This window comes from Dermochelys coriacea, chromosome 2 (assembly GCF_009764565.3).
Source record: "Dermochelys coriacea isolate rDerCor1 chromosome 2, rDerCor1.pri.v4, whole genome shotgun sequence".
Lineage (NCBI taxonomy): Eukaryota > Metazoa > Chordata > Testudines > Dermochelyidae > Dermochelys > Dermochelys coriacea.
This window is the reverse complement of record NC_050069.1, coordinates 25,984,457-26,106,352: the sequence shown is the minus strand read 5'-3', so window position 1 is coordinate 26,106,352 and position 121,896 is coordinate 25,984,457. Positions and strand designations below refer to the sequence as shown.

The window sequence follows — 121,896 nt, the reverse complement described above, 5'->3', positions numbered from 1 at the left end:
GTAGAGCTACATTAAATTAGATTTTAATCCATCTCATTCAGAATATCAAGGAGAATTTATTCCTGCATACTTAAACATCAACAACAAACATTTATAAACACACCTCAATTTTGAGTTCTCTAGAAGGAAATTACTTCTGGTGCATATTTCCACATCTATTGTATATCGCAGTAGTCTCTTTCCCATTCTTTGCTTAATGTGTATAAAGATTTCATCACCTCTGGTGTAACAATAAATCTCATTTGAGACTAAATGCTGCTGTCCCTTTCCTTCCCCTGGCTCACTACACCCTGAGTGAACAAGCTTTGTATACACAGTGTAGCTGTAGCTGTGTCGGTCCCAGGATATTAGAGACCCGAAGAAGAGCTCTGGGTGGCTTGCTAACCAACAGAAGTTGGTCCAATAAGCGATATTACCTCACCCACCTAGTCGCTCAGGCTTTGTATAGATGGTTTAAAGGGGCACTCAGGCAAGTAACCCTCTCCAGTCCTTTCACCTGAAATAGCCCAAGCTGATTGGCTGCCACAGTTATAGCAAATGGACTTTTAATAGCACCTAGGGCCTTTGCATGCTCCCTACTCACAAGAGTTAGGCCTGTGAAGCTGCATAGTTGTGGTGCCATATCTTCACCCTTCCCTTTGCATTGGCATTGTGGAATGGGGCATTCCAAGCTCATTGAGGGCGGTGCATCCTTCCTTCATGAATTCTTAATCTGTGGTAGGTTCAAAGGTTGTGAACTCTGAAAGGATTACTATGGTCCAAATTGAAATCAGGTTTCAATGGGATCATAGTTGCTTGTGTCAGATCTGTTTAAGCCTCACCATGAGCCTCATTCTCCACTGCCTCGTACCTTGTATAGTCATTGACCTCTGTGTAGTGAGTGCACAATGCTACCAGGTCAGAATACTGATATCTAATCCCTTTGCATTCATGTTGTTCAAGTATCAGTGACTACACAAGATATGGGGCACTGGAGAAACAGGCCCTATGCCTTCAAAACAGGGAGCAAAATCTGCAGGAAAACATCTGTGTCGGGTTTGTCCATTTCCGATGAGAGAAACCACATAAACAGACAAAAGATAAGCTGAAAAAATTAATTGTTTTATAAAATAAGATCCTACAATCGTATCTGAACATCCAGTTTTTAAATACGGTACATTCACTTTCTCACAGAATATTTAAATATTCAGGTCATTTATGGTATATTTCTCATACTATTTCAGTTAAAAACTTTGGATAAATTAAACAATGCCTACCAAAAGATACCACACTTATACACATAAAACTAAGTAACAATTTAAAAAATTTATCCACAAAGTAAAGAAAGTAGGATCTCTTAGGAAATGCTACTTAATTTCTGCTTAAAAATATACTTGATCATTTTAGTCTATCTTGAAAATATAGTTTGTATTTAATTTCTCTTTCTAAATTTAAGTCTCATATAATTTCCATTTAAGTTAATAAATATGTACAACAAAAACCTTTATATCAATGAATATAAATAGTAAATACTGTATTAGGCCTGGTCCAACATTCTTTGCTTACTCAATGACTTCAGTGGTACTTTTAGATGCCAAAGGCTGCAGATCAGGACCTAAATGTCATCAAATGATTATAGCTTTTACAGAAGTGACTTTATAATAAAAAAAAGCTCTAAGCTCTGAGAGTTTAGAGCCATTCCAGTCATACATTTCTATAAATAATCACGTACAATGTAGGGGAATGATGTTCTATGTTAATTACTGCTAACAGTAATTAAGGGGAAATAGTGGAGAATGAATGGAAAAATATCTTGAATGAGACAGATCATTTTTTTACTGATTGGACTTGGTTCCCTATCATTTCAAAAAAGAGTTTTTGGTATAATTGGTACATTTTAAAACTGTGAAGCAACTTGACCACCCTCTTCAGACTTTGGATAGGTTTTCTGGGAAAGTGGTAGGCTTTCAAATGCTTTAGCCCATGCATCAGAGCCTTAATTGTGTCTTTATCCGCGTTTTTTATTCTCCACAGGTTAAGAAGCTTTGGAATTTGTTCCGTAGGCTTGCACAGCTTCATAGTGCGCTGAATATCTTCTTTTCTTACTTTCTTTCCTGGTAAATTCACCATCAGAATGTTGAGATGTTCAAAGGTTAGATTAGCCTGGCCAATATGTTTTAAGATGCTGTTTTCACAGAGATCAATACCTATAAAAGCAAGGGAAGGACATTCATATGATTCATTACTATTTATAATGGCTTAAAACAAACTCTAAAGTCAGAAAGGACATGTACCCACTAAATGTTTCCAAGTTTTATTTCCAAATAACCCTTTATCATTGCTGTTTTAACCCTCTGTCTTACAAAGCACTTAAGCATGTGTGTAACTTTCTTCATATAAGTAGTCCCAAGTTACGCACAGACTTGCTATCATACATTTATTTCTACAATTTTGTAATGTGCATCTTGTCATATGTACAGTACATGAGGCAGTGCTCTGAATCTAACATTGCGCTACATGACTGTTTTACTCCTGATATACAGGAAATGCCGAGACATTTTAGCTGGTGTTTCAGTTCCAACATAGCACTAGCTCCAGCACAGACATGTTACAATGATATAAACAGACATAAATTAAAAACAGTTTCTCAAGGACACCATTTCAAATCCATTCCTTGTAGAACAAAAGTCATTCAAATCTGAGGGTTGCTGATGGTGGCTCATGTGAAAAGGGTTTGGTAGTTTTCAGTGAAAACTGCAGCAACAAGTGTTAACATCACAAAAACTGCCATCATAAGCTCCCCTTTGACACTGATGGTGGCAGTTTCAGCAGAAAGGTGAAGGAATGAGTAGGGATACTCTTTCCAAGAAGAGAAAAGCATGTTTGCAGGGGTATGTATGAGACTTTGAATTGCCAGTGCCCACACTATTCCTCTTCGTGGCTATCTAAAGGGTTTACGTCTCTCAAGCCAGCACCTATAGTGCCTTGGTTATATCTAGGGCTCTATCAGATTCACGGTGCATTTCGCTCAATTGCGTGGTCATAGGATTTAAAAAATCATAAATGTCACGATTTCAGATATTTAAATCTGAAATTTCATAGTGTTGTAACTGTAGGGGTCCTGACCCAAAATGGGTTAGTGAGCAGAGGGTGGGGGTTTGCAAGGTTATTGTAGGAGGACTGTGGTATTGTCACTCTTACTTCAGCAGCAGTGCTGCCTTCAAAGCTGGGCGGCCAGAAGCCTAGCTTGGAAGGCAGCATCACCACCACCAGCAGTGCAGAAGTAAGGGTGGCATGGTATGGTATCACCACCTTTACTTCTGTGCTGCTGCCTTCAGAGCTGGACCCTTGGCCAGCAGCCAGCACTCTCTGGCCACCCAGCTCTGAAGGCAGTGCAGATGTAAAGGTAGCAATACCACGACCCCACTACGATAACCTTGCAACTCCCCCACAACCCATTTTTGGGTTGGGACCCCCAGTTTGAGAAATGCTGGTCTCTCCTGTGAAATCTGTAGAGTATAGAACAAAAGCACACAAAAGACCAGATTTCACGGTCTGTGATGTGTTTTTCACAACCATGAATTTGATAGGGCCCTACTTATATCATATACTGTGAACCTGGTTTCCCCTGATCTGTACATACCCAGCTCCCACTGACTTCTTTAGTTCTTGCTCTGGTGTAAATGAGGACAGTATGGACCCTGAGTATCACAATATTTCCTACTCTTATGATCCCAAAGTGGAATTGATTTACACTCCATACATATACTCAACAGGGTCACAGACTGCGAGTCTGGGCAGAATTTGGTCCTTTCTGTTGAACATAAAGGGTTAAATTCTGCCCACAGTTGCACCTACACAGTTCCCATTGGCATCAGTGTGAGCAGTCTGCCCACCACCCAGGGCAGAATTTGGCTCCAGGAGATTACAAAAGTGCTATTTGAAAAGTTACTTCTAACTGTGTTTGCTATGCTGTCTGAATTACCTTGAATGATCTTCTTGACCATATCTTGTTCTTTATTTTGCTGCTTCCATAATTTCAACAGTTGGAACATCTGTTCTTGAGAACTATGTTTTTGTTTAATCCTTTCTATATTTTCTGCATTAATCTTTGTCCCAGGCAAACCGTCCTTTAGTACATTCAGCCAGTTAGGGGTGAGTTTTTCAGGAACAGCAAACCTGAAAAGTGCTTCCTCGCATAGGGTTACATCTAAAAACAAATCAGAGAAAAAGATAGGTTAAATCCTGGAAGTGAAGGCTAGAAGGGGCAAGCAGATCATCTAGGCTGATTTCATGTACATCACAGGACACTAATCCCCACCGAGTTACTCCTGCACTGACCCCAATAACCTGGATAGGCTAGAATTACAGCTTTCAGGAGAGATTAAACTATTGTGTGCCACAAACACAGAACGAAGGGACCAAGGTAACACCAACGCCTGAGGCTCCGTGCAATGATAGGGAATTGATTTGGTGAAATAAGCCAAATGATCCCAGCAAGTGTTTGAATTCTTCTGAAATTGTTTGGCCCTGACAAAACATAGAGGGTTTCAGATTTGAAAGAAAAAACGTTTTAAAATAAGGGACTGGTCTTTAGAGCTATGAAATATATGCTTCTTACCCCTTCTATATTCATCTAATCGACAGTAACTAGACTTTAGAGTTTTCCCCATCACTGTAGTATCAGAGCCCCTAACAGTTTTAATAATTTTTGCCATAGCCATTGCTAATCCCATTTTGATAATGCTTGTCGGGATACTTACACTACACTTTGGCATTATACATACCTATTCCGCATTTTTGAGTTGATGTGTCCGTGTTTTCATGACACACATTGTCATGAACCGCATTGCCCTTCAGTGCTATTTTATGACTCAGTGCACTGCAGTTTGTGTGTTTTTGGCAGGCTGCTTTGGATGAAGTTTCATTTGAGAAAAATCCTTCTGGACATCTCTGGCAAATGGTATCACTCTCAGGGGTGCCTTTAGAAAACAAAACCCACTACCTTTTACAAAAGATACATACTGTGTGAGTTTTTGTGCATCAGGAAAGAAATAGCAAAAAATAAACCATGACTTCGGATTTTCATGCTTTCTCGTTCCTACATGAACACTCACTTGGAAGATATTTGTATAATTTTGAAAACTTTTCTCTCAAATTCAGATGCTCATGCTACAGAAGTATGTTAAATAATGTTTTTAAACACACTGGCTTCTCACCCTTGCATACATTTGTAAATTAGCACCAGATAACTTGACTTTATTCAAATATTTACAAAAGGTGTCTGACGTTCAGTTTTTCTCCATATAGATTTTTTTCTGAGAATCAATTAACGGGCACAAAACATTGGTCCAAATTCTGCTCTGTTACATCTGTGCAGACAATCACTAAAATAAATTACTCTGTTTGTAACTGAGTAGAATTCAGCCCATTTCTTTAAATCTGTTGCAGGCAGGTGGTTCTTTTTATGTGTGTTCTGTAATATAATTTGAATACAGTCTACATATTGGCCTTTAAATTAAAACCATTCATCCATTGTGACTTTCCTCCCTTCCTTTATATATGCACGTTTGTGGAAGTTTCTCCATACATATTTTAATCTCTTAAATATGAATTTCCAAAGTTATAACAAATTATGCCATTGCATAAACTAAATGAGTTTCCAAAGCCTTTAAAAGTAAGTTGTTGTTCAGTAACATGGTAAATTCAAGATTACATATTGACCTTTCTTTCTTGGATTGATTATATTATTCTATACTTGCCTAATATCTAATAAATATGTATGATCAGGAACAGTATATAGACAGTATTTGCCCAACTGCTATTATAAAAAATATATTTATTGTCCCACAGTTAAAGAACTGAGACAACATGGAACATTACTGCCACCACATGGACTGAAAGGGAGAAAATTAACGTATGAAACTTAAGACAGGCAGCTACTGTGAAGAGTCTATCAAAGGAAAATCCTGATTCAAATCAAAGCTCATACAATGTATCCCCAATTCAGCAGTACATTCCTATTCAGCAAAGTATTTAAGTATGGTCTTAACTTTAAGCATATGCTTAAGTCTCCTTGACACCAATGGGACTTAAGTATATGCCCAAAGTCAAGCACATGAGTAAATGCGTCATTGAATAAGGATACACTTAAAGACATGGTCCCTTCTGACCTTAAAATCTATTAGTCTATAGTCTAAACAACGAGGAGTCCTTGTGACACCTTAGAGACTAACAAATTTATTTGAGCATAAGCTTTCGTGGGCTATAACCCACTTCATCAGATGCATGGCATGATGCATCTGATGAAGTGGGTTATAGCCATGAAAGCTTATGCTCAAATAAATTTGTTAGTCTCTAAGGTGTCACAAGGACTCCTCGTTGTTTTTGCTGATACAGACTCACATGGCTACCCCTCTGAAGTCTATAATCTATGATTCAACTCTTTGCTGGAACCGAGGACTATATTTGCATTTGAAAATGCCTCCATCTAGTGTATTTTAGGAGTACTTGCTGTAAAAGCTAAATCCCCAGAGATTTGCGTAAAAATAAGCAAATTCACCTTTGCTACAATTTTACATTTCTAAAACTTGCTTAGAAACAAAAGGATATGAATCTCTGAGTTTTCAAGTAGCCAAGAAATAAAGAGTATATTTATATATACTCAAACGCAGAACTTCTGCTTTCACTAGATAATGAGTAAAAACATGTGCAGGAGAGCAAGAGCTCTCCTTGTTCATATCTGAACTTCAAAAGTGATTCTGTACAATTACTTAAACAAAATTAATTTTGCAATAGCCAACTCTCTAAAAGATAGTGACAGAATAATGCACCACAGAAGTCTACACAGAGGTCTTCCTTTTTAATCTGCTAATATTATGCAATGACAGCTGCCGTAACAATATGAAACTCCAACTGACAGAGATCTGCACATTTCAGATGATTGAGCATCAACTACCATTGCTAAGAGAATTTCTGGTGGACTTTCCCCTACCACAGATATGCTGCTTTTTCAGAGTGTTCCTTCCAAAGAGATTAGCATCTCCATATTTTGGGAGATGGAGATAGATTGTCCTCATTCCCAGAAATACTTGCAGGGGGGGACAAAGTACATGGAAACTCCAGTTAGGTTGCAGAGTTTCTCTGCATCTTCCTCTGAATGGGAAAGGAGTAGGGTAGGTGATCTGGGAAACCGAGCAGAGTCCTAGGTTCTACATGGTTAAAGCAGTATGGCACCTCTGGTACGCTGCTCCTCCAGCCACTTACAATTTGTGCTGCCATTGACTGTCCCCCCGATACCCGCTTGAGGGAATAGCAAAGTGCACAGTGAGAGCTAACACTGCTTTGATCTGCGTTAACTGCCAAGTGGATTTCTCCTAGGAAGCCTGCCACATTATTGGGGCACCATAGTCAGAGAGTGGCGAAAGGCTTGGTTTGGATTTGACAGGATCAGATCTCAAAGACTGTTCTTGCAAAATGGTCCAAAATGGCAGAAATGTTGCACGATCAGGTGATCTCATGTAATTTCTGTCATTTTGGGGTGAAATGTCCTGAATGTTAATGTTACTGTGTGATTTCAATTGCATCCATACTCAAACCAGAAAACAAGCTCCATGTAGTTTTGATCTGACTTGGAATCAAAGATATAATGACTGATTTAGGTCGACAGGTTAAATTCCTGTTCTTCTTTGCAATTTGAAGGTACTTTTGCTTTTGGGGTTCTAATTTTGGCCCAATTCTAGTTCCTTATCAGTCCTTCGAAGGAACTCATATTCTAGTTCAAATGAATTTCAAAAGTAAGAGGCATATGTTATTAAAACTACAAAATACCAAACCTTAGTAAATTACAAGAATTAAACAGATCAGAGAGCACCAGTCTGAGAAACAATCTGATCAGTTTACAAAATGCATTAAAATAAGAAATTTCCAGTTGCCAGAATCAATTTGTAGGACAAAGAGGCTTATAAATACTATAGTACAATATAGGACAGTCCCAGGGAAGGTGAAGTTCTTTGTATCCAAAAGAAACAATAATGTGCAATGAGCTCTCTTGGATGGCTGCTAAATTAACAGCGTCTAATAGTCTGACAGTAGGGTCACTTCCCAGAATAAATATGCTTTGATGGTGTAGATAATATTTGGCCAGCAGGATGACCTTTGCTTTGATTCTCTTGCCATAGAAAGATTTATAGTGCCACCAATGCATGCCTCAGAGCCTGGGTGCCAGGACTAAGATCATGGAAGAAAAATATACTTAATATACTTAATTTTATAGTGCTATACTTCAATGGATCTCACAGCACTTTACAAAGATGGTTAATTATCCTTATCTGCAGTAACAGATACGGAAACTGAGAAGCAGAGGGTTAAATGCCCACGGTTAAACTGAGGCGGGTGCAACTGGGAGCAGTAGTCAGATTCCGATTCTCCAGCCTGCGTCCCCAGCCACTGAACCCCACATTGTTTCCCTATCTGATTATGAGGGCCTATTTTTGATAGACTAAGGCCACACTCCACCCTCATTACACCAGTACAAACACATTGTGTTCAGTGATGTTGCCTAGATGTCCCTGAGAACAAAATTTGGTTCCCTGTCTAAGTTTTCCAGCAATTATCTTGTTTAAAAACCTGAAGTGATTAAAAGTTATTGTGTTGCCAGAGTCTGTATTCTGTTTCTTGTTTGAGGCCCTACTTGCCGTTTAGTGATGCACTTTGCTTGTAGTTTGGGAACCCATCTCTCCAAAAGATTATGTGATTTGCTTCATTGTCTTCTTTTGGAAGTCTAACAGATTTGGCTTGGTCTTGGATTGGATGACTTCAGTTTTGTTAGCCATTATTTTATTATCCTTGATGGCTATAGTAAACAGGCTTCCCACACAAACCCAGACTTCTTTTGGTGAGTCTCCAAATGGACATCCTTATGTACTTGTTTCAGGCCCCTTGACTCTTCTTCTAACCTAGCTGAAAAAGCCACTGCATCAAACTTCTTATCTAGCAATGCTTCTGCAACTGCATACCAATGAATCAGTGTAGCTCTAAAAGTTCAGCTAATGCTCCAACGTATTTTAATCTCTTGCCTCTTCTGTATGAGCATGACGTGGAAAGCAGTTTCTGCAACTTGGGGCATTACAGTTGAAAAAGACTTATTTCGAGACATTCCTTTTGTTTTCCTTGTGTCCCCTTCCCTTCATTCTCCTCTCTAGGCAGTAACCAATCTCAAGTTTGTACCTGCCTCTATTCTTATTACTGCACGTTTCTATAATTCCTTCCATCCAAGGATCATGAAGTTCTTGACAAACATTAGCGTGTTAAGCCAAAGAACATATTGAGTAAGAGGTGACTATTATTACCCCAGTCTACAAATTAGGAAAATGAGCCACAGAGAGGTTGAATGATTTGCCTGAAGATCATACAGGAAACTATAGCAGAATTGGGAATACGACCTATATCTTCTGACTGCCGGTCCTGTGTCTTAATCTGTAGTATTTCATCAGCTACTATCAAGATATTGGACTATTTTAATGGTATCTGGTTTAAGCACAAGAATTCCCATAAGTATACATTTTGATATCGGTTGGGTGACAATAAAATCTTGGATCACATTCTAGTTCAGACACTCTTGACTAAACTCTTCTGGGATGTATGTCTATTTAGGAATATTGATTTGCTCCTAATAGCAACAATGATGATCTGTTTAATAAAGTGCCAGAGATGTATGTATTGCATTGAAATGCTTCAATGTTGATAAGTTTCATGTTGAAGCAATTGTTAATAGCTACATGGTAGCGATTTCCAACAAATATTGTATATTGGATAACCAGTTGTGTACCGTGAAAGAAGAACGGGATTCTTTATTTCGGGATTCTATCACAGAGACTGCTGGAGAACAACTGGGACTAAGGAAAATGAAAAAGCAACACTGGATTACAGATGATACCATCAAATTATAGGAAAAAAAAAAAGAGGTGCATTGCAGAATGGATGTACTGGAAAGTCAGAGTTGAGTAAGTGATGAGGAGAGGAAATGGGCAATACAGGAAAAGAAATGTCTTGAACAAGTAGTCACGAGGGCTTGTCAAAGTGATTGTAAGAAATGGTGGACTCATATGGCACAGTGCATTGAGGAAGCCTCTAAAAGACATGATCAGAAGTGTGTCTTTGACACTCTGAAATCCTAATGGGACATCCGTTCTCACAGCTTCTTCCAGTTAAGAACAAAAATGGAGAGTTCTGCCACGATATTGATGCACAACTTAAGCATTAGCATGAGCATTATTGTGAATTAGTGAACAGATCCCCATCAAGGCATTAACTTAATCCAGAAATGAACCCTGTAGAAAACAGGTTGGTGACAATTAGAAGTGATGCTTATGGTCAAACAGTTAGAAAATGATAAAGCACCTGGTGTTGACAATACTTCATCTGAACTGCTAAGGAGTGGAGGCCTGGATTTAGTTCATTGGCTTCAGAGTTGTCTTTAAAGTTTGGGAAACTGATCACATTCCAGAAGATTGGAAAAATGGCTGCATCACTCTTTGTTCTTTTTTTTAAATCAGCTTACTCAAATTATAGGGGAATGTTGTTGTTGTCAGTCCCAGGGAATGTGTTTATGATCATACTACTGAAGTAACTGAAATACTATTTCAACCAAAAAACCACGAGTGTGGTTCCTTTACAGTTCAACCTGCAGTCCATGCAATATACGTTCTGCAAAATCAGCAGAGAATCCTGTGGCACCTTATAGACTAACAGATGTATTCACCCACGAAAGCTTATGCTCCAATATGTCTTTTAGTCTATAAGGCGCCACAGAACTCTTTGCTGCTTTTACAGATCCAGACTAACACGGCTATCCCTCTGATACTTGATGTTCTGCGAAATGTTATTGAAAATGACTAGAGTGACCAAAGGAAGTTAACATCTCATGTATAGACTTTAACTGCTTTTGACCCAGTTTATTGATCATAATTATGGATACTACTATATTAGTATGGAGTGCCTGAGGACTTAGTGGGCCTACTGGAGGACATGTACCAGTATAAATGTAGCTATATGAGGGTCAACCGTTATATTACAGACTGGTTTTCAGAAGAATCAGGAGTACTCCAGGGATGTGGTCTCTCATCTATATTATTTAATGTTCTAATAGACAATATGATGGCAAAGCTGCTTGAAGTCAAAGTAGAAGGTGTGAAACTTAAAGATTCATCTTTAGGGGATCTTGAGTATGTCAGTGAAATTGCCTTACTTGGAGAGACTACTGACCTACTACAGCTACTGCTGGAAGAGCTGCGACAAACTGCAGAATCTATGGGATTTAAGATCAATGGTGATAAATCAAAGCTAGGCATACCTCCTATAAAATGGAAATGAATGACCTGCTGATGTTGTATGTTGATGGCAATAGACTGAATGAGTGAATAGTTTTGTCTATTTGAGTAGCTGGTTGACCGCAGGAGTTCAATAGCCGAAGAGGTTACACGGTGGATCATTCTTTCATCAATGGCATTTGAGCATCTTCAAAGACCTCTGTTTGGGAAGCAGGATGTCTGTGTGACAACTAAGATACGAGTATTCAATGCAGTAGTGATGACAATTGTTTCATGGAGCAGAAACATGGTGGTTAAAAATAACTAGGGAGAGGAAACTAAATAGTTTTCAGTATAAAAAATTATGGTATATTCTTAACCGCCATTGGTTTGATTTTGTCACAAACAAGGAGATACTTAGAGAATCCTGGCAAGTTGCAGTCTTGCACCAGTTGAGAACAAGATAACAGCAATGATGGAATTATATCCAATGTGCAGAAGATACACTTTTACAGAAGCTTTGTAGGTCTGAGGTCAAAGGAAGCAGAGCACAGGACTGACCACAAATGAGGTTGGAAGATGCAATTCTGAGGGATTTAGGAAGTCTAAATCCTCCCATACTGACTCACAGGAAGACGACTTGCAAGGGACCACTGAAGAAAGAAGCCTCTTCTATGGCAACCATGGCTACATCATAGCCATGTGAATCTGCTACTGCTACTGTCAGAAACAGTCTCTTTGTTTTAATAAAGGACAAATTACTTGACTGATGGATTACTAGACTGAATTGTTTAATCTAGTATGCACGGCACAGCCACATCAATCAGACCAGATGTGGACAGCACCACCATGAATCTACAATAACTCTTTAACCCCCCTGTTCTGTTGCATAAAAAGTACAAATACACATATTTTGCTGGTCACATATAAAACCCTGCTGTGTATTTACATCATCCACAACCATACAGCATACATTCACATCTTTGTTCAGGTGAAACGCACAATAATACAGACTCCAAAATAATTACTCAGTGCTAGGAAGACTGATTTTTATACCAAATCCATAAGGAGCTGAATGTTCAAACTTTGGGTCCACTTGGGCCCTCAGCTCACTTCTTTTAAACATACTCACTGGGGCGTAACTCTGCTCCCACTAGGTCAATAATATAACTGTCACTGGCTTCAACAGGAATAGAGGTAGGCCAAAGCTAACTACTTTTGAAATTCCCGTTCATTATCCTTTGTTTTTCTGCTACTAGAGTTTCAAAGTTAACAGTTTTCAGAGTAGCAGCCGTGTTAGTCTGTATTCGCAAAAAGAAAAGGAGGACTTGTGGCACCTTAGAGACTAACACATTTATTTGAGCATAAGCTTTCGTGAGCTACAGCTCACTTCATCGGATGCATTCAGTGATACTAAATATGGCCCCAAACCTGCATGGATCCTTATCCCAGAAATCCATAGATTTTGCCTGCATGGATCCCTACACCCAAAATTCAGTGGGATTCAACAAAGGCATAGAAGTCTGTGCACATAGGTCCTGTTGCACAATCAGAGCCCATGAAACAATTTAAATGCCATATGGATCTATGCAGTAGCATGCAGGATATGGTGTAACTATGATTAGTCAGAATGCCAGCTTCCATTTCTTTTAGGCCACATTCAATGTTGGCATGACACTGGGCCACATCATTTGCAGGATGACAAAATATTTTGTTTCAAGACAAGAACTCAGTCTTAACAATTTCTTTTGTCTAAAATGAAGAAAATGTTCCACGGAAACAACATCGCTATAGCCTTTATCCCTCTCAGACATACAGCATGTTACCTGCTTGTCTGACAAAGAAGTAGTTGGCTGGTCTTTGGATGATGATAATAATGGTTTCTCCTACAGTTCCCATTTAGGACACTGGTAATTAATTATTACCACATTTTACTCTGACTCTAGAGCTACATTAATATTGTTATAATTATGCTCTTGGTGCTGTATCAGTTAATGCTTCTGGTGTTTGTCAAGATACACAGTGGCTTGAAACAGCAGATTTCAAAATAAAAGAACAGAAATACTGTATCCCAGATAATGTTCCTTTAAAAGAGGCTATCTATCATGTTTCTCATTAGAGTGCAATTTACTACATTTGTACTGCCATTAAGTTACATATTCAGTAGGAGCAGAGTATTCCACTGAGAAATGTTCCTTTGGCTATAGTCCAAAGCAATGTCACAATGGTAACAGGTTGCATTAACTTTGCTGTTTATTAGTCTGTAATTTCATCAGACAAGCTTGTTTCCTAATCTTTAAGTGCCACAAGTCTTTAATGCTTTGTACAGCTCTAATTAATTCTGTTTCATATTGAAAGCAGATACGTACCTGGTTGTACTACACCAAATCCAGGAGGACATTCTGTGTGCCTTAAACAAAATTCTAGCTCAAGGTATCTCCCTTCAATACATTCACAGATGCGATTCTGTGTACTGTTGCATTCTTGCTTCACATACTGCAGCTCTTTGCACACTACGTTGCAGTACTGGCATTCATCATTGCTGTTCCAGTCCTCTGCGTAGTACTGATCTGGACATGGTGCACATTCAGTCTTTTTTGTAGCTGTACAGTGCTGTTTTACATAGGTTCCTGGAGAGCACAGGTCACACATCAGTTGGCGAGATGTTACTGGGTCATAATGGAGATACTTTGGGGGAGCGGTTTCTTGAGTTGTCCACTTAACATAGATATTCAAGAACTAGCAAAAGGAAAATAAAATATTGTTCTCTTTAGTTCTATGAGACAGCACAGCCAAAAAAAACCTACGTTCTGTTCTATGTGTTTATGTATCTAATCATGTCTGTTTCTTCAAAGTCATTAAAAAAGACGTACTGCAGCGATATAAAAATATGAACCAACTTTCCCACTCTCCAGTGGCTACATTATCATAGAAAATTTAATATTTGAAAAAAAATCAGGCATTCCATATTACAACTATTAAAATATTCTGGAACCAACGAAGTCCACGCTAGCCCTAACCAATTAAATAGCATGATTTTACCGTGATACCCCTCTATTTTCCTGGGTCCATTCATTATCTAACAAAGGGACTTACCCTGCAAATCACTTAAGCAGTTCTTTGTAGGATAGGGCTCTTAGACTGTAAATGCTGTGGGAACAGGACTATGGATTTGGATTGTCTTCTCACTTACACTAGTGTAACTCCAATGGGCCAAAGAGCAGTGCTTGTTTGCACCAACTGTGGATCTGGCCCACAAATTTCAATGGAATTGCTCCTGATTTACATTGATGTAAGTGAGAGGAGAATCAGGCCATCTGTATTGTGAACCATAGAATCACAGAATATCAGGGTTGGATGGGACATCAGGAGGTCATCTAGTCCAACCCCCAGCTCAAAGCAGTTTTTGCCAGTTTTTGCCCTAGATCCCTAATGGCCCCCTCAAGGATTGAACTCACAACCCTGGGTTTAGCGGGCCAATGCTCAAACCACTGAGCTATCCCCCACCATCATGCAAACTTTTATAGTGCAACAGAAATTATAAATATATTATTGTACTGTTGAGCAATTTTAATTTTGCTATGATAGAAAAAAAACTACTAGATTGCACTAGTACCAAAAAGATAGATCAAAATTCAAAGGACACTCCTTTCCTATATTTATTTTTAACAATCAAATAAATGTAGCAGCATGCTTTTTGAAAGTGCCTTTCATTTAATCTAGCACTGACATTCAGCCACTCCTGTGATAAAATGTAACTGCTGTTTAATATCCAACAGCAACACTAAACAATAGTTTTAGACATGTGAAGAATGCTGCAGCTAACTGAAAGTACAGGGAGGCTTTAGGAGGGTAGAATTTAATCTCCCAAAATGGAATGCCCCAGAACACTAGGGCTAATGCTTCCTGTCATGGGATCTCAGTTTTACACCTTATCCAAAAGGCACATGCCCTATAACAATACTAACACTATATTGGGAGCTACCTAATGAATAATCAGCTCAACTTCCTGCAGTCATTTGAGGTTTCCTTGGAGGCCTCAGGAAGTGCTAATCTGGGATGACCCTGCTCAGCTGTGAGATCGTCCCTTGGAATGTCATTATTTTGTCATCTAAATACAAATTTTGTTTTGCAGTTTCTCCAGTAATGCATCACAAAATGTATGAGTGCACTTGTTTACTTCCATGCATGAAGTGCTGTGATACATGTGATGTCATTAGGTATGGGCATGGCCCTGGGACCCAGAACTCTGCTCCAGCCAAATATTGTGCATTCTGTTCATTGCTACTCTTTTAAATATTGTTGGTTTTACAAACATTAAACACGCATTACCTGTGTTTGTGGCTATTTGTGGAAAACAAGCATGTGTGTGTTACTGAGGGATTCATCTTCTAGAATGGATTATAATGAGAACTGAATATGAAGCTTTATACAAGGAGAACATTATTTATTTAAAGTATATTTGGATGTCCATCAGTGGTGCTGGATTAATAGCTCTAGCTCCATAGTTCTCTGTTGATACAAAGAACAAATGTAACACAGGCAATGGCAACGCAAGCTTCTTCCACACCATCCCACCAATGTGCCCTTACCCTGACCTGAAGAACCATCTTCAGGTATAAGTGGTATCTCACATTCTATGCCCATTCAGCATTAGCCTCCGTATTGAGGCTCCATTCAAGGGAGCCAGATGTGTACTCTACATAAGCAAAACTCCTTCAGGCACAAAACCAAAACTGATATCAATGGGAGATGTGGACACTTGACCATCACTTGATTATCATGTAGGTTTCCAAACAGCTATTCAGTCCGGGGTACTGGAACAATGTGTATAGTGGGGGTGCTGAGAGCCATTGAACCAAACTGTCAACCCTGTATATAATGGAATCCACTTCAAGCCAGGGGGTGTGGGAGCACCGCAGTGACCCTAGTTCCAGCACCTATGTATCAGATTGTACTGACTTTTGGTCACTGCTGCCTTGTTAGGGGTCAAAAGGCTTTCTCTGCCTCCCCTGATTAATTCAGTCCTCCATTAGAAAACGTATGGAAGTGCAGCTCACATGGATGGCGCATGAACTCTCCATTCAGGGAAGCTAGCCCCCTGCCTCTCCCCTTCCACCTGAGGCCCATCCCTTCCACCCAAGACCATGCCCCCACTCCATCCCTCCACTCTCATCTGCTGGGGCCAAAGGAGCCCTGGCCAGCCTGCCCAAGCCACCCCGGCCTGCCCACCTAAGCTGCCCTGAGCCCCACCTGGCCAGCATGCCCAAGCCACCCCGGCGCACCCATCTTCCCAATCCACCCCGGTCCACCTGCCTGTCTGAGTCCTGGTTGTCCAGAGGAGCACTGAGTCCTACCACAGTCCAGGGCCGTGGCGGGGAACATTAGCCGAGGTTTGGGGAGGCTTAGCCTCTCCCAGCCTCCATTACACGACCCCCATGGCAGCAGAGGTTTCATACATACATTTTAAGACCAGAAAAGACTATGAGATCATCTTGTCTGACCTCCTATATAACACAGGGCATAGAATTTCACCCAGATACTCTTTCATTGAGCTCAATAACATGTGCGTGACTAAAGCCTGTGTATCTCCCTTGGGGTTTAGAGAGCATGATTCCTTTAAAACCTGATGCAGAGGAAGGCCTTGTTATTCCAAAGGGAGGGGAGTTAAGATATGGAAAGCCACAGGGAAGTGTGTGTTTCTGGAGCTCCAGACAAGAGACCCAAGTCAAGCAGGCCCTCACATACAGAAGCAGCCAAGAACCAGCCTGAAGCCTGGGAGAGACAGAGCAGCTGACCAGGGATGTCCCAGCACAGGAGTCAGGAGGAACACTGTGCCAAGAAGGAATCACCCGAGAAGGCCAAACCAGAGCCAGTCTCGGTATCACTGTCACCCAGCACTGCATGGGGCCGTGAGTACTAGGGCTTGTGACCTTGTGTTGGGAATAAGGAAGGAAGTTATAGCTAGTTAAGTGGGGAGGTTGTTGCTCTGTGTGGAGCAGCAGAAGAGGGCACCAGAGGGGTTTGCTGGGGAAAGTTTGCTGGTGTGGAAGATGACTCAAGACGCACTGTTGGACTGGAACTCTACCCAGGATTCCTAACCTCTGAATCTAGACTCAGTGTCTATCCTTTTATATTGTGGTACCACCAGCCTGATGGGTCCTTGTGTTAGATGTAACCCTGTTTTACTGTTTCCCCCACCTTTTCCCCCTGTTTTTCTCCATTCATCCCTCAATAAATAAATATTTCTCTTTCCTATATTCATTGTACTATTCCACTGTGTGTGTGTGTGTGTGTGTGTGTGTGTATTTACTCTGGAGGATTTGGAATAGGAGTTTCTGAGGTGGAAGCAGAGGTACTGGAACTAGGAGTGCTGGGGTGCAGCAGCACACCCCTCGCTTGAAGTGGTTTCCATCAGATACAGGGTTGACAGTTTGGTTCAATGGTTCTCAGCACCCCCACTATACAAATTGTTCCAGCACCCTGGGGTGGAAGGGAGTTTCCCTGCTGCATTCCTATGTGTACCTTTTCTTGGCCGGAGCTGCCCACAGAACAGACTCCATGATGGTCACATGGATGCTATAGTTACACATGTCTTCCAGAAAGGCATCCAGTCTTCATCTGAAGACATAATAAAAAGGAGAATCTAACCCTTCCCTCAGTACTTTGTTCCAATAGTTAATCACACTCACTGTTAAAAATGGGTACTTTATTTCTAATTCGAATTTCTCTTGATGATTTACAGCTCTGTTTTTCTTAAATGTCTGGATCTGATTCACAGCTATTTAAAAAGAAGGTGTAGTACATTTTTGAAAAATGAATGGCTTTTCACTGATGAGCCACATACTCACCCTTGGTAAACCTCTGACTATTACTCTAGTAAGAAAAGAGGCCTGATAATCTCATAAATCGTTGCTGTTAACAGTCCAAGATTCCTTTTAGGGTTTGTTTTCCCCTTCATCAGACAGATCATTTAGCAAGAATGAAACCACCCTCCCGACTATCCTTTCACCCAGTTACCCTTTCATTGAGCACAATAACCTGTGTGTGACTAAAGCCTGTGTATCTCCCTTGGGGTTTAGAGAGCATGGCTCCTTTAAAACCTGATGCAGAGGAAGGCCTTGTTCTTCTAAAGGGAGGGGAGTTAAGGTAGGGAAAGCCACAGGGAAGTGTGTGTTTCTGGAGCTCCAGACAAGAGACCCAAGAACCATCGCCGCCCTCACATACGGAAGCAGCCAAGAACCAGCCTGAAGCCTGGGAGAGACAGAGCAGCTGACCAGGGATGTCCCAGCACAGGAGCTAGGAGGAACACTGTGCCAAGAAGGAATCACCCGAGAAGGCCAAACCAGAGCCAGTCTCGGTATCACTGTCACCCAGCGCTGCATGGGGCCATGAGTACTAGGGCTTGTGACCTTGTGTTGGGAATAAGGAAGGAAGTTATAGCTAGTTAAGTGGGGAGGTTGTTGCTCTGTGTGGGTTTGTGTGGAGCAGCAGAAGAGGGCACCAGAGGGGTTTGCTGGGGAAAGTTTACTGGTGTGGAAGATGACTCAAGACTCACTGTTGGACTGGAACTCCACCCAGGATTCCTAACCTCTGAATCTAGACTCAGTGTCTATCCTTTTATATTGTGGTACCACCAGCCTGATGGGTCCTTGTGTTAGATGTAACCCTGTTTTACTGTTTCCCCCACCTTTTCCCTGTTTTTTTCCATTCATCCCTCAATAAATAAATATTTCTCTTTCCTATATTCATTGTACTATTCCACTGTATTTTGTGTGTGTGTGTGTGTGTGTGTGTGTGTATTTACTCTGGAGGATTTGGAACAGGAGTTTCTGAGGTGGAAGCATAGGTACTGGAACTAGGAGTGCTGGGGTGTAGCAGCACCCCCTAGCTTGAAGTGGTTTCCATCAGATACAGGGTGGACAGTTTGGTTCAATGGTTCTCAGCACCCCCACTATACAAATTGTTCCAGCACCCTGGGGTGGAAGGGAGTTTCCCTGCTGCATTCCTATGTATACCTTTTCTTGGCCGGAGCTGCCCACAGAACAGACTCCATGATGGTCACATGGATGCTATAGTTACACATGTCTTCCAGAAAGGCATCCAGTCTTCATCTGAAGACATAATGAAAAGGAGAATCTAACCCTTCCCTCTGTACTTTGTTCCAGTAGTTAATCACACTCACTGTTAAAAATGGGTGCTTTATTTCTAATTCGAATTTGTCTTGACGATTTACAGCTCTGTTGTGAGCTGTAGCTCATGAAAGTTTATGCTCAAATAAATTTGTTAGTCTCTAAGGTGCCACAAGTACTCCTTTTCTTTTGGCGAATACAGACTAACATGGCTGCTACTCTGAAACCTGTCTTAAATGTCTGGATCTGATTCACAGCTATTTAAAAAGAAGGTGTAGTACATTTTTGAAAAATGAATGGCTTTCACTGATGAGCCACATACTCACCCTTGGTAAACCTCTGACTATTACTCTAGTAAGAAAAGAGGCCTGATATCTCATAAATCGTTGCTGTTAACAGTCCAAAATTCCTTTTAGGGTTTGTTTCCCCTTCATCAGACAGATCATTTAGCAAGAATGAAACCACCCTCCCGACTATCCTACACACTTCCTGGGATACACAGCACATTAGAGCAGCATTGTCAGACTTCAGTGGGGGGGTGGAGAAACTGGAATGACACTTCTAAACCAATACTGTAATTTAGTATGTTTATGGAGCTCTGAGAGCTTCAGATAGTACTCAGCAAAGATGGGAAGCTGACATTGATGTGAAAATTATTATGCAGCTCAATGGAAATTACAGCAGGTCCTGGGTACAGAATATCTCTACACTGTAATGCATCTGAATGCTTCCACAAAAAGCAGCCATCTCTTACTGCAGTTAGAGAATTCTAGCTCTTGCCATTCATTCTCTCTTTGTGCACACATAGGAGCACATTTCCCAGAGTTTCTCAGCACCCAGGCATTCCCCTTGTGACACGTATGAGTAAGGAGAGCAGGATTTGGCCCATTGTCACCTAGCTGCCGATTTCCACAGAAGACTATATAGGGGAGGCAGCGTTGAGATTTTGTTGTAGTTGGGCCAGTTTTCAAAAAGCTCAGCTCCCATAATCAGGGACAGATGGCAGGGGAGACAGTGAGAAGACGGGGGCACTCACTACATGGCAGGATCTGTCCTAATGATGCAACTCATTAAAAATATAGAGCAAATTCTTCCAGCCAGGTTCAGAGGGGAGGTAATATAAATACAAGCTTTGGAGACCAGCAGGTTCATTCTGGTGGGGGTTAAAAAAAAACAATCGACCTGTGAATGGTGAATCCATTCATTTGAATCTCTACCCTGGTAAGCAAGATACCCATGTAATATTATGGTGGAACACCAGCCATAATAATCTAAATGTGGAATAGAGGAGAAAGAAGAGCATTCAGAGGCCAAGGTTGTTGTTTGTTGTGTTAAAAAGAAAAAAATTCATAGGCCACTAGGCAATATTCTTCTTCTATTCCTTCCTTGAAACACACTTTGTGTAGATGGATAAATGCATAATCCAGACTGTGCCCATCATTGGCTCACCCATACTACATAGTACTAGTGCTATTCTTGTTTTGTTAGAGGTTTTAAGTAACAGCACAGGCATAAATCAAAAGTGTGTCTCAATGTTTCTAGCAAATATTAGACTTGTTTCAACCCATGCCATGTTTATTCATCCATACATTCACAGAACGTCATTCTCCATGTCTCATTGCCCTACCACAGTTCTGTAGGCCCAGCAAAAGGACCCCTTAAGACCAAGGCAAGGAATCATTGTTTCAAGGAATATCTTCAACTTAAGATACACATTTTTGGCATTCTGGTCAGAACTGTGTAAACTGAAGGCCTAATGTTAAGCTCCAGAACCCAGTTAGGTGTCTACCTGATTTTCAGAAGTGTTAAGAAGTATGTGCAGAGAGGCATTACACAGATTAATTATTAATCATTATTTGTATTACCAGAGTGACCAGGAGCCCTACTCATGAACCAGTACCCCATTGTGGCAGGTGCTGTTCAAACACACAGCCTCTACCCCAAAGAGCTTACATTTTTCTGCATCTCTTCCTTTTGGGTCATTCCTAACTTAGGTGTGTATGACACTTTATATAGCAGATGGCTTCCCCCACACCCAGCCCACATGGGACTAAGGCTATTCCTCATTCAGGCAAAACTCCTATTAATGTGAAAGGCCTGTGGCTAGAATAGGCTGAAAGAAAATATTAAGCACCCCACCACCACTCATAAGAAACAGGCATTTTAGACTAAATGAAAGCACAGCCTCAGTTGCTGGGCTGGTGGCCTAAACAGAAAAAACAGTATATTGAATTAACTATATTGATGAGCCAGAACTTCAGTTGGGGCAAATGGGGCATAGTTCCACTGATGTCACTGAAGCCTATTGACACTAGCTGAGGATGCAGCCCATCAACTTAACTCCAGAGATACGTTTGATATATTTGTTATCTGAAAAAACACAAAAAGTTGACAGATGAAAACCTCTTGTCTGAATGCCTATTGGTTAATGGAAAGTAGTGACTTGAATTCATTCACACAACTTAGAGAAAAGATGGGAAATTCAATTACATTGCATATACCTGACCATTTTTGTAAAAACAGTGAAAATGTGTCCTACCCTGAGCAAAAACGTTAGAGTATTTTAGATTTTAGATGGCAGCAATACTGAAATTGAAAGGCTTTTAGGAGGATTTTTAGCAGGAGGAAACAGAGCTTTAGTTGTGGGTTTTTTTTTAGTTAGACTTTGGACTTTTTAACCGTTTCATGGTACTCTAAATACTAAGGGTAAAATTCTGGACTTTTAAACTACTACAAGTCTATTGGCTTCAATACAGTTTCACTGAGAGCAGAATTGGCATTAGATCACATGAACTCATCACTACTTAACCACCAAATCCAAACAGGCACATTTTACTTTGAAGGAAAAAAACAGTCTGTCTTGAATTTATGTAAGTGAGTCACGAATAATGGTTGAAAAAACTATAATGTCCAGTTAATCCCTTACTCATAGATTCATACACTTTAAGGCCAGAATGGACCATCATGATCACCTAGTCTAACCTCCTGCACATTGCAGGCCAGAGAACCTCCGTCATCCACTCCTGTAATAGACCCTACAGGCACTGCACAGGAGTCTACCGTAACCAATCATGCCCCAAATCATAAACTCAACAGTTATCCTCAACCTTGTACATATAACGACTATCACTTTCAATCACAATTGCCATTTTATGCTACTACCAGACACAAGCTCTGAAAAACCAGTATTAAAGAAAAGAGAACATAACAGAGAAAAAAAAATGGACTTAGTCTTTGCAAGTACTTTGTTGGATCCTTGAGAATCCTTTCAAGATTCCCCTGATTTCTATGCCCAGATTTAAAGGCCCCCTGGCCACCACCATTCAGACCAAACAGTGCTGGACAGGACTCTTTTCGTTAGTAGTGAGGGCTCCTCAACTACCATCCAGAAGACTGACGCAAAGTGCCGCATCTCCCTTCCAGGAGCCCACAACCATGGCTGGCCCAGACCCTCATCCCACTCCCACTGAAGTCAATAGAAAGACTCCAATGGACCGAGGAGTGAGAAACTAGGACCATGAATGGGACCAATATTTTCTGCACAGAAAATCGCACTACCTGAAAACAGCCACCGTACACAGCAACTTGGGACTGATCTGTAGGGTACTCCCTGAACTTCCCCAACACCCTCTGAAGTCAATGATACTGAGTACCTTGTGGGACTGAGCCCTTACACCATAACTACAAATTCAGCAGTGGACAAATGTAGAGCAACAGGTGTTTTGCTAGAGTAAGATCAATGGAAGTTATTTGTCAGTTTGCTGGAATTTAAGGCTCAATTTAAAAAAACAAAACAAAACAAAAAAACAATTCAATTCTGAAATGATACTGATAAAAAAAAATTCTTGTACACCAAAAAAAATTTCATGCCTATGCAATAGAAAAGAACATATCCATTCACATAAATTGATCTCTGATGTATTATCATAGGTCCAATCCTATGAAGTTTCCTATTGGACCCTAAAGGTCCAATCTTGCTAAGAGGTGCTAAATATCGCACAGAATTTAGATCTCTTCCAGAAGATTTGGGATCGACCTAAAGACTTTCATATAATCTTTAAATTGGTCAATGGCATGAAAAATAATGAAATAATACATGATTCTTTAGTAATAATTGATATGTCCAGAAACCCTCTAAGGTCTGTGTCTAACTTAGATGATTTTTTAAACAAAATTTCAAATAGTTCTATGTTTATGTATTGTTTGTTTAACATGTTTAAAGCCTTTTAACATATTATTCAAAATTAGTTACACAAGACTAAAAAGCAATCCTTTGGCAGTGCCACTCAACACATGGGCCTAGAGCAACATTTTTTCACAAACACTTTACATCAATCTGCACAAATAAGTCAGAGGATCTGCCAAATGCAACATCAGACAGGTTTTTTCCCCCCTCTGAGCCTTTAGAAGAGGCTTTAGAAAGAGAAATAAAGTGATCTTATTACTTTATTTCAGACCTTGGGCATGAAAAGTAGTACACGCCCTTTCCTTTTATTTTCAAATGTAAGACAAATAGCTGCTTGCTTTTCTCTGTTAAATTAAAAATGAAATACAGCAAAAATACAGCAAATACAGCAAAATCCTTCAAGAATCATTCCCTTAAATCACTTCGTTGGGATATAGGAAAATAGTTTTTCAGAGTACGAAAATATTATTATTTGGCTTGGCTTTGTGGTTTTGGGTAGCAGACCATAGGATAATGTTTAATTTACTGAAAGAGATAAATCTGTTTCAGTTTTGAACTCCAAGTCCATCCTGAAGCATATTTTCCTACTTGATAAATTATGATTCAATTCACTTTGTCAAAAATGTTGCCAGTGTTTGTATGGCTACAAAGTAGAATCTCAGAATTCTGTGGCTTTGCTTTTCAGGGTATTTGAATGAAGTGAAAAAAGAGGGTTAAATCATGCCATCAGTTCCTAAACAGAACTCTCAATTGAAATTAATTGGAAGGTCCTGCTTAAAGTTTAGTGGCACAATATGGCCTATAATATTGAAATACCAGAAATGACATTTGTCATAAATATAAAGGGAAGGGTAAACACCTTTAAATCCCTCCTGGCTAGAGGAAAAACCCTTTCACCTGTAAAGGGTTAAGAAGCTAAGATAACCTCATTGGCACCTGACCAAAATAACCAATACGGTGACAAGATACTTTCAAAGTTGGAAGGGGGTGGGGGGAACAAAGGGTCCTCTCTCTGTCTGTGTGATGCTTTTGCCGGGACCAGAGCAGGGATGCAGGTCAGAACTCCTGTAAAGAGTTAGTAAGCAATCTAGCTAGATATGCGTTAGATTCTGTTTTGTTTAAATGGCTGATAAAATAAGTTGTGCTGAATGGAATGGATATTCCTGTTTTTGTGTCTTTTTGTAACTTAAGGTTTTGCCTAGAGGGATTCTCTATGTTTTGAATCTGATTACCCTGTAAGGTATATACCATCCTGATTTTAGAGAGGTAATTCTTTTACTTTTTCTTTCATTAAAAATCTTCTTTTAAGAACCTGATTGCTTTTCCATTGTTCTTAAGATCCAAGGGTTTGGGTCTGTGTTCACCTATGCAAATTGGTGAGGATTTTTATCAAGCCTTCCCCTGGAAAAGGGGTATAGAGCTTGGGGGGTATTTTTTGGGGGGGGAAGACATTTTCAAGTGGGCACTTCCTCTATTCTTTGTGTAATACTTTGGTGGTGGCAGTTTTTAACCTAAACTGGTAAGAATAAGCTTAAAGAGTCTTTCATGCAGGTCCCCACATCTGTACCCTAGAGTTCAGAGTGGGGAAGGAACCTTGACATGGTGGCAGAGCGGTGGGATCAATTTGAGATTAATTTGAAATCATTTTGAGATCAATTTGAGATTTTTTTAACCAAAAGCAGAGATTTTAAACGGACTTTTTTTTTCCTTTGGGCTGCTTGGAAACAGGTTTTAAGCTGAAAGCAGTTAGAGTTTTTTTTTGTCTGTGCCTGGGGGCCAGAGCAGAGACAAAAGGGAATTGTCTTTTTGAGCTGGAGTTTCTCTACCTAAAGGCAGGGTAGTTAACCTCCGCAGAGAAATTCACAAGTTCTTCACAGACCTGAAGAGGTGGGGTTTTTTTAGCTAAGAGCAACTAGGGGGGTTTTCTGTCTATTTGCCTGGAGACAAAGGTGTTAGGTTTCTGTAGGCTGGCAATCACTATCAGAGAACACGGGTATCTGGTTACAGCTCAACCTATTTTGTTTTTTGACAAGCCAAGTTTTTTGTTTGTTTGTTTGTTTTGTTTTATTTCTAACTCTCCGGTGTAAAGTTAGTTAAAAACAGAGAGGCAAACATGACAGAGCCCAAGGCAGAAATAGCCAAAGAGGCTGCCCACAGGAGAGCTATGGAGGTAAAGGAAAAAGAAATGGAGGAAAAGGAAAAGGAGAGGAAGCATGCTGAGGCGGAGAAGGAAAAAGAGAGGAAGTATGCACTGGAGATGGAGAAGGCAAAGGCTGAGTGGAATCCACTGGATAACCCTAACCATCCTTCCCCAACAATTCACAAATGGGAGCAACTATGTCCACAGTATGATGAATCCAGTGATATTCCTGAATATTTTCTCACCTTTGAGAGACTGTGCACTCTCCATAAAATTCCTGAAGCTCACAAGATGACCACATTGGTCGCAAAATTGATTGGAAGAGCTCTGGACATATTCAATAAGATGCCTATTGATGAGGCTTCTGACTATAATAAGTTCAAGGATTTGGTTTTAAAGCAATTTCAAATTACATCTGAAATTTACAGAGTAAAATTTCGAACCCTTAAGAGAAGGCCTGGACTAAGTAATGTGACTTATCTAAACCAGATGAAGGATATGTTAGATAAATAGGTCCAAGGAAGGGGTGTCACTAGCTTTGACGGAATTGTGATTTCATAGCTCAGGAGCAATTCCTGCATATGTCCAAGGAGGAAATAAAACAGTGTTTATGGGACAAGGAAATGGACTCAGCAGAAAGTCTTGCTTCTTATGCTGATCGATATGAGCAGTCCCTGACTGCCAGAGACGTGGGGCAAGCCGGAACAAAACAGGTGGAGGGAGGAGAGAGGAACAACCCTAGTCGCAGTTGGAGTGGATACCAGAAGGGACACCCTCAGACCACACCCTACTACCGGGGGCAGCCCAAGGCCCCAACTACACATGAAGGAATACTCCAGACACCTTGTCGTCCCACCACACCATTCTCCAGCAACCCACCTTGCCCCAGTGACCCGTCATCTGGACGATGTTTTAAATGTAATGAGCAGCGGCATGTGAAGGCCAACAGATTACAGTTCATTGCACCAGAATCACACCAGAGGTCCTCAGGCCCAGATACCTCCCAGATATCCTTAGAGCGGAGGGAAACTGTGAGTGTGGGCAGGAAGAAGGTCACCGCGTGGAGAGACACCGGAGCGCAAGTGTCGGCTATCCATGCTGCCTTAGTGGACCCAAATTTAATCAACTCAGAGATTCAAGTGATAATTCCACCCTTCAAGTCCAACTCTTTCAATTTGCCTACAGCTAAGTTGCCTGTCCAGTACAAGGGCTGGTCAGGAATGTGGACTTTTGCAGTCTATGATGATTATCCCATCCCCATGCTGTTGGGGGAAGAATGGCCAGTCATGTGAAGCTAGCCAAGAGGGTGGGAATGGTCACCCGCAGCCAGGCTAAGCAAGCTGTCACGCCTAGCTCTGTTCCGGAAACTTCTACCAGAACCCAGTCAGAGGTGATGGAACCGGACCCCATGCCAACGTCAGCAACAGGAGTAGTGAATCCAGTCCCAGAGACCCAGACAGAGCCAGCCCCAGAACCAGAACCAGTGGAACAACCAGCACCAGACCCATTACCAGCACTGAATTCAGTACTTGCAACCCCAACACTAGAGGGCCCCACCAAATCTGAACCGGCAGCAGCTGATAACCCTACACAAGAGGCTCAGCCGGAGCCAGACCGAACAGGAAGCAGATGAAAGCCTCCAGAGAGCTTGGATGGTGGCACGGAGCAACCCACTGCCTCTCAGCTTTTCTAATGGATCCAGGTTTGTTGTAGAAAGAGGACTTTTATACAAGGAAACTCTGTCTGGTGGACAGCATGAAGACTGGCATCCTCAGAGACAGTTGGTAGTTCCAACTAAGTACCGGGTAAAGCTCTTGAGCTTAGCCCACGATCATCCTAGTGGGCATGCTGGAGTGAACAGGACCAAAGACTGTTTTGGGAGGTCATTCCACTGGGAGGGAATGGGCAAGGATGTTTCTACCTATGTCCGGTCTTGTGAGGTGTGCCAAAGAGTGGGAAAACACCAAGACCAGGCAAAGGCCATCTTCAGCCACTCCCCATCATTGAGGTTCCATTTCAGCGAGTAGCTGTGGATATTCTGGGTCCTTTTCTGAAAAAGACACCCAGAGGAAAGCATACTGACTTTCATGGATTTTGCCACTCAATGGCCGGAAGCAGTATCTCTAAGCAACACAAGGGCTAAAAGTGTGTGCCAGGCACTAGCAGACATTTTTGCCAGGGTAGGTTAACCCTCCAACATCCTCACAGATGCAGGAACTAATTTCCTGGCAGGAACTATGGAAAGCCTTTGGGAAGCTCATGGGATAAATCACTTGGTTGCCACTCCTTACCACCATCAAACAAATGGCATGGTGGTGAAGTTTAATGGAACTTTGGGGGCCATGATACGTAAATTCGTAAATGAGCACTCCAATGATTGGGACCTAGTGTTGCAGCAGTTGCTCTTTGCCTACAGAGCTGTACCACATCCCAGTTTAGGGTTTTCACCATTTGAACTTGTATATGGCTGCGAGGTTAAGGGGCCATTACAGTTGGTGAAGCAGCAATGGGAGGGGTTTACACCTTCTCCAGGGACTAACATTCTGGACTTTGTAACCAACCTACAAAACACCCTCCGAACCTCTTTAGCCCTTGCTAAAGAAAACCTACAGGATGCTCAAAAAGAGCAAAAAGCCTGGTATGATAAACATGCCAGAGAGCAGTCCTTCAAAGTAGGGGACCAGGTCATGGTCTTAAAGGCGCTCCAGGCCCATAAAATGGAAGCGTCGTGGGAAGGGCCATTCACGGTCCAGGAGCACCTGGGAGCTGTTAATTATCTCATAGTATTCCCCACCTCCAACCAAAAGCCTAAGGTGTACCATATTAACTCTCTAAAGCCCTTTTATTCCAGAGAATTAAAGGTTTGCCAGTTTACAGCCCAGGGAGGAAATGACACTGAGTGGCCTGAAGGTGTCTACTATGAAGGAAAAAGTGCTGGTGGCCTCTCCATTACCCTTGGGCGTATACAGCGACAGCAGATCAAGGAGCTGTGCACTAGCTACGTGCCGACGTTCTCAGCCACCCCAGGACTGACTGAACGGGCATACCACTCCATTGACACAGGTAATGCTCATCCAATTAAAGTCCAACCTTACCGGGTGTCTCCTCAAGTTAAAACTGCTATAGAATGGGAGATCCAGGATATGCTACAGATGGGGGTAATCCATCCCTCTGGTAGTGCATGGGCATCTCCAGTGGTTCTAGTTCCCAAACCAGATGGGGAGATACGTTTTTGCGTGGACTGCCCTAAGCTAAATGATGTGACTCGCCCAGACAACTAGCCAATGCCACGAACAGATGAATTATTGGAGAAACTGGGATGGGCCCAGTTCATCTCTACCTTGGACTTAACCACGGGGTACTAGCAGGTACCGTTAGATGAATCCGCCAAAGAAAGGTCAGCCTTCACCACACATGGTCGGGCTGTATGAATGTAATGTACTCCCTTTCAGGCTGTGGAATGCACCCGCCACCTTCCAAAGACTTGTAGATGGTCTCCTAGCAGGATTGGGAGAATATGCAGTCGCCTACCTTGATGGTGTGGCCATATTTTTGGATTCCTGGGCAGAACACCTGGAACATCTACAAAAAGTCTTTGAGCGCATAAGGGAGGCTAAGAAGTGTCAAATAGGCCTAAACAGAGTGATTTACCTTGGACACCAGGTGGGTCAAGGAACTATTAACCCCCTACAGGCTAAAGTGGATGCTATCCAAAAATGACCTGTCCCAAAATCAAAGAAACAGGTCCAATCCTTCTTAGGCTTGGCTGGATATTACAGGCGATTTGTACCGCAATACACCCAAATCGCTGCCCCACTGACAGACGTAATCAAAAAGAAACAGCCAAATGCCGTTCAATGGACCAAAGAGTGTGATAAGGCCTTTAACCAGATAAAAGCGATACTCGTGTCTGACCCTGTGCTAAGGGCCCCAGACTTTGACAAACTGTTCCTAGTAACCACAGATGCGTCCAAGTGTGGTGTGGGAGCAGTTTTAATGCAGGAAGGACCAGATCAAGAATTCCATCCTGTAGTGTTTCTTAGCAAGAAGCTTTCTGAGAGGGAAAGCAACTGGTCAGTCAGTGAAAAAGAATGTTACGCCATTGTCTACGCTCTGGAAAAGCTACACCCATACGTTTGGGGACAGCGTTTCCACCTGCAAACAGACCATGGTGCGCTACAGTGGCTTCATACTGCCACGGGAAGTAACAAAAACTTATTCGGTGGAGTTTAGCTCTCCAAGATTTTGATTTCAACATACAACACATTTCAGGAGCTTCTAACAAAGTGGCTGATGCACTCTCCCAGGAAAGTTTCCCAGAATCAACTGGTTAAAATCATCCTTGAGATGTGAAAAATATTGTTAGTCTTTATATACTTGGTAGTATATTTAGAGGTGCATGTGTCTTATTAACTCTGTTTTCTCCTAGAGCTCCAGGAAGAAATCACAGCCAGCGTTTCACCCTATCTGTGATTTGGGGGCGTCTCATAAATATAAAGGGAAGGGTAAACACCTTTAAATCCCTCCTGGCCAGAGGAAAAACCCTTTCACCTGTAAAGAGTTAAGAAGCTAGGATAACCTCGCTGGCACCTGATCAAAATGACCAATGAGGAGACAAGATACTTTCAAAGCTGGAGGGGGTGGGGAGGGGAACAAAGGGTCCTCTCTCTGTCTGTGTGATGCTTTTGCCAGGACCAGAGCAGGAATGCAGGTCAGAACTCCTGTAAAGAGTTAGTAAGCAATCTAGTTAGATGTGCGTTAGATTCTGTTTTGTTTAAATGGCTGATAAAATAAGTTGTGCTGAATGGAATGGATATTCCTGTTTTTGTATCTTTAGGTTTTGCCTAGAGGGATTCTCTATGTTTTGAATCTGATTACCCTGTAAGGTATTTACCATCCTGATTTTACAGAGGTGATTATTTTACTTTTTCTTTCATTAAAATTCTTCTTTTAAGAACCTGATTGCTTTTCCATTGTTCTTAAGATCCAAGGGTTTGGGTCTGTGTTCACCTATGCAAATTGGTAAGGATTTTTATCAAGCTTTCCCCGGGAAAGGGGGTGTAGTGCGTGGGGGGATATTTTTGGGGGGAGACGTTGCCAAGTGGGCACTTCCTCTGTTCTTTGTGTAACACTTTGGTGGTGGCAGCTTTTAACCTAAGCTGGTAAGAATAAGCTTAGGGGGTCTTTCAAGCAGGTCCCCATATCTGTACCTTAGATTTCAGAGTGGGGAAGGAACCTTGACAACATTAAAGAGCCTTCACACTACTAATAGTTTAATGAGTCAAAACAGCACATAGTGAATTGCCAAACTGGATGAGATCAATGGCCATCTAATCCTATCATCCTGTCTTTGGCAGTATGCAAAATTTTTCAGACCCGGGAAGGAGATGGGGGGAGAATCCTGTCACCTGGCTAACTGAGATACTTAAAAGCATGGGCCTAAACTTCCTCACTTTCCTTACTACCAAATCCTAATTACTTCCAAGACTCACCTCTGAGTAAATTCAACAGAATTTGACCCCTTGGAAAAAATTTATTTTCCTGAACTCGGCTCATGATCATCTCATACTCTGAAGCAGGAGTCTGGACAGACCTTGTACATTTTATCTCATGTAACTGCAGGTGCTATTCTTATTTATAGACATATCTAGTGCTTTTCAAATCTTGCTGAGGTTTTTATCCACAAAATATCTTATGGTGGTGAGTCCTAAGGTTTCATTGTATATTGTGTGAAAATTCTTGTATCCACTTTAAATTTACATCACAGCCTTTTTTCATATACTGTATACTTCACGAGGATTACAAAATACTCCTTTCCACTGTATATTAATCTCTTTGTTAGAAACTGGAATACCTTTGCCAGTGCAGGCAGGCAAAGAACGATTGACATCTTATCCCATCTATATCATTAAAAAATGAACATCAATTACCTCCCAACACTATCTGTGGTACCACAGGTTATCGACTGTTCTAAAAAAAAAAAAAATCTGTGGTATCTCAAATACTTGTACTTGTTAATAGGAACTATATTATGTTTCCTATGGGCCTGATCCTGGATAATGCGAAGTAACTTCAACTCTGAAGTCTTCAATGGAAACTAAAGGCAGTGGACACCTCAGAGGATCAGGTTCTAAATAGGCAATTGTTAGATCTGTACAGACATGTGGTCTTGGTTTGTGCAAAATGTTCCAGGCTTTCTTTCTTGTAATGACACATCCACGCCCAGTCTTTATTCAAGCCTAAGTGTTTCAAGCCTTGATTGTTACTTTTTTGAGGAGGGTGTTATTAATCCAAAAGCAAAACCCATCTGAAATCACCAAGTTTGACTTGTTTTGCCGTGGAACACTTGAAAAATGATTGAGCTTTGCATACTTTCCACCCAAAGTAATAATTGGTCATAGGTGCACTTGAACCTCAGCCCAAACTCAGCAAACCTTTTAGCAAACAAAGGCTGTGTTTCAAGTGTGCAATAGAAGCTAAAACCAAGCAGATTTCATCTGGTTTTGGATTTCTTCATAAAGGTTTTGCACAACTCCATCATCACTTTTTTTTTTTTTTTTTACATAAAGGGCTTGGGCCCTTTGGAGTTACTGGGATGTTTGTCTGATTGCAATGGGAGCAGAAGCAGTCCCAGAAAGCACTCAACAGCCTAAACTCCATGTTGAATTCTTCATGTAATCCAACTGCAGCATATTTAGTACAGGTTTCAGAGTAGCAGCCGTGTTAGTCTGTATCTGCAAAAAGAAAAGGAGTACTTGTGGCACCTTAGAGACTAACAAATTTATTTGAGCATAAGCTTTCATGAGCTACAGCTCACTTCATTGGATGCATTCAGTGGAAAATACAGTGGGGAGATTTATATACACAGAGAACATGGAACAATGGGTGTTACCATACACACTGTAATGAGAGTGATCATGTGCCAGCAATGCCCCTCTGCTATGTACATTGGCCAAACTGGACAGTCTCTACGTAAAAGAATAAATGGACACAAAACAGACATCAAGAATTATAACATTCAAAAACCAGTCAGAGAACACTTCAATCTCTTTGGTCACTCGATTACAGACCTAAAAGTGGCAATTCTTCAACAAAAAAACTTCAAAAACAAATTCCAAGGAGAGACTGCTGAATTGGAATTAATTTGCAAACTGGATACAATTAACTTAGGCTTGAATAAAAACTGGGAGTGGATGGGTCATTACACAAAGTAAAACTATTTCCCCATGTTTATACCCCCCCCCTTGTTCCTCAGACGTTCTTGTCAACTGCTGGAAATGGCTCACCTTGATTATCACTACAAAAGGTCCCCCCTTCCCTCCATTCTCCTGCTGGTAATAGCTCACCTTACCTGATCACTCTCATTACAGTGTGTATGATAACACCCATTGTTTCATGTTCTCTGTGTATATAAATCTCCCCACTGTATTTTCCACTGAATGCATCCAATGAAGTGAGCTGAAGCTCACGAAAGCTTATGCGCAAATAAATTTGTTAGTCTCTAAGGTGCCACGAGTACTCCTTTTCTTTATATTTAGTATAGTATTCTCCACATCTGGAAAAATGCAGAAGATACCCTTAAACTGCAAATGGAACTCAACAGCTATATGACAAGTTAACAAGGCCATCCAGCTCATCAAAGGATCAGACCCTAATTGCATAAACTGAGATCTCTTAATTATTGAATTGTCCAACTTAATCTTTTAGAAAGCTATCTAGCCAATACTTTTTTCCCTTAATGTGAGAGGAAGTAGGCTGGTGGTTAAAGCACAAGGCTGAGAACCTGGGGATTTGGTTTCTGTCTCTGGCTCAGCCATATACTTGCTATATTAATCCAGGCAAGTCATTTAGGGCACACATTTTCAGACTTTGATACCTAGTTCACTTGAATGAAAGGTGCATTTGTTCAGCAACTCTGACAACCAGGCACTTATTTAGATACTATGAATATGAATGTAGGTGCTAATTATAGGCACCAGTATTTGAAAGATGTGGATCTTAACCTCTGTCTCAAGGCTTGTCTACATGGCAAGTTACTGCGCTACAAGCCAGGGCGTGAATCTACAGCACACCGGTTTCCCACACAATACCTTGCCATGTGGACACAGCTACAAGTGCTGTGATAGTTTCAGAGTGTGTTTTAATGTACTGCGACTTCAAAGCATAGTACTCTATCCACATTCAGGGACATTCACTGCACTGTAGCAGTGTTCACACAGGACATTACACAAGCCTGGTTATGAATCTACAGCACACCAGCTTGCCACTCAGTACAGTAACTCCTCACTTAAAGTCGTGCTGGTTAACGTTGTTTCGTTGTTAAGTTGCTGATCAATTAGGGAACATGCTCGTTTAAAGTTGTGCAATGCTCCCTTATAACGTCGTTTGGCAGCTGCCTGCTTTGTCCACTGCTTGCAGGAAGAGCAGCCCGTTGGAGCTAGCTGGTGGGAGCTTGGAACCAGGGTGGACCGACAGCCCCCCATCAGCTCCCCGTATGGCAGCCGCCTAGCAGACTATCAATTGCCAGGCAGTTCAGCTGTCCCTCCCCCCACTGCCATGTGCTGCTCCTGTCCTCTGCCTTGGAGCTGCTCCCGGAAGCCTCCCGCTTGCTGTGCAGGGTGTGGGAGGACAGGAAAGAAGGGGGCTAATGTCAGGGTGTCCCCCTCCTCCCTGCTCCTGCACCCTGCTTACCCCAATTCCATAGAGGAGGGGGAGGACACGACAGGGCTCAGGATGGAGGGAGCTTCCTGGCAGCAGCTGCTGTCTCAACTTGCTGATCTACTTAAAAAGGCAGTGTACTTAGAGGGGGAGTCACCATACTTAAAGGGGCAATGCGCATCTCTCTCTCTCATACACACAATTTGTGTCTCTGTCTGCCATGCTGTCTCCTCTCCCTCCATTCGTGCTGCCTTGTAGAGTGTGAGGCTATATTAACAACAATGGGTTAACCCTTGAGGGCTCAGCTGATTGCTAGTTCATCATTTAGCAGTAAGACATTCCCTGGGAAATATCCCACCCTCTGACTTCATTGCTGTGTACCAGTATTAAATTGTTTGTTTAAAACTTATACTCTGTGTGTGTGTGTGTGTGTGTATAGTCTTTTGTCTGGTGAAAAAAAATTCCCTGGAACCTAACCCCCCCTCCTGTTTCATTAATTCTTATGGGGGAAACTGGATTTGCTTAACATCGTTTCGCTTAAAGTCACATTTTTCAGGAACATAACTACAACGATAAGCGAGGAGTTACTGTAGCTTGCAGGGTAGACAAGCCCTCAATTTCTTCGTCAGTGAAATGAGATATGTAGCGTACCTTACAGAGCTTTTGTTTTGTCAGTATTTACAAATTTACACCTTTACTTTAAGAATTGTGGATAAAGACTCTCTGGAAGTCTAAATTAGTATTATTCCATTTTCAGCTGTCTGAGCAGACAGACAGCTGCTCTTGGGTTTGAGAAATGGTGAACTAAATATTCTTCATAGCTAGGATTCACAATCTCTGTGAGGATGAGGAAGTGAAGAAAAAAAATAACCAACCAACAGAACAGCTCTGGAAAGATGCATCAGATCTGCAAATCATGTATTAATCTCTAGTTAAAATTACCCATCTTATAATGACAGCAGGATTTCTAAAATAACCTAGACCTATGGCATGCAACTGTCATGGGTATGAATTCATGTCATGGGTACATGCAGCCTCTCCACTGAATAGAATTACTACTACTACAAACATAGTATTCTTCCAGGAAGAGGACATGGTGGGCGATGTAATCTCTTTTACTGGACTAACTTCTGCTGCTGACAGAGACAAGCTTTTGATCTTGCACAGAGGTCTTCTTCAGGTTTGGTCAGGAAGATGGTGAGTTAGTAGCAATCCTATTCACTGCAGAGGCTGAATCATGACCAAAGAGAAATATAAATGAGAAAGCATCAAAATTGCTACAGTAGATTAAAACAACGACTCTAGTTTAAAGTCACAGCAATTTCTTCCAAATGTTCTCCTGGCAACTTCAGTATTCTATTTTTAACAAACAAACAAACAAACAAACTAAAAAAAAATTGAAAAAAAACTCAAACCCTAGAGGGTTGCAAAGCCATGGCTGCCTACACATGATAGACCAGACAGGCACGCCAAGAAAAGGGTGTCATATTAGAGATCCAAAATAGCAGAGAGAGAGGTCAAATTTAGGAGATGGGATAAAGTGGGGGACTAGTAACAGGATACAGTAACAACTTATTGGCATTTTTTCACATTCCTTGGTGCATGAAAGTCTGTTGGTGATATCAGTGCTGCTCTAAAATGAAGATCAAGTTTAATTTCATTGTAAATTGTTATTTTAGAAAATGTACCAGTTTATTATATTACTGTTAACTAGGAATCTATTAAAATGTTTAAATGATATTACATTAAAATGTTTAAATACATTAAAATGTTTAAATGATATTACATTATGATGAACAGATAGAAAGGCAAGTTGGTAACAAGTTATTGCTGACATTCCACACTTAACTTCCTGTCCATTTATATAAACAAAAAAGGCATAATAATATAAGGTAAATAAAAAGGTTTTAGTCTCACATTTCAATTTGCTGACCGTAAACATAACAATTTTTGCTTTTCCTCCAGCCCCCATTAATTACTTCGGTTTAATTTTCAAAAAACTCTTTCAGGAAATTCTACCCAAAGTAATACACATGCATTACTCATCAGTGACTGGAAATCTTATAATTTGTTTTACATGAATATACACACACACACACACACACACACATACATGCACCTTAATGAACTTTTAGAATATGTAACTCAGTTCTAACTGTATCAGAGATTACCTGGACATTAATGCCACTATACTTGCTAAGATATTCTGGAAAAGTAACTGTATATGAATATGTAATAGTCCATTTTTATAACAACCAAGTACTATTTAAATATTTATTACACAGTAGAAGTCTATACACATTTTAAAAATTGATTTAATGCAATTTGAACTTCCAAACAGCTAAATAGATTAAACAACAACATTTTAAAAAGTTTGTTCCAGTGCTGAGACCACCACAGGTACACTTAGAGCAATTTTTCAAAGATCAATCTATCTATCTATCTATCTATCTATCTATCATTGAAAAATTGCTCTAAGTATGCCTGTCAGGGTCTCAGCACTGGAACAAACTTTTTAACCAACCACTAAAAGCAGGGGCTTAGAAGACACCTGCTGCCACAGCAATAACATTTCCTGCAATGACATGAAGGACACTACTACTAATTCGCCATATGTTTGTGTATACAAAGCAAAACCGAGCAGTTTAGAAAGTCAAAAGAAACATCATCTGTTTGTGCTTTAAAATACATTCTGTGGTCACACCGTTTTTCCTAAAGCAAGAATGTTCTCCCAAGACCTGGAGATAGGGATCAGCACTCGTGCAATAATAACCAGCAGTGACTCGGGAGATTAGACAAACATGGAGTTTTAATAAGTCATAAAAGAAATATCCCAAGCTAAAAATCCATTGCCAGCTAATATATTTTATGCTAATGTAAGAGTGATGTGAGCCTGAGAAGACGGGGGGGGGGGAGAGTAGCACAGGAAAGAACATGAATGCAAAGCAAAGGATGCCAATACCTTATGTGATAAAAGTATCTGCTTTTCTCCTGACACTGGAAGCTCCCGTCCCAGTTTAAATCTTACCACAAAAGCCTGTAGCTCACGAAAGCTTATGCTCTAATAAATTTGTTAGTCTCTAAGGAAGTGAGCTGTAGCCCACGGAAGCTTATGCTCTAAGAAATGTGTTCGTCTCTAAGGTGCCACAAGTCCCCCTTTTCTTTTTGGGGATGAAACTGAGCACGTTAAGCAGAAGAAAAGGAGGACTTGTGGCACCTTAGAGACGAACGCATTTCTTAGAGCATAAGCTTCCGTGGGCTACAGCTCGCTTCATCGGATGCATTTGGTGGAAAATACAGAGGGGAGATTGATATACCCACACACACAGAGAGAGAACATGAAACAATGGGGTTTTCTCATACACAGTTTTCCACCGAAGGCATCCGAGGAAGCGAGCTGTAGCTCACTTCAAGCTTATGCTCGAAGAAATGCGTTCGTCCCTAAGGTGCCACAAGTCCCCCTTTTCTTTTTGCGACGACAGACTAACCCGGCGGCTGCTCCGAAACCAGAAGGAAGAGCAAACGAAAAAACCGAGGGGGAGAGTGGCTCGGCAGCCTGACCTCCCAGGGCCGCCCCAGCCATCCGAAGGCTCCGATCTACCCCTGCGAAGGGACTTACCACAAGCGTGCAGCCCAAGACCTTGTTCATTGTGGTCGGCGGGAGAAACCTCAGGGAGCTGGGGACGCTAGACGGGGAGGGAGTGGAAGCTCCGGGCTCCTCGCCGCCTGCCGCTGACATCCCCCCTACATGAAAGGCACGTTATATTTATATACAGCCCCCGCTGCAACAGGAAGCATTAGCTCAGCTTTGATCACTCATCCCCTGTCCAGCACCAAACGTGTCTCCCCCCCCCCCATCCCCTCCAGGAACTGTAAAACTTGATGACTTCATGGAACCCTTTCGGCGCTCACCACAGGCTGGGGGGACGCAGGAGGGAGTGTCAGGGGCTGGCCCCTGGCGGGCGGCCGGCCCTGCCCTCGCTCTAGGGAATCAGTGACCTTCAGGCCGGGCCCGAGCCAGTCATCGGCGGCCCTGGGCTAATAGGAGGCGGGTTCAAAAACAGCTCCTCCGTCCCGCCTGCGGTGCGGAGCCCTCTAGCGCTTTGCCTCCGCTGCTGCACCTCCGCGGAGCCCGGGAGGGACCTGGCGGCCCAGTGATTTGCGGCAGTGCAGGGGGTGGGTAGGCAACCAGGGGACTCCGCGGCTTCCTCCCTCCCTTCCCGTGCAGGAAAGCGGCCGGCCCCCTCCTCGCTCCCCATCCACCCGGATTCGCTTGGCTGGGGGCCTCAGCGCGGGTTTTCCTGGGCCCTGAGGGTACCACAGAGCCGGATGGGCTGCCTGCAGGTGTAAAAGCCTCTCCAGTCCCTAGGGGGCGGGGGGCGGCACAGGGGGGCTTTGCAGAAAGCCTGGGGGAGTGCAGGAGTGGAGGAATTATTCCCTAGCTGTACAGGGCTTGGAACCTGCAGGAGTTCCCAGCATAATGATCATTCTTTCTACAGGTGATTCTAGCCAGAAAGGACGCAGACATTCATAATCTGAAAAAACAAAGGTTTCAGAGCAGCAGCCGTGTTAGTCTGTATTCGCAAAAAGAAAAGGAGGACTTGTGGCACCTTAGAGACTAACACATTTATTAGAGCATAAGCTTTCGTGAGCTACAGCTCACTTCATCGGATGCGCTCACGAAAGCTTATGCTCTAATAAATGTGTTAGTTTCTAAGGTGCCACAAGTCCTCCTTTTCTTTTTTTGAAAAAACAAAGGCTCCGGCTGTGGAACCCTTACATTGGCAAGCACTTGCTCCCAGGAGTAGCCCCATTGATGTCACTGGAGGTCAGCACTCATTCATAGTGAGCCTGGGTCTTTTCTTCACTACATTTGACTGAAATCAAAATGGATGGCATGGTATGTGCAATGTGTTGTTTTTGTTTTCCTGTAGGCACCACAGGCCCCATCCTGCCTTCCTTGGGTGCCCCAAACTTTTGGAGAACTCCCAGGAGCTCCCATGGCTCAGCACTTTTGGAAACCAGGGCAGTTTTGCATGTACAAAGAATGCAGGATCAGAGCCAATTGGAACTAAGAAGGTTTCCCTGAGAAAAAAAAAAAAAAAAGGCAGCAGGAAGTATATGTCTTTCCTGAAACCTGTAGATATTGTGAAAGGGGAAAAGAGTGGGGCTAAATTCTTACACCAGGGAGGAGAAATCGGCATCGGTCAAGAAATCTTTGACCTCCTTAGTTTCAAGTTTCCCCACTTAAATTGGAGATTGTGGTGAAGATTAATTATTTAATGTTTGTGAAACTTATTGAGATGAAATCTTAGTCTTAAAGGTGCTAGAGAGATGCAAAATACTCTTATTCTTCACTCATACTGATTACTGAAGCGCCAACCTTGTCACTTTCCTTAGAGCCTGTTTAACATGAATGGGAGTTTTGCCATTGACTTAGGGGGGAAAGGTTCAGCTCCCTAGATTCTAAATCTTTGGTATGCCCTCTGCCCCCCTCTAGCAGGATCACTTTTTCAGAAGGGTTCCAGTTTTCTCATTCTGTCCCTACATGAAATACACAAAGTCCAAAAATATTTCGGCAAGGACTAAAATCTAATAGCTTTCAAATGCCGGGAGTAGACAGTGGGCCTAAATCAAACCCATTATCCACATCCCAAACTTTGAGGGCGCCTGAGGTAGAGTCCACACCTAGGTGTGGATTGACATTTCACATCTCTCTCTTTGTAATGGACCAAAACTTCATATATGGATGCTCCAACTTAGGAGTGTTTGAAATAAAGATACCAATTTGGCTCTGAATTTTGCAGCTTTGCCCTATTGCTAGTTGACCCACAAAATTGTGGGGGGTTGGCAAGAACCCGGGGAGGTGAAAGCTTGCACACTGTGTGACAAAAACTCCTAAGCAGGAGAGGCATTTACGCTAAGTAATATAAAAGAAGTGACCACTTTAACAGAGCAAAGAAAAAGGAGGAGGAGTACTTGTGGCACCTTAGAGACTAACAAATTTATTTGAGCATAAGCTTTCGTGGGCTAAAGCCCGCTTCATCAGATGCATGCAGTGGAAAATACAGTCGGAAGATATATATATATATCTTTAGCCCACGAAAGCTTATGCTCAAATAAATTTGTTAGTCTCTGAGGAGCCACAAGCACTCCTCGTTCTTTTTGCTGATATGGACTACCACGGCTACCACTCTGAAACCTGTCATCAGAGCAAAGAAAATGTATCTGGATCCTTCTGCACACATACAGGAACCATTTCCTAGCAAGCATTGTGCCATGATGTTATTAAATTAGAAATCAATATACTCAATTACCCCCTTCAACACCTGATATATGGTGTAAAAATCTGAGGAACTTGAACAAACGATGGTTTGTTTGTAAGTAACTGTGGGGAAACTGGAAAAAGGGGAACAGAAACAATGGCACTGAGAAGAGAGGGAAGGCTTAGTTATGTAAGAACTAATTGATGATTTATGCACCTGGAAGGTGTGTTGCAACGATTCCTGTAATATTTTACTTTTAGTGGGTTTCTATTCCCTTAACACATGTATTATCATATACTTAGATCTATATTTTAACCTACATGTTGACAAGGCACTCTGGAGCAGAGCCACAGTTGATGAAAGTGGGCCTAAGTGACTGCAGAAGAGCTACACACTGATTCACACTAGCTGAGGATCTGCCCCTAAATTTCTTCTGAAAAATAATATTTTTTTAAATGGGCTATATTCAGCCATATGGGCCAGCTGTGCCAGAGAGGGGCTTCACAGGGAAGCCAATTTTAAGCCATAATTTCATAGCAGCCTCTCCAGCACCAGCTGCCTAAGACAAGAACTATGGGTCTGTCTACAGTGTAATCAGGAGGTGTGGTTGCAGCTTATGAAGGCATACCCAAGCAAGCTTTGATCTAATGGTGGTTGGTTTGTCTGTGATAGTGGAGAAGCTGGAAAAGGGTAACAGAAACTCTAGCACTGAGAGGAGGACAGGACGCTGTGTACATGCTTGAGCAGCCAGCCTCTGTTACCACCCATGCTACTACAGCTACACCGCTATTGTTACTCGAGCTAACTTTGATCTAGCTAGAGAAAAGCTATTTTGGATATGTCTACCTGTGCTGCAGTCACACCTCTTTATTGCAGTGGAAGCATGCCTTAAATCTGAACTGCTCCCGGTCCCAACCAGCCTCCTTTTAGCCCTTCCTGGGTCAGTCCTGCCTGCTTTGGGGATTTTTTCATTTAGTTCTGAGCACCCCAGAGAAGCAAAGGCTGCAGGAGGCTTACACTGCTGAGTCCCCTCTCCTGGTAGTGGACAGGAACCCATGATGTGAGTTCACCTTATGTCTTGAAGGTGGATGAAGTTTACTGCTCCCAACTGAGAAATGCAAAGCACCAAACTCATATTTAGCTCCAGCCTATGAGATACTTACTGTTAGTATGTGAGTAACAGAACAGTGTAACTTGATTTCAGTGTAATGTTTTTTCTGCTTTATGGACCTGAATGAAAACTCACTGAAGTCAGTGGGAATTTGGGGAAGTTCTATGGCCTGTGCTATAGAGGAGGTCTGATTAAATGGTCACAGTGGTCCCTTCTGGCCTTAGAAGCAATGAATCTGTGAGTCATTTCACTTACTTCAGTGAGTATCTTCCCATCTCTAACTGTCTGCCATGAATACTCAGTCTTTATGGCCCAGGTCCTCAAAAGTAATTAGGTTCCCCATTTCTATTGACTTCAGCAGAAATGAAATCAATGGGAGGTAGACAACTACATCCCTTTGAGGGTCTGGGCCCATCCCTATACAGAAATGACAAAGCCCATAGGAGCTAATGCAAATGTTTATGTATTATTATAGCTTAGAATACATACAGTTTATTGTTCAGCACCTATCAGGGTTTTTCTAGGGATGAAAGTCTCTTATGCCATGTAACACACTAGCACAAAGTTTAAAAAAAATTTTTTTAAAACTGTTTAGCTTAAAGTGTGGTTATGGTCTGAAAAGTGACCATATAAAAATGGCATCTTTTCCCTCGAAAGTTCTGCTCCCTCTGTGTTTTCAGAGTCAGACCTGCTGACTTTAGTGAAAAATGTTTTTACTATGTTTTTACTTCCATTAGCATTGAAAACCTAACACAGTTTTGAGTGATGGAGCTGGATTCTCTTTGAGGTCTCTGATCCTCCCCAGAATTAATTAAAAAGAAAAGGAGTACTTGTGGCACCTTAGAGACTAACAAATTTATTAGAGCATAAGCTTTCGTGAGCTACAGCTCACTTCATCGGATGCATTTGGCCAAATGCATCCGATGAAGTGAGCTGTAGCTCACGAAAGCTTATGCTCTAATAAATTTGTTAGTCTCTAAGGTGCCACAAGTACTCCTTTTCTTTTTGCGAATACAGACTAACACGGCTGCTACTCTGAAACCTGTCAGAATTAATTAAGTTGCACATGCTGGGCCAAAGTCTGCCTAATTTAGTGGGGACAGTGGGTTTGGCCAATGGCAAAGCAAGGCAGCATTTTGCTGACAGAATCTCTTACAGGCGGTGGTGCACGAACCAGAAAGCTTTAACTTTTGGATGAGACCGTGGCTGGTAAGGGGAAAAAAATCTTTATACCTGAGCATATTTGATCTAGAAAGAATGGACCAACAATAAATACAGAATCCCACAATGCCATTTTTAGAGTCGCTTTTCAGAGCAGAACTACAAGGTCTAAACTTCAGTTAGAATGTTTTCACAACTGCCTTAGCACATTCCCACTTTGCCTTTGGGAATTAATTAAGATGTGCTTTGCAATGCATGCAATCATATTACAATGTAGCAAACCCTGTAATAAAGACTTGTCCACATGACAACCAAACTGCTTTCAGCATTGTTTTACAAGTATCATGTTTGTGACCACATCCCATAGGAGGGTGTTTGAACACAGTTTTTAAATTATTTTTTAAAGTTAATTGCTTTTACTTTACTTTCCTTAAAACAGTTTAAAAGTTGTAGGATGAAAAGAAGCTTACACATTAGGATTTCCTCTTTCCAGAAATAAGTTTAACATATTCAGTGTGCATAAAAGGAAACCAAATAGTTCTTACGGGAAAAATGGCTGGTTTACATTAAAAAAGTAATCAATAAACAATTATGTAGGGAGCAGAAACTATGGAAAGAGCAGGAATAAGTCATTGCAAGAGTTATATCAATACATAAAACTTCTATATTTCAGGTTAAAGAGTGAAATCTGTTTCTGTTGTATGTTTTGCTCTAGAATCGTGTGCTTCAGGTGGGATAGCAGTTTATTGGTTTAGTAGTAGTCATAGACCCAGTATCCAGTATTTGTCTTTCCATAGCTCTAATTCTCAGTATTTGTATTACCATTTTGTATGTTATGATTGTTATAAATCTATTTTTCTTCCTGTGCATCATTATAATAACTGGGTCTATAAATGGGTTTGCTCTTTAAGCCTGTCTGCTATCTGGAAAAATTCAGAAGTCTAGACCAGTGACTCGGTGCTAGTAGGTGAATGTTGTGACCTTGAGTCATCTCAGGATCTCAATGAGATATTTGTTGAGTTCAATCAATGAACAGTGGGAAAATTCTGGCTTCAAGCACAGGACTTGCTGTGCACCAGAGATTACATTTAAAAGACACCAAGAGCTTCACCAGTAATAGATTTATTTCCAGTTAAGGAGGGAGGATCTCAAATGGATACATTGTGGAAAGCAGTCATAATAGTAGCTACAAAAAGAGAGCAATCTGGCATTCTACCAAGCCATTAGGCTAATCCCTTAAAAATGAACAATTTTGCTAAAGTTATAATAGCTGGTGATCTGAAATGTCCCAGAAGAACTTTCAAAATGGATCATTGGAGAAATGGCATGCTGTTCATTTGGTAGAAAATGTAGTCGGGCAGGGAACACAGATAAATATGGTTCAGATTCTGTCAGTGAAGTAGGACAATTACTCCAGCTGTAAAATTTAGTGCATCGATATCATGCCACTGTAGTGACTGTACCCCAGTATAACTCAGGACAGCAGGTCGAACGGAGAGGTTTTGATTCAGACATCTACTGAGGGAACAGAAGAGGAGTTTTTAAAATCATTAATATCATTAATGTAATCAAAGTTATGCTGTAAAACAGAGAACTGGCTGTTCATATATACTGCCTAAGTGGATGTATTGGTTTTAGCTCTGTAGTTTGCTGCTCCTTTGTAGCAGATTTGCCTCAGTTTTTCAATTGAAGCTTTACTTCGTTTCTTTTGGGAATACTAAAGACACATATGTGGAGCAAATATGCGTAAAGGAAAAACTCCTCCTCCAAACTATGCATTCAGGAAGGCAAAGATGATGCTTGCCCCATCAAGGCAGATCTTGATGTGGGATCATAGAATTTGAAGGTTGCAGTGAAGGAAATGAAGGACACAGTCACAAAAAAGTAGACTTGGTGCATAAAATGTTAGATAACAACACATTGTCAGCCGTAGACAGTGAAATACAGACATTCTTAAAAGTTTCAGAATGCAGAAAGTCATGTAGTCCATTCTATTTAGGTTCTTACATGGCATCATCACTGCAGTATTTGATTACATTAGATTTAGAGGACACTCTGGCTACAGTGACAACTTTAACAGCTTTAATTAGAATTTTTTAAAAAAATCACTTGAAGAGAGAGTGCAAGAACTAGAAAATAGGGCAAAGGTAAGAATCTAAGAATACTGAGTATTCTGAAAAAAGAAAAGGAGTACTTGTGGCACCTTAGAGACTAACAAATTTATTTGAGCATAAGCTTTCCTGAGCTGCAGCTCACTTCATCAGATGCATCCGATGAAGTGAGCTGTAGCTCACGAAAGCTTATGCTCAAATAAATTTATTAGTCTCTAAGGTGCCACAAGTACTCCTTTTCTTTTTGCGGATACAGACTAACACAGCTACTACTCTGAAACCTGAGTATTCTAAGGAACTGGATCTGAGGAAATGACTCTTTTTTTTACTCAGTGACGAGCTGATCTTTTTGGCCATGCTTTATCCCGTAAACTGATTTGTCTCGAAGTGGACAGAAGCCATCCTGCAACATGATTCAGAGAGACTGCATCCGGTCAGATAACTTTCATTTCTTGTGCAAAATCCAGTTTAGTAATAAAACCCATGTTTCTGATAAGCAGGAATTTGTCATTAATCAAATCAACATATATTCTAGTTACTGCCAATACTCTGAAAGAGGCAGTATATTTATTTTTAAATCTATCAAAAGTAAACAATACTAGAACTGAAACAACACAAATTTCTGCCAGCAAGTCTTTCCAGCTAACAGGATTTTCATTTTAGTCTTTATTAATTTGTTTGTGATGCTGTAATTCAGGGCACTGACTAAGGGTGATGGTCCTGTTAGTTCAAGATCAACTGATATAACTTTATTGTCATCTGAGTCCACTCTGTATGTTTGGGTGATAAGGAGATATTGCAAGTTTTCTCCCTCTCCCCCGGATTTCAACAGGCAGGATGGCATGCTTCATTAAAATCATTGACTCCAAGGTTTTGCATAGAAGTCTGAGAACTCAGGCTTCAGTGTCAGCCATGTATTCACCGTCATGTCTGGGTCTGGTTTGAATACCCCTGTTGGGTGAGCCAATGGGGTTACCAACTTTGGTTGGATGAATTCCATCACATTACATTATCTTTAATTAAAGATAAATCTTTAATTCCTGGAGACTCAAGGACAACTCTGGTGGGTTGGCAGCCCTATGAGCCAACAATCCACTCAGACATCTCAATGGAGGGACTATCCCATTCAGCTCTAGAACTGGTTTTTGTTGTGTTTTTTAAAAAAAATTTTGATGGCCTTGTGGAGTATTGTGGTCTCCTATCAGTGTTGAGGAATGTCTGATCTTCGCTGCCAGCCAGGAAGATAATCAATTAGACACCAGTATTAGCAGTTATTAGAAGGGGCTGCATTTTGGTTCTTATACCAGGAGACCCTGTGGTTTAATAGTGATCTGTGAATGCTGAGGTAGTTGGGGCAGAGATTGGATAGGAGATAGGTAGAGTGTCACCTGGAGTCTGATCTCCCTTATGGGGGCTGAGACAAAGTAAATAATGTTACTGTCCAGACATTTCAAGGAACCAGCTGTAATAAAAATAATATATATGATGCCAAGGATCTCAAATAGGCTTCACATCATTCCTGTGAAGAAGGTAACATCATCTCTCCAGTGACTCCAGACACCACATAGCATCTCCTTTGTCTCCCACCCCAAAAATCCATTCCACACAGGCCTACTACGTTCCTCTACCTTGCCCATTGATCTGCAGGGTATTTAATGTATGTTCAAAAAGTGGATCTGCTTGATTGCATTCCCCTCTCCCAAGCTGCACATGTAGTTTTAGTTGCCAGCTCTTTTGGACTGTTCGTTAAAATGATTCACTCCAGGGTTTTACATGGACGTCTGAGAACGTCTTCCTCTGTGTTTGTGCAGCTCCTAGCACACAGGGCTTTCCATAATGACAGAGGCACAATACAAGTAAGTAAATAAATAATTAACAGGTGATCACAAATGTGCTTGCACATGCTGGACCAAATTCTGCCTACAGTGTCACCTTTCATTTTCTGTTGACTTCAGTGGGATTGCCATGGTGTAAGCCAAGACAGAATGTGGATCTTGAACACAAAATGAAGATGTGCCACATGAGACGAAGGTAGCAATAGTTATTTGAAATGCAATGCTGTGTCTGCTGCAGATAGAGTACATTTTGTGTAGTCAATGCTCCAAAGATTTGTTGGCACTTTTGCCTCTGGACACACATCAGGCATAATAAAGCTTTTGTCCTTTGGTTGGCACAGAAAATTCAGAAAGCAGAAGATGCAGGGGAAAAAATGTGGAAAGCATTTCAAACTCCTCAGGAATGTTGGTCCAGAAAAAGCTGATCGATCTACATAGTAGTAATTAATTACAAAAAAGTAATTTCTTTGTTCCTGATGACTGGACACCTCCTTTTGTTCAGTCTATCAGTACCTTGCAAAGTTTTACCTCCCTGATTGTGCAAAGTGCAGTGGGGTGCATTTTACCATCCATGTCAACCAGGAATAGAGCACTGGAGTCAAGATACTTGGTCTGGCTGCTGTCATGAGTGAGCAAAATAACTCTGCATCTCTGCAGTTTCTTGCAGACTACCACACACTCATTGAGTCCCATGGATCAGGCCCTCAGAGAAGGTCATCAATCACTATTGGCCAAATTAGGGAAGCAGCACACAATCCAAGTTGGGGTGCTGTGCAGTAGATTCCTCCAGGGGAACAACAAGTTAAAAGATTCTCCCTCCAGTCTGCAAAGAAGAAACAGATTTTCTTGGCAGCTGCAAAGGGGAGATTTGCTGGTGAACACATGGATCTGAAGGTGAGCCTGTGATGATTTGAGTAATCTATGCACAATGTATGAATTCTCTTGGATTACTAATTCTTTGTCTAGATCAGTGGTTCCCAAACTTGTTCCGCTGCTTGTGCAGGGAAAGCCCGTGGTGGGCCACAGCAGTTTGTTTACCTGCCGCATCCGCAGGTTTGGCTGATCGCAGCTCCCAGTGGCCGTGGTTCCCTGCTCCAGGCCAATGGGAGCTGCTGGAAGTGGTGTGGGCTAAGGGACATACTGGCTGCCGCTTCCAGCAACTCCCGTTGGCCTGGAGCAGTAAACCGCAGCCACTGGGAGCCGTGATCGGCTGAACCTGCGGACGCGGCAGGTAAACAAACTGGCCTGGCCCGCCAGGGGCTTTTCCTGCACAAGCGGTGGAACAAGTTTGGGAACCGCTGTTCTAGATCTATATCAAACTCCATTTTGATTGTAAGGCTCTGTTGTCTTTTTACCTTTGTTTTGGGATGAAATCCCAAGGGGCAGTGGCACAGGGCTCATACTGAATGATTGACCTTGTTAGTCTTCTTGTCAAATGGAAGCACCCTTGGACAACAAAGGTGGACAAACCAAGAAAACTGGTCCTGGCAGGTGGGCTAGTAACCAGGCAGTGGACCAGCTAGTGAGGGACTTTAAATACCTGACGAAGCTGGTCTGGGAACGGGGAGTGGGGCGGGGGTGTCACATGACACAGGGGGCTGAGATTTTATAAAAAGGGGATTCTCTCACCAGCCATGTTACAGGGAGGGAGAAGTGGCCAGAAGCACAAAGCAAGACCTAAGGTTTCTGATCTAAGCCCAAACAATGCCCCAGAGTGGTGAGGAAACTGAGGCAGGGAATCATGTACTGGTGTTTTATTATTTTGTCTGGATCCGTATCTCTGTTGTGCTGTCTCATTACAGAGTAAATTGTTTCAGCATTCCTTTTGCAAAGCCCATGTGTTATGTGTTTCAACTCTCGTGTCCCTGGAGAGGTAATCTGTAAAGCAGAGTGTGCTTAAGGTTAAAGCTCTAGGAAAGGGGGCACATAAGCAACTGGGGTGTCACGGGGGTCAACACTGGTCATGGTGACCTATGGCAGCTGCACTGTGAGGTCTCACCTCTGTGAAGAAGTAACAGACAAAGTCTGTGCCCAGGAACCATACCACAGAGTGGGCCCTGCAGAAAGTGACAGTGCTGGAGCCTTCCCAGACCAACTGAAGCTTAAAAGCACACAGATCCAGCATGTGGGACACAAACAGCAGGGGCGGTTCAGACATCTCTGTGACAGACCCTATAAGCTTGATCTTTCCTGAAACCTTGCTCTGCATTGTCAACTCCCCCACTGCCATGAGGGTGATTTCAGCCCTGGAAGGGGAGACCCTGGCTCCTTAACCAGCTGTACTGCTGGGAGGGTGTCAGGCAGAAGTGCCTGAGGAAAGTAAGGAAAATAGTGAGGGCGCGGAGGGGAATGAATGTCTGGCATACGGAAAAGGACAAAACCGGCAGGGAAAAGCATTTTTATCTTCAAGTTTCTAAATGCAGGGTTACAAACAATAAAGAATTTATTTAAAAACAAAAAAACAACTCTCAGCTAAAGAACTCATTTTTTTTCACTTTAAATTGTTTGTACTGAATACACAAGGCAAGCTAAAGTAGGGCAATGGGGAAAAGTGGTCTGATTTGTTGCAAGAACTTTGCTCCAAAACATAAAGGCATTTCTCATGAGAAAATGGCCTTTTCTCTCTCTGCTTCCTCTTCTCATATTGCTTTAAAAAGACAAAATGAATATGAAAAATGAAGGAAATATGGAAATGTATAGGAACTACTATCCCATTTTTTGCCATGAATTCTTTTAAATAATTTTGATCTGAATCCAGAGTAGTTTGTAGAGACACAGAATAGTACGTGTGGAACACCAGGGGAGAATGCAGAATGCATGCTAATGCATCAAAACAACCTCCCTGAAGCTTTGTAAGCCTAGAAAATCCTTCTGCAGCATAACTACCAGTTCCCGTAGAGCTTGCCTATATCCTCCTGGAAAAATCCCTTCAGAATTGAATAGAAAATGATGATTTTTTTTCTAAAGGCTTTTTGAACTGTTAGAATTGAATAGAGAATGACATCCTTGCTATAAAATGGTTTAAACACAAACAACCCACTACCCAATTATCACTATTTAGTAAATTCTGTAGGTTTTTACGATAATTACTACAGAATCCTAAGGGTTTCAATCCCTATCAACTCTTATAGGGCTTTTCCACAATAGCAGAGTCAAGCTTACTTCAGGGTAGAGTTGTGGAGAATGTAAGCCAGGGTACAATTTGGCCTTTTAAATGCAAAGGATTAATTCAAAGAGCACAACTATGATTAAATGAATAAAACAGAGCAAAATGACAGGCATTTTCTCCCAAGAAAAGCTGTGGAAGCCCTGTTTCACTTGAATCATTTTACACTAGTCTGCAGGTGACCTAAAAAGTCTGTTCTCCAGTTTCTAGGGCCAAACTCTGCTCTCACTTATAACCTCTGCTAGCTTAATGAACTCATTTGGGTGCCCAGGTCAGAATCAGTGCCAAAATGATGTGTTTCTTAACAAAATCTAGTGCTGCTACTTAGGATTCCCATCCTGCCCCTCCTCCCACATATACAAGGAGTAACTATAATTTCAATCTGAACAATATTTAATTTACTCTCAGGAAAATAGCAACAAGAAAGAACGAAGGTAAAGTTTCCATGAGAGTACATAGTGCATGAATCTCTTCTCCATAGGCTGGTGCAGATCTGAAGGCAAAGCTTCTCACAAGCAGACTTAGTATTTTCAAAGCTGGCATTCACCAGAAACAAAGGCATCACAGTTCCATAGCTAAATGCAGCAAATTTACTATTTATAATCCTTACAAGCATATGGCACAGGTGGCTCTTAACCTTTCCAGATTACTGTACCCCTTTCAGGAGTCCAATTTGTCCTATGTACCCCAAGTTTCACCTCACTTAAAAACTACTTGCTTAGAAAATCAGACATAAAAATACAAAAGAGTCACAGCAAATTATTACTGAAAAATTGCTTATATGCTCATTTTTTACTATATAAATATAAAATAAATCAACTGGAATATAAATATTGTACTCACATTTCAGTGTGTCGCATGTAGAGCAGTATAAACAAGTCGTATGAAATTTTAGTTTGTAATGACTTTGTTAGTGCTTTTTATGTAGCCTATTGTAAAACTAGGCAAATATCTAGATGAGTTGATGCATCCCCTGGAAGATCTCTGTGTACTCCTGGGGTACATGTACCCGTGGTTGGCAACCACTGGAATAGGATATTTACAAATGTTTGTCACTCACAGGTCTTTTACTGTGCCAGGTTTTATGCGTGGCCCCATGCTTCCCAGGCTGAGAGTTCTGTGGATTAAGATTATCAGCCTGTGAGAAGGAGGGAGAACTTTACATTGTTCCCACGATTCCCTCTGCCTGAGTGAAAATTGGTGCTGACAGGCCCTGGTGTTTTGTGCATTAACTGTGACAACAACAAGATTTATACAAACCAAAACTACTGTTTCAATTAGAGAGTACATTTTATTTCATTGCAACGTGCTCCTTGGTGTTTTGCTCACTAAGCAGGATGACCTCCTCTCTGAATATGTCAGCCATCTGTCGAAGAAGTCAATATCCATGGGCTTCCATAGCCTGCAGAGCTCAGACGGCGGGAAACAGAGATCTTGGGCTAAGCAGGCCGATGCAGTTAAACAGAGATGTTTGGTGCTCAAAGCAAGGGTTATAAAAGCTTATAAAAACAGAAAATACATTTACAAAATTTCTAGGAAACAAATTTTCTGCATTTAACCCTTGGATTCAGGGAAGGAGGACCAGTACTGACAACCCCAACTGTTCAAAAGTCATGAGTGAAACCCTCCAAAACCTTGAAATTGGTGTAAAAATCATGAGATTTTTAAAATACGTTTTTGGTTCTTTATCTTGCATTCTGGAGTCAGAGGCATTCGGGTTCACATTTTCAGCTTTTTTCCCCCATAGCCACAGACATGCCAACTCTTGCAAATTTATTGTGAGAGACGCAATTTCTAAGTAAAATTAAGCCTGACTCATGATCTTGCAATAGAACTCTCAAATGTCAGGGTTGGGGGGTTGGTTTTTTTGTTTTTGTTTTCAGTCTCAAGATCATGAGTGAGGCTTAATTTTACTTAGAAATCACTGTCAGCCCTGGGCGGCTGGGGCTCTAGCCATCAGCCCTGGGCAGCTGCTTCCCTGCCAGCCTGGGAAGTGGGAGAGGGGACCCTACAACAGTCCCCCCAGGCCTGGGAAGGGTGAAGAACTCTAAGAGGAGCAGCAGAGGTGAGGCGGGAGGGGCTGAACTATGGCCTGTAGGCTGCAGTGGGAGGATGAAGTTAGGAGAGTGGGGGCTGGTGGGGTGGGGGCCTGTATTGATGGTGGGCTCTGAGCAGATGGGGTGAGTGCTGGGAGGGTGAACTAAGGATGGTGGGGGTCACTGGAGTAGGGGGGTTGAACTGATGGGGTAGTGATGATGTGGACTGGGAGAGTGTACTGAGCAGGGCTGAATGAAGGGGGGTTGGATGGGAACAGAACTGATGGGATAGGATTAATGGCTGGGCAGGAGATAGGCAGATGTGAGGGTGAGAGCTCTTGAAGAAGGAGCCAAAATCACCTTATCCAGTACATGTGGGAGAGTGGGCAACACTAATTGTCACATGCACATACCCTGGGGATGGGCAAGGGGAGTTCAAAAATCAAGAGATTGACCTAAAAACACAGTATCATCTTTTTAAAAAATCTCATGATTTTTGAACCAATCTCATGATTTTTGGGGGTCCGGCTCATGATTTTTGATCTCTTGAAGTTGGCAATACCATAACCATGGGGTCAGAAACTTACTTTATTTTACCAACAAAAGCTGAGCTACTAAAGTTTTCACATGACTCCCAGGCTTTAAGAAAAACATGGTATTCCATGGGTCCTGGCAAAGCTGGAGGAAGATACTTGGGGCTACACTATCAAAAAGTTCATATTTAACTTTTTGGACCACACTTTTATAATGGGTTTAATTTGTGCTTGTATAGCCATTTACTTGCCCCAATTGAGTGGCTAGGCAGGCAGTTATCTCATTTGTATGTGAAAATGCAGAATTTTCATTCTTTTTCCTGTTTCCTTTTCTCCCCTTTTACGTTCTTTCTATAATGAGCTAAATGCACAAGCTCTATGTTCCGATTAAATTCCAACTCAGGTCTCAGAACAAAGCTTAGGTGGGACGTAAGTGGTGCTTAGGTATTGTTTTTGTCTGCTATACAGGGGTTAGTTTCAGTCTCCATAAGGCCCTGATTCAGCAAAGTCTGCATGTCTAACTTTACGTAAGTGAGTAAATCCATTGACTTCAGCAGGACTATTAATGTGCTGAAGTATCTTGCTGAACTGGGGCCTTAGACCCAGATGCTGTGGCTCTCAACCTTTCCAGACTACTGTACCCCTTTCAGGAGTCTGATTTGTCTTTTATACGCCAAGTTTCACTCACTTAAAAACTACTTACTTACAAAATCAGACATAAATATACAAAAATGTCACAGAACACTATTACTGAAAAATTGCTGACTTTCTCATTTTTACCATATGATTATAAAATAAATCAGATGGAATATAAATATTGTACGTACATTTCATATTTAGCCTCCTAACTTCCATTGAAATCAATGGAAATTAGGAGTCTAAATAACATACAGAATGTGGATTCTGTGCTAAACATTATCACTCTTTTGGTTAAAAACATAGGAAACACAATTGACTAACATTATTAACACCTGATCCAAAAAATGGCAAGTCAAAGCCTTTTTAAAGGGGATGGGAGCTAAACATGAACTCATATACTTTATTTCTGCCAAAAGATGAAATACACTCACCTTAGCAACATTTACTTGCTTTTGAATATATTTGTATAGTGCAAGTTACAGGAAATTAAATAGCACTTCACATTTTTTTCTAGTGATAACACCACAATAAATTCCAAACTGGCAAACTTTCACCAAAAATTCAAATAGGAAATTAACAATTCTGCAGCAATAATGGTTTTGTAATAAATGCTAACGGACAATAAAACTGAGGGCTGGGGAAATCATGTATTTTTAATAGCTGCACATATCAAAACACATATGAAAAGTTACAAGCAAATAAAAATGAAGTGTGATTGCTAGTGGATTTGTGATAAAATTGCATTTTGCTTGTGTCCTTGCATCATCTCTTCCTGGGGCTCTGTGGTATTCTTCTAATGGATGTGGGCATTTCAGGCATTTCATTCTGCCTGAATGCTGCACATTTGAGCTGCCATTGGTCTGTTTCCCAGGACATTTTAATAGAACCACATTTTGTCCCTGTTATTGTATTTACAGTGGCATGTTGAAATGACTGAAAGACACATATAGGATTTTCCCTCCCCTGGAGATAATATAAGCAAAGAAGCAAAATACAATTTTATCACAAGCCCATGAGAGTTGGAGTTGATTCACCACTCCATAGGCAAAGAAAAGGTAGTTCAATCTCCATGACCATTCTGTCTTCTTTTTCTCTGCTGAGACTGCCAGTAAAGATGCAAGTTAACACCTGTTCACTGCCAACTGGCCTAACATATTCAAATTTGTAACAGGACATCAAACATCCACAAGACTAGTAGGTTTCAGAGCAGCAGCCGTGTTAGTCTGTATTTGCAAAAAAGAAAAGGAGTACTTGTGGCACCTTAGAGACTAACAAATTTATTTGAGCATAAGCTTTCATGAGCTACAGCTCACTTCATCGGATGCATTTTCCAATGAAGTGAGCTGTAGCTCACGAAAGCTTATGCTCAAATAAATGTGTTAGTCTCTAAGGTGCCACAAGTACTCCTTTTCTTTTTGCGAGGACTAGTAGCTTTCAGTGACTAGTGACTTGGTCTGGATGTGAATCAGCAGCTTAGAGGTGAACGGCTCTATATCCCATGTCCAGTCCCATGAGGTATTGGGCCCTCCAGTGCTCCATTTTTTTAAATTAGAATTTTGCAAAAAACATCTGGTAGGTATCATTAATATTAAATATTGTTTTAAGGACTTAATTTATTACTATAATAATATGCTGCACTGTGTTCAGAGTATCAGTTAACAGATTCATAGATTTTTAAGATTAGAAGGGACCATTAGATGATCTAATCTGACCTCCCGTATAATGCATGACAAAGAATTTCACCCAATATTGAGTCCAACTTGTGTTTGACTATAGAGTATATCATCCAGAAAGGCATCCAATCTCAATTTGAAAACATGAAGAGATGGAGAATCCATTACTTCTTTGATAGTTTGTTCAAATGGTCAGTTACCTTCAACATTAATAACAGACATATGTTTCCTAAGTACGTACAGAGATATGTATGATATTTTTATATTTTAAGTATACAGACAGTTTCTCTTGTTGTCATTCATAATGGTCTGAAGGCCTAATCTAATGCCTATTGACATCAAGGGAAAGACTCCCACTGACTTCAATGAAAATTGGATCAGGCTTCGAATAGAGCTGACATATTTTTCAAAATCGCTGTTGTTTATGTGATAAACCTTAGAGAAAAATGCCTCCATTACGTTCCTGAGAGAGTGAATGAATGACAGGTGAAATGCTGCCCTCTTATGGTTCTATAAACAAATGTGTCCTCATAACAAATTACAAAAAGTAAAAATACCTAATCTGAGTTTTGTTTTGTTTTTTAACGTAGGCTAATAGATGCTGATCCACAATACTTTGGCATATATATGGCACTGACTGCCCGTCAACAGGCTTAATTGTCATAGCAGATGGCAGCAAGGAAAGATCTCATTATTGAGCCCAAATAAACAGTTTGCTCTGGGTAATAAAACCCATCGCACAGGAAATATGTAAGGTTAACTATAGGTAGGGCCCTACCAAATTCATGGAAATTCATGAAAAATACATCACGGACTGTGAAATCTGGTCTTCCACTGTGAAGTCTGGTCTTTTGTGTGCTTTTACCCTTTACTATGCAGATTTCATGGGGGAGACACGTGTTTCTCAAATTGGGGGTCCTGACCCATAAGGGAGTTGCAGGGAGGTCACAAGATTAATTTAGGGGGATCATGGTTTTGCCACCCTTACTTCTGTGCTGCCTTCAGAGCTGAGCAGTTGGAGGGCAGCGGCTGTTGGCCTGGCACCCAGCTCTGAAGGCAGCGCCCCGCCAGCAGCAGTGCAGAAGTAAGGGTGGCAATAGCATACCATGCCACTCTTATTTCTGCACTGCTGCCTTCAGAGATGGATAGCCGGAAAGAGGTGGCTGCTGACTGAGGGCCCAGCTCTGAAGGCAGCAACATAGAAGTAAGGGTGGCAATACCACACCATGCCATCTTTACTTCTGCATTGTGCGCAGTGGCAGCTCTGCCTTCTTAGCTGGACTCCCAGCCACAGCGGCCACTCTCCACCTGCTCAGCTCTGAAGGCAGTGTCGCCGCCAGCAACAGTGCAAAAGTTAGGGTAGCAGTACTGCAACCCCCACTACAATAACCTTCCAAACTCCCACAACTCCTTTTTGAGTCAGGATCCCTACAATTACAACACCGTGAAATTTCAGATTTAAATAGCTGAAATCATGAAATTTATGATTTTTAAAATCCTATGATCATGAATTTGACCAAAATGGATCGTGAATTTGGCCTAACTAAAAGCCAATATCATTTTCAATACCTATTGCTCCCTTTTAGCCTTTCCTCTGCCCCAAGGTGTTCTTAAAAGTTCTGGCAGTTGCGGCTGCTTACCTCCGACCTGGAGCACACGTTACTTGCTAGTTTGAAATAGAGTAAATGGTGGATCCTCTGTAACTTGAAGTCTTTAAACCATGATTTGAGAACTTCAGTAATTCAGCCAGAGCTTATGGGTCTATTACAGGAGTGGGTGGGTAAGGTTCTGTGGCCTGCAATGTGCAGGAGGTCAGACTAGATGATTGTGATGGTCCCTTCTGACCTTAAACTCTATGAGTCTATGACACACAGTTTACTGGCTCTTGTGCAGACCCATTTGAGGCAAGTTTATCTGAGATCACTGCTTTTTGTCAGGTTTTATAACTCAAGGGTGGATGGAGTGTGGTTGTGTGTTGATCCTATTCATAATGGATGAAATAAACCAAGTCAAAATGGTGACTTTCTACATGGGGCTGGGCTGGGACAGAGGAGGGTTATTGAGGAGGAGGGAATTTATTCCCCTTCAGTTTAGGGATAAGCTCGGGGGCTGCAGCATAGCCCTCCCATGTCCATTACCACAGTTCACAGGACAAAAAAGCAACCTCTTCCCATCTGTGCCCCCTCTACACTGACTGGCAGCTTATCCCAGCATGCCTCTCTGTGCCAATTTATTCTCATCTACAGTTTGGCAGCTCCACCAATGTCCTATTGCTCAGTGGTATTGTAGGAGTCCCCAAGTGTGAAGAACTTGGCACAGACTCTCCACCCAGGGGTAAATTTACCCAAAGAGCAGATACTGGCTGGAAAGCTTGGCAATTTAAGATTAATTAGAGTAATTCATCAATATTCTTAGGTGGCAGCATTCCATTTTGGAAATGAAATTTTGCTTTGTTTCTGTTTGGGCTGATTAAAATCACTTTATTAGCTCTGAAATTTTGGGGGCTGATCATGCAAATACTTACAACTTAGTGTAGTGCTTGGTACCATTAATTTTTCTCTCTTGTTGCATGACTGACTGTATGATGAGAGGGCCAAAAACTAATTTCACAGGGTTTTTTATGGAAGGAGGGACGGGAGCTCACTGAGCAGGACTTTAAAGGGATTATTCTTGACAATTCAATATTGTAGACCCTCTGCTGATTTTGTATTTGATCTAATATATAGTAGCAGCAAAACATTCAGGAACATATGAAGACAGATGCTTGGCACGAAGCTGACCTAACTTGTTGGCAGAGGACCCCTGCTGCATAAGGAAATCTGCTGTTGGAGTTGATCCACCATAGCAGCTCCTACACCAGCCATCAAACCTTGGTGTGGGTATGTCCAGGGGAAAAGAGACCAAGGCTGGGATGTCCCTATGTCCTAGAAACCCCCAGCTGCCTGAAGGGCTGAGGGATGTTGACAGCTGTGTGAGCAATCCTGAGCCTGCTCCAAAATATGCCAAGTTCTGGGCTGATACAGAACCATCCATGGGCTTGGTGACTCCTCTGTGCCTTCCAGCTGCACTCTTAGACACAATTGAGAATACGGCCTTTTATTGACCCCGCCAACAGCTGGACTTTCACATTACAAAGCATAACTTCAAAGGGAAAGACACAGCGTGGTGTTGTCCTTGGAAGAGAATTCTGTATCTAATTTTTTTAATGTAAGGAAGCACTGGGTCTACAGTACAGTGTGACCTCATAGACCCTGAGCTCACTTATGTCCCACATACTGCACAATTCCTCATGAGTGAAACCATGAAAGCAACCACATCAAGATGTTTAGACCATTGAGGGCTTCCACGAAACATTACCCACAGTTTTCTGTCACTTCCTTACTAGAAATAACCAAATTCTGCCTTGGCTAACTGCTAAAATATATGTAGCTGAAAGAAAGATTAAAATATAACTTATCATTTTATTCAAAGCTTCATAGATTTTAAGGTCAGAAGGGACATTAGCTCATCTAGTCTGATCTCCTCAATCATAACATTTCACCCAGTTACTTGAGTCCAGTAATTTGTGTTTGACTAAAGCATATCTTCCAGAAAGGCAGCCAGTCTTGGAGTATGTCTACACTTCAAGCTGGGGGCATGATTCTGACTGAGCTAGTGCACTAAAAATGGAATGTAGCTGCAGCAGCATAAGCAGTGAGAGGGACTAGCCACCCCGAGTACACACCAAGAGTCTCGGGTGCGTCGCCTAGCTCCTCCTCCTGCTTGCGCTGCCACAGCTACATTATTTTTAGTATGCTAGTTATCTGAGCTAGTTATTATCTGAGCTCTTGTGAGTATGTCTCCTCTAGTTGGGAATCACACCCCCAGTTCAAAGTATAGACACACCCTTTATTTGAAGATTTGAAAAGATGGAGGATCCACCACTTACTATGGGAGTTTGTTCCACTGGTTAGTCACCGTCACTGTTAAAAATTTGTGCCTTATTTCTAATGTGAATTTGTCAGGCTTTAACTTCCAGACATTTGTTCTTGTTATCGCTTTGTGGACAGGACATTTCCATTCATTTCATAGATTTAGGATCTCCCCACAGGTATTGCTTATGAGGCTTTTTAATTGGAATCTAAGCATTTGTTCTATGAAATGGTCTTTCTTGTTATTAGTGTGAGTATAGTGCATCACAATGTAGTGTAAAATAAGTTGCTGTTCTCTTGTGGGGCATGCAAACAGATGAAACAGTTGCACTAAGAGAGGAGCTCCCCTCACTCTCTGTCATTAAGATTGTGACTAATCCACTTTTTAAACTTGTGTCCAACGCTGTACCAACTATTAGGCTGTACGTTTTTTTGGATGCTATATATGAATCTGAATAATATTGATCACATTTTAAAAATGCCTGGTTTATGGCTAGATTATAATTTTAGAAGGCACAGGCCAGTGAACAAATCATAGCTGAGTGACACAGTGTGTTCTCCTGGCTTCAGGAAGGAAAGCAGTCTATGACTTTCCTTGGTCCGCAAGGCAATTCCCCTTCAATAACACCTGTAAGTATATGCCCCCTCCTAGGACAAAAGAAATATGTGAACATGCTCAGTTTCACGGCAGGAGCACCATTTCAGATTTTGGTGGTGTGGGGGGCAATTTTAACCATGATTCCTGGGGCTACTTAGGCACTTGAAAACTCTACATTTTTGGCAGATAATTTAGCAATTAGCTGACAGGAGCCCTGTATCTAATTCCTTTATAAAAGAAAGAAAATTAAATAAATACTAGATGCACTCAGCTCTAATAACAACATGTTCTGACATCTTGTGGCAAGTCACTTAAGGGACAATGATTAAGTTTAAAATTTTAATCTCTGTTTTTACTTTGTTACTAACTCTGTGGAGAGAGAGACTCCATCAGGATTCCTGGGTTCTATCCCTGCTGTGGGAGGAAAGCAGGGTCTAGTACGTTACAGCAGGGAGCAGATACATCTGGGTTCTATATAAGAACATCATTGGCCATACTGGGTCAGACCAATGGTTCATCTAGCCCAGTATCCTGTCAGTGGTCAATGCCAGGTGCTACAGAGGGAATGAACAGAACAGGTAATCATCAGTGAAGCCTCTTGAGGCTAATGGAAGTTGAGGCTGCACAGCACCAACCTGAGGCTCCGCCACCTAATTCAGCTATGGTGATTTCAGCTGTGGTTTAGTGGCTGGGTAGGACAGATCTCCTTTGTCACCCCTATTAACTCCTATGGTCCCATACTAGTGACAGTTTTGCCCCCAGCTTTAGTGGGAGCCAGATCAAGCTCCAACATGGTGAAATGCAGGAATTGTATAACACTTTGATCAGCATCGGTGGAAGCAGTTTGGTTTAATAAGCCTAGAAATATTTTTGATGATGGGTTACAATGGCATCTGGTATTGGAAAGTGAACTAGGGCTTAACCGCCCATCACCTAAAGGCTAGCAAGTGCACCCAATTAGACATGCTTTGCACATGGGGAGGTGGCTATCTAACTGGCTGCTGGCCAGAGGGGGCAGAGCTAAGCCATAATAGGTAGACTAAAGGAGCTCAGCTGAGAGAGACAAGAGAGGAGTCAGGTCTCTCTGGCTGAGAGAAGCCCACGATTAGGGTACACAGACAGAGATGGGATAGAGCTCTCCCGCCAGCATAATTAAACCACCCACAATGAGCAGTGATAGCTATGTTGGTAGGAGACGCTCTCCTGCTGACATAGCACTGTCCACACCAGCACTTTTATCTGTGAAACTTTTGTTGGTCAGGGGTGTGTTTTTTCACACCCCTGACCAACAAAAGTTTCACAGACAAAAGTGCTAGTATAGACAAAGCCTAAGAAAACAGTATTGTGTGGTGGAGGAGATGTTGAGAAAATGTCTTTCTAGCTTTTTTAGATTTGCTATGAGCTAGGTCAGTGGTTCTTAACCTGGGGTGCACGTACCCCCTGGGGGGCAAGATGCCCTTTCTGGGGGTGTGAGACATGCCAGATTTTTTTAGAAGGTAAATCATCGAAAACACAAATTAAGCACAGGTGCATAAGTACATGTAAGTACAACTACTTTGTTTCATGTATTCTTAATTTTACTGCAAAATAAAAATAAATATATAATTATATCTCTTTCATTCTATAGTTATGATATATCTAGGTTTAAAGAACTGACCTACTTCAACAATTTTTGATAAGGGGTGCAAGAACATATTTTGAGAATCAAAGGGATGCAGGCTGCAGTGAAGGTTAAGAACCACTGAACTAGGTGAAACCTTATTAGTAGGTTAAGACCTCATTGAGATTGATAGATGTGAATTCAACCTCCAATTAACACCTATAAGTATATGCCCCAATGTGTGTGATTGGTTAGATGATATTGTTTCTGCTTCCTGACTGGATGATTCCAAAGCCCACATTGCTTTCAATGAGTGCCATGTTAATGTAACACCAACAGACCCTGGTCATCAGCGGGCACGATCGAACTTGGGACCTCTGGACCTTAGTGCATGAGCTAAAAGCCATATGGCTGTTAGCTAAGGCTGTAGAGCAGACTCATTAATCTCTCTCTCTCTAAGTGGTCTCAGTGCCACTAGATGGGACAGAGCACCACACTCAGGAGGTGTGTGAGTTACATACTTCCCCAGCTGAGGAAGTGTGTCCAGAGTTTCAGAGACTTCCCAGCTGAAATCCTGGACAAGCCCCTACTTGTAATGCCAACAGACCCTGGTCGTCGACGGGCAGGATTGAACCTGGGAGTATTGGAGCTTAGTGCATGAGCCTTTACTGCATGAGCTAACAGCTGTATGGCTGTTAGCTAAAGCTGTAGAGCAGACTCATTAATATCTCTCTCTGAGGCTATGTCTACACTACCGCAGTAAGTTGACCTAGGCTACGCAACTCCAGCTACGTGAATAATGTAGCTGGAGTCGACGTACCTTAGGTCGAGTTACCACAGGTTCTACATCGCAGGGGGTCGACGGGAGAAATTCTCCCGTCGATTTACCTTACTCTTCTCATCGGGGGTAGAGTACAGGGGTTGACTGGAGAGCGATCTGCTGTTGATTTGGTGGGTCTTCACTAGACCTGCTAAATTGACTGCCGGTGGATTGAGCTCAGAGCGTCAATCCTGTCTGTAGTGTAGACATAGCCTGAGTGGTCTCAGTGCTACTAGATGGGACAGAGCACCACACCTAGGAGGTGTGTGGGTTACATTAACATCTCTGGCATAAGCAATCAGACCTCACACAGAGGTGCGCACATAATGAATTTGCAACAGTTCCCTTTTCCACTATTTGTGGGCTCGTCCTCTGGCTCCACTATTGAAAAAGGTGCCACTGCTACCACTTCTTCCCCTTTGCTCCCTAGCAGTGGTTATGGTCTTGGACTGGGACTCAGGAGATCTGGATTCTGCCATAAGCTTCCTGTGTAGCTTGGACAAGTGAAAGAGGTGTTAAATAAGCTCTGATCCCCCCCCCACCCCGTGGGAAAGTAAGTAACTTTAAATGACACTAGGGTGAGGGGCTCACAAAAGGCTTGTCTTCCCATACAGTCTTTAATGATGACTGTACTATGCCAACAGGATAGCTTCTTCCATCAGTGGAAGAAAAGCAGTAGCTATGTCAACCGAAGAAGCAACATAGTTATACCAATATAGCTCTGTAGCGTACACCTGGCCCAGGACAGGAAACATCTTGTATGCAGGGCTAGGGGAGTTTAAAAAAGGTTCTAGCCAAAGAGAAACATTTTAATATGTAGACACAATGGATTACAAAAATCTCAAATGTTTCAAAAAGAAAGCCTCTCCAATCAAAGCACAAGTGTTAAGTGAGAGGATTTTTTGTATTCAGCAAAGGGAAGAACTCATACTTCTCCCTCTTAATGGAAGCAGTGCAGAATACTGTACTGAGATGGTGCTGTGGTGTCTTGGTTTTGTTTAAGACCTTTTGGACAGTCCAACATTGTAGGGACTTGTTTACAAAAAAGTTTATGGTATCTGATTGCTGGAGCATTTATTTCTCCAACAATTTGGCTGACAGACAGTGTGGTCTTTCTATTATGATCCTGTCATGCCAAAGTCAAAGGGGAGAGTCCTTGGGACAAGGGTGTTCACATGCACACACACAGAGCCCATTATTAAAGATTGGTTCTCCACATAGATATTTATAGACCTTAAGCAAGTCACTCTTTAACCTTCTCTTTGTTAAGCTAAATAGATTGACCGCTTTGAGTCTATCACTATAAGGCAGGTTTTCTAATCTTTTAATCATTCTCGTGGCTCTTCTCTGAACCCTCGCCAATTTACCAACATCCTTCTTGAATCGTGGGCACCAGAACTGGTCACAGTATTCCAGCAGTAGTTCCACCAGTGCCAAATCCAGAGGTAAAATAACCTCTCTACTCCTATTGAAGATTCTCATGTATGAATCCAATTGTCCCATTAGCTTTTTTGGCCACAGCATCACAGTAGGTGCTCCTGTCCAGATGATTATCCACCCCATGCCCAGAAGGGCATCTAGAGTACTCAACTTATTGCTCATTCGGGGAAAGAATGTAAAAGTTATGCATTGCATAAACTTTAGGAGACTGATTAATGTGCTTTGTTTTGCTGTCAGGGGGTTACATTTTTGGAAAGCAGGTGGCGGACTGAGGCCGCAGACAGCTGTCTTTCAGCAGCTCACTAAGTAGTGTGCCAAGCGCACGCCCAGGCTTTTAGTGCACTGTAGCAGAGCCCACGCAAAATGGTACGGGTGGCAGTAGGCGTGCTGTAGATTCATGCCCTAGCTTGCAGTGCAGTGACTTGCTGTGTAGATATGCCCTTGGCAGCAAAGTATTTATCCCAACAGGATCCAAGTGTAGTAAACATGGCATTCTTCTTTTGGGTTTCTGAACATATATAGATGTAGTAGCTCCCTGGATCTCTAACCTACAAAGGGTAAAATGTGCCCCAGTACAGAGGAGCCCATGCACTACTTACATCCTCATAATAGGTCTTAGGTGGGACTGAAGTGCTGCATAACCTTTTGCTGGCTCCTGAGCACGTGTGAGTACACTCAGCCTGGGATACACTGGGTCTCCTTAACTCCTGGCGGACATGGATTGGGTTGCTGACTACACTACAACAAATGGGAATTACAAACTACTGCAGTACAACCAACTTCCCTCCATATCCTGCTTGGAGTCTGTATTCTCCTTCAGTAGTTTGGCACACATTCACCCTCTTACTATCCCATCATATGATTTTTGTGAAAATAATACCAGCTCCGTTACTGGGATCCAGTGACCAAGAGTATAAATTTAACAATCAGGCAGTTATTCCCCCTTTCATTATGGGATTTTCCCAGATTGTCTCGGCTATATTTAGTATTTATGTGTCATGAGTCACAGTGGCCACCTGTGGAGTCCATAAACAGAATTTGTAAATAGCACTGACTGATGTGACTCAAGTATTTAAAAACATTAAAAGTCCAGTTTTAGCATGAATTCAAATATTGTTGGCAGTTCCAAGAACCTTGTGTGTTTCCGGCTCCGGGTCTAAGGGGGTGGAATACTGGAAAAGGCATGCTTTGTCCTGACTCTCAGTTCCATCCGTGCTGGTGGGAGTTGTGCTGGCAAAAAAGATGATTATTTCATAATACGGCCAACTCCTTTTTCAGAGGACATTGCAGTCTGTTTAATGTGTAACATGTGGATGAGGTCCTAGTGCACACACTCTGTTTTGATTAAATCTTATCTACACTCAAGTTATTCCTCTCAAGTCAGGCAGCTGCACTGTGAAATAACACTTGAGTTGCTGTGTTCACACAGATGCTGTACTCACTTGTGTGTGGTGCTCTGTGCAGGGCCAGTGCAAGGATATTTTGCACCCTAGGCAAAACTCCCACCTTCCCTCCCCCCGTCCTCCTTCCCCTCCCTTCCCCCCAGAGCATCGCTTATTATAAACTATTATAAATTTTCAAAAATGTCACTTACTATGAGTCACTATTTGAATTTCATCAAATGTTTGATGTAAACATTGATTAAGAGATCAAGATGACTTTTCCTTAAAATTAAGCAATGTTGATTGTAATCGGAAATACACCCTTTTTAGTCACGTATACTTCCTTCCTTCATTCTTTCATATCAAAATCTACTACATTTTATTCTACCTTTAGAATATCCAATTATTGTTATTAATAAAATTTATAAAATTAGAATGGCAGGTACTCCATCATACAACAACAACTGACAATATCAATATGACAAATTTCAACAGCCTACACATGCATATTCGCACATGATAAACGTATACACTCAAATGCTTAACATACACACACAATGGACACAAAGTATTAGCGAAATGATGCAGCAGCAATTGCCAGAGTCTTAGATCTGAAAAAAATCAACAAAAATAGTTAGCTTCAATCAACAACCTCTGAAAACTAGTAAACGTAGCCCTATAAACAGCCTGTCAGAACGGTTAACGGCCGTGCGCGACGAGCAAAATGACGTCATTGCCACTTTGTACCGTCATGAAGCAGTATGCTTGTGCCTGCAACGCAGAGCTGGTGTAGGCTAGAGTTGTAATGTACGAGAGAATGACAAGTTAAAATGCAAGTTCCATGATATTTCTCTTGTCTTTATTCATTTGTTTTCCAGCAATAGTGTAAAAAAAATTTGGGGGGGCATCGCTTTTTGGCACCCCCGAAATCTTGGCTCCCTAAGCAGCCGCCTAGTTCGCCTAGTGCTTACACTGGCCCTGGCTATGTCTCCTGGGCGCATACCCCAGGGTTCTTTGTGCTGCAGTAAGATGAGCCATTCTATGAATTCTTTCCCAGTGAACTGTGGAAAAACTTGTCTTTTCTTTCGGGGCACGTGGGGGAAATTGTGGGAAAGTGACAAGCAGCACTTGAGTGGAACCAGCCTGCATTCACACGACAGAGTGGTCATGTTAGCAGCTGACAAGGTGTGCTGCCTCAGAGATGTGTTAACTCCAGCTTAGCCTATACCCCTTGATAGACAGCAATTCAGGTTAAAAGCACCACGACCCTCAAGTTAAGGGACAACATGCCAGGTATAACTCAGGTTAATTTTGCACTGAAAACAAGCCCAAAGCCACTTCTGAAACCAGGATGTAGGCTCTTAAGTCACTTAGGCACTTTAATTTTTTTACTCTTTGCTTGAAATTTGGTTCCACCTACCCCCTCTTGTAATCTTTGCAGAAAGTCAGTAAATAAACAACTGTCCCATATCTGCAAATGATAATGAGCGTGGAACATTTATTCAGCTACATGTGTTAGGAGGATGCATTTAAGCATATGGGTCCATGTGTTAGAAGGATGTATATGAACAACCAAAAAGCATTACGGAAATAAAGTGAGGGGATACCCTTGTCGAGAGCATAGAGCTTCTAGTGACAGTAATGGGAGTTCAGGCAAAGATTCAGGGAAGAATGTGCCCCTTAATAAATGAACCTATATGAAATTTTGCTGATAATGCCAAAACTCACATGAAACTTGTTGGGTTTTGTGGTTAGTAACAAACTCAAAACTCAGATCATGTGTATCAGAAGATCTGCTCAGACCCACAAACCTTTTGAACCCATTCCAGTTTCAAGCAAATATGACACAGTCCAGAGGGAAGATGGGGAGGAAGGAGAGAATTGCATCAAAATTCTGTAAAATGTACCAGAACTACATGTTTTTATTATGAAGCCAGAGGAAATGTGATGCTCTTGAAGAACTTTTACATTTTTTGGATTCACTTGAACGTGAAACACAAAGCACAAATATCAGGAGGTGCAAAACCACATAGAGCGGGACCAAAAATAAATGCAAAGTAATTTGCATATATCTCTGTGAGCCAAAACCACAAGTTTCACACAGGTCAAGTAGGGCCTGATTCTGCAAGGTGCTGAGTGACCTCAGCTCTTAGAAGTCAATGGAACCAAGTCAAGAGGCACTCAACACTCAACAAGATCAGATCCATAATGAATATCAGTAAGGGTGTTTCCCGTGAAATGCTTTGATTAGGAGTAGAAACCAAAACGCCTACTCGCAGATAGTGACATTAAAAAAATTCCCAAGGAACTAGCAATTTGTAACATCATAATGAATGCAATGCAGGCAGCTGAGCTAGCCAATAACATGAAGCATATTCATCTGAAATTATAGCAGCATCTGATAGCACAGAAATAGCTATGGGTCCATCAACTTTTCCATTATAAACAGCTATAAAAATCTGCTGAAGGGAGAGATTTGGTGTACAGTTTCTCAGCCTCAAAGTAGTTTTAAAAATTGCACTGAATTCATTTTTCATTTTTTTTAAAAAGTCTTTGTGGCATTAAGGAAAAAATTAAATCCAAGTTTTGCAGAACAAATGTTGCATGTCTTTAAAATAAAACATAACAAACTTTGCTTTTTTAAAAGAAAGTTGCAAGGCTTATTATTCCATAATGGAAACCTAGAGTCATCTTATTTCAAAAATAACTTGCCGAGCGTAGAATCATTGCTCATTCCTGATGAGAGCATTTGCTGAGAGCTCCTCTTCCAGACATATGTGGCTGATAATTTGCTGGAAATGTTAAAACAATACTTTAAAATGAAAATATAGTGATTGACATGTACAGGTCTTGCCTGTTTTCTCTGCTGGATGAAGAATGAAAGTGCATGGGGAACTTTATTTGTAACCCTTACTGTGTCTGATATGTAACAAAGATAATTTGTATTGATTGGCATAGCAGAAACCTCAGATGTTTTATAGACTGTTATTATTATGATAAGGCTCACAGTGGGCTGGATCTTTTCCAAACACAAAAGATGGCACAGTCCTTATCTCAATGAGCTTGGAAGCTAACAGAATCAACATATAGGAATCACTTTATCAGCCATTAAAATGCAGCCAGACATCTCTGGGATCAAGCGGAGCCAGCCACCTCTAGAAACACAGCAGCTATTGTAACAGTGCCAGCCAGACTACACAAATTGAGGGAAAGGAAGTAAAGAAGAAAGTGCCTTAGCCAATTAAAGCAACAAGAGGAAGTAGGTAAGTATCCAGCTGTAATATGGCCAGGAACCCAAGGGAGATACTGCTCTTCTTGTGAAATGTGACAGCTGATCTTTTATGATTAAGTTAAGTCTCAGAACCTCAGTGTTAGGATTTACCTGGGAGGCGTACCCCCAACAGCCAGCAGGATATTATTTCACTACTGACTCAGTGAGTGAGAATGGTCATCTTCTGAGTCATCGATACCACTTCCTGCAATACTTAGTTTTTCCTTCCAGGATTCCCGTGCATGTCTGATATGACGCAGATTATGACATTCTAGGGATTCCAAATATATCTAACATCTTGGTCCAAATGCATCCCTGGTGGAGCGTATTTGACTTCAGTAGATTTACAGCAGGGATGAATTTGGACTGTTTTATTTACTCTGATCTAAATATAGCAAGCAATTGCACAGAGCTAATTTTAAAATATTCTTCATTTTTGTTTGGTTCTGCTAAAGTGATGTTGGTAGTGCCACAATCATTTAAGGTTTCAGAATAGCAGCCGTGTTAGTCTGTATTCGCAAAAAGAAAAGGAGGACTTGTGGACAGCCAGTGCATTATGACCTTCTCTTTCAGAGGTTTATAGTTCTGCTGTACTTACTGTGCTAAGCTCTCAGCTCAAGAGCACATTCTTCCTATCAAATTTGGGGAACTAATTGGGTCAACATTTGTTATATGGAAGGTTAAGGACATAAAGAAAAAGGAGTTAAGCCTTACACATATGCTTAATTTTCAGCAGTTGTGTATTTCTGTTGACTTCAGTAGGATTACTCATATGCTTAAAAGTAAGCAGGACCAGGCCTCAGTGGTTAATGGAAATAGTTTCTACCTTACAAAGTCTCATACAATAATTTACATGCACATGGCATATATGCGTGGAAGCCAGGCTGATAATGGACTCAGTTGCTATCTTAAAAAAGCTATTAGGGCCCTAATTTCTTAGGTATCACAACGTAATAGCACTTCACACTTCCATAGAACTATCTGGGTGTTGAGATGTTTCCTAGATATCATTTAAATGAGCCTCCTCCTGAGAGGTACATGTTTTTGTCGATTGGTTAAGATCAGGTATAGGATTGGTTTGTGTCATGACTTGCAGAGGTGCTAAGCACCCACACCTGTTGTTCAGTCTAATTGTGGGAGCTGCGGGTGTGCAGCACCTCTAAAGTCAAGCTGCTAAGAGCTGATGCCAGGATTAGCTCCTGCTTTTGCAAGGAGATGCAGTTACAAGGCACAATGATTCAGATAAGGACAGAGATTTGGAGTAAACCCTGAAATTATTGTCTATTGACACTTAAAGCTAGTTACTAAAGTAGTTTTTTTCAGTGAGAATAATATACTGTGAGCTATGTTCTTACTCGTCAATTGTGTAAATCACCTCATCCACTTGTTTGAATATTGATCGTTACAGTAGATGTACAGTGTTACATATTGCTTATATCTCAAGTGATTGTAGAGATTTTGGTACCTCAGTGTATAACTATTGGGGAGAGGACATAACTTTATAGGATACTTCAGGATGAAACTGTCTAAGGGAGGGAGGGGAAAGCAGATATCCATTGTGGTTATTGCTGAAGTACAAAACACCTCCCCTTTAAAATTGTGGTACTAATTTGCATATCTTAACTATAAAGGGAAACTTGTGTGAGAGAATGATGGAGAAATGGAAGGGAAGGCAATGAAGGAAAGATCTGTTGACATCTTGAATCTATTTCTCAGTGTTTATATCGCCTAATTAGATTCTTGACTGCAAATACCAAAACCCCACATCCAATATCCAAAGAAACTGCCTTAGTCCAACAGATCCAATAAGTTGTATGCCAATGGAAAGCAAAGGGCAATATTTTTTCACAAGCAAGTGTACCAACATTGTATCATTTCATCTGGGCTGTAAGCACTGATAAAGAATGGCTGTAATATTAAAAGGAGATTTTATTTTCTATCACACATCCACAAAACCACATTTTGGCATTTGTCTATTCACTGTTTGGTCCATTTTCCCACAGCAATATCGAGAATACAACCACCCAATGGCTATTCATCCCATAAATATTTTCAACACACTATAAACTACCTGTTTAGATGGTTTTAATATTTACTTCTTGAGTGGAATAGAGAGAACTTGCTATGGAAAGGTCTGATCATTCAAACCCTCTCAGAATGAAACATGCATCATTTCTGTGTTCAGGAGTGCTAGAACAATTTGTAGAGTGGGGGTGCTGAAAGCCATGGAACCAATATGTAAACCCTGTATATGATGGAAACTTCAAGCCCAGGGCTGAAGCAGCACTGCTAGTTCCAGCACCTATCATAGAATATCAGAGTTGGAAGGGACCTCAGGAAGTCATTCTAGTCCAACCCCCTGCTCAAAGCAGGATCAATCCCCAATTTTTGGCCCAGATCCCTAAATGGCCCCCTCAAGGATTGAACTCACAACCCTGAGTTTAGCAGGCCAATGCTCAAACCACCGAGCTATCCCTCCCCACAACATCTATGTCATGTTTTGAACTCACTGCATGGATGATCTTTACAGGTTTTAGTTATTATAAAGAACTGTTACATAAATGTGGCATGTGGAAAACTACTAAGAATAAAGAGCAAGTAGCAAGAGAAGTGCCAATTCCTCAAATACTGGTACAAAAAATTCTTATGGGGAAAGCGAATATACAAGCTCTCTCTAATTAAATCCACTGAACCAATTGCCCAACCAACAATCACGTTGACATTCAGCAGGTTTGGATCAAACCCTCAGGTGATAAAATCCTCCCCTGATACGCTATCTAGTGCTCTCTCTCATGTTTGGCATGAGAAATTGGAAGTACCACAAGAATTATTAACAGAAATTCTTGGCAGATAATTTGAACAAAAGAGAAACGGATTCAAGAAAATGGCACTTTTTGTGGAAAATTTGTGGACACAGGCTAAATGTGTTGAATAAATTATTCATTATTAATAATTAAGTCTGCTGCCATGGTAAGGCTTGCAGGGCACATTATGTAAAAATGTTGAGCACAATCAGCTGTTGACCTACATTTTTTGGTTTAATACAAGTGTTAAATGGTTGGGACTCTTATTGAAAACAGTTATTCTCAACAAAAGATTGACCTGTCACTAATAGCATCATCAGTATCATCGATGGGAACAGTAGATATTAAAGGAAGAGTCATAAGGACTATAGGTCAAATTTTTCCTTCGGTAATGCATACACCAGTCCCACTGATGCCAATGGAAGAGCCAGGTGTGTAACCAGTGGAAGAATTCGGTGTCTCTAGATATCAGGGATGCTTGTTAGTCTTGCATACTCAGACCAATTTGATCTTAAGTGTGTTTTCAACCCTTCTTTTCTTTTATCCAATCCCTGGTGCTCTAGATGGAGAGAAGAGAGCATGCAAGAGGGAGTTCTTGGAGTGGCCCAGTAATTCACAGCAAAACACCTGAAAATTCTTCAGAGGTAGCCATAGGTGCTGGAACTAGAGGGTGCTGGCTTGAAGTGGTTTCCATCATAAGTGGTTTGCAGTTCAGTTCAATGTCTGTCAGCACCCCCACTGTACAAATTTTTCCAGAACCCCTGGAAGTAGCTCTCCAAGAAAGGAAAGGCCATCCCAATACCCACTCAGTTATTATAAGCTAAATAAAGTGACTTTTTCTGTCCAGGAATTATCAGTTAAATAAAGTGACTATTTCTGTCCAAGAAATATCAAGAAAATCTTACTCTGTATGAGACATTAAGACAGAACAAATTGGCAGTGGAAGGTTGTGGATTCATATTTGCTGTTGACATTCTAGTTTGTGTAGGGAAGAGATAATAAAATAAGTCCAGATATGATATCAAGAGATGTGACCAGATTAAACATTAAAGGTCCCCATTTCCTGGGTTTCCACAGTGCCCTAAACAGGGCAGGTAGGAAAGTGTGTCCATGAATCCATCTTCCACTGCATTCCATCGGAAGCAAGCTTCATTCTGCAAGAGGTGTAGCAGTGAGCAACCAGAGGCTCTGCGCTCACAGCCCAGGAAGTATTATGGCACTGGGGCTCCTCTTTTTATGGGCTATCAGCAATTTGCATAGTCTCTCCCTAAGACTGTAAACTCATCCAGGTAGGGACAGTATCTGTCCTCATCTTTTTCTCAGCTTTCTTTGTGTTGGATCTAAGAAAGCCACCATGAAGCAGTGAAAACAAAGTCCCACTGCCTGGCCCTTCTATTATCTATTTCCCTTACAAAGCAGAATCACAGTGGTTTCATGCCTTCCACACCCACTCAAGAAAGCAGGATTTGTTCCAGTATCATGCATCACCCTGAAAATGTATCCTCTTGGGGTGAACCAAGAGAAGAAGGATCCCACAAGCTCACCAGGGATAGGTCAAAGGCACTTGAGTGAACACAATAACCCCTAACTAATTTTGCCCCCACTTTTTTATTATTAGTAGTAGCTTAAGTTTCCAAAGCACCTGTCACCACAGTATCTAAATATGAATATTTTCTCAAGCAACATGAAGCTGACAAGAGGGACACATTTTACAGCAATATCTTGTCAGGTCTCAAAGTCAGTTTTAAACAAACACTTATAGTTCTGAATGTGAGGAGTCCATATGCCTTTGGGCATTCTGTCAAAAAGCTTTTACTGAGAAAGTGTGAATATACTCAGATCCAGTGAATGCAAAAAATATTTTTATATTAACATGGTTTTTGTACACTGGTCAAGAGCTGTTCAGGCAAGGGCTTGTCTCAACAATTTTGCTGGGTCTTTTAACCGCTACTGATGGTTTAGTAATCATAGAATTATAGAATAGTATGACTGGAAGGGACCTCAACAGTTCTTCTAGTCCAATACCCTGCACGCAAGGCAGGACTAAGTATTATCTAGACCATTTCTGATAGGTGTGTATCTAACCTGCTCTTAAAAATCTCCAATAATGGAGATTCCACCATCTACCTAGGCAAGTTATTCCAGTACTTACCCACCCTGACAGTTAGGAAGTTTTTCCCTAATGTCCAGCCTAAACCTCCCTTGCTGCAATTTAAGCCCATTACTTCTTGTCCTAACCTCAGAGGTTTTGGAGAACAATTTTTCTCCTTCCTCTTTATAACAACCTTTTAGGTGCTTGAAAACTGTTATCATGTCCCCCCTCAGTCTTCTCTTCTCCAGACTAAACAAAGCCAATGTTTTCAATCTTCCCTCACAGGTCATGTTTTCTAGACCTTTAATCATTTTTGTTGCTATTCTCCGGTCTTTCTCCAATTTGGCAACATCTTTCCTGAAATTGGGCACCCAGAATTGGACACAATACTGTAGTTGAGATCTAATCAGCACGGAGAAGAGCAGAAGAATTACTTCTTGTGTCTTGCTTACAACACTCCTGCTAATAGAGCCCAGAATGACGTTTGCTTTTTTTGCAACAGTGTTACACTGTTGACTCATATTTAGCTTGTGATCTACTATGACTCCCAGATCCCTTTCTGCAGTACTCCTTCCTAGGCAGTCATCTCCCATTTTGTATGTGTGCAACTGATTGTTCCTTTGTATGTGGAGTACTTTACATTTGTTGAATTTCATCCTATTTACTTCAGACTATTTCTCCAGTTTTTCCAGATCATTTTGAATTTTAATCCTATTTTCCAAAGCACTTGCAGCCCCTCTCAGCTTGGTATTGTCCACAAACTTTATAAGTGTACTCTCTATGCCATCATCTAAATCATTGATGAAGATACTGAACAGAACTGGACGCAGAACTGATCCCTGCAGGACTTCACTTGTTATGCCCTTCCAGCTTGACTGTGAACCACTGATAACTACTCTCTGGAAATAGTTTTCCAACCAGCTATGCACCCACCTTATAGTAGCTCCTTCTAGGTTGCATTTCTCTAGTTTATTGATGAGAAGGTCATGCAAGACAGGATCAAAAGCCTTACTAAAGCCAAGATATACCACATCTACCCTTTCCTGCCTATCTACAAGGCTTGTTAACTTGTCAAAGAAAACTATGAGGTTGGTATGACATGATTTGTTCTTGACAAATCCAGGTTGACTGTTACTTAACACCTTATTATCTTATCTTATTATCCCTGGAATCTCACCAGTCTTCCATGACTTTTCAAAGATAATTGCTAATGGTTCCGATATCTCCTCAGTCATTTAACACTTCTGCCATTTCCACATTTTCTGTTATTATTTCCTTCCCCTCCCACAACCCCTTGAGTAAATGGGCCTACCATGTCCTTGGTCGTCTTCCTCTTCCTTCCAATGTATTTGTAGAATGTTTTCTTATTACCCTTTATGTCTCTAGTTAGTTTAATCTTGTTGTGTGCCTTGGCCTTTCTAATTTTGCCCCTACATACTTGTGTTGTTCGTTTATATTTATCCTTTGTAATTTGACCTAGTTTCCACTTTTTTCGGGATTCTTTTTTGAATTTTAGATAATTGCAGATGTCCTGGCTAAGCCAGGGTAGTCTCTTCCTATATTTCCTATGCAAGCTACACAGTGGCATAGTTTGCTCTTTTGCCCTTAATAAGGTCTCTTTGAAAAACTGCAAACTCTCTTGACTGTTTTTCCCCTTAGACTTGCTTCCCAAGTGATCTTACCTACCAACACCCTGAGTTTTCTAAACTCTGCCTTTCTAAAATCCATTTTCTTTATTGTGCTGTTTTCCCATCTATCATTCCTCAGAATCATGAACTCTGTCATTTAATGATCACTTTCACCCAAGCTGCCTTCCACTTTCAAAGTCTCAGCCAGTTCCTCCCTATTTGTCAAATCAAATCTAGACCAGCCTCTCCCCTAGTGGCTTTCTCCACCTTCTGAAATAAAAAATTGTCTCCAATACATTCCCTGTGCTGGGCCCAAGGAGGTGGTGTAAGGAAGCCTGACCTCCCCCAAACTCCCCCTTCACTGCTGCTCTTCCAACAGCTATCAGCTGATGCTTTGGTGGTAGCATGGGCCCAACCTTAAAACATTTGTGTTCAATTGTTACTTTGGCAGGCTGCCAACATTTTTCCTGAGCAATGCAAGTGAAATGGGAAATTGTGATTTTCAGTGTTTGTATGTCAGCAAAACCTTAGCAGAATTCATAGGATAAAGAAAAAGGCACTTCTCTAATTCAAGTCCTATTAACAACAACAAAAGGTGTTAAAGATTATCAAAAAGATCACAAGAATTTTTTGTAATGGAAGGTGTCAGGTGTGACATTATTAATATAACTTGTGACTGTATAAACCATGGTTGCAATCACTATTATATATTTGCAGCAAATATTGTACAAAGGTTGTCGTGTAAGGTGTCTATGGAAAGGTTATGGTTTGCTAGTTATGATTATGCTATTTGGGTGCATGTATCATTTTTGTATTTAAAGTTATAAGTATTGGCTCCATACTGACTGTATTTCAAACTTGTGCTATGCTTCTAGGTGACACCCCAGACAGTGTGGCATCAGCACTGCCTAACCTGCTTGGTGGCCCATTAAGGACCATCAGCTATACAACTGACCCACTGAGAGACAGCAGACGCACCTTGTGACTCAGCAAGGTATGCAGGGGCATGCCTATGGACAGAACTCTAAGGTTTTTCCATGCCGTGTGATGGACAGCTTGTCTTTGTACAAAGAAAGCCGAGACCACATGGCAAGAGACTATAAAAAGCTGCTGCAGCTCCTCCACCTTGTCTTCAATCCTGCTTCTTACCTCTGGAGGGACTTTGCTACAAACTGATGCTCTAAACAAAGGACTGATGACCCATCCCAGCTGTGGATGTACTCCAGAGACTTGATTTGAACCGGCAGTTTATTCATCACTGCTACAAGCCTGAACCAAGAACTTTGCCATTACTGTATGTAATTGATTCCATTTAACCAATTTTAGCTCTCATCTATATTTTTTCCCTTTTATGAATAAACCTTTAGATTTTAGATTCTAAAGGATTGACAACAGCATGATTTGTGGGTAAGATCTGATTTGTATATTGACCTAGGTCTGGGGCTTGGTCCTTTGGGATCAAGAGAACCTTTTTTCTTTTACTGGGATATTGGTTTTCATAACCATTCAACCCAATAACAAGTGGGACTGGTGGTGATACTGGGAAACTGGAGTGTCTAAGGGAGTTGCTTGCAAGACTTGTGGTTAGCCAGTGGGGCAAAACCAAAGTTTTCTCTATGTGGCTGGTTTCCTTAGAGGAGGAAAAACCCCAGCCTTGGGCTGTAACTGCCCTGCTCTGAGCAATTTGTCCTGAATTGACAGTCTCAGTCGTGTCCAACCAAGGGCAGCATTGATACATCAGGCAACCTAAATAAACAGGGTAGCTATCAGCTCCCCTTATAATTACATGACTGTAAATTTACAGCCTATTATAGTGCCTTGGATTAGAAAGATAGGCTGCATTTCCTTCATGAGTGGGTCAACCAGCATGTGGACAAGGGTGATCCAGTGGATATAGCGTACTTATATTTACAGAAACCCTTTGACAAAGTCCCTCATTGAAGGCTCTTAAGCAAAGTAAGCAGTCATGGGATAAGAGGGAAGGTCCTCTTATGGATCAGTAACTGGTTAAAAGATAGGAAATAAAGAGTAGGAATAAATGGTCAGTTTTCGAAATGGAAAAAAGTAAATAGTGGTGTCCCCCAGGGGTCTGTACTGGGACCAGTACTGTTCAACATATTCATAAATGATCTGGAAAAAGGGGTAAAGAGTAAGGTGGCAAAATTTTCAAATGATACAAAACTACTCAAGATAGTTAAGTCTAAAACAGACTGCAAAGAGGTACAAATGGATCTCACAAAACTGAGTGACTGGATAACAAAATGGCAGAGGAAATTCAATGTTGATAAATGCAAAGTAATGCACATTGGAAAACATCATCCCAATTATACATATAAAATAATGGTGTCTAAATTAGCTATTTACCATCAAGAAAGAGATCTTGGAGTCATCGTGGATAGTTCTCTGAAAACATCCATTCAATGTGCAGTGGCAGTAAAAAAAGCTAACAGAATGTTGGGAATCATTAGAAAAGGGATAGATAATATTGCTTTTATATAGATCCATAGCATGTCCACATCTTGAATACTGTGTGCAGATCTGGTCACTCTATCTCAAAAAAGATATATTGGAATTGGCAAAGGTTCAGAAAAGGGCAACGAAAATTATTAGGGGTATGGAACATCTCTCATATGAGGAGAGATTAATAAGACTGGGACTTTTCAGCTTGGAAAAGAGATGACTAAGGGGGGATATGATAGAGGTCTATAAAATCATGACAGGTATGGAGAAAGTAAATAAGGAAGTGTTATTTACTCCTTCTCGTAACACAAGAACTAGGGGTCACAAAATGAAATTAATAGACAGCAGGTTTAAAACAAACAAAAGGAAGTATTTCTTCACACAATACACAGTCAACCTGTGGAACTCCTTGCCAAAGGATGTTGTGAAGGACAAGACTATAACAGAGTTTAAGAAAGAAGTAGATAAGTTCATGGAGGATAGATCCATCAGTGGCTATTAGCCAGGATGGATAAGGATTCAAAACCATGCTCTGAAGTGTCCCTAGCTTCTGTTTGCCAGAAGCAGGGAATAGGCAACAGGAAATGGATCAATTGATGATTACCTGGTCTGTTCATTTCCTCTGAGGCAACCAGCATTGACCACTGTCGAAAGACAGGATACTGGGCTAGATGGACCTTTGGTCTGACCCAATATGGCCGTTCTTATGTTCTTCCTTTTAATGCTACCATATTAGCATAAAGGTGGAATGGGAGGTCACTTCTGGTCCAGTTAAAGTCAATAAGAGTTTTACTGTTGACTTCAATGTGAAAAAGATTGGGAGCCCTGATCATCTTGGATATCTGGCCTCCTCATATGAATCAGGATATTACATATACAGTGGAAAAGTCTGAACGTCTGCCATGAATATTCCCAGAAGAAAGATCCTTTTCCTCACCAATTTCCACACATTCTCTCTCAATGAACTTTTATGAGGAAACATCCTTTCAAAATAAATTATTTTTCTTACTTGGTTCATCTTTGGGGATTGCCAGACCTAGGTTTTTCTTGACTCAACAGACCACCAGAAAGTTCAGAGAAGAGTCTACATGACTCTTCTGCAAAAGATTTGGATTTTCCAAATGACAGCTTACAGTTACATGTTTCTATCTTTTTCAGTCAGTCAGTACTGCAAAAATAATAGCAGAGAAAACAAGAGATTATGTTAATAGTTCCCAAATGACTAAAAAGAACACATAAATGCAGATGACAACAGATTTTCTTATGACGCCAAGAAGAGGTGCATTTTGAATTTAGGAGAAAAACATTTGTAACATTCCCATTTATCAAGATATATTGGAAAGTTTGTGTTCAAATAATTCTCTTTGAATTACTGGCAAAATTTATCAAGGCATCCAGCATAGAACATCTGATACAGGTTATAGGGAATTTGCCTTGTGGAATTGGCTCAGAAGTTTAAAGTCTTTTTAAGGAAACACATCTACACAACTATTTTTTCTTGTAAGATTAAAAAAAAAACAGACTGATGCTCTTCAACCATCCAAGAACATCTGTATAGTCAGCACTGACATTTTCCTTTCTGTGATAGATTTATTAGAATCCTTGCTTTTACTGACCACTTTAAAGTATAACCAAATCCATAAATATCACTCTCACTGACCAATTTTTGTTGGTCTTCAACAGGTTTCACCACATAATCAAATGCACAGGGCTGTATTCCTGCTAAGACAATGATGGAACCAGCTGTAACTGCTCCCTGATGTGGGATGTTGCTTACATATAATGTGAGTTTTAATATTAAACACAACAGCTTTTCCTTGTGATTGCTCCCTAAGAAACTGGCTTCACACCTATGTTTTACATAGGCCTCAAGAGCTTCTGCACTAGACTTAACTCAGATTGATGAGCCATGTCAGAAGGAAAGCCCTGAAGGACACAAAATCCTGTTGCCTGGCAAAAAAGTGTAGAACAGTCTTCATGAGAAACAATTCCAGATGATTCTCAGGATCTTTATTACATGATTTGCTGTTTTTATTCAGTTTATTTCCAAAAACAAAATGAAAAATCATATCTAGGGATTAACATTCACAAAGTGTTATACAAATATTAATTAAGCTAATGATATCTTGGTGAACTTTATACATAATTATTATTTCTGTTAAACATATGGGGAAACTGACCCTTATTAAACTCTATAGGAATGTTCTATAGATATTAAACCAATTGGAATCTATAGAAATTGAAGTGAGTTCTATAGCTGTTAGTCTAAAAACAAATCAAATTTAGCAGAGAACTACTGTCTTTTAACAGTATTTTTGCACTTTCCTATAGAAATCTGTAGCAGGAGTATAATTTTCTATTATGTTCTATGGGATTGCCCAAAACACCCGTGGAAAAGTTAACCTTTTCTATTAAATTCTATACAATTTTTTCCATTAGGGGAAATTCAGACACTGAGTTGCTCAAGATCATAAAGCAATGTAAAGCAACCCCAGATCAAAGCACCCTGAAACTTTGGAAAAGTACAAATTTAGATGCAGATTCATAGATAATAAGGTCAGGTGGGACTATGGTTATTATTTAGTCTGACCTCCTATATAACATAGGCCATAGAACTTCCCTGAATTAATTCCTGTTTGAACTAGAGCATATGTTTTAGAAAAGGATCCAACCTCAATTTAAAAATTTCCAGCGATGGAGAATCCACTACAACCTTGGTGAGATGGTCCAATTGTTAATTACCTTCACTGTTAAAAATGTACACCTTATTTCTAATATGTATTTGTCTAGCTTCAACTTCCAGCCACTGGATCTCCTAGATTAAAGAGCTCTATTAATCAAATTTCTGTTGCCCATGTAGATATTTATAAAGTATGATCACATCACTTCTGAACCTTCTCTTTGATAAATTAAATAGACTGAGCTCCTTATGTTGCTCACCACTCCTTTACTCATTTTCTTGGCTCTTCTCTGAACCCACTTCCAATTCATCCACATCCTTCTTGAATGGACACAAACTGGACACAGTATTCAAGTAGCAATTGCACCAGTGCCAAAAACAGAAGTTAAATAATCTCCCTACTCCTACGCAATATTTTCATGTTTATTCAGCTAAACAGTTCATTACTCCTTTCAACCATAGCATTGCTTTGGGAGCTCATGTTCAGCCGGTTATCGACCATAACCCCCAAGTCCTTTTCAGAGTCACTGCTTCTCATTATAGAGAAGACCATCCTTTAAGCATGGCCAATATTCTTTGTTTCTAAATGTATTACCTTACATTTAGATGTACTAAAACACATATTGTTTGCTTGCACCTAGTCATCAAGCAATACAGATTGCTCTGTAACAGTGACCTGTCCTCATACCACTCCCCTAGTCTTTGTCATTGCAAACTTTATCAGTGATGATTTTATGTTCTCTTCCAGGTCATTGATAAAAATGTTAAATAGAATACGGGTAAGAACCAGTCCCTACGACTTACCTAGAAACATGTCCATTTGATTATGAGTCTTCATTTACGATTACATTTTGAGATCTATCAGTTAGCCAGTTTTTAATCTATTTAAATGTGTGCCACGTTGACTTGGTATTACACTAGTTTCTTATCAAAATATTGTACAGTACCAAATCAAATGCCTTCCAGGAGTGTAACTATCTTACATCTGTGTTATTGCCTTTATCAGTCACACTTGCAATCTCATCAAAAAATGATAGCAAGTCAAAAAATGATATCAAAGATCTCAACATCTGGATCCAACCCTTTAACTAAGACTCCTTGACTAAAAAGTAAAGGTGAATCAAATAAGAACAACCAAGGTCACTGAAGACAACCAGACAACATCTTGGCAGTCTCTTCCCATTCAAGGTAATACCAAAGACACCAATATACACAGTTGTGAGTTGTCAAGTGCGCTATCTACTGCTGTGAACAAAATCTTTGGACCTCCAAACTATTATCCCAAGAGAAGTAGTAAGCAGAGATGGCTCACAATATGTTAGGGCAAGACATTCCCCATCACAACTCATTTTGATTTAGCTAGCCGTATAAAAATATCCTTTCTTTCAGGAAATGTGTCTGTGCAAGAGTTGAACTTTTACATTTAAGGGCAAAAAATATTTTATTCTTGTTGACGAACAACCTGTGCCATCTTTCTGTGAGCATGTGGTGTGACCGGCTTCTAATACTCTATGGGTAAATTGCCTCTGCCTCCCTAAAGCCCCTCTACTTATTACATTGATTTATATAGCACCAGCATATTCTAGCTACTTTGCAGACAAACCTGAAGACAATACGCTGGTCCTGAGAAGCTCACAATCTAAGTACAGTCTAAGCCCATGATCCTGCAAAATGATCCACACAGGTAGAGCCGTGCACCTGCCTGGATTGGGGATTATATGATTATCATCTTCACCTCCTATCCTATATTGTTGTGTATTGTTGATATGAACTGATAAATAATGTGCTTTCCACCCCAGAGCTGGCTGGTGAGTAATGCTTTGGAATCCTTGAGGATGAAAAATTATGTACATGTTGTAATTGAGATAATATTCTGTATGAACTAAGGGCATGTTGCAATTGGCCCTAAAATTATTGATAAAAAGCTGATTACCACTAAGAATGCCATTGATTCATTTATGTATTCATGCACACACACACATAATATATATAAATATATAATAATGTATAAAATGTGCCTTATTTCTCATTTGAATTTATCTAGCTTCAGCTCTCAGTCATTGGATCCTGTCTATATATATATCTGTATATAGACAGGATCCAATGACTGAGAGCTGAAGCTAGATAAATTCAAATGAGAAATAAAGCACATTTTATTTATGTATTTATTTATTTATACGTACAATGAGGATAAATAATCAGTGGAACAATTTACCTAGGGATGCGGTGGGTTCTCCATCACCTGACGTCTTTAAATCAAGATGTTAAAATACCTTACAGCTCAACCAGAAGTTATGGGTTTGATTCAGGAATGACTTGGTAAAATTCTATGGTCTATATTACACAGCAGGTCAGGCTAGATGATCATAATGATCCCTTCTTTCCTTAAAAAAACTATGAATATTTTCTGTAACCCCAGCAATGAATCTAGGCACTCCCCTGGAATTTTTTTTACAATTCTTCCATTTGGCTGTGTGTGTCACTAGAAAGAACTAGTTGCAGACAATAATGCAAAAAGAACAGGAGTACTTGTGGCACCTTAGAGACTAACACATTTATTTGATCATAAGCTTTCGTGAGCTACAGTTCACTTCATCGGATGCATTCAGTGGAAAATATAGTGGGGAGATTTATTCTCCCAGAGAACATGAAACAATGGGTGTTACCATACACACTGTAAGGAGAGTGATCAGATAAGGTGAGCTATTACCAGCGCGGGGGAAGTGTGGGGAACTTTTTGTAGTGATAATCAAGGTGGGCCATTTCCAGCAGTTGACAAGAACGTCTGAGGAACAGTGTGTGTGTGTGTGGGGGAGGGATAAATGGTTTATTGAAAGCAGGGAATTACTATTTGGAACAAAAAGAAAAGGAGGACTTGTGTTGTTAGAGACTAACAAATGTATTTGAGCATAAGCTTTCGTGAGCTACAGCTCACTTCATCAGATGCATTTGAACAAAGTTTGTTTCCAAAAAGCGTGCCATATAGGTCTATGTTCTTTGGAAACACAGAAGTTGTTCCCTATGACCCATACTATTTTCTGAAAAATTACAGTAGACTGACTCATGCAGGTTTATATTGTGCTCCATTTAAATACTGCTTTTTTAGTTAAGTGGTAGCTATTTCAGTGGTTATCTTTTGGTTTGATGGTTTATTTTTATATAGGGAAGAGAAAGTTTACCCAAATTATAATCCACTGCCAGAGGAAAAATGTCATCTTGACATTGATTTCGTCAGAGAATGAATCATGCAGCCATATAACTTAGCAGCACTGTCTGTCTAGATTTGTGATGTGTTTTGTTTCTGTTAATACAAAGTTTGGCACTTGAAAAAATGTGTGATGTCTGGTCTTATATGTATTTATAGTTTATCCCATGTTTACTAACATTCTACTCTGTGTGTCATTCATGTCCGGCATATGCATCATCAGTAGTTCCATTTAAATATAGAAACCCATAATTTCATTTTATATTTTGTCCATATGTATCATTTTTGTGGCTGCACTTTGTCTATGATGAGGTATGATAAGAATGCATGCTTAATGACAGAAACCATAATATGTTCCATATATAGTACTATATGGCTATTGTAAACTGGCGTTTGACACACATTTATGATTTAGATCATTAATGGCTGTCTGCATCACCGATATGACCCATTGCATCACTTTTTAAAAAACCAATGACACACTCCTTTACAGATTCCCTTTAGCTCAGCTAATTCAAAGAAAATCAGAAAACCAAATCTTTAATCAGGAGATTCACATTCTAAATAGTGAATAGGATTTAAAGGCTTTCTTGTGGCCAGAATCTGCTACCTTGAATTACCACTTAGGTAGGTATTACTCTTAGGAGTAAGAGTTTTAGAATCAGGCCAGCAGTAAACTCAGCATAACATATGTTTCTAGTCTATGTTTTAATCCAATTGACTAATAGATGGATTGCATCTTCTCATTTATCTTTTATTTCTTTTAGATCAGTTGGTTACTTTGTTTCCCCTCTTTGTTCTTAATTGCTTGCTTTTGTTCATCATTATATAGAGAGTGCTTGATGCTGTACAGACATATAGGAGGTCAGCATGAGTTTGCAATCTCGGTTTAGGTCTCTATTCAGCCAATCACATCTCTTGCCTGTCACCCATTAAAGCGCAGGATTCCATGACTTTCTCTGGTGCTGGGGTGGTGTAGAATGTCAACACACACCATCCCCACACTTGTGTATGAAAGAGGTCCATTCTAATGACCTCAGAAGGAGTCAGCCCAGGGTGGTACTGAGGGCACATTGACATCCACACACAGGGAAAGTCTCTCAGGGAAAAATGACTCATTCCACATCCTCGGTAAAGTGAAACACATGCTTTCTGTGAATCCCTTTTGGTTTCACTCATTCACTCATAAAGAAAATGTTTTCATAGAGAAGAGACTGATTGCAGCAAAGGAGCGGGCACTAGCAACAGTAAGCAGGATGCTAATCTAAGTCCATCTTCGGTGTTCATCTGTGCCCTAGTGAAATTGGCTTACCACTTATGTGAGTATGCACTACGCCATCCTACCACATGGGTATTAGAATGGGTACCCAAGCGATCATGTGCATACATTGACTGTGGGCAAGAAGGGCAGGATTCCAAGCTCAAGAATGTGGACACAGCTGCATGTCTTGCTCATGTGGACATATCCAGTAGTTAATGAGCCATGTCAATAACACAGAGATGGATTCACTGAGAGATCAGCCAAACTGCCTCCATCGCTGTGCAAAGTGAGTTTTTTGCATCTCAGGGTCCAGAATGTGTTTGCACAAGGACTCGGGAGGAGAGGGAGAACAACAATCAGAGATTTCATGATATTGCTTTATTCATTTTGTCGCATCCAAACCTTGTGAATCACCATCATTCTTTATGTGGGAAATAAGCATTTAAAAGGTAGCATACCAAGTATGTGATGCAGCATTGTGTGTGCTTTTTATGGCACATACCTGTTATGCATTGTGGATGGGAACTGGTTAATATTAGAAATGGTCTAGCATTGAGAACCCAGACCCCTGGAAGAATTCAGATCCTAATCTAGCTCTGAACTATGCAGCTCATGCCACGTTTTAGTTATTACCCAGGTCTTTAGGTCTCTCCACTGGAAACAAGGAATTAAAATATATCTAAGTTAGGATAAAAACACATTAGCATGCAGTGCTTTGGATTAGGCAATATTGGTCAGAAATGTATAATTCCTAATGAAAAGTCCTTGGAGTGTACCATGTTCTGGACCTTGAACTGAAAAAGAGTGTGGTTCATATTAATAAAACATTGTTCCAGCTGGATCTAGATAAGAAACATTTGAAGAAATTAAGATGTTCGATAAGATTTTACCTACGCTATCTCTGGAATTGATTTAATGTTATTTCTAAATATAAATTCCATTACCCATCAGCTTAGAATTCCAATGATTAAACAATGCCAAAGAGCGAAATCTGGAGATGGTTGAAATACTTCTGTGATTTATGAACATTTCTTGTATACCCAGGACTAAATATGTAAGTGCAGGCAATGGATTAATTGTAGAGCAAAGCACCTAAATGTATGGCACATGAAACATGAGGGGAAAATAGCTTGTAGTTTTGGTTATCCTATCCCAAGAATATATTCTGAAAACACCTGCTATTTGCTTCACACTGGTACATTCCAATGGCAAAATTATTAACCAGAAGTACTTTAATAAACCCCAGAGATAAAATTTATTTTTGTCACAGATGGCTGGTCAATGTCTAGAGAGGTGTGAACTTCTCCAGAAGCAGAGAAATCACTACATACTAGTATTGAATTGTACACATGTGTTGTGCAAGGCGACATTATAACAACTCCATGTAGTACAAAAAACAACAATGACTGTATAAATCAGACATGCACATAAACCTGGGACTAGCACCTAGTCTTTCAGATCCAAAATCACAAGCCTCTACCACTTAAGACAAAGGAGAACTGTATCTACGAGTAAGTCCCTTAGCCTCTGTGTGCCAGCCACTAGATGGCTGTATAAGACATTCATAAAACATGCACAGAGTGGTAAGGTGGTTTGTGTTACAGAGCCAATATACCCCACGCTGCACAATGATATGACCCAAGAAGCGAAGAAGCCTTCAGCTAGGACACAGACTGTGCTAGACATGGACTTGCTAGAGTTGGAACTATGTTAGCTAGAAGTCTGTTTAAACAAATATTTTACCAGCAGGATACCAACACAGTGTTCTAGGCCATATTTTGCCAAACTGTGCTACAGAAACCTTCAAGGTTTCTCTAGTTCCCAGTGGGTCCTGCTCCCACTTACTAGTTCCCCACCCCAACAATGCGGTGCTCTCTTCCTTTCCCACCTAAGTCCCCTGGGGTTCCCCCCCTTCTTAATTTGCAGGCCAAAAATTACTGAAGCAGCTAGAATGAGTTCAGAAAGTACCCTGGACCACTAGCTATCTCCTTTCTTCTCTGCCTGCTTTACCATGCACCACTTTATAAAGTGTTTTGAGATTTGCAGATGTAAAATTCTAGAGAAGTTCTAAGAAAGCACTTCAGGGCAGGGACCCTTGTTTGGAAAGTGCCTAGCACAGTTTTGATTGGTTAAAGTATAACTAAACAGGTATAGCTATTTACTATATAAACTGGGGTCCAAGAAGGAGACCCGCAAAAGGAACAGAATAAGAAGAAGGAAAGACCTGGAAGAAGAAGAATTCACTTCTAAGGCACAGCCTAAGATCAGAACTGCTAAGAATCCTCTGCATGATCGTGACTTGCAGCAACCAGAATACAGATGAGAGTGACCTTGCCTGGCCAACAGGGAAAGTCCACCTGCATGATCAGGATTGGTGAGCATAACATTTTGCTTGGTAATTGTTAATAAACAGAGGAAAAGTATATTACTGTGTAAGGCTCTTTCGCTGGTAAAAGGTTCTGCAAACCCATAAAGAGTATGCCCTGAGCCCTAGGAATTGGGAAAGGGACAGGTGGGTACTTAAATTAACCAGATTATGCACTGAGCCGTGGGAGCTGGTGACCCTGAGCCCTGGCAATTGGGAAAGGGTGGGGGTGTCTAAATCAAATGGGTTACGCCTTGAGCCTTGGGAACTGGGTAAGGGTGGGTGCCCTAGTGCATGTGTAACAGAGAATTTGTGTGGGTAACAAGTTTGGGTGACATCATACACTAAATAGTGAAAAAAGATAAATAACTAAGCAAGTGTGTGTGTGTGTTTGTGTGTGGGGGTGTTATGTTCCAGGCACACACACAGACACACACACACATTAGATAAAATCATAAATTACTATTGCTGGAAGGTTGCAATGTAACACTTCTTTATTTCTTAGAATTCAGAACAATAACACATAAGAACCCAAAACAGAAAGCACAACCCACTCCACCTGACTCTAGCCTGGCTCTCTGATCACTGACTCTGCTAAGCCCACATCCCTTGCTTCCTTACAAAGCCCTCTAGTCTGCCAGCAGGACCAGAATTAACCTCTGAGCATTTAAAGTGAGAGCTAACAGTTTTAACATGATTTATAATGCACCACCATGTGTTTGGTTGCAACATTTAAAACAAAGGGGGATAGGCAGAACATAACAGCCAGAATGCTGGAAGAGGGAGACAAGGACAGACTTGGCCAGAGAATCTGATGGCTAATGGTGCTCAGTACTATCACTGCCGCTCTGGAAGTGGAGCTTTCGCTGAGGAGCTTTGCTGTTGGTTTTGCCATTATTGTTCAAGGTAAACAGGACTTGTGTATATGATGGGTGAAATTTGGCCCTATGTAGAGAGGCAGCACAAGGCTTAGGTGTTAGGATGAAATTCAGTCCTGAGCAGAGAACCAGCATAAGGTCTATGTCGTGCGCTGGCTCTCTATATAAGGCCAAATTTCACCCTCTGTCAATAACTTCTCTCCCAGCAATGAACAAACCTCCTCCAAAGTCCCAAACACCACCTATCCCTCAGTGGAGGGGACAATGGTGTGCTAGGGTGTATGCCATACTGACTTCTTGTCGGTTCCCCCTATCCCCCCAAGATCTTTGGTCTATCTGTGCTTTAATATATTAAAATAGATGTTATCACCCTAGACTTAGCTTTTGTGGAGAAGAGGAAAATGCTCACTCTCCCAGGGGGATTCTCAGTTCCAATCTTTTGTGCATGATTCCCTTCCTCCCCCTGATAAGGGTGGTATCATCAAGCACTGAGAGATGATACTTGAAGATACCAGGTTAATTCCATTTAAGTTGGAAGCAGTGCATTTCCTGCTATAAATGGAGGGCTGTTTCCAACTCTAAAAGTTTTGAGAGTTCTATCCTGCAATTGTTTTGTTCCTTGTGTATAGTGTTTAGAGATGGGTCTCAAACCAGACCCGTGGATCTGAACTGATAGGGAAGCTCAGATTCAGGTCTGGATTCTGCATCTGGCCCCTGTGTTGACAACGTGAAATACTAGAACTCCAAACCACCTTTGGAATGGTCAAATTGCAGATCTGGATCCTAATCCTGTGACTTGGGCCAATTATTAGATTTTTGAAGGGAGAAAGATATGTGAAGTGAAAAAAAAAGATATCTGAGACAGGACTCCTCTCTCAAATGTAAACAGAGTTAAATTTGTGTCATGAAGCAGTGGGCTTCGTTTTCTAAAGGAGGCATGGTTCCCAGAAGGAATTACATAAATATTTATGAAAATGAAGCAGGAAATATTTTCCCAGGGTAGGACACATATTCAGTGCTACTCAGGTCAGCGAGAGCTGGAGGCTATTTTGTAAGTCATTCATTGGAACTGAATCACTGCCTGCTTGTTTGCTGGGCTCTGTTCTGACATAGGAACAGGCTGCACTCTGACTAACACAAATTATGAAACAATTGCAGCTTTTCCCTTTATATATATATATACATATCTAACAGAACTTGGAATTCCTTTTTTTTAAAACAACCCCAATGTTTGGCAGTATCTATATGTGTTTCCATGGAAAACCATAATGGTGACATTAGTTAATATTAGGCCTTTCATGGAGTCTCATGAGAGTATTATTCTGGCCAACAGTCATTTTCAGGTTTCAGAGTAGCAGCCGTGTTAGTCTGTATTCGCAAAAAGAAAAGGAGTACTTGTGGCACCTTAGAGACTAACAAATTTATTAGAGCATAAGCTTTCGTGAGCTACAGCTCACTTCATCGGATGCATTCCTGAAGTGAGCTGTAGCTCACGAAAGCTTATGCTCTAATAAATTTGTTAGTCATTTTCAGTAACAGGAAAAACTTGAAGTGCTCTGTGGCCAATTGCTTGAACTGGCAATAGGGATGAAATTAACCTAGATGTTCCTGTTAATGTGGTGTGATTCCTGGGAGATGTGAATAAGCGTGAAAAGGGCCTGTTGCTGCATATTTTATACATCCCACTGAAATGGGCTTTAAGTAAGAACAGACCATATATTATTTTCAGGCCACATGTTTGAAGAGCTAATAAATGTAGGCTTTGATCTTGCAAATCCTTGCACGCTGCATAACTAGGGACACAAGGCTGTGACGTCCCAGTGTAAGTGAGAGCAGAGGCTAAGCGTAACTTGGATATGCTTGAACAATGCAACATAAGCAAGGCCAGAATGGATATTAGGCCATTGTCACCAAGACGGCTCAGTCATGTGTAACCTCTTGAATATCATGTTGGAAGTTATATAAGACTATTGCAGACTTTCTTAAAATCTCTATTTCATTGACTGTACAGGCAACAAGACTTTGGATCCAGAGTAGCAGCCATGTTAGTCTGTATTCGCAAAAAGAAAAGGAATACTTGTGGCACCTTAGAGACTAACAAATTTATTTTAGCATAAGCTTTCGTGAGCTACAGCTCACTTCATCGGATTCATTACTTAAGATGATCTTCTCCTTACAATGTGTATGGTAACACCCATTGTTTCATGTTCTCTGTGTATATAAATCTCCCCACTGTATTTTCCACTGAATGCATCCGATGACGTGAGCTGTAGCTCACGAAAACTTATGCTCAAATAAATTTGTTAGTCTCTAAGGTGCCACAAGTACTTCTTTTCTTTTTGCGAAGACTTTGGATGAATTCTTGTCATCAGCTGTAAAGTGCAGTTCTTTCTGGAATCTGTTTGCCGACGCTCATAAAGCTGTTTGCCGACATTATTCCAGTCACTGCCCGAGTCTCTGACTGGAATAACGCAGTGCAGAGCTGCTTTTTACAGACTACAGCCACATAAAGCAAATGTTACAAAGTATGACATGGTGTCAGAACACAAAGGGTCAGATTTTAAATGAGAAATCAATGAGAATTAGGCACCTAAATCCCAATCTGGGCCAAATGCTTTAAAATATCTTCCCCCTGCCCCGTCCCTTGTGTGCCATATCATACCATTCTATTTCCCTCTATTCTTTCCTTCTCTAATCAATTCCAAGCTTTGACAATATTGAATTAACTTAATATCTGGCATGGCAGGCTGGAAAGTCTTGTCCTCAGATACTGTGGTAGTAGGGGCCATGTAAGTATCATTGGCAGACATTTTGCCTTTGACCACCTGCAGATCCCAGTAGTTGGTCAGTACAGGTATAGGGAAACTCCCTGAACTATTGAAGTCTTGGGCTAGAGCTGCTGCAGGTGGACCCCAAGCACTCCGATCTGAGTCTTACCTCTGGTATAGGCAGGATGTGTAAAGAGTTGAGGCCAGTCACAGTATGTGGGACTGTGCTAATCAATCAAGTTGGCACTAGCACCTGGCCACCTATTGGTAAACTTTACAGCTACCTGAGCAGGTTGTTGTTTGTACTGTATGTAGCATATTGACTTTTGACAGTTAACATCAGAGGGATATTAAGGTAAAGGTAACACTCAGCTCCTGAGGGAAAGGCTTAGATTCTAAAAAAGGTAACATGCAACATAATGGTAACCTGTGTACTGCTGATGGCAAATATACAGAACGAACACTTCATGATTTTCTTTTAACTATTCTCAGTGGTTTCTGGTAAAACATTCTTGCTGCAGGAAACACAAACACTGGTTTGTTAGTTTTTTTTCTTGCCTACAGACATCTCTCTTTGCCTGATTCAATGAGAATTAAAATGCACAATGGCCAATGTGCCTCATTACAGCTCAGTCACCACTGAATTCTCGGAGCAAATGTTTGCCTGCATCACTTCCCCGATCACTGTTTACTGCTGAGGAATATCAGACAATTGCTGGAAGATTTCTCAGCGCTGCTGAGCCAATTCTGCCATTCACATTGGTTTGCCAACATGCCTCTTTAAAGCCTTCCTCAGAACCAACTACACTAACTTCCTGCTCCTACACCATGGGTGTCTTGTGCTTAAATGGACTTTATGCTCCCAAAATGGAACTGAAGTGTCAGAAAAAGGGCAAGGATAAACAACACACATGTACAACTTACAAAGTGATAGGCACAGTTCACAATGCAAATCACCCACAGTCAAGTTTATTCCAGGGGCAACTCCATCCACCCACAATCCCAATTCTTATTCTTCCTGTATCCCCCTCTAGCTATGGTGTATTTGTTTTTATTCCCTCCATCTTATTTAGATTGCATGCTCTTTGGGACAAGGATCTGTCTTCTTACATTTCTGAAAAGCACAGTGCACGGCACAATAATAAAGAGAGAGGGAGTGTTTGTTTTGAAACAGCAAGGCAACCCATGACAAGACTGGATATTGGAGGCAAAATCTTCATCCTGACGAATCAGTGGCAATTTTCCAATGTGGCCAAGATTTCCCCACCACGTGCTTGAGATCAAAGGCCTCCAGCCATCAAAAAAGAGTAGGTGCCTTGTGTAACTGCACACTTCTGTATGGGAAGACTTGCTGCTATGTTATCTGTCTGTCAGAAGCTTATAGGGCTATAAAATTAATTTCTCTTTAAATAATGAGGAAAGCATCTGAAAAGGTATTTCTCCTCTTTAATATGTTTTCGCTTAGGATGGGCACAAACAAACATGCGTGTGTAGCCAGCAATAAATTACTCAGCTCCAACAAATTGCCCCCCCTTCAAGAGCAGCTCTCCCCTTATTGAGTTAAAGTCATCCAGGATGTAATGGGACAAAAGTTAGTAGAGTCCCACCAGAGATTAATATGAGCATCCATCTGCCTTTGCTCCCTAATTGCCATGATTCATTGATGTTCTTACTATGTTTTTTATCTAATTAAGAGCTAGAGCCTGCCTTTTTCGGGTAGGGTTGCTCTGGGAAAAGGTGCACCGGGACCACACAGTAAACAGATGCCCCAGGAAGAATTCTTGTGACTGCCAGAATTCCTCCAGGGAATCACACACTAGTTCCTCTAAACAGGGGATTTTACACCCCTTTGTCTCTGAGTTTGAGCTTCAAACCCACAAACTCAGAGCAAAACTCGGAGAACCATGTCACACAAATCAAAACCAGCACTAACTGAAAACCTCTTTTGCAGTGCAGCTGAGAAAACAAAGACTGAATGGGCCTGGAGCCTGAACTACTCCATTGCCTATAGAGATCATCTCTCCTGGCTGGCAATGGGATACCTGGGGTAAAGGCAGGGTAGAGAATTTTGCACTGCTATTGCTCAAACTTTACCTCTTCTGTGGCTTCAGTCCTCAAGGTTGTCCTTCTGGATCTTGTCCAGCAACAAAGCCAGGGAGGCCACAGAGCAACCACTATAACAGTCTCCAGGCCCTAATAGCAGCCATGTCCTGTGGATTCTGGCTGGCAAATCAGCTTGGTCCACAGACCCACTGCTCACATCCATCTCTCACCCTTCCCTCTCAGTCCTCCACCATGCTGCATGGAGCCACCAGAGAACTCTGCAGCATGGCATGCAGGAGGTATGAAGTCCCATTCTATGACTTCTCCTTGAAGCAGAGCTGCAACCATTCTATTGCTTTTGGGGGTTTTGGCAGGCTCTTGTTGGTATATGTCCCTTACCTGTTAGGACGAGCATAAATTAATTTCCTTACGTAACAACACAGTACAAGCATTTTATAATTAATTGACATTCATTTGGATAGAAAATCAAAGTCTTTCTCTTCTGAATGAATGGAGTGTTGGGTTTCCCCATTATAAGTGTAAAAAGAAAAGTCTAACAAAAACAGAGAGAGCCTCATATATCCAAGACAATTCCTCTGGCCAATGCAGCTAAATATTTCACAACTAAAAGATAAATTGGAATAAACAGCTGTCACTGTTAAATAAATATTCTGGACAATGTATCATCTGTGCAGGATACAAAAAAACTAACACATCAGCGACCTCCTTTTCCCCACTTTATTTAGCTTTCTTTCAAGTGTAAGCTTCCAAGTCTTTGCTCTGCCTCATTTAGTGAAACATTTATTTTAGAATCAACTTGTATTTTTCAGGACTGGAAGAACGAAAGGCATTTCCTGAGGAACTGCAGGGATGAGCAGCATGAAAGGACAACAGTGGAGGACATGTGGAACTTTAGTAGTGTTCTTTATTTTTCAAGTTCAGATTTTTGGTTTCGATGCTGACAATCAACCTGCAACAGATGTCTGTTCGACACACACCATTTTACCTGGACCAAAAGGTGAGGAATACCAAACTGCTAGTTAATACCAAGCTGATCAGAGTTGAAATTCTGAGCCATGAAAGGATTTGTGGTGTGGGATGTGCCTCACCAGTGGGCTGGAGATGAAGGATCTGAAGAATTGCAGACCAGGCCAAATGAAATTTGTAAGGAAAGGGGAAAGAAGGGCCGCAGTGAGGAGACTTGAGAATTGTGGAATTTTTTAAAAAAGTTACTGGAACCAACTCCTGCACTTTCATATAAAGTGTTTTCAAACTGGGGTATGCGTACCCCTTGGGGTACATAAGCTCTCATCTGGGGTACGTTGGAACAATTCTGTAATGGCAGACAATGCATTTTATTTAGTAAGACTTGGCAATCTAATCAACATTTAGTCTCCTTTCAATTAAAATTGCAGCCACTGTGCAACTCAGAATCAGAGGTATTTTAAATGGTGGGGCATGCTCCCCTAGGGAACGCAAGGAATGTTTTGCAGGGGCTCTGGCCAGCCCTGAATGGCAGGGCTTGGAGAGGGAGCACCACCGCCACCCCCTGACTCACCTCAGCAGGTCACCTAGCCTGTCTGGGTTTGGGAGGGGGATGCAACCAAAAATTGTAATGCACACAGGGGGCTCAGGTCAAAAAGTTCAAACTCAAGTTACTGCTTGCCCCCCTGAATGTTCCTCCATGCCCCCCAAAGGGGCATGCCCCAGAGTTTGAAAACCTCTAGAAGCTGTTGCTAAATGGAAGGCAGAAATCTGTGGGGGACACATGACCCCATGTGCCCATCCTACACATCACCTCTACCTATCTTAGAAGGGGGTACATGGTAAACTACATTATTTGAACACCACTAATATAAACTAAATATCTTGTCCACATTGTTTCAGCTAAATTAGATCACTCCTGTTCAACATACGTGTTCCCAGGCAGTTGATATACAAAATAATAACACCGTGACTTCCCTTAAAAGCAAGCATTAACCAAGAGACAGCTGATGGTTGCGCTAGCTGTTTCTACACTTAGGGAAGAATACCATCATGTGGTCACTATTTATAAATGCCTACTTATAGATATACTGATCAATGGCTCCATGTCCTAGTGATCAATGACTCCATGTCTAGTTGGCAGCCTGTATCAAGTGGAGTGCCCCAAGGGTCAGTCCTCGGGCCAGTTTTGTTCAATATCTTCATTAATGATCTGGAGGATGGTGTGGATTGCACCCTCAGCAAGTTTGCAGATGAAACTAAACTGGGAGGAGAGGTAGATACGCTGGAGGGTAGGGATAGGATACAGAGGGACCTAGACAAATTAGAGGATTGGGCCAAAAGTAATCTGATGAGGTTCAACAAGGACAAATGCAGAGTCCTGCACTTAGGATGGAAGAATCCCGTGCATTGCTACAGACTAGGGACTGAATGGCTAGGCAGCAGTTCTGCAGAAAAGGACCTAGAGGTTACAGTGGACGAGAAGCTGGATATGAGTCAACAGTGTGCCGTTGTTGCCAAGAAGGCCAATGGCATTTTGGGATGTATAAATAGGGGTATTGTCAGCAGATCGAGGGACGTGATCGTTCCCCTCTATTCGACCATTGGTGAGGCCTCATCTGGAGTACTGTGTCCAATTTTGGGCCCCACACTACAAGAAGGATGTGGAAAAACTGGAAAGCATCCAGCAGAGGGCAACAAAAATGATTAGGGGACTGGAACACATGACTTATGAGGAGAGGCTGAGGGAACTGGGATTGTTTAGTCTGCGGAAGAGAAGAATGAGGGGGGATTTGATAGCTGCTTTCAACTACCTGAAAGGGGGTTCCAAAGAGGATGGATCTAGACTGTTCTCAGTGGTAGCAGATGACAGAACGAGGAGTAATGGTCTCAAGTTGCAGTGGGGGAGGTTTAGGTTGGATATTAGGAAAAACTTTTTCACTAGGAGGGTGGTGAAACACTGGAATGCGTTACCTAGGAAGGTGGTGGAATCTCCTTCCTTAGAAGTTTTTAAGGTCAGGCTTGACAAAGCCCTAGCTGGGATGATTTAGTTGGGGATTTGAGCAGGGGTTTGGACTAGATGACCTCCTGAGGTCCCTTCCAACCCTGATATTCTATGATTCTATGGTGGTCACTGCAACACATATCAGACTTGATCTAGGAGCTCCTGTTGAAGTCAATAGGGGCCTCACTGCTGACTTCCACGGGATCTCAGTCAGCTCTTTAGCATATCATTCTTTCACCTCTAAGACACTTTACAAATATCTGAGGCCAAATTCCATGCATCAGTTTATGCAACTGAACCCATGTAACCTAACTGAAGTCAATGGAATTGCCTAGGGTGTAAATCAGCCAGGAACTTAGCCCATAACAAAGAGATGTATCTTGCAGTGGCAGTTCTAAAACATTTATTCCAGGCAATGGCTATTGAAGCTCAGACTGCTGCTTCCTTGTTAGGAATTCATTATATTTCTCCGTAGGCTACAGAATAGGGAAACAAATGCAAGTGATTTATAGTTTAAACAGTAAAGAGACTTTATCAACACAAAAACATTGCTGAAGGCTCATTTGTTTTTATAATGGATTATTCAAATGAATGTTGCTTAAAGTACCATTTTTAATCATCACATTCATTTCTTTAAGATTGAAGTCCGATGTTTAATCTTTGCTGAGGCAGTATAAACTCAGGAAGCCACAATGAAATCAGAGGGAGTGGTACAAGTTCGTTTAGTTATTATCTGAATAATGGAAGTGTACACGCTTGGAAGAGAGAGTTTGGCTGACAATAAACTTTGCAATTAAAATATGCCTGAGTTGGCTATGTCTACACTAGAGATCTTGCAGCAGCACCGCTATAATATTGCTTATGTAGCCGGTCTACCACATAATTAAACCAATGAGTGGCGGTAGCAGTACAAGCTCTCTTGCCAACATAGTGCTGTGCACACTACCACTTATGCCAATATGTCGCTCAGGGGCGTGGTTTTTTTAAGTTTTGCTGATATAAGTGGTAGTGTAGACATGGCTTAGTGACACCACATCATGAATAGAGCTAGGATATAAGTCCAAGTCTCAGACTTGTTCCTTTGATCTCATCCAGCAGGGACTAGGAGCACTCTATGTAACTCAAGCCTATTAATGAGCGAATCCAGCAATTGTGATGTTCAGTCTTTGTTGTTCTTGGCCTGAATAATGGGTTGGCATGATGACACCAGAGGAGAGAAAGAACAAAAGGAGTATATTGAGGGGATGCTTAATGCTCCTCAGAACTAGAATATTACTATTTCCAAAGGACTGAATGGCTAAAGACTAGTAATTGGACATGGAGCTCATCACCTTTAAGTCACTGCTTCAAATCTCCTGCCAAAAAGGTGACAAATGACCATCTGACAGCATTCTACACTCTATGGGAGATGAATCTGTGGTCTCACTCCAGTTCCTAGTGGACAAGAGCCCATGTTAGAAAAGTCACAGGTGGCTTTTACTGGCATGACAGCCTTATCTGCAGTCCAAGTGAGAATCTAAAGACTGAATGGAATAATGTCTGAACTTCCCCCTTACCTGTAGACAAGTCTCTCAAGGTCAGTGATGAGGCACATTGGCCAAAGAGGGCATGAGAAAGTTTGCAGTACTGCTGCCCAGACTGTACCTGTCCTGTGACTAGAGGACTCCAGACACCAGGTGTTCTAGCTGTTAACAGCACTAAATCCACCAACAAAACTTTCCTACTGTATTTCTAACTGTAGTATCTCAAATGAAGGCTTCTATTGCTTTTAGCACCGACATTATTTTTCTTTTAAAAATGCTGTATCTGTGGGGCAGCCTGTTTTCCAGTCTTCAGAAAATAGGTAACTCTCCATCTTCTTAGTCAGTTTGCCCACATTTAATCCTTCTACCATCTCCTTTCCTCTGCTAGTGGCAGGCATCATAGCATAATTTATTCTGCTGAGAGATCACACAATATGCTGGGCAATCACTTTGTAGCTGTGCCACTCACAGGCTTTGTGCCTCTACTGTGACATAATCTACCTTCACAGTAAGAGGCCTGTAGGTGCACTGAGTGCCTCAGACCCTATGGCTCCACATTAAATTGAAGCTGTACTGTGCACTTGCATTACTTTAAAGTCCACGTTTCCTACAGGAAACAGCAGTAAGAACTTAAATTTTCCCATGTGCTCCATGTGGAAAACCATCTTTGTTCAAAAAGGGCCAGTTTTCACCCAAAAATTATTTGCTCAAAACATTGGTAACTTTTTTTACACTCATAACAAGAGATGTCAAATTAATTACTTAGGTAGCACAAGGTGATATGAGTAATGAGGTGAAAATAAATGAGGGGAAAGTTAGGTTGAATATCAGAAAAAAGCCTTCATGACAGAGAGTTATTAGGCTCACAGGGAAGTGAAGCAAAACGAGGCCTTGAAAAGTTGACTGGACAGACACTAGACAATGTACTGGAGGGAATGATTCTGCCCTGCGCAGTAGGGATGGACTAGAGGGCCTAATAAATCTTTACCATCTTTAATTTCTATGATAAAGCCCTAGAGTTAATATCTTTTAGAACTGTTTGTTATTAATAACTTAATAGACATTAAAGCCTGACCTCTAGTGGTCATGAATTATATCTACAATGCATGTTTTAATGACTGACTAATTTAGTATTCCTGTTTTCTCCATCTTTCTGTTCACACACCCTTTTTTCTACTGTTAGTGCATACAGATCTGTTATAATTTTTAAAGCACTATATGAGCAGATGATCAACCTCTTCATGCATGCTAACACACGCACACGCACACACACACACACACGAAGAAGCAGGCAAACTTCAACTGGTTTCCAGTTTTCCCTCCAATCTAAAACTCAGCTCAGGTTTTCAAAGAAGGCTACTAATCCTTTTGATGAATTTAGGCATAATGTTACGGCAGTGTGGTCCCACCTTTTTGAGAAGGTTTCATTCCTGATGAATTCTAATAGGGTTCTATACAATTTCTTCGGAATAAACCTATAGAATGTCATCACGATTAATGACCTCTCTATAGAATCTGTAAACTCACCGATAAAATTTAACAGCAGATTATAACCTCACTACAGAATTCTGTATTTTGGGCCAAAATCTCTATAAGAATTTGAAAACTTAGGTCAACAAAGTGTTTAGTGATTTTGGATGCCCAACTTGGGAGATATTAAAGGGATCTGACTTTTAGAAGGGCTGAGCAAACACTCTCTGAAAATCAGGTTAAGGTGCCACAACTTGTACCCCCCAAAAATTCAACATTGCTGGCCAGTTTTGAAAATTTAGGCTACTATTCAGGATTAAAAATTATAAGACAAGGGTCAATTCCTGGATTCAATTGATCACCTGAAGGGGTAAGACTACCCTAACTACACACATAGTAGGCAACTTAAGTGAAAATGTCCTTTGGAGGAAAAACTGGACCTCACGTATAGTCCCAGACAGAAGCAATGCAAACACTGCTGACTCTCACTTGGTTTCACTGAAGACATCAGCCCAAAGCAAAGCCCAATGGATGCAAACCCATACAAAAAGAAGCCAGGATAAAATTTGCACAAACCTGTAATTAAACAACCAAAGTTTCATCCAGTTTGAGCAATGAGCCTCTGAACTGGACATTGTGATCATACTGTTATTAGTGGAATGTGGTTTCTAGATTGATGTGGTTGTTTATGCATCATCAGTAAAAATTACACAGAAAAAAAAGTGTTGCATGAGTACAGTGTACAGAGAGGTTCCTTAAGCATATGTTACAGCCAGTGTGCACCAGGTCACTTTATTACCTTCCTGACATCTTTATCTGATGAGATAAAGTAACTGAGATTTCCCAGACAGCATCTGTATTAATCAAGTCTAAACTACTAGGACATATTGAGCCAAAAAACTTTCACAAAAACCTTCTGGGATCGCTTCTGCTGCTTCTTTCTTTCTTTCTTTCTTTCTTTCTTTCTTTCTTTCTTTCTTTCTTTCTTTCTTTCTTTCTTTCTTTCTTTCTTTCTTTCACAATAGCCTGTTCTCTCACACCCCACACCCCACATCATCACCAAGGGACGTTTAGGGAACTTTAAGCCTCCCCTGGTTTTTACAATCCTGACCTCTCTTGGTTGCCTTGTGTCCGATGGTTCCTTCAATGTTCCCTCCCCTTTCCTACTTTCCTTGGCAGTCTCACAAATTTCCATCCTTGGCCTCTTTCTTTTTTCCCTGCATACCCTCTGAGAGTGATACCATCCTTTCATACAGCTTTAGCTAGTATCTCTGAACTGAGGCCCCATAAATCTTGCTCCCCATTTCTGGGATGTCTCACTCTATCGATTCCCATATCTCAGTCTGGGTGTCGCACCATCAACTTAAACCTAACCTGGCCAAAACTGAACTCCTGGCCTTTCTTTGAAACCCTCCTCTCATTTCCCCTCATTCTCTGTCACTGTTAAATGCATCATGATACCAGGGGTAGTCTTGATCTCCTTCCTTTTCCATGCCTCTTGCATCCAAATCCTATCACTTCTTCCTCAAAGACCTGACCTTTTCTTTTTGTCCAGACCATTACAATTCTCACCCAGGCCCTTATACTCTCCCATCTTGATGGTTACAAGCTTTTCTCTGTATCTACTGACCCCCCACAGTGCCCTCCTCTAATCCATATAAAATTAGGCCACTAAAATCAAATTTTATGCCAATCTGATTATATCAACTCCTCTTTGAACCCCCTACTATTTCCCCTTTTCCAGCACATCAGGTGCAAGTTTCTTATCCTTGCCTTCATGACCCTACTTCTACTACTTACCCAACTTTGTCTCTTATCACCTCAGTAGGACAGCAGCAGGCCTGGTTTCTGACACAAGCAGATTTGTGTAAACACAATTACTTAGGATGACATGGGCAACAGTACTAGAGACCACCATAAACCGCACTGTTGGCTGCTCTTACTGTACAGAAACACATAACGATATAGATCTGCCTAGGTATCATATTTCTAAAGCATCTTGTCACCTGGTATCTGGGCAAAAACTAACTAATATCAATGTTTTAATGTATCAAATCATGTTTAAAAAATACATCACATTTCTCTAGAGCTTTTCATTCGAGGATCTCTAAACACTTTAAAAAGTTAAAGATTATCAGCATTGTACACACAGGGTAGCTGGGGTAGTAAGGGCCAAATTCAGCACTCATTGACTACCCCTCTGCAAATGAGACCAGAATCTGGCCAGGAGAATTGCCCAAGATCAAATAGTGATTCAGGGTAAAATCAGAAATAGAACCTAGATCTTTTGACTTAAAGTGTATGTCTACATTGCTGGGTCTCTAGGACCTGGGCTTGTGGACTTAGTGTTTCCAAACCCATGCTTTAGCATCCACCCTGCATTGTAAACATAGGTTTACAGTTACTGGACCTTGGTCTCACAGCTGTGCTAATGCATCCATACTACACTAATCAGACCTTTGGACTCGGGTCTGTGGCTTGCGCTGTGCCCACACTGCAGAATGACAGGGCTTGGTCCTGAGTCACAGAGGGACATGAGCTCTGACCCAGCCCCCTGGCAAGGTCCTAGGACCCAGGTCCTGAGTGCTTGCTGACCTGACTCAGACTATTTGTTTGTGGACAGAAGAGGGGGTTGGGCTAAAACCTGAGTCAGAGCCTGGGGTTCATGTGCAATACCCCTAGTCTCAGTCTATAAGCACTGGGGGCCTGATTTTTCAAAAGTGCACTGCACCGCTGCTATTGACTTCTTTTGGAGGTGGAGGTACTCACTATTTCTGAAGACCTGGCCCTAGACCATGCCAGCTCCCTAAGGTCTCAATCCAAGTGCTATAAAGTCCATGGGAGTCTTTCCAGGAACTTCAAAGGGAGTTGGATTAGGGCCAGGATGAGAATCTGGACTGGAATGAAATCTGAAGAAGGATACAGGGAGTTTCCCTCTAGCAATATATATATTTTTTAATGTTTTCCTTTAATTATTCTGACAAATGTTGCTTGTAAACTCTCTGACATGGGTCGGTACTTCAAAGTAACATTTACTGTGGTCTCCGATACTGATGTCCATCTCTCAGCCTTACCAACTGAGCTTACACTATTCTCTTTCCGGCAAATCTCAAACTCTGTCAGAAACCAGACCTGCCACTGTCCATTTTTCCTTCTGAATATATAAATGACCTTACCACATCCCATAGGCTGTTCTAACCCGTGTTCCCTGTCAGCGCCTCATATGTTTGAGCTAAAAAATCATATAATTTGAGAAGTTACTTTCATCCAATTTCTTACGTATTTGGAATCTTGAGAACTCTCTTCCTCTCTGCTGTACTCCGCATGTAGTATATGTGCATTCTTTTAACAGAATATCTACCTGAGCAAGGTGATATATATAAACTCAGAACATGAAGGGCCGGATTCTCTTATCACTTACACTGGTTTTACACCAGTGTAACAACATTAGTTTGACTCTCCATGCAGACTAATATAAATCATGAGTACATGGAGTAACATTATGAGGGCAGTGATAGGAGAATTAGGCCAAGAGTACACCTGTGTAAAACACATGTAAATAAGAAGAGAATTGGGCCCAATGTGTAAATGTTTTTTCTATTATTTACCAAAAAATCCCACCCAGAGGCCCAAGTTCTCAGCATAGCTCTATTAAAGTCAACATTAGCCAAGAATCTGGCCTATCGATCCTCATGGAAATCAGGAGTAAAGCTGGTCAGGAATTTTTGTTTGGAAAATACCAATTTGTTGAAACAAGTTTCTCCAGGTGGAACCAAAGAGCCAGAGATGGGAATAGCTCAGTTAGGGCCCTCACTTGGCATGTGGGAGACCTAGCACCTGATTTGGAGCCAGATCTTCATCCTGGGTCTCCCACATTGCTGGTAAGTGCCCCATCCACAGGGCTATTGAGGCAATCTCTCCTATGGGAGCTGTGCCATTGTATAGATAATTAAACATGCGGGGGCGAAGGGGGGAAGGGGAGAGAGCAAAAGTGATACCTACACTGTAGCCCAAGGGCTCGGACACTCATCTATGCTGTGGGGAAACCCAGGTTCCAGTCTTTACAGCCCCATGGGATGTAATCATGTATTCAAAACGAACAGCTCCAACCTGAGAAAAATAGATGGTATAGCCTGATGGGTTAGATTGCCTGGGATGAAAGCAGGGACTTGAAGTGAGTTACTGGCTATTCAAGAAATGGAGTGGGTGTTTCTCTCTTTTTTGTGCAATGGGTTTTTTTTGGTGGGGAAGGGTTGTTCTCACTGCCTCAAATACATTTCCTGCTGTGTCCGTTTCATCCTGATATGGAACAAACAAAACTTTCAGAAACTTTGAAATGCTTTGCAAACTAGGATGATTGTTTTCCAGCCAGTCCTAATCAGCAGTAACTCTACTGAAGTCAATGGGTATACACTAGAAGTTCTTTAAACTCTGAATAGGTATAACTGGGCTTCTATCTACTAACTGGGAATGGGATAGGAGCGAGAGGAGAACAATAAAATGATTTTTTTCTTTTTAACTGTTATTTCTATAGTGGCAGTGCCCCTTTAAATTGCACAAAGGTTCTACCGATTGGTAATGCTCAAGCCACTTTCTTGGGACTAAGAAAAGGAGTACTTGTGGCACCTTAGAGACTAACAAATTTATTTGAGCATAAGCTTTCGTGAACTACAGCTCACTTCATCGGATGCATGGGACTGTTTTGTTTTTTACCTCATTCCTTGTCAGTTACAAGAAGAGGTGATGTGATGGTTGTTAAAGGTCTCTAAGTGCTTTTTTGTAGCTTTTGCTCTCCTGGCTCACACTAATGCAAGAAAGCTGAGCAATTTCCTGTTCAGTATGTTCATTTTAATAGCTTTGTATTTTAAATTAGTGACACATGGCAAGTGGCTCAATTTGATGGAATACCAAAAGGGTACAGAAGACATAACCGTGCTTCAGCTTGATGCACTGAAGTGGCAACACATAGGGGTAGAAGTAAGTCACCTTTGGGCAACCATAGTTTAAGAAGACAATTGTTTATTTGGGATAAAACTGAACCTACTACACAGCCACCTTTGCTTCATCCCTGAATACCACCAAGAGCAGCTCAGAATGTAGGCCTTAAACTGTAAGCTCCTCGGGGCAAAGACTCAGTCTTCTTTTTCTGTAAAGCAACATGTACTGTACAAACAAAAACAGTAGGATGTTAAAGCGGCAAAGAGTCCTGTAGCACCTTCTAGACTAACATCATATTGGAGCATAAGCTTTCGTGGGTGAATACCCACTTCGTCGGATGCATGTCGTAGGATGTTCTGATCTCAGTCCAGAGTTGTGATTCAAGCCCCTCTCTGATGTGAACATAAATATCATTTGCAATGTACAGGCTGAAAGAAGGTAAGGGGATAAAAAGATGCAGGTGGCCTGTACATATTAAATCACAAGAGATGATGAGGGACTTGCTCATTTAAAGAAATGCATCCATCCTAGTCCTTCCAACACAGTAACAAACCACAAGAGGGCAGCATCACTTAAGACTTCACATTTCAAAAGGAAACCGCCACATGTACTCCTGTTCTTTTTGCGAATACTTTCAAAAGAGGAGCGGGGGGAAGCAGGGGACTTAAATTCGTACCTCTGCTAGATACTAAAAACCATGGACTGAACAGAGACACTGGATTTATGGCTTAGTACAACAATCTGTAACCCACTAAGCCTCTTGTTTTGGCCTATGACTGCAGAGCCACTCTACATTGAATGGTCCCTTACAATATGTGCTCACTACTTATTATGCTAAACAATCTGTTCAACCTTGCATTTTGCTATGACGCTGGGAGTTCCTTTCCCAGACCTGAAGAAGAGCTCTGTGTGGCTCAAAAACTTGTTTCTCTCTCCAACAGAAGTTAGTCCAGTAAAAGATAGTACCTCATTCTGCTTGTCCTTACTTCCTCGTCCAGGTTTTCCTTGCTTCACAACAGCCCATCTAGAGTTAATTAACAGGGGAAATGGTATGGAAAGTAATCAAAATTAATATTCAACCATTATAATTTCAAACTTCTTTACAAAGACAGGCAAGTATCATTTCCCCCATTTTCTAGATAGGGAAACTGAGGCACAGTTTAGTGAACTGACTCACCTCAAATCATACAATGAGTTTCTGGCAACTCTCAGTCAAGTGCCCCACACAAGATCACAGTTAAACCATTGACAGCCCAGAACTCTGAATGCATGCTGCTCATTAGGTACTCTGATACAGAAGGAACCATTGCAGCTTTTATCACTCTTTGGGAGGACTAGGAGAAAGTACCTGACAATGACATGCATTCTACGGAGCAGTGACCATTTTTTATTATGCGTGCACAGTGGCTAGTGCAATGGGGCCCTGATGCTTGATTGATGGCCCCTAGACACTGCCACAATACAAATAATGCCAACATTCCCACTAACTCCGAGGCTGGACCCAAAGGCTGATCTGGATCTCTAAAGGTCCTAGCTTCCCGACCTGTATCTGTATTGGCTTTCTGAAGCACCTTTGCAGAATCACTGCAGAGATCTTCAAGATAAAGGTTCTTCAATGGTCCCTTATTTGCTAATTGAAAGCCATGGCATTTCTGTATTTGTTTTGTGACAACCAGTTTTAAAAATCCAAAACAATGTTTATGTAAATGAGCATAATCCCCATCCAGTATATGCATGGAGGCTCTTGTGCAAAGCCACCTTTAGGGGTGAGTTGAGGTTTGTCTTTATTCTGCTACCTAAGCAATTAATTAACTTAAACAAATCCATGCGCACGGACTGTACTTACTGACTGCACTCACTGACAGTTTAGCATGTTCCTCAGCTATATTTCCTCCCAGGCTATTTATCCCCAGGAGTTCTCATCCCTCCCTCTAGCAGATGTTCTTGCTTTAATCTCATCTTGACACTCAACCTTTTATTTTCCTTCTTTTAAGCTAATGAGCGCTGGTCTGGCTGCCAGCATAAGTCACCAGAGTTCCAAAGCTTGACATGCATCCTGTCAAAGCTGGTCTCAATTGCATAACACTAGTTTTTTCACAGAATCAAATCTAAAAACCTGCCTCATATAAAGAAAGTGCAAACTTCATTTCTCTTTTGGCACCATCAGGTATAGTTCAGAAACAAATGATATGAGATCAGAGCAGGGCCCAATTTCCCAGCTTGTTTCCCACATTTTCATTTGGCACACTTGCTGGTTGTATTATTGACCTCCCTATCATTAACAAGGCAGACTCCATTTTTCTCTATTTGCTGCGATATGTAGCTGTGTACATCAGAGGAGAAGTTATTGGTTGTTGTTTTAGTTTGGGGTTATTGGTTTTTTTACTGCTCCAGACTGAGCCTCAGGAGATCTGGGTTCAAGGCCTACTTCTGCCCCAGACTTTTTGTGTGACCTTGAGCAATTCAATTATCCGGTGCCTCCGGTTTCCATCTGTAAAATGAGATTATTTCTGCCACTATTTGTCTTCCTTGTCTACTAAGAGTGTAAACGCTTTCCTGCAAGGCTGTCTCTTACTATTGTATGTACATCACCCTGTGTGCAATGGAGCTGTCATAAATATAAAGGGAAGGATAAACACCTTTAAATCCCTCCTGGCCAAAGGAAAAATCCTTTCACCTGTAAAGGGTTAAGAAGCTAAGATAACCTCGCTGGCACCTGATCAAAATGACCAATGAGGAGACAAGATACTTTCAAAGCTGGGGGCCAGGGAGAAACAAAGGTTCTCTCTGTCTGGGTGATGCTTTTGCCGGGACCAGAGCAGGAATGCAGGTCAGAACTCCTGTAAAGAGTTAGTAAGCAATCTAGTTAGATTTTGTTTTGTTTAAATAGCTGATCAAATAAGCTGTGCTGAATGGAATGGATATTCCTGTTTTTGTGTCTTTTTGTAACTTAAGGTTTTGCCTAGAGGGATTCTCTATGTTTTGAATCTGATTACCCTGTAAGGTATTTACCATCCTGATTTTACAGAGGTGATTCTTTTACTTTTTCTTTAATTAAAATTCTTCTTTTAAGATCCTGATTGCTTTTTCATTGTTCTTAAGATCCAAGGGTTTGGGTCTGTGTTCACCTATGCAAATTGGTGAGGATTTTTATCAAGCCTTCCCCAGGAAAGGGGCTGTTTGGGGGGATTTTTTTTGTGGGGGGAGATGTTTCCAAGTGGACATTTCCCCTGTTATTATTGTTAGACACTTTGGTGGTGGCAGCGTTTAACCTAAGCTGGTAAGAATAAGCTTAGGGGGTCTTTCATGCAGGTCCCCACATCTGTACCCTAGAGTTCAGAATTGGGAAGGAACCTTGACAGGGGCCTTGGTCTTACTTGGGGTATATATGTGCTACGGAAGTAAAGTTCAAAGTTCAAACTTACTGCTATGGACTTTCCCTGCAGGCAAATTTCAGAGTCGTGTGGGAGTATTTGCAAAACACAAATTTTATATTCAGACACACATACAGCACCAGCTGAGGGTTGATGGGTTGACTTACTGGGATCTGCGGTTTGCTGTATTCCAATTTCTACAGTTAGCGATCTATCTACCTGAATGTCTTATCCTGCTGTCCATCACCACAGTATCTGAATGTCTTCCACATAAAATCACTAGAAACAGCAAAGGCCCTAGTGCACTCTGTGGTATTTCTACCTTTTTGGAGTCACAGCTCTGCTTGGGATAGGCCTTTATTTTGTTTTTTGGGTGGTGAGGGTTTAGAGGCAGAAGGGAATGTGAATGTCATTGTTATGGTGGGAAGGTTTTTTCAAAGCAGAACATATTGCAGCATTTCCAGAAGCCGGTCAGACACTGGCTGAACCTGCTCTCTTCTGAAGTTTGTCCCATGTATATCCACTGTACCTTCAGAATGACAACTAAAGAAGCCAGTAGCATCAGACAGTCAATTTTACTTTTGGAGAAACACATGGTAATGTTTATTGGACTGTGTGAGCTGGAGCATGATGTTTTATTTTATGCTTTTTAAGGGAATGACGGTGAAAAAGGAGATCAAGGGGAGGTTGGAAAACATGGAAAAGTAGGCCCCAAAGGACCAAGAGGTACGTGTGGTAGTTTTGAGAGCATTAATATAAGGATATTAATACAAATAAAACAGAATAATATGCCAATTGCTACTAATGATAATGCTTAATACCTTGGACTGATGCTGTACCAAGAGATCTCAGAATATTTTCTAAACATGAATTGATTAAGGCTAACAACATACCACAACTCATGATTGACTGAAAACAGTTGTGTGACAGGCCAATAAGTTTCTATTGCTGACTTCCTTCTATTGCTGCAGTTCATCGTGACTGAGGCATGTGGAAGATTGTTAGCTGATCAGATCACATATGCACATCTTGGCCTCATGGCTAGTTCATCAGAAGTAACCTGGGCCCTAATTTAATCTCCTCTTCAGAATGTGAACGAGAGGAAAAACTGCAACATGTCTGAAATGTATGGCTATGATGGAGGGATTTCCATTTAGCTCTGATTAGGAACATTCAAAGCCACATGTAACAATACATAACCTGACTTCATATTTCAACATACATCAAGGTTTTATTGTCCCTTGAGTCAAATACCGCTTTAGGTGAAACCTAGGCTAAGAGTTACCTCTAGGTCAATAAATCTTGACATTTATCTCAACAGAAGCCAATATCTGTGGAATTTTCAAATTTACAAATGAGCTCTGATGCATAGAGGCCCATATCTCAACAGTATTTAGGCTGCTCCCATCCATTGAAATCAATGGAAGGTAGGAGCCTAAATATCTGTAAGGATCTGGGCCAGAGAGACTAAGTGAATTACCTACAGTCAAACAGCAAGTCGCTGTCTCAACTGGCACTAGAGCCAAGGACTCTCAGCACTCTGCTCTATTAGACACACACCCTCCTTGGATAATGAACAGTACAAAAGCATTTGGAGGCAGAGAAAAGTGCTGCTAATTACAGAGTTAGAGTAAAGCTTATTTGGGTGTCCCATCTCATAGTTTAACCAGCTGTTTTTGCAATACTGATGCATATACATGTTCATTCTCCCATTTGGCAATGGGCTAAGTATTTCAGGGTGCTAATCCATAGCATTATTTTACATTTTATAGCTAGAATATTTTTAAAAATTCTATTTACTAGCTGTTATAATTAATACATCCTCTAATTCTGTATATACATGGGCTACATAGGACCATGCGTGACATTGCTTCAAATCATAAAATAGTGACTGGAGCAGAGCAGAAGGAAAAGGATCAGTGTGTTTATTAAATGTTTTTGTGGCATTAAAGTCATATGTGCAGATGCAGAGCCCAGAAAACTAGGAGCTCATAATTTAGCCAGCCAATTTGCAACATAAAACAATGGCAAGTATAAAGGTGCGTATTACCATCGGAAAAATCCTGTAGTGACATGCAGCAAAAACACTGGGCCACATTTGGCAATCCTGACTTTTACCACAAATAAGGACTTCAGAATTTGGTCGGTAAAAGAAGTCAAAAAAATTCTTGACAGGGGTTCTCAAACTTCATTGCACTGTGATCCCCTTCTGACAAAAATTACTACATGACCCTAGGAGTGGGGACCGAAGCCTGAGCCCACCTGAGGCCCATCACCCCAGACAGGGGGGCCAAAGCTGAAGCCCGAGGACTTCAGCCCCAGGCAGGGAGTCAGTAGCCTGAGCCTTGCTGCCCAGGGCTGAAGCCCTTGGGCTTTGGCCCCAGGCACTGGGACTCAAGCTTCAGCTTTGGTCCTAGGCCCAAGCTAGTCTAATGCCATCCCTGGTGACCCCATTAAAACAGCGTCATGACACACTTTGGGGTCCCAACCCATAGTCTGAGAATCACTGAGCTATTGGCTATGGATTAGCTCTGTAGCATAATTAATATATGAATAACTAAAATGGGTTTTAATCTGTATTTTCAATATAAAAGATGATGCCTCTGGGTATGTCAGTTGAGAGTTTTAATATAACAGTACTGAAATGTCATGCTGTTTAGTCCATAGTACAGGAGGTCAGAACCGTCCATTAGTAGTCGTCCTAATACCTCCAGACACAGGCCTTGCAGTGCTGAGCAGACAAATCCCTAAATACATTTAAAATTCTGGGCCAGGGAGAGTGAGCAGGAGGGGGAAAGATAGGAGATCCTCTGCATAAAATCAACGGGAATCTTGTTTAAATCTTTTTTTCCAGCATGAAAGTTACATTTCTGATGCCTGCTAAGAACCTGTCAATTACAGAGACTGGCAAGAAGGATAGAGAGCCCAATTTTTGGCCAACAAATTGCGGGACCTCCAAAGCTAACAGCATGAGCTGCTATGGAGCTAAAAAGCCAAAGCTCTTTAAGTGGGGATGTCACAGACTTATATCCCCTGTGGATCGGCCCAGAAGAGGCCCGGTAACACACATTGCTTGATTGCACTTGCACACCTTCAAAAAGTAACAAATCATCTGAAGAGTTAAACAGTGTCCTCTGAATGGGTCGAACCATTCACCTTCTTTTCATTGCTTTCCTTTTCAGGAAACAAAGGAGCAATGGGGGATAGTGGGGATCAGGGAATGATTGGGAAAATTGGCCCAATTGGTGGAAAAGGTAATTTGTTTCATGTTACTTTTTTTTTTTTTTTGCGAAGGTACATATTCAATTATGACATGATTTGTATGTTTTAAGAATTACAGCTATTAGGTAAAAATAACTCAGCTTCAAATAACGTCTGGTTTATGTGCCCCAAATATATTTACATAAGCAAATTGGGGATCATGATACAGTCTGGTGTGTGTATGTTCTAGCTAAGCTAAGAAAGCTGGTCTCTTTTAGATTACAAAATAAAAAGCATAGGCTGAAATCCTGGCTTCAATATGGCAAAACTCCCATCGACTGCAATGAGGCCAGGATTTTACCTTCTTGCTTTCAAAGCCGAGGATCATGAGTCAATATTCTGCTGCTTATTATTCATGCCTAATGTCTGGACCTAGCTAACCACATTGGTGTGCAATGGGCAAGCTCCTTGCAGGAGACCTAGATTTGGCAGTGATTTTAGGACTCATGTTCTGACACCAATTACTTAGTCTGAAAGCCTGTCCCTTGTATATCAAGGTAGAATATAACTACACCTGTCTGACCTGTCAGAAGAGGCCCTCAGTTTTCCTAGTTGCTTCAGTAGAAACCTAGTTGGGGAAGACTGTTATTTCTGTCACACACATCTACAAACTATACACAAACAATTATAAGTTACTGAACAAATACATCAATAAACATACATGCGCCCTCTTTATTCATATTGTTTGGTTTAATTTCCACTTAAGCAGGACGAAAAGGAATGACACTTTTATTACAGCGGAATGGAAATTTCATACAGCTACATGACTGTCTGATGTGCTGTGTGGTTTAATTTTTACTATGGCTTGTAACAACCAAACAAAGTGCAACACCTGTGTACTCAGCTTTATATTAGTGTGTGATTCTTGGGCACTAGCACTGTTTGTGTTTGTTTTTAAGACAAAAGAACACCGAAACATTTGTTTAAATAATCTGAAAGAACTATATGGACTTTGCAAGCAAATAAGAAAAAAAGCCAAGTCTAACTTTTGGCTTTGCATTACTGAGTCTCAACCTACAGCCTTTTTGAACATCAATTCCTATTGGCTTCAATGGGAGACATGGCTGAATAAAGATAGCTGCGCAAAGGGAATGGAGAACTGCTTTAGACCTCTGCTGGGGATTCTACTGACACAGGGGGAATACCCAGTTGGTGTAAAGCTAGTGTATGCTCCCAAGAGTAGGAGCAGGCAGGAGACAGGTAGCGGAAGGAGTAGTCCCTAGCTGACTGATGTAGACCACGTAATTGAGAACAGTTGGCCCTGAGGCTCCTAGACAAAATTAAGGAAGCAGAAAAGTGGCTTAGATCTCCCCCGTCCCATTGACTTCAGTGGAATTACTCCAGATTTATATAGCATTTGCAGAATTTGAGCCCGGGGCAGATTTTCAAAGATATTTTTGAATATTTTTCAAATAAAGTAAACATCCTTAAACAAAGTAAATATTTAAGGATGCAAGTAGGCACCTAGTGGATTTTCAAAAGCACCTAAACATGTAAGGTGCCTAACTCCCAGGGATTTCAATAACTTGCTAAGATGCTTTTGAAAATCTCACTAAGTGCCTACTTGCATCCTTCAATATCTACATATCTTTGAAAATCTGACCCCAACTTTTTAACTCAGTCCAGCTCTTTGTCTAGCATAGTGACTGTTACTTTTACATTGCCTCTGATGGTCGAGAAAGAATTATACCATCTGTTTGGAAGAAAATGAGGAAACAAACAATAAAAAATGTTTCTGTTTCCAGAAGCAAAGGCCATTCAAGCCAGATGGAACAAATTGCTGCTGGTATTAGGGTTCAGTTTATTGCTTTAGGTGTTCCAAGTGTTTTCTGTCACAAAACTGAGGTTATACCCAGACCAAGAGATGAATGTATTTTATCATGCTAACTTACTATATATCTATGATGGGGGCAGACAGTGGGAAAGAATTTTTGGCAACCCAGGTTAAAAATAGAAAAGGTCATTCTGAAAATGGGGGAACTGGCTCTGATGCCAAAGTATCCCATTCTTTATTATCAACATTTGTAAAGAATTTGTCCACAGCAAGCGATTCTTTAATACGGCTCCTTATGACATTACAAACAATAGCGAAGATCTTCAAAACAGTGACTGGTGTTTTTGAGTGTCTCCATTTTTTAGTGACTAATCTGAAACACTTTAAAGGGGCCTGATTTTAATGAACATCCACCCTCTGCAAATTAAGCCCCTTTAAGGTACATCAAATAAGGCACCCGAGAATTGTGGTACCCCAAATCACTAGTCATTTTTTGAAAATATTGGCCAATGTGTATTATTGATTTTCATGAGATAAGAAGTCAGTAGTGTTATTATGTATTTACACTGATGTAATTTTGGGCTTCTACATGGCATATTACTGTGAGAATCTACAGAACACTGGAAGTCCTTGAGTGTGGCTTAGTGTACTAGGCTTTCAAGTAGTGATAATCAGTCATACTCAGGACTTCCACAGCTGTGGCCACACAGGGATGTTGATGTACAGCAAGCTGGTGCACTGCCAATTTGCACCTGGCTTGCCTAAGAGCACTAACTGCCCATAGAATTTAGCTTTTACTAGTGTGACAAAGTTCCTGTGCTACCTTGATGGGTCTTGCACTTATTGGCGGATTTGCTCACCTTGGAGCTTCACAGCAGTCCTTAGCTTGGCTGTTTTTCTGAATTCACAGTCCTGGTCGACTCCTCCTGTGTCTGACCAGGAGTTGGGAGGATTTGGGGGGAACTCGGGCCCGCCCTCTACTCCGGGTTCCAGCCCAGGGCCCTGTGGAATGCAGCTGTCTAGAGTACCTCCTGGAACAGCTGTGCAAAGCTACAACTCCCTAGGCTACTTCCCCATGGCCCCCTCCCAACTCCTTCTTTATCCTCACCATAGGACCTATCCTCACCATAGGACCTGGTGTCTGATAATGCTTGTACACCTCAGTCCTCCAACAGTCCGCATTCTCACTCAGCTCCTAGTGCCTCTTGCTCCCAACTCCTCACACGCACACCACAAACTGAAGTGAGCTCCTTTTTATAACCTAGGTGCCCTGATTAGCCTGCCTTAATTGATTCTAGTAGCTTCTTGATTGGCTGCAGGTGTTCTAATCATCCTGTCTTAATTGTCTCCAGAAGGTTCCTGATTATTCTGGAACCTTCCCTGTTACCTTACCCAGGGAAAAGGGACCTACTTAGCCTGGGGCTAATATATCTGCCTTCTATTACTCTCCTATAGCCATCTGGCCCGACCCTGTCACACTAGATATATTAATATTCTTCAGTATATGAACAGAAAACCAAAACTCATTCATGGTTTAACGCTATAGAGTATTAGGTGCTTTAATGAAATTTTCCAGAATTTCCATCTCTCTGAACAAAAGGGAGTCAGTTATATTTAATTAAAATGTGTGTAAGCTCCTGATGTCTTCCAAAAAAATACAACTATATGAAGGAAAAGAAATAATGTAAAAATACATGGTGTGAAACTACAAGATAGAATTAATATTAAGCAGCGTTTGAGCTCTGAAGTAAAGGTGCTATTTAATCTACCAGAGAGCGCTGAAATGAATTTTAAATAAAGTCAGGCAGTTTTCTCATTCAAATCATTATTAGTGACTTTGAAATAAAGATGCTCACTCATCTTTTTGTATTAGTACATCTACTTAGATATGGATCATTTGAATGATTTTCAAAATATGAGAAACACAATCAAAATAAAAAATATCAGATTTCTATGGATTTATTCTGAAATGAGGTCCCCTACCTACCTCAGCTAGAGAGCCGTTTGCCAGCTGCATGCATTGCTTAATGCATCCATGGAAATTCACTGGGTTTTGTCAAGCCAGACTTATCCTGTATCTTAATTTTACATGTTGGTAATTCAGTGCAATATGGTCTCAGTTTTGCAAGATGCTGAGAGAATTCCCACTGACTTGCTGAGGGCTTTCAGCATCTCATGAACCAGCAATATAAAGGGCATTGTGCAGCTCCCCCTTAAATTGAGTGGGTACCAGGCACCAGCCACCCACAAGAAGCCTGAGCTATCAGTCAGCTAGTAAAGTGTTCTTCTTTTCATTCACCAGAATTAATCATAGATTGTTTGATTTGGCACATCTGCTAGCACAACACATCAGTGTCCTTCTGCCAAATGCACACAGCTAATACATTACTAAATAAATTTCCAACGTGTTTTTCAAACATGCTCTCCTGAGACATGAACATTTTTTTTTCTTCATTCAGGTGACAAAGGAGTCAAAGGTTTATCTGGGGTGTCTGGAGGGAAGGGAAAAGCAGGTACTGTATGTTGGTTACCACTACATTTCCTGCACTGTGTCTTTCTAATAAGGATGGTTGAACCTGCTGGGGTCCTGGGGTTTCCTGACATTTTGTAAGTTTGGGGGTTTCACAGAAAAATTGAGATCCATGAAATGTTTTTCATCCTTAATTGAAACCCTGTTTCTTGATCGAGATTTTTTTAAAAACAAAATATGGATTTCTAACTAAATGGCAGCTTAGGCTGTGCAAACCATAAAGATTCTTGTGAGACATTAACTGCATCCCTCTTCTTTCCGGGAGTAGCAGAAGAATGAAATAAAATACACAGCACCCCAGAGGTCATATATTATCAGGCCCAAACACAACCCAAACTGTGATGGTTGTTAATTATTTCAACTGTACCATAAGTGCACAAGACAGTTTATTGACATAATCCCCCCCTCCAAAAAATTTCCAGTTTAAGGGCTCCATGCTCTTTTCTATGTCCCTGGTAGAGAAGAGTCTATGCTTGAAAAGGGGGAGTGTTCCATGTCTGTGGCATGTTCATCCCTTTCTCTGACCTAATAGAAGTTCCCCACCCCAACTCTCTGGAGCAAGAGTAGGGGGGGCTAGGAAGCCAGCTGGTCTCCCTTGGATATACCCAACCCACAAGGGCATTAATAGATTAAGTGGAATTAATAGATCCCAAGACTGTGTTAACTTGCCCTGCTTTGACTTCTCTGCCATAGGGAGATAAAGTTATAGGGCCAGCTGTGATAGGTGGAGTCCTGGCCGGTTGATAACAGAATAGTTATGAGGGGCAGAGGATATGGCGATTAAGGGGGTGAAACCTCCCACATCTGGGATGGGCCTCCCCTACCCCAGGAAAGAATTGTTCTTTTTCAAGATCAGAGATATTTAAGTGGGTGAGAAAAATCTAAACCAAAACATCAATGAAATGTTACAGTCCCATGTTAAGGAGGCACAGTCCAGCTCCCAGTTAGGTCAATCAGAGTGTTATCATCCATGGGTGCAGCACTGGGGATAAAGAGACGCTAGCTTGTCACAAGTCAGCAGTAAGTCTTTTAGAAGGTCTGAGAGCAGATTGGTAGGTCAGGCAGTACCATGTATCCCCGCCCACCCTTCCCAGCTGGTGAATCAGGTGTTTTCTGTGTTGTATCAGGCACGGTCTGTGACTGTGGGAGATACCGCAAAGTTGTTGGACAACTGGATATTAATGTTGCTCGACTCAAGACATCCATGAAATTTGTCAAAAATGGTAAGCTTCATCATCATTTATTTTATAGTTCCCACCTTTTAATTAATTATTATTGTTATATTAAGATATCGCCTAAAGGCCAGGGCCCCCTTGTGCTAGCCACTGTGGAAATGTATATAAAGAGACAGTCCCTGCCTCAAAGAGCTTCCTATCTAAGTGTAAGATTAGTATAAGACAACAGGTGGAGACAAACAAAGAGGTAAAGGGTGCCCCAGGGACCAAGCAGATGATAGGTACTACATGAGTGGCAGTGGGCACAGAACACCCACTGCCCAACCATTGTCGAGTTTGTAGTAGGCATCACAGCAGAGAAGAGCTAAGGTGGGATTTGAAGGAGGACAATGGGGTGACTTTGTAGATATTTATTAGGAACTGCGCCCAAGCTTGTGGGGTGGCCAGGGAGAAAGCACAAAGTTGCTTGTTGGAAAATGTTACAAATATAATTAAAGGCCTTCAGCTCCAATTCTCCACTGCCTGCCACCTGGGCTAGTTACTTCCACATGAGCAGCAATCAGGATGATAGCACTTGATAGCCACTTTGACTACCCTGACTATTCAAGGAACAAGTGTGTGCCAATCTGCTCCATGGCGTGCAAGGGAAAAGGAGGACATGAGAAACCGCCTGCCCCTTCTACCCTTGCACAGTAGCTGGGTGCAACTGGAGTCCCAGTGCTCACTCTTTCCTAGTGCACCTGGGGTGCCAGACACCCAAAAGGGGGTACTCATGGATAACGAGGAAGCATGCTTGTGGTCAGAGTTGCCCAAGCATGCAGTTGGGGAATGTGCTGTACTCCCTGAAGAGACAGAGGAGCGGCTACTCTGCCCCAGCACACCTGAGAGCTCTGGGTAGGATTACACACTATGCACAGTGCAGGGTAGTGCTTGTATGGCATGACTGAACCCTAAGAGGCCTGGTTATTAGAGATGCTGAGCACCCACAGCACCCTTTGTAGTCCATGGATATTGTGGAGACACAGCAGCTATGAAAATTGGGCCAAATTCAAAGGCCTAGCTTTAGTCACCCAGAACTTTGGCCTCCACTTACACTGAGAGGGCCCTAATTCTATTAGCATTCTTGCTTTTGCATTCTGGACACTATGCTGGCATCTATATTAAGTCACAAGTGAAGTGAATGTGATGATCTCATCTAATTGCCCAGGCTTGTTTGTCCATCTGGCAGGACATGATCTGAGAACCACTGCTGCAGAGAGGCCCAGAACTGAAATGCCAAGGGAGATGCCGGGCATTCAGGACTGAGGAGCACTATGCCTTGCCCTCACTTGTATAAGAAGCATGCCATCCTCATTAATATCATTCCCTGTTCAAGCCTTCATCATTGTCACCAGAAACTCAGTTGTGGGAAACCCATTTCCCCACTTTATGGGCTATTTCCACTGTTGTTCTGTTTAAGGAGAGGTTCGTGTACATTTTGAGAGACCGTTAATAGGATGTTTGTTTTTCTTTCTAAAGTAATAGCAGGAATCAGGGAAACAGATGAGAAATTCTATTACATTGTCCAAGAAGAAAAGAGCTACAAGGAGGCCATGACCCACTGCAGGATCAGAGGGGGGATGCTGGCAATGCCGAAGGATGAGGCAACCAATGCACTGATTGCCGACTACATCTCCAAGAGCGGCCTCTTCCGTGTGTTCATTGGGGTGAATGATATGGAGAAGGAAGGGCAGTTCATGTATGCGGATAATACCCCACTGCAGAATTACAGCAACTGGAAGGAAGGGGAGCCGAAGGACGTGTCTGTGCATGAGGACTGTGTGGAAATGCTCAGCACCGGAGAGTGGAATGATTCAGAGTGCCATTTGGCTATCTATTTTGTTTGTGAATTCAAGAAGAGAAAATAAAATGCCAGAGTGCTTGCCAGGCAGCTTCTGGACATGGAATAATTCCTCCTGATTTATCCATTAGAGCTGATGCGCTGGGCAGGGCTAAGAGAGATAGGGCCTGATGCTGCACTCACATACACTGGTGTAAAGCAAGAGTAACTATGTTTAAGTCAATGGAGTTACACTGGTGCATGTGGAGGCAGAATCAGGCCTGCAGAGGGCTTCCTAGCTTCCCAGCTCATGGGGAATCTCAGTGATTTGTGGTTTAAAGTTCTTGGGCTAAATTTAGAACCAGCATGAGTGAGTCTGACTCCATTGATGGAGCGACAGTATGTGAATAATGGGGAAAGTAACTGGTTGAATAGCTTATTGAAATGTTGCACAAACTCCACCGAGGGAGAGAGTGTGGCTTTTAGCCACACCAGCACTGCACTGAGGGTGGTGCACAACCACAATGCTCCACAGGCAGCACCAGGTGGTAGACTGCACCAGGGAGGCACAATATTTTCTGCAGCTCCCTGGTTGTATTAGAGAATAGAGGAGTAGCGTGCAACGTCCCTTTAAGAGCTGCCAAAACCCTCTTCTACTGCCCCTGTGGTGGCTGGACGAATATATTGGCTGATATGGATCATCACTCCACCTGCTCCCCACTTCTCCCTGCCCAGTTGTTCTGAGATAGTGGTTACCAGGCCTGGAACTCCAGGGGGTGCTGGACCACTGCAATGTTCAGCCTTTTTCTTTCTCCAGTGGTTGGCTGGCTGTGGGTTTTGTTGGTTTGGTTTTTGGGTTGGGTTTTTTTAATTCAGCCTTGGGGGCAGGAGGTGAGCACCAAAAATGTTTTCTGGTCAGCTTACTGGCTAGGGCTGCTCCTGCTTGCATGAGCAAGTGGTCAGCAATGAAAGCGAAGGCTTTGCTATCAGATCCCAACTATTTATTTTTCTACTTGGGCATTTACCAAAGAGGCCAGATGTTGATACCTTTGCTGGTGCTTCCTCGCTGAGTACTCCTGGAGAAATCATTGGGACTGCTCCAGGCTATTTCTGTAGGAAATAATCCAAGTTCATTTCGATATCAGACTTGATTTTAACCCAGATATTAAAGGAGTGTAGGATATAACATTTTAAAAAGTGATTTAGGCGCTTAGGAGTCTAAGGCTATGTCTACACTACCACGGTAAGTCGACCTACGCTACGCAACTCCAGCTATGTGAATAACGTAGCTGGAGCTGACGTACCTTAGGTCGAGTTACCACGGGGGGTCGACGGGAGAAACTCTCCAGTCAACTTACCTTACTCTTCTCATCGGGGTAGAGTATGGAGTCGACTGGAGAGCAATCTGCTGTCGATCTGGCATGTCTTCACTAGACCTGCTAAATCGACCGCTGGTGGATCGATCTCGGATTGTCGATCCAGGCTGTAGTGTAGACCTGCCCTTAGGGCATGTCTAGACATAAAACACTACAGTGGCACCACTGCACCACTGTAGCACTTTAGTGAAGACAGCACCTACTCTGCTGAGAGGGCTTCTCCCATTGGCGTAGGTAATCCACCTCCCCAAGGGGTGGTAGCTAGGTGTAGGGGAGAATTCTCCTGTTGACCTAGTGCTGGCCTACACTGGGGATTAGGTCAGTTTAACTGCATCTCTCGGGGGGGATGAGGGGGATTTTTCACACCCTGAGAGACAGTTATACCCAAGTAAATTCCTAATGTAGACCAGGCCTCAGTATCATTGAAAGTCAGTGGGACTTAGGATGTTAGGTCACTTTAGAAAATGGGACTTAGCCATCTAAGTCATTTAGGCCTTGCAACACAGAGCAGAGCAACATCTAAATAGCTTTAGAAATCTGAGCCTTTGACTTACAGCCAAGCCCTGAGCTGGGGGTGGGGCATATGAAGTCGAGGAAAGAAAGAGAAAAAGAAATGGTTTGTTGCAGGGTCAAAGCATCATGTGTGGGAGACCTGACTTGGTTTACAGCAATTCCATTTGAGTTCCTTATTCAAATACATGACCAAATCAAAACAACGGTAAGATATCTGAACAACTGCTCTTTGGCTAGCGATGAGTTAAAGTAATCCAGGAGCATGCTCAGAGCTTGGGGAGAAAAGCACTAAGACAGCCTTCAGTTGCATGGCCAAGGATACAGAAAAGAGAAGTCAGCCAAGAACTAATTTGTGAGTATCTTCTATCCTCAAAGAGTGCAATGTCATTTGCTAGTATTGGCTGATTACACTGAAATCATTGTCAAATACACCTCTTTCCTCCTGTTCCAAGGCAGTAACATTTGTGTAATCTTTTCCTTTATAGAAAAAAAAGAATTAAATGTAAAAATATTCTACCTGTGCATTCATGCAACATTATGGTTAAGATCTGGTTACTAACTTTTTATTAAAGATAACCAAAATTTAGGGCAATACAATTATTTTATTAATGTATTAAAAGAAAGGTTGACAAGACAAAAAGTAGGTGAAAACAATGGAGTTGAGACTCAGAGTAGTTTAGTTACAGCACAGTGGGAACACCTAAAATGTTCATTCTGGTCCTAGAGATGCTCACGATTTCACAGATATTCCCTAATTTTGGGGAATATCTGTGAACCACTAGAACTGGAAATGTCTCTAGAATGGGATTGAACTTTAAGTGCACCTACTGTAGATTTTTACATACACTGTCAATAATGTGTATATATAGTAAAACTTATATCCATGATCTTTTTATTAAAATCATTTTAGCCTGTTTGGCCCATCTTTCCTCAAACAGTTCAGCCATTAATCTCATACAGGCACTAAATCGTTCCATTTCCCTTAATTCTTTTATTCTGTTTGACCACATGTTGACAGTTGGTATTTGATTTTGCAGCTACGGTGATTGAATACATTTCTTGGCTACAGTCAAAAGACTTCTAAACAGGTATCTGTATTTGTTTAATTTCAAATAAGATCTTAAAGGTACACAAGTCAGAAAACACAGCCATTATAACAACCACATGACATGTACTAAGACAACTAAAAACACTATGTTTAGTAATAAAAATAGCACCTATGCTATGAGGGAAGTAGAAAAGTTGCATTTGCTTTGGAAAGCATTGGTCTGGATTTTCTGGCTTTTATGTGCTTACATTTTGCATTTAATTCATATTTAGTGTGATCAAGAATGTTGTGAAAGAAGGAATGAGCAGGATCAAATGAAAGGTATAATGTTTGTTGCTTTCTGTTTGCATGGGAAGTGAGAACAACATCTTGTAAAGGTATTTTTGAACTCTTCCTGTTTAATCACCACATACTGTCTGCCTGACTCTGCAGTCATTCCACCCCACCCCTTTCAGAGTTTCTCCATGCTGATATTTCAACATACTGAGACAATATTTCACTCTAATTTTTATTAGAAGGGTGGGGCTGGTAATATGTATGGTCCTGTCTTACAGACAACAATAGCAACCCAGGAGAATAGTAAAGCTAACTAAAGAGAAACCACAAGGAGGAGTTGGTGGGGTGAGAGGAGCGTGCATATTCTTAGGCTCTGATTCAGCAAAGCACTTGTACAGTGCCCAACTGTAAGTGTGTGTTATAAAGTCCCTTTGAAGTCATGTGTGTAAGTGTTTTGCTGAACAGATGGATTTAAGCATGTGCTTAAAACAATCCAGTGCTATTTATTCTTTTGGTCTTATTATTTCAAGTGTAGTATGATCAAATACTATTTAAAGTAGACAACAATTAAATAAACGTATCCTTTAAGGTTTTGGAAGTCATAGTGCCTGTTGCGACTATTTCCTTTCACTACACAATCGAAACATATTTTATCTTATCTACAATTCACCAGTGAGCTGTCCTTTATTGCCTCACCTATTTCCCAGCTTCATGAAAGCTTTACAACAGTGTTATTACTTTTAGTTACTTACATAGCACCAGAGGACATCACACTAGAGTTACAACACATGCAAGTGCTATGGGGGAATTGTACTTCACCAATCTGCTTACCATCCAGATCGGATAAATATAAACCAAACAACTAAAAGGATAAAGCGTGAGGCGGAGAGCAGACTGAGTCATGGTTGATCAACAATGGAGGATTAAGCAAAAAACTGTGAGTCTTAAGGAGGATTATGGAGTTGGAGGAAGCTCAGCACATAGTCATACATGGAACAACTTCCCTCTTCTATCGAGTCAACTTCAAGGTCTTGCTCCTTACCCTGAAATCACTCAATAACCCTGACCCGGCATAGAAAAAAGATGTCCTGCGCTCTGCGCTGAAGACCATGGCGGACAACTCAGCTCCCCTGGTACAATGGAACTTTCTACACTAAGGGTAAAGCTTATCTCTGCAGGAGACCGCTTTCCTAGGGACCAGTCCAGGACTGTGAACTTAGCTCCTAGAGGAATGAAAGACCACCACAGACTCACCATCTTCTACTACAAGTGGAAAGTGCAGTTTTTTGACTTGCCTTCTTCAATATCAACAGAGTAGTATGAACATTTAATAAACTAAAAATAAAAACAATACCCCACCTAAATGAAACACTTCACTGAACACAATTATCCTCCTGGGGAGATATGAGAGAGAGACACAATGTAACACAGGTGACTGCTATTAGTCATATCACTTAATGCATCACTCAAAGGCAATCAAATATTAGGCATTGTGGGTGGTATAAGAATAGAACAGAATAGAATTAGAAAATGTGAAAAAAGCCTGGAGTTAAGAGTGGGGGGAAAGGGAATTAAGGAAGGGAAACTAAGCAGAGCCCAACAATTTGTTCCATTTATGCATAATTTGTGTTTGGCTAAAGCATATCTTCCAGAAAGGCATCCAGTTTTGATCTGAAGACATCAAAAGAT

The 121,896-nt window shown here is 41.3% G+C and overlaps 2 protein-coding genes across 6 annotated transcripts; one reads left to right on the top strand and one right to left on the bottom strand.

Moving 5' to 3' along the window:
• Positions 1-1,080: 1,080 nt before the first annotated feature.
• Positions 1,081-86,402, bottom strand: TNFRSF11B (TNF receptor superfamily member 11b). Of its 3 annotated transcripts, none has more exons than XM_043507405.1 (6): positions 86,332-86,402; positions 77,951-78,109; positions 13,658-14,027; positions 4,767-4,961; positions 3,965-4,189; positions 1,081-2,186 (listed from the first exon to the last, which is right to left on the bottom strand). In XM_043507405.1, exons 2-6 carry the CDS (start codon positions 77,957-77,959, stop codon positions 1,807-1,809), a joined length of 1,179 nt encoding a protein of 392 aa, XP_043363340.1. In that variant the 5' UTR covers positions 77,960-78,109; positions 86,332-86,402; the 3' UTR covers positions 1,081-1,806. The 3 variants fall into 3 exon arrangements, with proteins under 3 accessions (XP_043363340.1, XP_038246532.1, XP_038246531.1); XM_038390604.1 differs by lacking the exons at positions 77,951-78,109; positions 86,332-86,402 and adding exons at positions 38,024-38,148; positions 38,317-38,538; XM_038390603.2 differs by lacking the exons at positions 77,951-78,109; positions 86,332-86,402 and adding an exon at positions 38,024-38,268.
• On the top strand, positions 86,278-120,809 carry COLEC10 (collectin subfamily member 10). 3 transcript variants are annotated; one of them, XM_043507406.1, is made up of 7 exons: positions 86,278-86,461; positions 92,952-93,159; positions 107,090-107,161; positions 109,618-109,689; positions 113,930-113,983; positions 115,128-115,223; positions 116,694-120,809. In XM_043507406.1, the coding sequence occupies exons 2-7, from the start codon at positions 93,012-93,014 to the stop codon at positions 117,080-117,082; spliced, it is 831 nt and encodes a 276-aa protein (XP_043363341.1). In that variant the 5' UTR covers positions 86,278-86,461; positions 92,952-93,011; the 3' UTR covers positions 117,083-120,809. The 3 variants fall into 3 exon arrangements, with proteins under 3 accessions (XP_043363341.1, XP_043363342.1, XP_038247112.1); XM_043507407.1 differs by lacking the exon at positions 92,952-93,159; XM_038391184.2 differs by lacking the exon at positions 86,278-86,461 and having other exon boundaries at positions 92,796-93,159.
• Positions 120,810-121,896: the final 1,087 nt, after the last annotated feature.

Coding starts and splice junctions, on each gene's coding strand:
- COLEC10 (XM_043507406.1), top strand. CDS start 93,012: ATGAGCAGCATGAAAGGACAACAGTGGAGGACATGTGGAACTTTAGTA. Junction 107,162..109,617: donor AGGCCCCAAAGGACCAAGAG/GTACGTGTGGTA, acceptor TTTCCTTTTCAG/GAAACAAAGGAGCAATGGGG. Junction 109,690..113,929: donor TGGCCCAATTGGTGGAAAAG/GTAATTTGTTTC, acceptor TTCTTCATTCAG/GTGACAAAGGAGTCAAAGGT.
- TNFRSF11B (XM_038390604.1), bottom strand. CDS start 38,143: ATGTCAGCGGCAGGCGGCGAGGAGCCCGGAGCTTCCACTCCCTCCCCG. Junction 14,028..38,023: donor TCTTGGGCTGCACGCTTGTG/GTAAGTCCCTTC, acceptor TCCTTTTGCTAG/TTCTTGAATATCTATGTTAA. Junction 2,187..3,964: donor GGTCAAGAAGATCATTCAAG/GTAATTCAGACA, acceptor TTGCTTTTATAG/GTATTGATCTCTGTGAAAAC.